Source organism: Oreochromis aureus, linkage group 10 (assembly GCF_013358895.1).
Source record: "Oreochromis aureus strain Israel breed Guangdong linkage group 10, ZZ_aureus, whole genome shotgun sequence".
Taxonomy (NCBI): domain Eukaryota; kingdom Metazoa; phylum Chordata; class Actinopteri; order Cichliformes; family Cichlidae; genus Oreochromis; species Oreochromis aureus.
Genome location: NC_052951.1, coordinates 13,485,333 through 13,627,151, shown reverse-complemented (window position 1 = coordinate 13,627,151; position 141,819 = coordinate 13,485,333). Strand labels below are relative to the sequence as shown.

The 141,819-nt window shown below is 40.5% G+C and overlaps 9 protein-coding genes across 15 annotated transcripts in view; 3 read left to right on the top strand and 6 right to left on the bottom strand.

The window, feature by feature from the left end:
• The first annotated feature begins 3,222 nt into the window (after nt 1–3,222).
• Nucleotides 3,223–20,023, top strand: LOC116336241 (voltage-gated potassium channel subunit beta-3). Its single transcript, XM_039618075.1, has 14 exons — nt 3,223–3,337; nt 12,542–12,585; nt 12,680–12,717; nt 12,989–13,068; nt 13,313–13,357; nt 13,786–13,830; nt 13,939–13,982; nt 15,877–15,963; nt 16,112–16,197; nt 16,311–16,431; nt 16,522–16,616; nt 16,739–16,859; nt 17,287–17,375; nt 17,490–20,023. Exons 1-14 carry the CDS (start codon nt 3,228–3,230, stop codon nt 17,577–17,579), a joined length of 1,095 nt encoding a protein of 364 aa, XP_039474009.1. The 5' UTR covers nt 3,223–3,227; the 3' UTR covers nt 17,580–20,023.
• A 2,593-nt stretch (nt 20,024–22,616) lies between these two features.
• On the bottom strand, nt 22,617–25,890 carry LOC116336231 (sialidase-4). 2 transcript variants are annotated; one of them, XM_039618939.1, is made up of 3 exons: nt 25,824–25,890; nt 24,862–25,101; nt 22,617–24,746 (listed from the first exon to the last, which is right to left on the bottom strand). In XM_039618939.1, exons 2-3 carry the CDS (start codon nt 25,084–25,086, stop codon nt 23,745–23,747), a joined length of 1,227 nt encoding a protein of 408 aa, XP_039474873.1. In that variant the 5' UTR covers nt 25,087–25,101; nt 25,824–25,890; the 3' UTR covers nt 22,617–23,744. The 2 variants fall into 2 exon arrangements, with proteins under 2 accessions (XP_039474873.1, XP_031615915.1); XM_031760055.2 differs by lacking the exon at nt 25,824–25,890 and adding an exon at nt 25,283–25,421.
• A 69-nt stretch (nt 25,891–25,959) lies between these two features.
• Nucleotides 25,960–34,401, top strand: xrra1 (X-ray radiation resistance associated 1). 3 transcript variants are annotated; one of them, XM_039618938.1, is made up of 17 exons: nt 25,960–26,096; nt 26,772–26,917; nt 27,000–27,071; nt 27,163–27,235; nt 27,340–27,437; nt 27,664–27,740; nt 29,339–29,443; nt 29,658–29,767; nt 29,840–29,889; nt 29,978–30,067; nt 30,147–30,240; nt 30,326–30,441; nt 30,841–30,975; nt 31,092–31,236; nt 31,375–31,490; nt 31,586–31,691; nt 31,784–34,401. In XM_039618938.1, exons 1-17 carry the CDS (start codon nt 26,006–26,008, stop codon nt 31,936–31,938), a joined length of 1,779 nt encoding a protein of 592 aa, XP_039474872.1. In that variant the 5' UTR covers nt 25,960–26,005; the 3' UTR covers nt 31,939–34,401. The 3 variants fall into 3 exon arrangements, with proteins under 3 accessions (XP_039474872.1, XP_031615804.2, XP_039474871.1); XM_031759944.2 differs by having other exon boundaries at nt 27,592–27,740; nt 30,326–30,396; XM_039618937.1 differs by having other exon boundaries at nt 27,592–27,740.
• Nucleotides 34,402–43,582: 9,181 nt separating this feature from the next.
• chrdl2 (chordin-like 2) lies at nt 43,583–49,934 on the bottom strand. The gene is made up of 11 exons (XM_031760056.2): nt 49,782–49,934; nt 49,233–49,345; nt 49,047–49,140; nt 48,792–48,937; nt 48,046–48,139; nt 47,800–47,861; nt 47,113–47,275; nt 46,802–46,990; nt 46,524–46,697; nt 44,640–44,732; nt 43,583–44,519 (listed from the first exon to the last, which is right to left on the bottom strand). Exons 1-11 carry the CDS (start codon nt 49,846–49,848, stop codon nt 44,386–44,388), a joined length of 1,329 nt encoding a protein of 442 aa, XP_031615916.2. The 5' UTR covers nt 49,849–49,934; the 3' UTR covers nt 43,583–44,385.
• Nucleotides 49,935–50,764: 830 nt separating this feature from the next.
• spag7 (sperm associated antigen 7) lies at nt 50,765–54,547 on the bottom strand. The gene is made up of 7 exons (XM_031760057.2): nt 54,402–54,547; nt 53,364–53,431; nt 53,169–53,257; nt 52,971–53,055; nt 52,796–52,885; nt 52,300–52,456; nt 50,765–52,212 (listed from the first exon to the last, which is right to left on the bottom strand). The coding sequence occupies exons 1-7, from the start codon at nt 54,484–54,486 to the stop codon at nt 52,097–52,099; spliced, it is 690 nt and encodes a 229-aa protein (XP_031615917.2). The 5' UTR covers nt 54,487–54,547; the 3' UTR covers nt 50,765–52,096.
• Nucleotides 54,548–61,903: 7,356 nt separating this feature from the next.
• On the bottom strand, nt 61,904–70,403 carry mepcea (methylphosphate capping enzyme a). Its single transcript, XM_031759939.2, has 4 exons — nt 68,522–70,403; nt 64,991–65,209; nt 64,734–64,857; nt 61,904–64,623 (listed from the first exon to the last, which is right to left on the bottom strand). Exons 1-4 carry the CDS (start codon nt 70,328–70,330, stop codon nt 64,589–64,591), a joined length of 2,187 nt encoding a protein of 728 aa, XP_031615799.1. The 5' UTR covers nt 70,331–70,403; the 3' UTR covers nt 61,904–64,588.
• Nucleotides 70,404–71,423: 1,020 nt separating this feature from the next.
• LOC116336249 (serine/threonine-protein kinase PAK 3) lies at nt 71,424–123,781 on the top strand. Of its 3 annotated transcripts, none has more exons than XM_031760085.2 (16): nt 71,424–71,529; nt 107,544–107,737; nt 107,874–107,974; nt 110,644–110,797; nt 110,927–110,964; nt 113,841–113,903; nt 115,229–115,384; nt 115,466–115,640; nt 116,270–116,333; nt 117,355–117,403; nt 118,326–118,438; nt 119,229–119,346; nt 119,523–119,622; nt 119,811–120,007; nt 120,141–120,278; nt 120,964–123,781. In XM_031760085.2, the coding sequence occupies exons 2-16, from the start codon at nt 107,566–107,568 to the stop codon at nt 121,051–121,053; spliced, it is 1,728 nt and encodes a 575-aa protein (XP_031615945.1). In that variant the 5' UTR covers nt 71,424–71,529; nt 107,544–107,565; the 3' UTR covers nt 121,054–123,781. The 3 variants fall into 3 exon arrangements, with proteins under 3 accessions (XP_031615945.1, XP_039474672.1, XP_031615944.1); XM_031760084.2 differs by lacking the exon at nt 71,424–71,529 and adding an exon at nt 88,162–88,359; XM_039618738.1 differs by lacking the exon at nt 113,841–113,903.
• LOC116336247 (calpain-5-like) lies at nt 122,059–133,845 on the bottom strand. Of its 2 annotated transcripts, XM_031760083.2 has the most exons (14): nt 133,601–133,845; nt 132,783–132,966; nt 131,653–131,835; nt 131,355–131,486; nt 130,155–130,363; nt 129,839–130,031; nt 129,564–129,754; nt 128,413–128,490; nt 128,124–128,319; nt 127,907–128,029; nt 125,745–125,947; nt 125,173–125,294; nt 124,940–125,076; nt 122,059–124,452 (listed from the first exon to the last, which is right to left on the bottom strand). In XM_031760083.2, the coding sequence occupies exons 3-14, from the start codon at nt 131,815–131,817 to the stop codon at nt 124,282–124,284; spliced, it is 1,920 nt and encodes a 639-aa protein (XP_031615943.1). In that variant the 5' UTR covers nt 131,818–131,835; nt 132,783–132,966; nt 133,601–133,845; the 3' UTR covers nt 122,059–124,281. The 2 variants fall into 2 exon arrangements, with proteins under 2 accessions (XP_031615943.1, XP_031615942.1); XM_031760082.2 differs by lacking the exon at nt 132,783–132,966.
• Nucleotides 133,846–141,024: 7,179 nt separating this feature from the next.
• LOC116336155 (neuronal migration protein doublecortin) overlaps nt 141,025–141,819 on the bottom strand; it is a 22,819-nt gene continuing 22,024 nt past the window's right edge. Inside the window, exons 6-7 of the mRNA XM_031759945.2 lie at nt 141,557–141,654; nt 141,025–141,426 (exon numbers count right to left, since the gene is read on the bottom strand). Coding sequence (XP_031615805.1) covers nt 141,370–141,426; nt 141,557–141,654 — 155 coding nt within the window. The 3' untranslated portion in view covers nt 141,025–141,369. The remainder of the gene's footprint in view (nt 141,427–141,556; nt 141,655–141,819) is intronic.

The following is a 141,819-nucleotide window of genomic DNA, read 5'->3' as shown; positions in this document are numbered from 1 at the left end:
AACGAAGCTCAAAGGTTAGACAGATTCAAACACGTCTGAATCTTCATGGATTATATCAAAGTAATTCTGTCCTTTTTTCGAGGAGCTGAATTACTTTTGAATAAAAACCGCAAGAAGAAATAAGATGCCTTCAAAGTCACAGGGCCAGCGCCATCAGCTTTCTCAGAACGTCATGCGAATTTCATGTTGAGGCACACCTGCAAACACTTCTTAGCGTTATTTAGTGCTATTTTAGTTCAAGCGTGTCAAAACCAACATTAGGTGAGCAAAAAACACAGTGGGAGAGGAGTTTTCTTACTTTAGCCTGCTTTAAAAAAGACATTTACACATTTATTTATTTCTCTATTTGCCAGGTGTTACTTCAAATTGTTCTGTTTTTAAGTGAAAATGGAGCCAAAAAGGTGACAGGCAAGTCCAGGTCATTTCATTCTGTAGCATTAAGTGAATATGCTTGAAAGCACTTTGATGATGGGGGGGAAGGTTTGGCAGATTTTAGGGGATTATAGCTCAGAAAGTCACACTTTGTGATGAGTTTTTACGCTGAGTCTGAGTTGCATGAATCACCTACCTTTTCAAGGACGTTCAAATTATAGCAGCTCTTGTATAATCCAGCTTGAGAAGAAAAAAGCCATCTACTGTATCCCCTTATTTTCTGATAATATGATTCCATAACCTTATCATTACTAGGAAAATAAGGATGCACCACACATGTGCTCATTTTTGGTCTATCTCCACCCAAATACTTCAAGATGAGGCTCACAAGCGCTGGTTGTGTCCCGAGGTTTTAGCGCTGTAAGCTTCCGAAGTGGAGAACAGACTGAGTCAGTGTCATTACTGTGTAATACGGTGATGCCAGTGGCCATCATTTGGAGTGAAGGGGAAGGTTAAGCCAACAGGGAGATGAAGATAAAGAAGTCGACATGATTATGCAAAAGTTTGGCTATACAAAAATAACGTGCTTTCTGGAAAATAAGCGCCTTAACAGTGAAGTGGAAGTAATTAAATCTTCTCCTCTTTTGAAACGCCACCACGGGCAGCATTCGTATTTTCTCTCTGCCTGTACAGCTGGAAACTTCCCCGTCCAAACTTGTGCTGAATGGTTCTTTAGAAAGAGCTGATTGCCAACTCAAAGTCACATTCTGCTGGCAGTGGATGCCCTGCAATCTGCTCTGGGACTGCAGATCTGCTTCAAAACACTAGATGTGAAACCAAATTGACAATGGTGACAAATGTGGGGTATTTTGCACATCGTCCTGCTGTGTGAAGCAGACTTAGCGGGGCGAGCACTAACCACAGAGTAAAGCCTTTTGGATTGACAGTCCTCTCTAAGGATATGGCATCACACTTTAGATGGTAAACAAAGCCTGGAAGGGGCTATTATCATTGCTCGGCCACCAAAATGACACATCCATTTCATTTCATTATGATGGGCTGCAGGATGATCTGATATGCCCTGCCGTGCTATCCCCATGATGTGATGTATTGTGACTTCGAAACCATCTATCCTCTGTTTGCTCAGAGGTAGTAATGAGTGTAATTCTGTTGATTGGGTCATTGATGGCAAATCAAGCTATCATTGTGGGGGGGGGGCAATGTTTTGCATAGGAAGAATAGGAATAATGGGAGTGGTGGGAAGACAGAATTCTGCATCTTATGGAGGGAAAAAAGATGGTTTGGGGAGGGGGTTAAGTAAGTATAGCCTAATGTGTGCCTTTGTGATGAAATGTGTGCGCATCGGTGTGATGAAAAAATGTGGATCACACCCGAAAGAAAGGGAGGGAGAGGGAGTATCTATCCAAACCCCCACACTGCTTGTGTGTCGTGAACGTTTTGAAGCCTGTGGGGAAAAAAGGGAGGGGGGGCGGTCTCCAAATGATGCTGGAGAGCCGAGAGGCGGCACCGAGCGTTTGAAATGTCTGCTGCAGCTGATTTTGGGGCCAGTATGCCGGCATTTTTTTTCCCAAATCCGCGCACCCTGAGATCCTGGCGAACAACGGGAGACGTGCACAGTTACCGCTGCTGCCGGTATGTGAACAACTTCACACACTGAAGGTAAAGATGAACCGGCTCCGTGCTTGCTGAATTTGTTGGTTTTTTCCTTCTCTTTCTTCTTCTTTCTCCATCGCTGTTGCATCAATTGGATGCTGCGTGAAGCCGCTTGGTGATGATCCATTGGTGGGGTTTGAGTGTCTTTACCCCCGATCGGACTTTTCTCCTCGGCGATGTAAATTCGCGCTATTGAGCCCGATCTTTTTTTTTTTTCTTTTTTTTTTTCTTTCCCTCTTTGCTGACCCACCTTGCGACAGAAAAATAAAAGGTGGGGGAGAAATATGAGTGATTTCGACGCGAGGTGTGAGGATGCCTGTAGCTGTGGTTGTGTCATTGCTGCGGCACGTTCCGGAGCTCCTCAGCTCAAGACAGTCTCAACAAACCTCAGCTGAAGAGAAAACAGCAAGCTGGCAAGTGCTTTATCACCCTACATAAGCCATACAGAGCCCGTGCATGTTATGTGGGACAAGGCCACTCTCCAGGGAGGGCATCTATTGCACTGAGATTTTATTGGGGTGGGAGGGTGGGGGGGCTTCCCAAGAACTGCCACATCCCCAAATTCGTCTGAGGACTGCTGCGAGCACACAAGCTCCCTGATGATTTTTGGAGGGCAGCCCTGATGCATCGTGTGAGTGTGAAAACTCCGAGAGCCTTTTTGCCAGGTTTGCATCACCAGACAGGAGACTGAGCAGACGGTAACTCCGTGTGTGTCATGTTTAGAGGCTGGACTCTCGCCTGCTCCCTCCAACTCTGAGCCAAAATCTTTGACCTGCCCTGTCTGAGCCCTTTTGTATGAGCATCACGGCGCTGCCACAACAGCACAACGGGAAACGGTGTCGAGCAGCACCAACAGTTTGTAGACATTGCTGTTTGTGTGACTCCTTGTTTAAAAGACAAAAAACAAACCCAACCCTATACTCAGACTCTCAGAATTAGAGACACAGACATCAGCTGCCAGGATGCAGGTGTCTTTTGCATGCACTGAGCACAACCTCAAAAGTCGCAGCGAGGACCGGCTTTGTGGCCTTCGCACCGCTCCACCTCCTGGAGGGAGCAGTGGCGGAGTAGGGGGAGGTGGTGGCGGTGGAGGAGGAGGTGGGGGAGGAAGTGGAGGTGGTGGTGGTGGAGGAGGAGGAAGCGGAGGTGGAAGCAGTGGACAAGGGAGCAATGGCAACTACATGTCTCAAGGTTCTGTCAAGACCAGGGAGGGTCCCGGGTCTCGTCAGACTCCTCAGGGTCACGCCCACATGAAGGAGGCTATTGGGCGCCACACCAATATGAAGTACAGGTGAGTATGAGCCTGACTGGGGGAGATGAGGAGCCGGAGCTTTATTGGTTGGAGAGATGGCTTTCATTTCACTCTGATCACTGTGGCCTTTTGACCTCCAGCAGAGGTGAAAGTCCTCCACCAGAAACAAGGTGTTGGGCTCCAGGTTTGGGCCTCTTCTTCACATTGAGGCTCTACCTGCCCTGCCGGGCCTTCATTATTCCTATTTCTGCCAGTCTCTTTGCTGAGATGTGAGGTGAATTCGAGGTTAGCTTGTCACCAAACATATCACCAGTGAGCAGACTGTGCAGACTGCCTACATATCCATTAGCCAGATGAGAAACACCTCAGTGAGAGCAATGACTTCTCTGACATTATAAAAATATGACATTTATTCTTAAAAGCGCTTGTGGATATAAATAAAAAAAATGCTTATATAAGTCATACTAAATAGCCCTAATGCTATCACAATATTTCAGACAGTATGCATATGGGAGCATTAGCCACAGACTTTGCACTAGCCTCTTTCTCATTTCAGCAGATTAATAATACAAAAAAAAAGCTTTCCTCCAATAAAAGCTTCCCCTGAAACCACACCAAGACGCCCGGCTTTTCTTAGAGGTTTTAAACACATGTATTTTCATAAAATAGCCTTGCAGGAGACTATCGTATGCACAGAAAATCTCTGCTGCACACACACCAGGTCTGAGTCATAATGTAAGAAGGAAATCCAACCAGATAAACAACAAGACAAGAATGCAATGTATGTTTTTCCTCTTTTAGTGTGTTGGCAAACTTGTGGTCTACCTTTGATGGATTAGAGCTTGAAGCTAAACAAGGACAGCTGTTCATGCAGAGCTCATGCATGAAGGAGGCTCGTATTTATACATAAACATTTTTTTAAAAAGGGGGGGAAAGCACAAAGCATGCACTTTAACATTAGGCTGCAGACTTCCACAGGCACACACCGTGTTTCCATCTTTGGGCTGTAAAATTCGAGAACTAGGAGGAGAGTTTTAACGACCTGCTTTCTTGGTAATCAGGTTGATTGAATTGCTGCCATTCTCTTCAGTCAATTTAGTTTCCACTTAATAAGATGCTTAAAAAGGGAATAAGGCACACGACAAAACTAGGATATTTCCACTCCTATTTTTTTTCCCTTTAGAGTCACACACATTCAGGACTTTATGATTGGGCTGGATTTTTCCGGTTGTTCTGCCGTCTCTAGAAAAGTGTCACTAATAGGGAGTGCAGCAGCACAATAAGTCTATACAGCATATGGCCACTTCCAGTTGCCATTGGCAACACCCCAGGCATTGCCTTTAGTTTTTGTCTTATTTTCTAATCAGCCAGCACTGCTGTCGCTTATCAGTCCTTTCCTTAACGGAGTATGCCCAAAGCTCCACCACCTGCACCACAACAGTCTGGTTGTGGCGGCGTCGCGGTGGCCGCACATTCCTCATTTCACACCGTTATTACAATTACACAGAGGTCAGGAAGGAAGCAGGCTTCTGCCTGCACTCTAAACCACCCGTGAACTATATAGATATATATAAAAGTGGGCCATGGCCACTGTAGTGTCATCCACTGGTTTGTGGAGTCCCGGATTTAACTGTGTTTGGATGAATGGCTGGAATACAAAGGTGTGTCCAGAGACTGTGTAACTGCATCACGCAGAAACAGATATCTGCTAATTATTGCTAAGTAACATAGAAATAGAATAAAAGAATATTACTTTGCAAAAAACACCTGAGCACAGATCTCTTGTTGGTGTCATTAACCACACAGTGAGCCCTGTGACTTGATGATTGCTTTAAAAATGTTCCAGGGGGGCACAAACACACAGTCTGAGGTCGCGATGGGTGACAAAAAATTTCCCAGCTTCTGCTCAATGGTGATAACTTTGAGTATAAATGAAATTATATCATATTATATATTTAGTTGTCATGATGGTGAAAATTAGTTAAGGAGACCAATGTGCCAGGCTGTAAACATGCCCTTTACTGCTGTTTAAATGCACTGGGGGATTGACTCACTCTTGCAGGCAGCCTCAAGTGGCCATTTGAGGAACTGCATTTTTTGGCACTCTGGCGCTGGTTTCTATTTCCAGTTGCTGCTGCTTGCGTTGACCACATCTTTGTGGCCCTTCTGTCTCATTAACCGAAGTATTGATCACTCACAGGCAGGTCACAGATGCTCAGAGTCTTTCTTTGTGACTCTCTCTAGCTTCTTTTTTGATCTTGTTTAAGCTTCTCACTGTTTTCTTTTCAAATGCTGCCCTTTTTTACTCCCTTACAGTGCACTGCAGCATTCTGGTGTGTGTGTGTGTGTGTGTGTGTGTGTGTGTGTGTGTGTGTGTGTGTGTGTGTGTGTGTGTGTGTGTGTGTGTGTGCAATATGCTGTGTGTTCAGTGTGGCCACAGGGTATGCATTCGAGCTGATGGAGAGGTGACTGTAGCAGTCAGTTCTGTCACTCAGCAAAATGTCTATTTTTAAAGTAACTAAACCTTCTGTTTTCAACACCAAACTGTCCAGATGGCCCAATTTTATGGTTCCATTTGGCACAATATGCTCAAGTTTGAGAAAATTGAATTAAAAGATATGACAAGATAATGCACATTTCACAGACAACGCCAAAAATGATTCGACTTTCCTCTGGAATCGCATTTTTGTCATGTTTGCACCTAAATATTTCAAGAGGAATTTATCTAAAAGCATCATTTACGAAGTTGTCTGTGGAAATTAAAATTCACATGAATTAGAATCAAATATGGTATATCTGAGCATCATGAATTTCTTAAAGCATTTTTTTGGTATGAGTTTAAAAAAAAAGAAAAGGGAATTTGATTTACATTAATACTGGAGAAGACCGTAGATCTATCTACCGCTGTTCCTCACAGATGGCCCCGGGGCACGCTGTGTCTGTGGCGGATGCCTATTAATCTTAATGCATGCTTGAGAGACAGAGAATGTGAATAGGGAAGCCCTACTCAGATAAAACATTCAGCACTGACATGCAGTAAACTGTGAAACAGAGTCTTGTTAAATAGCCAGATGTGAGAAAATCGAAATAAGTTCAGGACAGCTGGGAAGACATGCAGGAGTTTAGCAGCGATTACCCAAGAATGCCGTTCTACTGTATCTAAAAGGACTCAAGTTAAACTTAAAGACGTGATTGTGAAGAGTGAGAACAAACTATTGATGACACTCGCACGTGATGTTTGACATCACAGCCAGCAGCTTAGACCAAAGACTGGAGACAAGGAGCTGTTGCTGGTTCCATGGAGAGTCTGTGACCTGATGGGAATTGCTGTGGTGTTTTTGCACTTTGGTGTTTGCAAGGATTAATCAAGTAATAGAAACCATGTTAATCAATGAGCTTTAAGTTCTGTCACCTTAGGTGCACCAGTTGATCTCTATCATCTGCTTTGGTGCAAAGTAACCGCTCTCTGTTAGTGATGTGGCTGTACTCGTGCTACAGATCAAAATCTTAAGCTCTACAAAAGTTCCCTGGTTTCAGATTATTTTGCCAAACTAATGTATTTCCAACATTTTTAAACATTTAGGATATGCTGCTCCAGTTAAAGCAGACGACAAACAAAAACCTCAGCTGTACCATAAAGAGAAAAACAAGAAAAAGAAGATGTAGCGTTCATAATAATACCTGATACTGGGTTGCATGTTAAACTGGAGAACAAAGCCTTCATGTATTTTCATGAGGATTTGAAGTGTTCTGACATTCAGCCATGCAGAGAGGTGCCGTTGTCTGGAGGAGTGCATGCTGAACAGCGGAAGGTGGAAATCTCAGTAGCGTAGTCGCAGCAGCTGAAGCTTTGGCGTCGACGAGCGGCCCTGTCGACTTTTAACACACATCTCATGCTCATGTAGTGCTGCGAGACGGTGACCTCGGTGTTATTACTCTCGCCGTGTGCCTCTTCTTAGCATTCAGATTGTTATCTCGGCCGCTTATATGCGCTCTGACGGCACAGCGGCGTCACAGGCTCGCTTTGTTAATTTCACTCCACGCGCCGTTCACACGCGTGCCACCGAAGGCAAAGCGAAGTGTAACAAATCCCCAGCAGCGACTAAAATATTCATCGTAACCGGCAGGTGAAGCGATAATGCAGTGATTTTGACCTCACGTTGTTGTCATGATTAACCACGGGAAACAAATGGCCTGTGTGGCAGGGAGGAGAACACGACTGCGGGCTGCAAAAACCTTGACCTTCAGCTCTCCTCTCTGTCGCTCTGGGGCATTTATTTATTTTATTTTTTTCAGGAGAGGTTCCAGTTGACTGGGCAGATTAGTGACTCACTTTGAGGTCTGGGAAGTTTTAGGCAAAGTAACGCCGGGTGTTCACTTGCTTGATTTCAACCAAAATATAATCCAAACCATGATCTGTTTACTGACTGCTAAACTGTGGCTGCTTATTTTCATCTGCCACCCACTACTACAGCACGCTGTACGGTGCTTAATGTTATAATTACTGCACATATCATGCATCTGAACAATATCTAGGCTGTTATTATGTGTGCAGCTGCTTGTTGGGACTTGATTAAGTGTATGCAGCGGACAACTTAATCTCCTCAAAATGCAAAGTGACCTGCGGGTCAGTGTTGTTTGATGAAGCTCAGAGTTGTCAATAATTGACTGCATTTGGCGGCTTACTCTTAACTGAGAGGCATCGTAATCGCGGCCAGAAAATCCACATCACGTCCTCGGAGTAAGGCTGTCTCATCAAAGTCCAAGACTGGTATTGTCTTCTGGCGGAGTCATCATGGCCGCATATTGTTATTATGTAAGAGCAGAGGGCAGCCTAATGAACAAGTGTCCACATGCTCTGGAAAAGACTCAGAAGGCATTTAATTAGATGATATCAATTCCTCCTTCTTCTTTTAAAATCTTACTTTTATTTGAAACTCTATTTTTCAGTGTTTTAATATATTCATTTATTTAAATAAATCTCGGTAGCATTCATTTGCCTGCCATGTAATACACTGCAAAATTCATTAAGGCAAAGTAGTTGAGCTGTTTTAAATCACAGGGAAACAGGAACACCAAAGAAAACTGGAGGACGGCGTGATACTCAAAAACATGCTCGCGATTGCATTTAATCACTTTAAATTCACTGCGCTGTCACTCACGAGGGCATGAGATCCGGAAAGCGCCACATCCCTCAAATACTCGTCTTTATCCGTCTGCCAGCGGACATGAAACAGCGGCAGAGTGCAGCGACCTTCTCAGCGAGCGAATTTCATTAACATTTGATAACATGTTGGGGCGAGTGAACATTTTTTTTGGTTTTTTGTCGCAGTTCATGTGTGTTCCCAAACTTGGAATAAACAGTAATGACAGCGCATTGTGTCAAATTCGGCTTGTGTGAGCTCTTTCTTGCACCACTTCATTACATGCATTTTTAGTTAACGGGAGAGTCACGACCACTAATAAAGTGTCAGCAGCTGATACGCAGAATTGGAGGAGAGCAGCTGAGATTGTGTGTGTGTGTGTGTGTCTTTGTGCCTTTTTTCTCCATTCGCTCCCTGCACAGCATGTGTATTTTATAATTAGGACAGACCTGATTTCCTAACTGTTTTAATATAGCTGAATTAAAAACATCACATTTACATGAAGGGTCCATTGTTTAGGCTAATGCTTTTAAAAATAGCTACATCAATAATTAGTGCACTCTTAGATGCTGGGGTTTTGATTAGTGCCAGGCCATGTGGCTAATTTGGTTTCATTTGTCATATAAACCCAAAAATGTAGCTCTGTTGGCATGTCTCTGGATTATTGAGAATGACAAGACAAAGCAAAAGTTTGTGGTGGCGTTTTTTTTTAGTGCCATAACTTCTGCCCACTGCATTGATTGTATTTAGGTAGAAGCAGACACAGGTGAGAAAAATCTGTTCTCTGTAATTTAGGTGAAGTGACTCTTTAAAGCCACAAAAACAGTGTGTGCAGCATTACTGAAAGAGAACAGACAGTCCACCATCTTCCCACACTCTGTGCTCAGAAAATGTGTGTCTAAGCATACACATAAAACTGACGTGAGTGTTATTAATATCTAGGTCTTCCCTCTGGAGAAGAGCCTGCTCAGCATGTGTGTGGCATTTTATGACAACTGCAGAGGGAAGGGGGAGAAAAAAAAGTCCACCATTAGCACCTAACCATCTGTATATAGTGTCTTCCTCCTGTCTCAGGTGAAAACTAACTGTGAATGTCAGCACAGGTTAAAATGCTGACTAAACCGTGACGGAGCACCTGTGTGTCTCCTCTGTCTCTCTCTCTCCAGTGTTAATAATGTATGGACGGGGCAGCCAAGTTGCTACAATCATCTCGTTTGGAGATCATGATTTATGGCAATGGAAAAAATAGAGAAGAAAACACTGGAAGACCTACTTATGAAGGCTATAGAGAAGCATCTGTGTGCCCTGCTCATGAGTGCATTCATGCATGTTTGCATGTGGAACTGTGCCTGCGTTCCAATGCAGTTCCCATCAAGCGTGAATATTCACGTGAAAGCATCGAACCCCTCCCCATAATGACACTTGCACAGTATAGATGTTTTCCGTTTATTGCACAGCGTCCCCCAGATCCGCCTCAGATGAAATATAGGCCGAGCGTCTGGGTGTACTGCGTGCGGGAGATAGTGGGAAAAGACTGTCAATAGGGAGATAGTGCGAGGAAAGACAGAGCATGTGTTTCTCCAGACTCACTGATAGTAATTTAGCAGACTGCAGCATTGCAGAGAGCGGCGGAGTTGAGCGCAAAGGAGGGGGCGGCCAGTTGTCACACATGGAAACAGTGACATCCTCTATTGCTCAGAAGCACACGCGCACACACAGACATAAAAATGGGATTTTTATGTGGCTCGGCAATTGTGGAATTCGCCCAGTAATGCACACCGGTTTCAAATTTGCTCCCTGTCATGATGTGTTCACAAGCAGCGTTCACCAAACACGAGGCTGTCAGCTTCATGCACTCATCTTTAAAAAGCATATTGGATAGAAGAGCATTTAACAGAAGAAGAAGAAAAAAAACAAACATTTGTGTAACAGCTGTATGCCACTGGATGCTTGACACACTCCACCGAATGCTGACTCATGTTTTGGTGGTATGTTTTTTTCCCTCACACGTAAGCCTTCTGTTTGCCGTCCTGGTCCAATGTGAAAAGGAAAGTATGGACAGAAGGTGTGTGACTAAGCTGGGGAACAGATTTTTATTGTCCTTAATTCACAGCTCAAAGCCATCATGCATAATTATAATGACTTTTTCTCAAGTTCCCTAAAAATAATAATAAAAAAGAAGGTAATAAACAAAAATAAAGTTGGGTATAAACCATATCGTTTATTTGCTCCCGGTGTGCAGATACAGAAGCTACCTCAAAAGCAATTTTGAATCAGTTTCAAGCTTTGCTTTAGAAGCTGATTAAAACTGTAGGGAATATTTTTTCCGGATGCTGTTATTGGCCCCACCTTGTCAAATGTTGCTTGACAAAAAATAAATAAAATGCCCTTTATTCTCATCCAAATAAAGTTGAGACAAAAAAAGGACTGATTTGATGGATACTACAAAAAAAAAAAGAAAAGCCAACAAAAGAGAACAAAACAAATGGTAAAATATTCAGGTAGCTGATTTTAAATAACTCAGTCTCTGAAATATGTTTTTCCCATGTGCCTCATTTAAATTTACTCCCAGTGTTCAAAGTGGCTGTCAGCGTGAGAGAACAGGCAGAGCTGTCATTGGTTGACGAACCACGAAGAAAAGCCAGCTTACCATACAAGGAATCAGCTACATCCAAACCCCGCAGACACATTTCCCTTTAAATAGCTTTCCTGACCTTCCACCTGTGTGCTTTTTTAACAGTTTAACATAATGACACAAACAATATGTATTTCACACCCACATGGAGTGCTCACATGAAGACTGATGCCCCCACTACACACACACACACACATAAAGAGCGTGAAACAAATGCTTACATATGCAGGAATCTAAAAATAGCATAAGGTTGGGAATTGAAAATAGACCAGGAAAATAAAAGCGGGACTTGTTCGACTGAGTCTAAATGCTCTGACAGTCTGTCTTTGTGCATTTGGCTGTTTTGCGGTGGACGCAGGCAGACAAGCCGAGAGGGGAGAGGCGCTGGAGATGAAAAGACGGCGAGCAGCGAGGTGCACTGCAGTTCTGCCGGCTCTCCAGCTGGCTCCCCGGCTAATTAGAATGGGGGAGAGCACACAGGAGAGCAAAGCATGAAGCCCACATCATTTTCAGCTGTACATGCTCCTGTGGTCAGAAATGCAGCTCTCCGCTTCTCCCCCGCCTGCCCTTCAAAATTCAGCTGTCTGAATAATCAGATGTGGCATGTCGGTTAATGGACTCCTCTTTAGCTCATGGAGCATTTTTGGGCCATTTATGCTGCAGACCAAAGAAGCTGTTGCTGGGACTCTAACTGCGCTGAGCTCCGTCCCCTCCAGCTGTTTCACTGGCCCACTGTAATACACTGAACTGCTAACATACGAGGGATGAAAGGTCAATTGTTCAGAAATAATTAGACAGAGGAAGTCATTTTACCAGAGGCGAGAAAGACTTTCTCTCAGCAGCTGCAGTGGAGGAGTGAAGTGTCGGAGACTACGACAGAAATAAATTACATCTGTGTCAGGTTTTTAATTTTGTGTCGTACTTTTGTTTTACACGTGACACCAGGTTTGTGTTACATGTGGCTTTTCCGCTACAGAATAATCAGGATCTCATCAACAACATCGCCATACTAAGATGACGTTTAGCTTTCAAAACCTAATGTGTCCAGTAAAGTAGTGAGCCAGCTCCCTCATAGACGTGAATAAATAGTTTATAACGCTGTAATGTAGTTGTGAGCGGATGCGATTATTAATAAACCGAAACTACTTCAGATGGCTCGGAGGCTTGGGTAGAAACAAATAAGACAAAAATGTGTGTTAAATACAGTGTAATATTGCAGCTGCCATCTTTTTTAAACTCCACTTAGAGATACAAGTAGCTCGAAAGGCTGCAATTCTTAGTCTCATCACTGCTTAACCACAGTGTCTCCCTACTGAGGATTGCTCATCACTCACATGCGTACATCTTACTTACTGTGTTTGAAGATTGTATGTCCAGATATATTCCAACTGCCCACACATTTTGTGTGTGTGTGCTTTACAGGCATTTCTCATCTAACCTCCTGATTTTTTTCCCTTTCTATAGGAACCTGGGAAAATCGGGCCTACGTGTTTCCTGTCTCGGGTTAGGTAAGTTGGGATGAAGGCAGGGAAATATTCAGCTCAGCTTCAAACCCTTAATTAAAATCCGTCTGTCTGTCTCTCCCTCTCTCTCCTTGTTCAGGCACCTGGGTGACATTTGGATCGCAGATCTCTGATGAAGTGAGCGTTCTCTCTCTGTGTTTGTATGAGAAATCGATTCCCGCACACCTTCACTCGTTTGGTTTTTGTGTAACACCGCTCGGCGCACTGTAAACAAATCTCAGCGTTCACGATCGCAGGAATATGTGTGACAGGCCTTAAGACTGCTGTAGCTTGGCGAGATATTGTCTGTATTATCCTCCCTGAGTAGTGCCCTTCATGAACGACCTTTGGGTAATTGGAATTTATCCGCCGTCTGCTTCTCTCAGTCTCGGTTTTTGTGTTCTCTCAGATGGCAGAGAACCTGATGACCGTAGCTTATGAGAACGGAGTGAACCTGTTTGACACAGCGGAGGTGTACGCCTCTGGAAGGTCAGACTTCACTTTCCTCTCCTGAGCCTCAATTAAACTTTTTTTTTTAATCGTCTGATTTCTCTCACAGCAAATACAAAAATTGAAACCTGTTTTTATGTGACGTCTTCCATTCTTCTTCTTCTTCACATTAATCTTGTTTTCTTTGGTCTGCGTGTCTTTATCAACTCTGTCGTTAAACGTTACATACAAATAAAGTTTATTAGCCTCAGCCCGTCACAACCAATGATGTGTTTCTCCTCAGGGCGGAAATTACTCTAGGGAACATTATCAAGAAGAAAGGATGGAGGTGAGATTACTCATTCTTCCTAACTGACTCACAGGCATGCAAAGCTTTTTAACTCGACCAGATCACAGATTTACTTTAAATAATCCCTAATAATCCCTTCCTGAAATGAACTGCATTACTACATGTTTTTATTACTTTTGATTAAATTCTCTCAAGGGAAAGTCATACTTGGGAAAAAAAAATGTAGAGCTTTATCCTCAGAGAGACTAAAAAGGATAAAAATGTTAAATTCCCTGATCAAAGATGGTGGCTGACTCACCCAGCTGCCTAAGAGGCACATATTGGTAATAAAATGTTTTAATTTTAACACCAGAAAGAGAGAAAGACTGTCAGCAACACTGTCTGTACTATTAGATTTAGGATGAGCTGATTCCCTTAACTTAAATGTTATGCTGCAATCAAAATACTCACGACTTTGTCCTTGCCAGACGTTCAAGTTTTGTCATTACGACAAAAATCTACTGGGGAGGCCAGTAAGTATGAGACTAAAACACTAGACTCTTCACATTTCTTCAACCCAGCCTCTTTCCATTCATCATTTTAAATGAGGATCAATGATTTGTATTTTCATAACTCCACAGGGCAGAGACAGAGAGAGGACTCTCCAGAAAGCACATTATTGAAGGTACAGTCTACTCATGTATTTGCAAATTGTAAACCAAATAAGGGGTTATTCTGGTCCAGTTTAAAGCAATTTAAATCAATTTCAGTTCAGTTTTATTTATAGAAGATTCAACAGATCACACAACAGTTGCCTTAGGGCATTTTATTTTGTAAGGTAAATACCCTACAATAATACTGAGAAGACAAACAGAGCAAGTGCTTTGGCGACAGTGGGAAGGAAAAACTACCCTTTAACAGGAAGAAACTTTCAGCAGAAGCAGACTCAGGGAGGGACAGCCATCTGCCACGACTGGTTGGCGGTGAGAGGAGAAGACATTGGATAAATATTTTTCTGCAGCTTGACTTTAAACTGACTGTTTACAATAGAAAATGGGTCATTTGGAGCTGGACCACATCATCACCACAGACACTGTGGGGATCTCCCACTCAGTTACTCAAATTAGCTGAGATGAAACCTAGCGCACAGCTGGCAGAACTTTGATATAAACTGAAGCGGTGATTTATATATATAAAAAAATCCAGCCCACATAGAAGAGTCACAAAGGGAAACATTAGCTTTAGTGACCAAAACTATTTTTTATGAGCGACTATAAACGAGTTTATTTTTGCTCTGAAGTTGGACATTTTAACACAGGAGTCTATGGGAATTAGCTCGCTTATGGAGCCAGCCTCAAGTGGCCATTAGAGGAACTGCAGTTTGTGGCACTTCTGCGCTAACTTTGGGCTTATTATACATTAAAGACTATAAATGAAAACTATGATTTATTAGGTTGCACTGCATCTATATTTTGTACAGCATGTTTTCCTGTGTGTTACTTCAACCACTAATGATGTGGTTGCTATCATTCATTCGAAGCCCCCTTTACCTTTTAGTGTGAGCGTTGTTTGACTCACTCAGTCAGCTCCGTGTTACACGTCACAGTAAGCACAACTTCTTTTTTAACTGTGATGTCAGTGGACACTATTGGGATATGAGGTGCATTCACTTTGAAGCTATATCACTTTAAGTGCAGATGTTGATGGGTAGGATGTTTCAGAGGCCTGTCATCAGATTTGTTGGGTCAAAGAAAATACAGAGGTCAGGTGAAGGTACATGTCTTGATTGCTGTTTTCCAGCCGTTTCATCGGTTCCAAAAATAATCCTAAAAAAGCTAAAGGATATGGTGGTGGTCTTTGTTCCTTTTGTAAGCAGCACGGCCGCAGGATGACCATTTACCTTGGACTTGAATGAGTTTTTTTTATGTCATTGTCATGAAGCTTTTGATTTGGGGCCGTTGCATAATGAGCGAACTACGTGCAGCTCTTAAGGCTTGCACCGCGTGCAGGGACAACGCTCAGATTTCGACTCTATGCACTATTTTTCACTTTGCTCAGGAAAAAAAAAGTCCAACTGCTGACTTACCCAAGGTTAGACGCTTGCCCAGAACATTTGAGAAGCAGAAAATCGAACATAAAACAGAATCACTCATTTTACCCTCCACCAGCACACTGTACTGAGGATAATCATTAATATCTTGCGAGGAGCTGAATGCTATTTTGATGCCATGTAAACTTAAAATGTAAAAAATAAATCACTTTTGTGATCTGGCCTAAGATTAGGCACCAGCATGAAGTTCGTATTTATAGATCTACTGGATGAAACTCCATGAAATTCCAAACACACAGTCATGTCTCAATCAGGAAAAAAATTTAATAACTTTGCTCCTTCCCTTACGCTTCATTGAGCATGATTACCAGGTCAATATAATGCAGCCTGATACTTTGGTTTATTGCCAAATAACTGCAAAGCTATTGACACTGTCATTAAACTCTCTGTTGTGTAGCGGTGGCTCAAAACATCACTGTGCCTTAAAGTTATGACTCTTAGTCCAACAATTGACTCATGTTTATCACAGGTTTACGAGGATCCCTATCAAGACTCCAGCTAGATTATGTGGACATCGTTTTTGCCAACAGAAATGATGTCAACAGTCCGATGGAAGGTCAGTTTCAACCGCTTATTACTGTTCTAGCACAAATATGGAGGGTTTTTGTATGGTAGTATGTTTTATTTGTGGAATTAAGCTTTAATCAGATGTGTTAGAGTTGTCAAATGAATGTAATTTAAGTGATTTGTGCTGTGATTTGCAGAGATTGTACGGGCCATGACGTTTGTAATAAACCAGGGTATGGCTATGTACTGGGGAACCTCGCGCTGGAGCGCAATGGAAATTATGGTGCTGAGCTCCCACTCTTAAAGTCTTACTCTTCACAAATTCACGTGTCAGCTTTTTTCCAGATAATGCTGATCACTTACCATTGCATTGTGTTTCCATTTCTGCGGCACCAGGAGGCATACTCAGTGGCACGCCAGTTCAACCTGATACCACCTGTGTGCGAGCAGGCAGAGTATCACTATTTCCAGAGGGACAAAGTGGAAGTGCAGCTTCCTGAACTCTACCACAAGATTGGTCAGGCATCCAAAAATCCCACAGCAACATTTATCTCTTCTTTTTAATTAAGTTTCATTAGTTTCATTCACACTTTCCTCGCTCTGTCAGGTGTGGGAGCGATGACCTGGTCTCCGCTCGCTTGTGGTTTAATCACAGGCAAGTACAGTGATGGTGTACCGGAGTGCTCCAGAGCAGCAATGAAGGTCAGTTTGATCTTCCACTTCCTCTGGCTCCAAATCAGCCTCACTATAGTTCTCGATTTTATCGGCATACAGTGTGAATCAGTGCCGCATCAGTGATTTTCTCCATGTTGGTCCTGATGAAGGGGTACCAGTGGCTGAAGGAGCGAGTGAACAGTGAGGAGGGTCGGAGGCAGCTGGCTAAAATCAAGGAGCTCCATCTACTGGCAGACAGACTGGGCTGCACTGCTGCACAGTTAGCCATCGGTATGATCCAAGCAAAGGGCCTGAGTTTTCAGTGCAGACATACAGAGATGCAGCTTTGCTTGTTTTAGCATCATGTGGCTGCAGATTAAGACTGAACTGATTCATATCTGCATGATTTTCACTCCTTAAATGACTGATTCATTATGTTTAATCTTACTGTACACACGCAGGTAGGAAGTGCTGTAACAGTTCTGGGAGAAGTGTAGAAAATCTATGTCTCCTGCATGAAAATAACATTACATAATCTGTGATCTTGTTAATTAAATGCTTTGTATATGTATGGTCTGCATAAAGGCTTTCAAATGGAATCCAACCACTGGTTAAATCTGTTAACATTTTTTTAAAAGAAGTCTAAAAAATCAGCTACTTCGGTTACAAACTGATATTCCTCCAGCAATAAAGTTTTCCTGGTTTGCTCTTTTTACAGCCTGGTGTCTGCGCAGTGAGGGAGTCAGCTCAGTACTTCTGGGTGTTTCTAATACAGACCAGCTTCTTGAGAATCTGGGTGCCCTCCGGGTAAATATGTGCTGTATTCAAATATGCTTTTATGTTTTGTGCGCAATAAGAAGAACCACCCAAAAAAAACAGCAGATCACACTTTAAGCTGATGCCATCCTCCCCTTCTTTCAGATTTTATCTCAAATGACCCCTCAAACCGTTACTGAGATGGACGCCCTGCTGGGAAACAAGCCACACTCGAAGAAAGAGTCACGCGCTTGAAGATTCAAATCTCAGCCACGGACGATGTTTCGAGAAGACGAAGAAGACTTTGATGTTGGGGAAACATCGCTTTTTGCTCTGCTGTATACTCAACAACTTGCATGTCCTCGGCAACATTTATGCTTCCAGTATGTGCGCATATCCATTCTGCGCAGTACATTATATCATGTAGAAGAAAAAAAAAAAGGAAAAAAGAAAAAGAGAACTCTCTCAATTCTGGAAGAAAAGAAAACATAACCGATCATATATTGCTCACTGTTGATTGTTCACAGACTAATTATTTCAACATAGAGGAAGGCTAAAGCTGGTCAATCAAATGTCAATCCTAAAGTGAGGAAAGAAAGAAAAAAAAAGGCCACTTCTGCCCTAACATGCAACTTGACTGCGTGAACGGTGCTTTCATTAGACGTGTGAGTCTCCTCCCCTCACAGCTGCCTGTTATTCTGTGTGATGTTTAGTACCCAGCAGCCAGAGAGCTAAAGGTTAGTCCTCATGTGTCTAACCGAACATTTCCCGTAGTGTGCATGTGACTGCTCTGCCACACTCACCGCTTTATAGGGTTGGGAACAATGGATTACTTGTGGAGTAATAAAAAAACACAGCAAATAAGCCACTCTGGTATTACTTTAAAAAAAAAAAAATCACCTGATTTAAAAGGAAAAATTGGCAAATGAATTTCAAGCATGAAGGTTACAGAGTTAGAACTGAGTCTGGTAGAAATGTTGAAATAATAATAATAACTTATGTGTGCTGTTACGTTGTCAAATTGGCAATCAGAAATCAATAGCCAGTGACATTTTGCAAAGTGACTTTTCCCAACCCTGCTGCTTTCTCAGCGGTCCGTTTGCCTCCTCTGTGCGCATGTCCCTTTAAGACAGAATAGCCCTAACAGGGTGTAAATGTGGCATGGCTTTTTTTTTACGGCTTATGTAGATTTGCAGTGCCCTTGTAAGCCATTTATTTATTTATTTTTTAAACTCTAAGCGGTCAGATAGTTTTATCCGACATAACCGTCCTGCTGGGCACGCTCGCTTTAAAGGCTCTCAGCAGTCTGCAGACACGGCTTGTGAGTCCATGTTGCATATAATCTTTGTATCGTCCTAAACTATGTCAAAAGATGCTGACATCACTTTCAGCGGTGCCGAGTTGCTGATCTCGAGTCGCAGGTTTGAGACGGCTGGACTGAGTGGAAAGGTTGCTGGGTGTCTGACACAAAGATTTGGACATATTGTGGTGAACGTGTAGTTTTCAAAAAGATGGGAAATAAAAACAATAAGTCTGAGTTTATCACATGTGATACAAGTCTTACAGACCACTTGGGGTAAGATTTCGATTAATGTTAACTTTTCTTTTTGTTTGTGGAAGCCTGAAAACACAGCTTCTCTGCTCATTTCTCTCTCTGCATCGCTCCAAATCTGTTCCCATCCTCAAACACATGCACGACAGATTTTATACTGTGCACTTTGTCTTTTGCCCTTTAGTTTTGTAATGACTTCAATACTTTGTAATGTGAAGGGGGATGTCTTTTGTTTTGTTTTTCTCTTTTTTTGTGATTTGCCATGAAAACTAATCTCCGAGGTGGAGTTTTTGATACACGGGAGTTGTTTCAGCAGACACGAGGTTGCAATATATTGTAAATAGGCTCATGTGTTTTGACGGTGATGTAACAAGAGAAAGTTCAAGTCTGTGGTTCATGAAGGTTTTCTTAAAGGAGCCACTGAAACGTGGCTCTCTGTGAGTGTGTCATGAGGTACAGTTCGACTGAGCGTAGCTTCCGGTGTACATAGGTCCTTCAATCAAACCCTGAAAATGTAACTTTGCCTGCCTAACTTATATTTTACTGTCTTGCAACAAAGAGAAACCAAAACACAAACAAAAAATAATAATAATAAGAGAAGAGACAACTGATTCTGAATGTATCATGTCTGTTGCTCAAACCTACTTAAGGGACAAAGCACATACCCTGTTCCATAAAGTCCAGTGGTTTTTGAACCTGCAAACGTGCAAACATTTACATTGGGATTAGCCAACTCAAGCTTCTTGCACCCCCTTCATTCAGCTGTTAATAGAAAGTCAGATGAGATTTTTGTACTTCCAAAACCCGGAGTAGTCTAATCACAGGTGTGACGTTAAACCCCCAACTGCTAGCTACTCTTCCACGTTGATTTTTGGACCACGCTTTATTTATGTACATGTGCGATGCAATTTTACGAGTTGCATATGAGGCGGCATATGGGCCGCGAGCACTAGGATTAGTCACAACCTTCATTCTCGCATATCATGTGCTCCCTTGATGGGTTTTAGCTTCCTTATGTACACTTCGATGATCAACACAATGTTGATGGACATACTTAGATGACTAAGACACTTAAACCTGTAATTGCTTCGGATTTTTGTTTTGTTTTGTTCAACATTTTTATGCAGATAGAAAATAAAACAGCTTTCAGCTACAGATTTTTATTTTATTTGTGGTTAAGCAGTGACTGGCACAGGAATGTTCTAAAGCCAACAGAAGCCAGCAGATAACACTGAGTGCATAATGCATACCTGCAAAGCTAGTTTGTTCCTCCCATTTGAGGTTAGCCTGCACCTTTGTGTTGCTGCTGATATAACAGAGCCTCTTTGTGTTGCACCAAAACAGCACGAGTTGACCGAGCGTGGCGACGGGTGCTGACCGTGGAAATAGTGATTTTTTTTGTGTGTGTGAAAAAGCTCAGAGAGATGTGTTGTTTCAGAGAAATTCGAAATCTCCTCACTAAAGTGTAAAAAACTTTGATTATTCATGTGGATCTTCAGACTGTTCTTTCTCAGAGGGGGAAAAACGTCTCTGTGAAATCTGGCAATAAGGACTCTTTGTGCTTATGTGGATTTACACTAATCAGCTCATTCTTTTCCTTAGTGCTTCTTGTTCGGGTGAAGAAATGCAATGAGTTGATCAAACTTTTCCTTTTCTTGTACGCTGACGATGGTGACGTTTGTGACAGGCAGCTTTGTTGCGCGCAATAACAGACTATATTTGTAACAAAGGTCCACATCTGATTAATCACTGTGCAGGCGCTGGCTTACAGTATGAGCCCCAGAAATATTCAACTGCACATCCAAAGGAGTCAAATTTGCACCTTGAAGTGTTATTGTACAATTACATTTGGGGGTTTGGTTAGCACGAAATCGCAGGTGGATTTAAAACACTAAAAAGCTCACAAGTTCAAGAAAGGTGCGAGTTAAGAAGCCATGCATTTATTTCCCTGCTTACATCCTGTTAAATGTGTGCCAGCTCTTCACCCCTGACTCTTTCAGATGGATGGCACGAGAACAATAACTCAGCCGTGTGTCCGGCGCTCTGTGCCGTGCCCGCTGGGACGCCACACATGTTTACAGCGAGCAGAAAACATCTGTGACGCCAGCACCGGTAGGCTTTCTCTTACTGGATTCCCAGGTGCCCTCGGAGCGACAGATGAAACACATGTGCTGAAAAATATTGACGTCCTCACCGCCAACACAGAAGGAGAAGGAAACAGGTTTTGCCACGTGATTCATCCTCTGTGCGGTGAAACAAGTCGGGGATAAGGTTATGAAGAAAGAAGAAAAAACAGAGCAAAAGATGCTCAGAAGCACATTGGAGATCTACAAGCCCCCACATCTAATAAAGCACATTTCATACCTTACCCAGATGCTGCTGTTTTGGTCCTACAGTGAGCCGATTATATTAGAGGTCAGACCCGGTGATGAAATCCCAGGTAACCTGTAGCTGCTGCTGTGTTGACTAAAATCCTAATACAAATGTAATAATGCAGTGGAGCAAAGCAACCCATGTCAGCATGAGCTGAGCACTCGTGCACCGACTACATTTACTGCATTTGTATCAATAAAGAGCCTGAAATCCTTCAGCCTCCATCAGAGTGCTGAGAATGAGCCCAGCTCAGTGTTTCTCGTAAGGCTCGCCTCTGCAGCCAAATCCTCATGAAGGTTATTGCTCTGTGTTACAGACCACTGGGTGATATCTCTTTGTTACAATAAGGATGGCTTCCTGCTACTTAGCACAGCATGAAAATGTGCAACAATCTGCTGCTTAAAATATTCAGAAAGAAGGACTACGCTGTTTGAAGTAGAAACATTTGATAATACTACAGTGCCCTGCAGAATCTAAGACACAAAATCCTTTTTGTTCTTATTAATTTAGGGACCGTTTTTAAATATTTGTTTTACACAGACACCATATGGAAGTCAGAAACAGGAAGACGAGCTAAAATAATGTTGATTTGGGTCTTTGCTGATAATTTGAACACTTTGTAGTTATTGCAGTTGGCTCGCCAAGACAAGGACAGGACGGCGCCGCTGCCCGTTTCACATGCACTTATTCCAGTAGAATAACCTCCTTCGCACATTTCAAAAAGAGCCCATGCAGATCGTTTGCTTCAAGGACACATACAACCCTTATTCTCCTAATGTATGCTGTCTCCACTGTGCCAAGCCAGTTAAATCTCCACTCCTTTAATCTGACCTCACCTGCTGCCATACAATAAATGGATGAATTGGATTAAGCTACAGTGGACCTCCTTTTTATTGCTGTATTTTCACGTGTTTGGCTTTCAGGTCATGCAAGTACATATATATATATATATATATATATATATATATATATATATATCAGAAACTCCCATATGAGTAGAAATGTATTATTTAGGAAAGTTGGGAGGGTGGAGGGGGAAATAAAGAGCTCCCGCTTGTCCTTAATTCCTCCCCCTCTGTTTGCACATCTGCTGAATCACATTAAACTCCCCACAGGCCGCTTCACAACAGAAGTCCTCGACATCATTTCAGCGAGCTGGAGCCCTTCAGCCTCTGTTGGCTGCCATGGGAATGAAACACCCCCTGCATCTGAAGTGTTTTTTATAACTGCTTAAAACAAAAAACAACCAAAAAACACGCACACATCCATTTCTTTTATACTTTTCCTGCTCTAAGTCAGCTTTTACAAGCTCTTCAATTACTTTACATTGTCACAAGGAAAAAAAGAGAAAAAAAAGGAAGCCAGGTGATCACAGGTTACCTTTATTTTACTAAAATACACGTTTCATGCAGGGGTTTTTTGTCATTTTCCACAACAGAAACACAACTAAATTAATGCCACCTCGAGGCTTCTTTTTCTAAATGTTTTTTTCTTGTCTGCCGCACAACAACAGGCAAAGAGGGACATTAAAGTCACACGGTACAATATTCCGCATGTGCAAATTCCTAGTGGCTTCATAAATAGCAAGTCCTCATCTGATGTCACATGCCGTCATTAGCGAACCAACAGCGAGTCAGTCGTATCTGGTCATAGCGACGCACATTACGCTGGGAAAAGAAAGTCATGCTCAATGCGCCGGAAATCAACAATGACGGAGTGCTGTATTGCTTTTGAAAATTAATGTCATAAAAAAATATGTGTGCGGTAAAAAGTAGCTTTAATCTATCAGATGTTTTAAAAACAAACAAACAAAAAAAAATTAGATGTAGTTGGTCAGCTGGATCCCTCCAGTTTTATTGCCACCTTTATGGCACCGACTGTGACCCTGCAGGGGGAAAAAAAGCACTGACAGGCCACGTTCGAAACAGTGGAGAAGAAGGCATACGTGAATCAGAGCACATGACGTGTAAAAAAGGAGAGACTGAGCATGGAGGAAACTCTTTCCAAGGCCTGCTATGATCTTTGTATGAAAATAAAAAGAGGTAGGCAAATTGTCTCTGCTGCTCAGAAAACACTGGCAGTTTAATAAGATGCAAACGGGGATGAAGCGCTTATCAAACATGCTACACGCAAAGCCAGTTTTTTTTTTTCTAAGTGCCAGTCCAGCACAGCATGCCTGAAATAAACCACCTAGCCTATTCAGAATAGTGTTCTTCCTTATGCAGCTTGTTGCATATTAATAATATTTAATCTCATAATAACTTTTTTTCTTCTGTAAACAAGGAGACAGCGAAACACACGACTCATGCATGCATTATCATCTCCAGAATGTGGAACAATAGTAAACACAGACGGATGTTACTGCACAGCACATTTAGTGGCTTTTGTTTTGTTTTTCTCTCTATTTTTTTCCTTTTTTTGTTTTTAGGCTGTGGGGGAATGTCAGAGAGCTTCGTTTGCTAACACAGAAATAAAAGCGACCGCAGTTCGACCACTCAACGCTTTTCTTTCCTGCTGCCTGTCTGCATGACATCATTAAGGGAGAACGACACGAAGGCAATCTGCTCGAGTTCACTCTCTTTCCCGCACTCCATCAGGCACGAAAACTGATCCTTGTCCCCGTTGTAAGCCAGGTCCGAGTAGCCGCTGGGCCCCCTGTGGATGATCCTGGGTCTGTCCCATCCAGATGAGTGCAGGGGGGATCGGTTCAAATACACACCCATGTCCCTTCTTCTGGACTTGCTCGTCGGGTGCATGAAGAGGAGCCAGGTTTGTGTGTCTGGTGACAGGAGCGACGTGCCGCAGGCTTTGCTTTCCGCGTCGTCGTTTGGGACAAATTCTGGAGCGGGAAAGCCGATGATGCTTCCCTGACATCCGTAGCGCGTTTCGACGAGCTCAGGAGCCATGTGGGGCTTGTCGAAGTAGACGCCGCTGTTTTCACTGAGAGCCTCACACCTGTGGCCCCCGGCATTACGAGCATTGCAGTAGAGGTGGCTCCTGCCCTCGTGGTCTATGATCTCGGCCATTTCACATTCGCACGACTTCTTCCGCAGCATCTTACCTATGTGCCACGTCTGTCCAAAGTCCTCGCTATATACTGACAGTGCACGTGGGTAGACTGTGCAAGGGATGGGGAGGGAACAGCATCTGTAAGGAATGTAGTAGGCGTACGCAGGGATGATCAGTCGGCCGTTCTCAAGCTGAACACCGTGGCCGGGGCCCACGGCGAACGTGGCCCACTTGTGGATGGCCTCGCCGATCACACTCTCAGTTAAGTCTGTGACTTGGCTCCAAGTCTGGCCGTCGTCTCGGCTGCTGACATAGCAAAGACGAGTCTTGTTCTTACCTGTTAGGATCTGCTTCGCTTCCGTGGTTGTGCCCCACACACAGATGAAAAACAAAAAGAGCGTTTTGGTGTTTTTTTCATACACCGGGCAAGGATTCATAGTGCGGTGGTTTGGCAGGCACACCGAGGACAGCTCCTGACTGGATGACCACTGGAAAAAAAAAACAAAAGCCCCGAAACATGACAAAGGCAACATTTGAAAAGAGGACAACAAATCATGTTAACTTCAACTGTGAAAATCAAAGTGATCATGTGGCAATGGTAACCTGCATGGATCCATCCTCTTTCAGGGTGCCTCTCCTCATAACGAAAATTTTGGCGTCATTGTCACAGGGTGAGGATCTTTTCTCTGCAAAGGCGAGGAAGGTGTGACAGTGCCTCAGATAGACGAGAGCAGGGATTCTGTATGTTATCCCACTTGGCTCCCTTTCAAATAAAGTTGTTTTAGGAGGTTCTTCTCCGCTGTCTGCCTTCGACGACGTGTTTCCCATGGTGGATCAGAGCTCCTGTGAGCAATAAAATGTCCCAAAATGCATGACAGAGCCTTAGCTTCTTTTATAGTCTTGTTATAACAACCTTCAAAGCACAGACTCGGTGAAGAGTTCACACTCCAGCAGCTCCCCATAAACACAGACGGCTGCATTGCCACAAACAGCGCGCACCGTGCATGCACAGCAAAGCCCTTACCTTCACTGGTCGCTCTTCACAGGTGCCACTTGTGATCTTTGTCTGAACATCATACCGTCTATAATCGCACGCGAAACCGGAGACCTCTGATGTTCACGACACTGATGCTGTGGGTTCATCAGAAACGAAGCCGTACCTGAGACCGAGAGAGACTTTTACGCTCCCTTCCGCGTTCGCATCTCAGCTAAACTAAACGTCGACTTTATGCATTGAATATATCCACCTTCGTATTTTATTGTTTTTTTCTTACTAGCACTACCGCAATAATGACTACATATCAGTTATGGCTGTCACTAACTACGCCGCTCCAAAACGGCCTTCCCCCGCAGGGACGCCCCACACAGAAGCTAGCTAACCAGCCGGTTTAAACAAACACAGGTCAGGCTTAAAATCTAGCGAGAGTAATTATTTGCCAAACAATACACAAAATAAAGCATTTCCTGGTTGTAAACGTGCTTTTTTAATGTCTTTGAATGCCTCAGGTTGGCCCGGCGGAGTATCATCTTGCCATTTTAGTTCATCTTTGAACACCTAAACTCACCGGTCTCTTCCGCCTTTAGCTTAAAAAGAAATGTTACTGCCCCCTGCTGGACGGGAGAAGCGGCACTCGTCTTATGTGTTGTTGCTAGGATACAGAGAGCTACACTGAAGCTCGGGATCAAACACATTGTAGCAGTTTTTTAACATAAAGTGTGGTGATAAATGGATTAGGCTGCAGTCAGGATGACTTCAGCGTCCTACACCGCTGACGCAGGGCGGAGCTATCCTATAAAATGTTCCCCTGCCGGGACTTCACACCACAGAAGGAGAGACGGTATGTTGAAATAAAGCAAGGTTGTAACTAGCTTATATTAGTGAAATAAATATAGTGAAAACAAACAGCACCGAAACCAAGTTAACTGGTTACTCTAATGTTGTAAATGCTGTAATTTGAGCTACTGCTATTTACAGTACAAAGTAAATATTATTTATCAAAAGGGGCCCAGAAGTTCAAGCAGTACCAAAGGGCACTTTTATGAATGGAATTTGGGCCATACCCTAAATAATATTCGTGCTTGGTCTACTGGGGGTGCTGTCTACACTGCATTAAACTGTATGTATGTGTCTGTCTGTATACAGGTATGAATGGAGGGATTAGTTGAGAGAAATCATAGTTGGCAAAAATCATAGTTTAATTTTAAACATACATGCCCACATATCCGTAATCAGGCCAGCCCATCTGGAATCAACAATTATACCACTTAAATCACCTTTCTGATCCTCAGTTTAAATTTCAGCAGGTCATCTTGACATGTCTATAAGCCAAAATATACTGGGTTGTTGTCATGTCAGTGGCTGATAAGATATTTGCATTAGTGAGCAGATGAACTGCTCAGTGAGAAAAGAAGTGACAGATCCAGGATGAAGAGACTAACCAATAATGAAGAGCGTTTACCTGTGTGAAAACACCTGCTGGCGTGTTTTTAGTCATCCATCTTTGCTTTTATAGGTGCTGGTCACTGGCTTGCGGCTTACAGGGAGGCAGAAGAGCAAAAATACAGGCGTCAACGCAGGAGAACAAAAGCAGCTTATAAAAAATGTGAGAGCGAGCTGGCTGATACTTCTCATGGAGTCACATTAGACAGAGCTTTCCTGGTATGAACCTTGAATTCAACACACAAATGCTTATTTGACAAAAGTTAGAAAAACAGTGATATTTTTTTATTTTCCTTTTCAGCTCCAGTTGCATCATGTTGACAGACCCTCTGAGCTCTGTTCTCTGGACATCAGCGAGCAGAAACTAAGCTCTGTAAGAGCCACCTTTTCCTACTTTTACTTACCTTTATCAGCCTGTTGGTTAAAATCATTTGAGATTAGTTCCTTTATACTGGGGGTCACAGGTCAAACCAGAAGAACTCGAGGTGTTTGATAACGTGGCTTACATCAACGCATCTATTAACTCCCTCTCTCTAGGTGAATATGCTAGTATACATTATCCTGCAAACTTCATTCTAGCATCGCTGTGTGTGCCTCTTCAATAAAGTCATATCAGAGGCTGTCCATTGTTTTTGCTGCAGGATCTTTCAGTAGTTTTGTGTCTCTAAGAGAACTCAACCTGTCATTAAATGAGGTTAGCGACTTGATGTTTGATGCTGCTGCCTTCGCTCTTCTCGAGGTAAGATGACTCAGCGGTGCTTGTTAACTGTGAATGTGCAAAAGAGACACTGACATTCAGAGCAAGAGTTAAATGTGTGCCATTTTTCTTCTTCTTCTTCTCTTCTTCTTCTTTTGAATGCGGTTAAGTTCACAGTGCATTTTAATCCTCGCAGGTTCTGGATTTGTCCTACAACTGCTTATCACCTGATGCTATTGTTTCTCTCGGTCGGCTCCCACGTCTTAAGGTCCTTCATCTAACTGCAAATCAGCTTCAGCATCTCCCTCCTAATCTGGGCTCCTCACACCAAGACCCCACTCAGCTGTAAGTGCCTGAAATAGCAATCTATTTTTTACCACGCTTCACCCACGATCAAGAGACGTTAGCCGTCCATCAGCTCAGATGATGAATTTGCTCGTTTTTTCTGCCCACTTTGATGTATGTTTATGCTGAAAAGCTTCAAATGAATAAACTTCAGAAGTATGTGCACATTGGTACTGGACAAAAACAGAATTCGCGAGTGTAGTCTTGGTCTTCTATCCCCACCTCACACACACACAGACACATACACACACACACACACAGTTCTGCCCTGTTTGTGTTAAATGACTGACAACAAAACAAACTTTAGGTATAAAAAGCTGCCCGATTTACAAATTCAATAGTGGTAGTCATGAAACTGACTGAATCTAGCTGTACCCTCCCATAAATACATTAGTAAAATATTCTAAGTTGAAATAATTTATGGCTATCTTTCAAAATGTGTGTTAACTCAGCATGTTTTAAGTGTTATGATTATCATGATCCATGAAGTTATCCAGTACGTTGGTTATGATTTCATGATACATTTCATTCCTGAAACATTCACAAACGTAGTTTTCAAACCCACCAAAAGGGGGTGCACAAACGCTCCAAATTCAAACTTCTGATCCTGCAAACCTGCACTCACAGGCCACTTTGTTAGGTACACCTAGCGAATACCGGTTTGGACAGTGTTTTGACAACAGAACTGCCTTAAAGCTCCATGGAACAGATGGAGATGGAGACAGGGCATATCCTGCTGGAGGCAGCCACCACAAGATGGGTACTGTGGTCATAAAGGGATGAAAATGCTCAGCAGCAATACTCAGGTAGGCTGTGACATTTAGACTAAGGTACCCAAAGTGTGCCAAGAAAATGTCCCCCGCATCATTACACCACCTGCAGTGGCCTGAACCACTGATACAAAGCAGGCTGGATCAGTGCTTGTTTCATGCAATGTTTTTTTCCAGTCTTCTATTGTCCAGTTTTGGTGAATCTGTTTAAATTACAGCCCTATTTTCCTGCTCTTAGCTTACAGGAGCCGTGCCTGTGTGGTCTTCTGCTGCTGTAGCCTGTATCACCTTCAAGGTTCAATGTGTTGTGTGTTCAGAGATGCTCTTCTGCATATCTTGGTTGTAAAGACTGGATATTTGAGTTGCCCTTGCCTTCTTATCAGTTCGAAGCAGTCTGGATATTCTCCTTTGACCTCCACCATCAGCAACACTTTCACCCACAGAACTGCCAGTCAAGGGCTGTTTTCTCTCTTTGAGGTCAACCTCTGTAAACCCCAGAGATGGTTGTGTGGGAAAATCCCAGTAGATCAGCAGTTTCTGAAATAATCAAACCAGCTCATCTGGGATCAACAACCACGCCACATTAAAGTCAGTTAAATCACCTTTCTTCCTCATTCTGATGCTCGGATTGAACTTCAGCAGGTTGTCTTGACCATGACCACATCACTAGAGCCAGCGAGCTGCTGCCATGTGATTGGCTGATTTGTGTTAATGAGGGGTTGAATGGTTTACCAAAGTCACTGATGATAATAGATACGTTACAGAATACAAAATCTTATTTCACTTTAATTGTATCATCACACACATTTAGCATTTCTTTACGTGCAGGTTGACTAAAGAGGAAGACGCATGCTTTCAATCTCTAGAAGTCCTGATGCTTGACGATAATGAACTGACCTCTGGAGTCTTCAGCCGTCTTAAAAACCTAAAGAGGTTTGTAAGTTTTCCTGTAAAGACTTTTTGCATACAAAATATAATTATAAATGTACTTTTAAAAAGTCTGTATGCATATTGCCAGCCTTTGTGCATCACAGTGCAAGTGAGAAATTCCACTTTTAAACAAAGTGTTTCATAACATGGACTCCTCTATCACAATGCACAGCATTAGTGGAAACGTTCATTAAGCATTTTTAATTGTCGATTACAGGCTAAAGCATTTAAGCCTACAGGGGAACTGCATTTCTGAAATACCGTTCATGCAACTGGTGGGTTATTCCAAACCTGTGCAGACTGCCACTGAAGAAGAGGCGGAAGAGGGTAAATACTCGGCATCAGCTTTGTGTAATTTACATGTGTAAATTTCCTTTAAAAATATCTCTCTCAATCCAGCACTCGCTCACTCGGAGCCTTCCGATCAGTATTTGACAAGAATCTCAGAGGTAATTCGTCAATAATGTTTTAGATGTGTCATCACTGTAGCTCGGTGTTATTCTCCCATTAAACGAGTGTGTCTCGTGGCCACTCTAGATCTTTCACAAACACAACTGGGAGCAGAACCGCAAAGAATCCAGTTTACCTCTTCCAGCACTGCAGTACCTCAATCTAGCTGACAACAAGGTGTGCTGCTGCTTTTTATAAATAAATCCACTATTTTTGGAAAACGAGGTAGCGTGACACACCAGTGGTTTCTCATCAGGTTGCTAAGGAGGAAGCACTGATGGCTGCCACTCTTTTCCCGATGCTTCGTGAAATTGATATTCAGTTCAACCCCATAACCACGCGGAGGAGAGGTAATATTCCTCCTGTAAAGGATCATTTTAAAATAGGTGTTCAGGGCTTCAGAAATCACCTCATCATGTCTTTGTTTAAATACAGGAGACCCTCCCTTGCTGGCCTACATGCAGGAGAGACTTGGAATAACAATAAAGCAGAAGAAAACACAGGAGGTTGTGAAGCGCCCGCTGAAAGTGTCCAATGAACCAAAATGGAGGGTTGGACTTTTTTGTGTTTGATCACGATCCTTCGAATTTTGCTGTATCAATGTCCAGGCTGGAGTCTTAGGTTTAGTAGGTTTAGTGATTTTGCAGAAAGGACATGTGATTGACTCCAAGGTGGTCATATTTTTGGTAGCGTTTGCCTCTAAACTTGATTGTTTTTGATTAATTCTGATAAAACTCTGTAAGGGCGTAGAGTGGGGTCTTGCTAACAATCCATTAAAAATTGACTTACATCCACTAAGATTTTCAAGGCCAACTTAATGATTTATTGGTCAGAAATTGATAAAAATAAGTCTGGTATGTGTTATCAAGCTTTTTGCTTTTTGTATTAAGAACTGTAAAGTTCCATTTCAGTGAGTGAATCATTATTTTTTCAATGTTTTCATATTGGAGGTGGATGAAAAAATGCCAAAGGTGTCAAAGAAGCTATTACTGCTGAATCCACAAAGCCAGGCTGGCAAAAATGAAGGCAAGAGCAGCAGAAACCACACCTTCCATGAAAAAAGAAACCCCTTCTTTCTTACTCAGGTATGTTAATCAGTAGTTTTCCTCATTGGGATATAAAAATCCATCATTTTGCTAAGTTTTTTAAATGTTATTTAATATCGCAGCATTTCACGTAGTCAGTGTTATTTCATCCTCAGGCAGCAGATGGACCTGAGTTTGAATTTGGTCTTCTTCCTGAAGACAAAGAAACTGCAGACAGCAAGGAGAGAAACATTTCCAATCCCGAGCAGTTTGATTTCTTGATGGATGTCGAACCGAACCCTCGTGTGCTCAAGCTTAATGGTGAGGAAGGAGGAATGTATTTTCATCTGCAGCCATTTCGCTTTTTTGTCAATTGTTTCAAAGCCAATAAAGTTTGGCTATACAGTGAGCCCGTGGGGAATACTGACGCTTTCTTTCTCTCTTCCTTTCTTTGTGCAGGAATTCAAACAGCTGTTCGGATGCTGGAGCACACACTGAAGAATCTCAATGTTTACAGGGACTCGAAACCAAAGCTCGACAGCATCCAGACGCCATACAGGGAGCGAGAGAAAAGGGTCTGATGTTTAGCCACGCAAAGTTCATTTGCAGGCTCGTAAATTGCAATAAAGTGAGCGACTTTAACTACATTTTTATTAATTACTGCACACAGATTAAGGAGCTGCCACCTCTGAAACCTGTGAAGCAGCTGACTGAAAGGGTAGATGACATGATCAAAGAAATCAGAGAGAGTAAAACAGTAAAAGTGGTCCCTTTAGGTATGCACACGTCCTACTTATACGCAGTGAATGCCAACTGATTTCACCTGTAAAGTCCTCTTTCTTTAAGTAACACTCTGTTTTCTGTCCAGCCACTGCCCTACACAGCAGAAGTGTCAGTAAGCAAGAATATAAGGAAGCTCTCTCGCTGATGAGGGACATGAAAAGAACATATAAGATGGTCCACGCGAAAACAATGGAGCAAGAAGCCGCCATCGAGTCTGACAGAGACTCTGACCAAATCTGAGCTGAATCTCCATCTGTTTAAAAGTCACGTCCAAATAATTAGCCGAGCAGATTTTCTTTGGCTTGAAATGTTTTCTTTGTATTACTCTGAGCAGAAATAAGTAAATGGAGCAATGTTTTCCTCAACTATCAGCTCTGGAGTCGAAGTGCAGAGTTCACAAAGCTCAAGCAGATGCAAGGGTGTCTAATTGTAACTAAAAAAGTGTGCCACTGTCTGCTCCCCGTAAGCCTGACGGTTCTGAGCAGCTGTGCCGGATGAATGCATTGTATTCATTAGGAGTTTATCAGTTGTGAAAACAGAAAGTAGAGAGAGCTTTTTCTCTTTTTTTTTGTTTTGGGTGAGGAGAGGTGTTTTAAACTGTTTGTGCACATTTGTATGCAATCACCCTGTCCTGTAGAAGGAACACTGGGGTGGATTTACAGTGAAACAAAGTCCACATCAAGCCCTGCTGTAACTGTAAAACTGTGTGCATTACTGCTCTTATTTTATAGCTTGGAAAAATTTTATAGCACAAAATGATTTTTTTCTTAGCAGCCAGCGTGTTGTTTTACCAGCTGTATTTGAAAATGTTGTACACCCTCTAATGGTTCCCAATCAGCTATTCTCCATGTGCATCACCCTCTCACTCACCTTTTATATGAGATTTTCAAAAATGATTATTTGGCTGATTATTATCTTTTCGTAACTTTGAACAGACTTCTGCAGTGCAGAATGATTTAGGTTTCGATGCCAATGTGCGGTATTACTACAAGCTGCGAGTGGTAGTTGTTTGTTTTCGTTGCTCATTCCCTTTTTGATTTCATGGTCTTGTCCATCATATGATTTTGATTATTTGTCTCGAGTGCAGCGTGCAGATGTGGAATGCATGTTCAGCCCCTGTGGAATAAATCACTTGGCACTCTGAAGATACTGGGTGCAGGGATTCTGCGTTTTTACATTCATGTCGGGACATTTTTCTGCTCCTGTATGGATTGAATCATAAACCATTTATGCATTTCTTACACTAAACCAAAAAGCGTGCTCTGGCAGGGGGTTCGGTTTAAGACAGGACCCAGATTCAACATGCGAGGAGGTTGTAGGGAAAAAGGTGATAAACTTTTATGGAACGAGCCGAGGAACAGCTGAGGTGTTGATCTTGGGAGGGGAAGACACAGAAGAGATGAAGAACAGACAGAATGGGCCTAATGCAGCACAAACAATGGATCAGAGTCACCTGATCCAACCATAGAAGGAAATTTTGAAGCCTAATGTTAGATGCAGAGAGAGTCTGCCTTCCAAACCCAAACCTGGAGCCTGGAAGGGCTCTGCCTCTCATTATGCTCCCGGAAACAGTGGGAACCACAAGTAAGAATGTACTCTGAGGGTTAACATGCTGCTCCGGGATCTTTAGGATAAAAGTTGCTTGGTTATAATTTAATTCTGGATTTCACGGTCTTTTTCAGTTCGATCAAAAATGTAAACACAACAGAAGGTAGTGCTTAGTTATTGAAACCGGGCTGTCTGCATGATTGGGCGTGAGCTGCCTTAACATGGTGTTGTGGTTGTGTTGTATAGCTACTGTGAATTTTTGCCCCCGGGAAACACGCCTAATAATAAAAACAGTGAAAAAAAATTACAGTAGCTGCTCAGCATAGCAATGGAGTGCATGCAGTGTTTCCTTGTAACTTTGGCTAAAAGAAGGAACTCTTTTAGTTTTGTGTGTGGAAGAGTCAGCATTGGGTTCCAGTCATATGTTCTAATGAAATCAATCACTGAGCTCTAGCATGAGAATCGCTGGTGAGTTTCTGTTCTGTGATATTTCATACGTGAGGAAAGCTTCATCCACAGTGTGTCATTGTAGTGTCACACAAATCTTAGCAATAAACAACTTTCAGCATTGCAATTAGTTTATAGCAGTGTTCTATTATTTTTTCACTAAAAAGTTAGTCTTGATGGATGAAGAGTTTGACACCGTGAAAACAATCGGTACAGTGCTGCTCAGTGCTATCAGGCAAACACCTGGTCTCCAGTCTGATGGCCTTGTTCAGGTCTTTTCATCCTTAACTATATTTTTGCTGGTAATGAGGAGCCTGTGCCAAATGGCAGAGACACCCTTCTACAGAAATACTGTTTTCCAGTCCAGTGGAGCTCAGCTCCACACAGCCGAGCTTGTCTGAGCTGCAGCGATATTCCGCAGTATTGGACACAACAGCTGCTGGAAATACTCGATGCTAAATAGATTATAAATGATCAGATTGTTTTCATTATTGACTCTCAAATTGCACTTTTACTGCCTATCCAGGCTTGGGTGCGACTCCATTAAAGTGCCCCGAGATTTGTTGTTGCTTTCACTAACATTATGGATTTTGTTCCTCAGCCAGGAAGTCCTAGCATGAACTTATTTTCTTTGACCAGATTGCTGTTACAGAGTAATTTAGAAATGATAATGATTAGTACTTGCAGTCCAGTGCTGTCATGTTGTAATTCTTTAATGCTGGAAGAAAAATAAACATGTACTCTTGTGCAAGAGGTTTGTTACACATGTTAGTTTTCCACAGATTTGGGGAATAATCAGTCCCTCTGATGGCTGTCTATTCCCAGTACACTCTAGGCGTTTACTGACCTCATCACAAACTTGGAGATCTCTCCAAAAACTCTTCATGAGATTGTGAAAAAATAACTCAGATGCACTTAGTTGGTAAACCTTCCACTTTTTTTTCACCAGCTCTTTTGGGACATACACCTTCCTTTTCTTTGTTTGTGTTTGTGCCAACATGCACAAATTTTGGATTATGTAATTAATAAAGCAGATGAATCGGATCATTTCTTTTCCTGCATTACCGTTGTGCAGGCCTCAGATGAATCCTGGCTTCATGCTGTTACCTCAGGCTCCTTCTGCAGTTCTAAAAGAATCTGTTATCAGGAAAAAGTCAGAAGGGTAAATACCAAAGCAACTACAAATTCCCCTTTGAGTCTGATCAGTCGATGAGTAATTAATCACAGCCAGTTGTGCTTGAATCTGCCAACACATTTTTAGTGTGATCAGTTGCTTTATATAGACATAAACAGTACCCCAAAATACCCCAAGAATGCAATACAAAGGGATGTTTCATACTAACAGATGTTTTTATATTCATCAGTTATGTCAATAAATAATGACAGATGCAGGACACAAAGCTTTAAAGGCCCTGTGGTACGAATGGCTTCAAAACCTCTGGATCCTACACTTCCCACAATGCAAATTGCCCAGTTTGCATTTAAACTCCACATTCCCAGCGTAAATAACCTCGATGACATCACTGTGATATCATGAGCATTATTTTTTGTTGTCATATATAATTGATTTACTTGTAGAAGCCTCATGGGGGTGCTTAAAAGAGGACCTCTTATGCTTCTCTTTATTTTCTACCACATATGCAGCCACATGAAAAACAAAGTACTCTCACATCTGGTGAAAACCAAACACAGTAAGTCAGCACAAACACCTCATGCTAACTGTCAAGCACAGTGCCGGAGGACTGAAAATTTGGGCTTGTTTTGCAGCCACAGGACCTGGGCACCTTGCAGTCACTGAGTCGACCATGAGCTCCTCTGTATACCAGAGTATTCGAGGGTCAAACGTGAAGCCATCTGTTATCTGTCAACAACTAAAACTTGACTCAGACTGCAACAGGACAAAAATCTCAAGCACAGCAGCAACTCTACAAAGGAAACAAAAGAAAAGAACCAAGGTGTTGCGATGGTCGAATCAAAGCTCAGACCTCAACCTGACTAAAATGCTGTGGCTGGACCTTAAGAAAGCTATGCATAAATAAACACCCACAAAAAAGTGGTACAAATGGCTCTAAAACGAGGTGGGAAACTGATAAAATTGCATAGAAAACAATTCCTTTTAGTTATTGCTGCTAAAGGCTACAGACTCATTGGGCGTACTTAGTTTTTCCCACAGAGCTTCTGCTTTTTCATTTAGTTTGTGACAAATAAATATTGATTCATATTGATCTTCATCTGAGATTTTCTTTAACTAATTTTAGAACCTATAAAGGACTAAATCTTTTTGTAATAGGTCCTAACATGTAGAGTTTTGGAACTGTCTACACCTTCAGTTTTTTCACACAGCAGTAAATACACGCCAGAGCAGTCTAGATGCTTGGACTTTTAGTTCTGTATGATAGTACCTTCATCTCTATGCTAAAGTCCCTCCTACATGCTGTTTAAGCTCTCTTTAAAAGTGGAAGCCAGGCATGAAGCTAGCTTAAAAGGGAGGGTGGTCTCAAAAGCCAGTTTCACACAGTGGTTTGAGTGAGATGCTGCCCTAAGGCCCAGAACAAACTAAAAACCATTATTCAGCACTGTGACTCATGCAACACTCCTATAGCAGGGTCCAACTTTATAAATAAGGAGCTGGAAAACATATGTCTATGTTCAAGACTGGAGACATAGTCCACATAGCTTATTGTAATACACACAAAGCTAGTTTTACTTTAGATTGCAGACCAAAGCCAATAGAGAACCCCGTTTCTTTCTGTTTTCATTGGATTTTTCCACACATTAACATTAACCGCAGAATAAACACACAAAAGCGACTTCTTCTGTAACCTCTTTGATGTTACGATGAAAAACTGATGAGTTGAGTTATTAACTGAAAACACATTTCATCCGTGCTCTTGGTGATATAACAGCGTCTGGCAGGGGAGTCGGATACTCTGTCCAAGCGCAAAAAGAAAAATAACAAAAGACATGGCGAAGAAAGGCGCTGATGGCGTGTGTCTTAGGCACGGCAGATCTGTTTACATATCTATACGTCTCTTTTCTGTACGTTTCAACGCGGCACAGCTTCACATCTGGAGCAGTCGTCACAGCAATCAAGCCTGAGAAATGTTTGGGTAAGGTTTGTTTGACTCTCAAACTGAGGGCCAACAGTTAAGCTTTGAGGATAACCCTGTGGAGACTCAAACACCAGATTTGGCTCGGAAAGAATAGGCCTGAATACCTCATCAACACTCCTCATTACTCAAGTGCCAAATGAGCTCACTGCGGACTGAACCTATTCATTATTTCTTTTGATGGACAATTGAACTGTAACACACTTATCATGTAATCCTGGAAAGGCTTCAGATATTCTGGCTGACATTTGAAAAGAGGCCATTGTTAATTATAGATCATAACTGTAAAGTTGTCACTTATTTCGAGGTGGGGGGGGTGGGGTATTCCGCCCCGCTGCGATCTGTCTTTAATAGTTTATTGCCATTGCAGGCATGCATTAATATTTCTGACCTTTAAGCCTCGTCGTTCGGGGGTAAAGGAATGAAGATTTAAGCATTCGTGACACGTAGCCTCGTACTGTCCATATTTTTTTGGGCCCGACTCCAAGCATCGGCTAAAATGATCAGGGCCAACTTAATTAACGGGAGGGTTAAGGGTGTAAAAAACAGAGCCCTTGATAGATTTCGGAAGTATTTTGAAGAAGCATAAACTCAGGGACTCTGCTGAGCACCTTAATCAGCTATGAAAGCAAACACATCTATCAGACTTAATTAACTTAACACAATTTGGCTCCCTTTGAATCAAAAGACTGCCTGATTGATTTGCAATGCTTCAGTTCCTCAAAAACACCGTACGCATCTGTGAGGATTTAGTTCCTGCAGCCATTTACAAGATGCTATATTTGATTTTTTGTAAATGTAATAAGCTCTACTAAGCTGCTCTTTTTGTTTTCGTCAACACTGCAAGCTTAAAAAGCTCATGTATAATAACTCTGCACAAACATGCAGCCTTTTCTGCAACGTGCACCAACTGTTCTCACAAAGGAACTCACATTTTTAAGCAACAGCGAATCAGATTTGTTAATAATCACAATTTTGGCCAAGAAGTGGCTCCAATCCTGGGCCGAGTCGTGACCCCGAATCTCACATTTTCTTCCCTTCTCACTGAATCGGGGCTGCATGGGCAGCAGGGTGGAGTACACATACACAGGGAGCTGACCGACTGCATGATTTATACCTACTGACTGCCCCCAGCTGTTACAATTGCAAGAGCCAAGACTAAGCATGCACAGCTGAATTAACCCACGAGACGAATTCAAGCATCCACAAAAAGTGGACTGATAGGATTTCCATTAAAAATAAAAACATATCACAACATCTGATACTGACTAGGCTGCAGCGTGTCTTTTAGAGGTAAAAAGTAACTTGCAACTCAGCTGACTTGCTCAAAGGAAGGGAGGGCGCATGGAAACGTTCGTTTAAGTTTAATGCTGCTAATTTGAGTTGGCAGCATCAAAGCAGAACACCCCTTTCTCACACTTTTCATTGGAACAGCCTGATTGGGCAACTAAGAGACAGACTGTTGTTAGCTGTCAGGTCTAACAGCTAACACAAAAATATGACAGGCTTTTTTGTGAGAGTAATGAAGGCACACAAGGGAAGTGCGTCGCTTTCAAAATATTGTTTCATGCCTTTAGTGAGAGATGGACAGAGCTGTCTGGCGCAAAGTGTGAAAGCAACACAATTGAGTCATTGTCTGAGGGGAGGGGACAGAGAGAGCATGTCGGGGGTTCACAGAGAAGGGAAGCAATATTATTCTGAAGCGCCCACGCAGTCTACCAAATCAGCAATTGCACTCTGACTGAAGCATGGGAACCGGCAGTAATAATTTGACACCTGTTGATCAAGCTGCCCCGTAGAAAGACTGCACACAGTGCTGCTGAGCAAAATAAACCTTTGCTGCTCCCACAGATGTGCTTTGTAGCTCATTATTTCCATGCGCAGGTTACACTGTCTACAGTGCTCTTACTAAAAGGTGGTTTTGTTGTTGCATTGATGTCCTTTACCCCGTTATTATACAAACACATACTTACAGTCATTCATCAGATTATAACAACAGACATAAATTCTAATTATTTGACTATCTGTTCTTCATTAAACCAAGAGCTGAAACGTGAATCCAGAAATAAATAGCGACTGTGTTGTCGGTGTGCCTGCACCATTTTTGCGTTTTAAAACGATTTAAAAAAAAATAAAAATCAGTATTTCCAGTTTTTTCAGGCAGTTTGTTCAGACTTGTAAAGACAAAACAAAAACTTTTGGGGGGATCAGATCAGGCTAGGATATCAGCCTTCACAAATTGTGAAGGGGTGGCAATCTATGTGTCTGAAACATGAAGCACAGCAGCATAGACATACCAGACATTGGAGGATAGCTACAAAAGTGATTCCTCCCATAGACTACCGTGTTAAAATGGCCAACTAAAGACCATTTGAAAAAACCTGTGTGCTAAGCAGCACACCAGCATGGCACTGTGGTGGTTAGCACTGTTGCCTCAAAGCAGGAAGGCCCTGTCTCAAAATCCAACTTTTTTCTTTCTTTTTTTTTTCTTTTTTCCTTCTGGAAAAACAACAATTAATCAATGTTAAACACCTGATTAATCCTCTATTGATGGTCTATAACATAGTTTGTTTGTTTTTTCATCCATATGGCTACTAGTGAGGCTTGAAGTTAGGGGTGATCACTTTGCCTGACAGGTGTGCTAACACAACATCATCCTCTGTAGGTGAAGTCACAGAAATCTCCCAGCCTGTCTAAGAAGATTTTTCTTTTCATCCTCAGTCAATAAAATTCTATTTTTTTGTTTTTCTGTTTCTTAGCACTAATGAGCAAGTATGTGCGTGTCTGTGCATTGCACCCATACAATTTAAGACTGCAGTTTGACTGAGAGCGTCAACTCACAACTACCACTCCACGCCATCCATCCATCCATCCATTCTCTTCCTCTTATCCAGTTCAGGGTCACAGGGGAACTGGAGCCTATTCCAGCTACCAAGGGGCGAGAGGCAGGGTGCACACAGGACAGGTCGCCAGCATGGAGAGCATACTCCACTCATTTGTCCAATATGGTAACTTCTTATTCTAAAGAAAACAAAACACTAACACTGAGGCTTCAACAAACCAAAGACTTCACAGTGGCTACGTCCATGTTGGTTATGATTCAGTCTTATTTGACTCATTCTATGTTTTAATTCCACTGATCATTGGAAATTCTGTGAAGCACCTTGTATCTTTGGATTAAAAAGGTGCTTTAGAAATAAATGGTATTAATAATTTATTTATTTATTTATTCCTATTATTGTGTTTTGATAAGCCATAATTTCCTCTGGCCCACATCTCTGTAATATGGGATTAATATGTAAGATTTACTGTGATTAATTCCACACAATATTTTGAATTTCTCCTCGTATTCCTTTAAGTTATTCACGATGAATCTTAGAAGATTACAAAAAAATTAGTATGCTGACTTGCTAACGGGACCCTTTCCCCCCAGTTCTGTGCAACAATGCAAAATCTCTTAGAGCTTTAAACTATCACGGACCTCCTGCAAAATTTTGGCACACTGTGAAAAGTCTAACAATTTTATTTGAATATTCCTCTCCTGGCATTGATTAAACCCCTAAAAACTCATCTCTATTCATGAGAATTATTTATTAGAGAGTTCTTCCCTGAATAATAATCCCTTTGTTCTTGCTGGTTTGGATGTAACTTCAGTTATGCTTGTTCAAACCATAAAGCACTATTAAAGAAGGCAGAGAGCACGATATTGCACATCCACCAAGCTGATTCATCAAAATAATGACGTATATAACGTGTCACCATTTATAACTTTACAAACATTACAGTGATAAATTCAATGAGCCCTTAGTTTGTCTAGGATATTAAACACTGAGTAACGTATTGCTAACAAGGTGCATATGCATCACATACTTGGAGGGGATGACAGGTCAAGACAGTTAACACTGCAGTTTTTAAATAATGATTTCATTTTTTAAGGGAAGAAAATTACTTCCCCCCCAATGTAATAACTGGTTGTGCTGGCCTTGGCAAAAATAAAGAACTGCAATCAAACATTTACAATAACTGGCAATGAGTGTTTCACATCACTGTGGAGGAATGCAGACTTGTTTTAATTCAGGCACACTGGAGGGTTTTTGAGCATGAAGGGCCTTTTTAAGGTCATGCCAAAACATTTCAATCTGATTATGATCTGGACATTAACTAGGCCACTGCAAAACCTTTATTTGTTTGATTTTTTTTTCTTTCATTTGTGGTTTTTAGCCATTCAGAGGTGGACTTGCTGGTGTGTTTTGGATCATTGTCCGGCTTCATAGCCTGATTGTGCTTGAGCTTCAGGGATGGATAAAAAGCAGAATTCATGGTTCCATCGATTACAACAAGTCTTCAAGGTTTTAAAACAGCAAAGCAGCCCCAGATCATCACACTACCACCACCGTGTTTGACTGTTGGTGTTCTTTTTATGAACTGCAGATGTAATGGGACTCAAAGCTTCCAAAATTTTTGCTGTTGTCTTGTCCATCCACAGAGTATCATCAGTCTTGCGGCTCATCCCAGATGATTTTTGGCAAATACATTTGTATAATAATTTTAAGAAAGAAGTTATTGTAGAGGAGGATTTTACTATTAAGTGGACTTATAGTGCAGCAAATTAATTGTTGTTATTTTGGTTTATTGTTGTTGTTATTATTATTAATTGTTATTAGGAGGAAGGATTCAGTCTCAAATTTGAGTTTTGATACACCTTTGGTATCAATTTCAAACTCCATGGCTCCTCATTCTCGGCCACACCACCTGCCCGCCCACCCAGTTGCCTGATGACCTGGTGGAGTGACAACGATACCCATCAGCCTTTTACAGCTGAGGGGCAAAAAGCAGAGGGTAACTCAAAGTTAATTTGGGATCACTTAAATGAAATGACAGGATGATATTGTCAACAAAAAAATATTAAATTCAGATAAATGGAAATTTAATGTATATTTCAGTGAAAGTGTCAGAATCTTTTGACCACTATTTTATAAATTTAGTAGCCATCATTACTCGGGGATTTTAAGAAATTGACATCAGGATGTGCTCAGACCAAATAAACGAGCCAACCTTTATTTTTAAGAATGTTTCAGAATTAGAGGTTCAAAATTATGAAATTATTGCGACCTTCACAAGCAAGGGATGTTTTTGGTAAGGACACAATGTAATGATGACAAATCCAGTTATAAAAACTGTCAGTTTGTTGTGGGATTGGCCCAGAGTATCTGGAAAAGAGCTGTTGCTACACCCATACACAAAAGCTGTGATGGTTACGGTGGCTGTAGCTCAGGAGGCAGAGCAGGTCATCTACTAATCAGAAGGTTGGTGGTTTCATTCATAGCCTTGGGCAAGATATGGAACCCTGAGTTGCTCTCATATTAGATAGAACTCGTTTTAGCATTGGAAAAAAGTGCTAGTGCCCATTAGGCATGTTATATGAAGTGCTTTGAGTGCTCAGGTAGAGTAGGAAAGTGCCCTATAAGAACTAGTTCATTCTTTAAGTTCTGGACAATTACAAGCCAATCAGCATTCAGCCTGTGTTCTTTAAAGTGGCTGAAAAACTGATCAGACCGATTCAAACAGAAGTTCTTCTGCTTTACATCTAAACCTGCTGACAATGAAAATTAGCCCATGGCTAACTCTGGTGCATTTATAGCAGTGTTTATTAATATGCATTGTCTCTGCTGAAAATAAACAAATGAAATGAAAATGAATAAACATTTTGAGATGAGCCTGTGAAACTTGCCATTTTTGCCTAATCTTGTTCTTATTGCTGAATCATGAACCCTAACATTAACCGAGGCAAGTGAAGTCTGCAGCTCTTTAGATGTTGTTCTGGGTTCTTCGGTGAGTCCTGTATGCAGGTTCATCACTGTTCCAAGTTTCCTCCATGTTTGTATAATGGCTCTCACTGTGGTTTATTGGAGTCCCAAAGCCTTAGAAATGACTAACCCTTTCCAGACTGACAGATGTCAGTAACTTTGTTTCTCAGCCGTTTCTTTCTTTTGTGGCACAATGTGGTTTTTTGTTTGTTTTTTAGCTCTTTCAGCCTACTTCACTTTGTCAGATAGGTTCTGTTTAAGTGATTTCTTGATTCAGCCGGTCTGGCATTAATCAGGCCTGTGTGTGGCTAGTTAAACTGAACTCTGGTTTCCACAAAAATGTGGTTAATCATAGTTAATTAACAAGGAGGGCCAGTTTTTTTCACATAGGGCCAAGCAGCTTTGCATAGCTTTTTTCTCTTATTTATCTAAGAACTCGATTTTGTATTTACCTGGTTAATCTTTGTCTAAAATTATATTTTTTAATGCTCAGAGATGTGTAAGTATGATAAATATGCAAAAAAAAACTAAGAGTATGGAAGAAGGCAAACATGTTTTTAGGGCACTAACATCTCAATTCCTTGAAACCAACCTTTAGTGGTTTTCCAGAGTTTATGTCTTGATGTGTCTGAGCTGTATTTGGTGGCACAAATATACAAACTACATGGGTAGTTTCAATGTTGTGGCTGATCGGAGAATATGAGTTTCAAGGTTTAGTTTGAGCTTCTGCTTTTGATTTCCACGCCTCTGATAACATTTAATTTCCAGCTGGAACACAGTTTATCCGGCCTTCCGGAGCTCGATTTATTGGAAGCCTCCAGGCGATGAAGATCTTAGGACTGCACTGCTGTAGCCGGCGTGCAGACCACTGATGAATCAGCAAACAGCTAGACAACCTGCCTCAAGTAGAAATCCTGATTCCTACTGTGACTGCAATGCATCCTTTCATACATAACAGCAAGACACAAATCAGAGAAAACTTTAAGCTATTTATACCCATGAGGGGTGGTACAGAGTGCATTCAACTACATCAGCCACTGTAAAATACACAAAAGGTACGTGGAGCAGTAAAATGTCAGGATATTACAACAAACTGTGCAGCTGCATACAAAAAGAAGCTACAATAGGTCTTTAGCTAACATCAGAAAAGGCAAAATTGCAAAAAGCTGTGCATTTACCCCCATGTAATGCCTCAGACTACTTCAAGAAAAAAAGAAAAACATTCAAGCAGTCACATGTATATACACAGAAATCATGTAGGAAACAATACCCTTTAAATAAGGCGACAAAAACTTGCTGTATTTACAATAAATACTTTGATGATCACACAAACAAACAAAATGTGGCTTCTATCCCAACTTATATTAAAATACAAGTTCCTTTCATGTACTTAAGCAAAGCTTTTTTTTTTCTTCCACAAATACTGATCCCACTGAGTGAATACCAAAACAGTCTTTGAAGCCTTCGTCCCAAAATTACAACTGAATGAAGCTGCGAAGAAATCTACATTTCTTATTCACATGTTCACCTTTCGTTTATAATTATAGCACCTAGCTAAGTTCATGATAGTTTTTGAATTATTACAAGTACACATCATAAGCAAGTCAGCTGTCGAGCGCACTGCTACAGCCTGTGCTGTGTAACCTAACAGTTTAAAACTAAAATATGTGATGATTAAAACATGATGTTCAATGAAGGATTAAAAACAGTATAGATAATATATTTGACTTGCACATCCAAGTAGTTATTCTGAATAACGATACAAAGAGCGACAATTAGGGTGAACACAGGCCTTCAGTTTGCTTAGGATTTAGGAAAGTCACAATCTCCCGAATGCCATCTTCACAAATCGTGGTCTGAGGAGCTTTACTCAGATTTTCTCCTTCCTCTTTAAATTTTCTCCATGTCTCTGAAAAATAAATTAGAACTGATGTAAACCTGACACATATACACACAAAATCACAGTAAAATAAGTCTAAAATAATGATTTCAAAATCTGCCATATAGATCAGTCGCTTCAAAAACAAACCTTCATCGAGTGTTGTGAGCAGCGTGCAGTTCTCTGGATGATCCAAAATGTCTTTCCTTTGAATGTCGCCAATTTCCATTAATTGTAAAACGCCTGTAAAAATAAAGAACTCAGAGGAGAATCACGCAGAGGTGCAGCCGTGCTGTATGTTTGTCTTGCTTTTCACATTTTGGAAACTATAACCCCAATTTCAGAAGAGTTGAGGGGAACAAAAATAAATAAAAACGGAATTAAATGATGTATTTTTCATAGAAAGATAGAAAAAATATTAAACGTTTAAACATGTGACTATTTTACAAAAAAAAAAAAAGCTTATTTTTAAATTCGATGGCAGCAACACGTCTCAAAAAACTTGGAACAGGAGCAACAATAGGTGGGAAAAGTAAGTTGTACTAAAAGGAAACAGCTGGAGGAACGTTTTGCAGCTAATTAGATTAATTGGCAACAGGTTAGTAACATGCCTGGGTAAAAAGAGCATCTAGCCAAGGCAGAGTTTCTAAGACGTAGTCATCTCTTTTCATTCCCTGTGTGTTTATACGCCACTCTGCATTTAATCATTAATAGTTATGAAACTCTGTCTCTCTCTCTCTCCCGCCCCTCACTCCCAACCAATCACAAGAGATGGATGTTCCTTCCTGTTTCCTGCTAGGTGGGAGTTTTTCCTTGCCACTGTCTCCAAGCACTTGCCCATAGGGGGTCGTGTAGGAGTGTCTTTCTAATATTGCAGCATTTTTACCTTGGTGCTACATAAATACAATTAAATTGAATTGAAGGTAGTCACTAATCTGCAAAAACTACAAATTGTGGAGCAAGTTCAGAATCATTTTTCTTGGTATAAAATTAAAAGATTTCATCATCTTTAGTACATAATATCACCAAAAGATTCTGAGAATCTGGAGAAATTTCCGTGGTCAAGGGAAAAGGCCAAAAATCAGTACTGGAAGCCCATGATCTTTGGTACTGCATTAATCACTGCGTGAGCTCAGTTCACCGTGCCATCAACAAATGCAAGTCAAAGCTCTGTCATGCAAAGAAGAAGCCACATGTGAACATGATCGAGAAACATCACTGTCTTCTCTCGAGGCAAAGTGGAGAACTGTCCTGAGGTCAGATGAATCAAAATCAGAAATTTGTCTTAGAAAACATGGATGCCGCATCCTTGGAACTACACAGGAGGAGCTCGGTTTGTTGTTCAAAAGTTCAAAAGCCTGCGTCTCTGAAGTGTAGAGGTGCATTAGTGGCTATGAGTTTGGCAGCTTAAAAGGCACCATCAGGCTTGCATCTCGGCAAAACAATGCTAAACCGCATACTCCACTGCAGTCCAGACCTTTCACCAACTGAAAACATTTGGCGCGTCATGAAATAAAAAAACAACAACAAAGAAGACTGTTTCAGTGATAATTTTATATCGGACAATAACGGGACAAGGTTCCTCTCTTAAAAGTCCACACATTTATTGGCTTTTGTTAAAAGAAGCGAGGTGGCTACACACTGGCAAACATTACCCTGTCCCAACTTTTTTTGAGGCATGTTGCGACCATCAAGAATATATTTGAATCTTAAAACTGTACATTTTCTCAGTTTTAACTTTTAGCTGGAGTAGCGGTGCATCTTTTATGTACAGTCTATTGGAGGGAGTTAAGTTACATTATCATAAAGACTGGAAATATGAGGAAAACAGCTTGGCTCAGGTAACAGAATCTGCTGACCAGCACCTCTAAAATGAATGAAAGCCACTCTGTATGCTAAGTGAGTGATGATACTGAACAGTCAGGAAACCTGTACATGCTCACAATCTTCTAATACTTGGCAAGAAAAAATGAGCACGTTTGAAAAAAATGTTACATTTTCCTATAATATAGCTCAGAGGAGCGGGTGCAGTACCTTCTATAGTGTTCCATACTTGTACTTCAACTTCAGCAGTACTTTGTCTTTCAACAGCAATGATCCTAACTGTGTTGGGTGAGTCAACATCCAGAGTTGATTCAACTTTATACACCAAGAGGTTATTTTTATGTCCGAGATAGCACTGGGTCTGGTTACTCTCAGCTTTAGTCTCTGGGGAAAACAATTAGGAGAGCGGTTGAATGGATGATGTTTACAGTCCATCAACATCAGATCTGTATAAACAGCTCATTATATTACAAGTATTGTTTGACTACCTGGACAAGTCTTGCAGCACTTTCCCGCTGATTTCATAGGATGTTGGCAAGGGTACTGGGTAGGACATGTGATGCGTTTGCAGTCCGAGATGCCGTCAGTGCAAGTGCACAGGATGCATTCCAGGACTTTACCCAAAACTGGGTGCCACATGTCTCCATGAGAGTATGTCTTGCCATTGTATAAACACGCTGAGAGAAATGGAAAACATCTGAGTGTTGTGCTACATATGGAAACGATTGTAAAGTTGTGAGAAGCATGTCCATAAAATAAAATACCTACAAATGATCTTTCTGTTTTGACAAAGTCTCACCTCTTTGGTGTTTCCTCTGCAACAAAATCTTCACGGTGGTCTCTGAAGCCCCTTTAAGGTTGAGTTTACTGAGACTCAGGCCTCTAGGAGAGGTCCTGGGTGCAGTGGCGCGGTTGGACCGCACCCTGCTCTGCTCTCCAGAGCACTGATCAACCGAATGCCTCTATGTAAAACAGAAGACAATGCAGTTATCCTTCATGTATTTAGCTACTGAATTTACTTGCTTTGCCCCCAAAGTGAAAGCTGAAGAAACATCAGAAGATGCCCCAACGTTAATAACATTGCTCAAGACATCTGACTCACTGCTTTTAGCTCATTTTTTCCCTTTAAATAGGTTGACAATGCAGCTCAGTGCTGTGCAGTGATTGGGCCAAATGAACCACAGATTGTGCCTTTGTCACTAACAATCACAGCAAATGGGTGATTCACAAAGAATCTGAACAATATGATGCCAAGTTGGGCGGATAACTGCATAAGGGAAAAAAAATCAGCCTGCTTGTTCCGACTTTTGTCGCGATCGCGGTGACACGGGCAAGGACAGCTTACCAGATCCTGTCAGATTTCAAGCCCTGTAATTAAACTGCAGCTGCTAAACCGGTGAGACCACTTTGCAGTCTTAAACTAAATTTAAATATAATTTCCAAATGCAGGCAAATTTCCCATGAAAGCAATCAGCAAAATACATACAACGCCTCTGTTTAGCTGATAGTTTCCATCCTCAGTTGATGAGGACCCACTGATGCCATGATCTAAGAGAAAAAGATCAAAGGGGAATGTAGATCAATATCAATAAAAACACTCTTATTAATCAGCTACATTGCTCGCCCCCTAACCTATATGTGAAAATCCTAAAAAAGTGCTCCTTATTGCTTTGTGAATTCCATCTTGGAAACTGAATAAAGGCATTTTGTCAGCTTAGAGAAGATTGACTACCTTTACAAAGCAAACAGCAGGTATCTGGAACAGACGCGGGGGAGGAACAGGTGATAGGTTGGCAGGTTTTCAGAGCACAGAAGATGTTTCCATCCTGTGATAAGAAAAAAATCCAGTATTAAGAAAAAAATGACATTCGAGAATTATCTATTGTAAAAAGTAGAATGAATTAGATAATATTATAATAATAATCACGCTGTGATAGCAACATGTGTTGTAACAGCACATCACATCGCTACCAAAACAACAAATTGCTCCTTGTTGAGATACAGCACGGCAAAGAAATGTGACGAAAGCTTTTTTCACTGTTTTTAAACCTGTACAAGTTATTCACTGGTTAAATAATTGCTGTTTATTCTGTTTTTGTACAACATTTTAAGCAAAAAGCACTTAAAAGCTTATAAGATTAGCTTGTCACACTGCACTATATTTTAAAGTACACGTTGTATTATGTGCACATAACAGCTAAAGCAAGACAGCAACACATTTCACTTACAACTGCATAACACTGGCAGCTACTTCTCTTCATACATGCAATAACACTATACTTAAAAAACACCCCATAATGATTTTTCTTTACATATCTAACACTTCAACATGGATTACATTGCCAAGGTTCTGAATATTCTCCTATTTCTTTTTGCATTTTACATCCTTTTTACAATCACATGGAAACTTTCCCTGAAAAATGAAAACTCTTTATTCAGAAACTAAGACATGAAAGTATCAAATTAGACTGAACTCACAGAGCATGTGCACATAACACACTGATTGCTTTGCTTGGATGGGAAGAGGTTGTGTTTGGTGAATGTCTCCCCGGGCTGATAAATGCTCCCATTATACCTGCAGGATTTCACCGAAGCCCTCAGCCCTGCAGGAATCCTCGGCTCGTCTGGGAGAGGGGGGAGAACACATCAAGCAGGACGGGATGCTTTAAAAATCACAACAGGAGTAGTTTCTCTCAAAAGCTTAAGCTGACAGTGTGTGACGAGTCAGTCTACCTGTGCATCTCGGACAGCATTGCTGAGGCTCAGCTACAGGGTTTTCACATGGCAGGACAGGGCACTTGATTGTGTTACATTTCACATGGCCTGTCTAAAAGAGAGCAAATCCCAGAGTTTATAGGTTGCTATTTCAGCAATTTTGGCTTCTTTTGGTGTAATATCCCTTTAATGTATTAACTTTACCTCTGTGCAGACGCAGCGTATGCAGAACATGTACCCAAAAGGCTCTAGATAAGGATGCCAGCTGTCTCCTGGGATATATGTCTTGTCTTTGAAAGTACACACCACACCGGACCCTGAGAGTTAAAGAAAAAAAAAAGATGAGCTGCTGAGAAACGCATATGGCGCAGATAAACGGATCGGCAGAAAATAAAGACAGTCACACTACTTCAGTACTGCATAAAACATTTTCCAAAGCAACTGTCACCTTTGAGTTGTGTAAACTGTGTTAAAACGTGGAAAACGTATCAGATGCCAAAGAGCGGACTGTTCCCTAAGACTATTTAGAGAAACAGAAGTCATGATTTAACTTCTGCTGACTTCTGTGACAGCAAGAGGGAAAGAAAACTGTGCAGCAAACACGTTAATCCTAATATATGAGTCGCGGAATCCGAGCAAACTTTTCTCATTTGAGTCGCATTTTCATGCTTTTCTCCCCCTCCTTAACATTTAAAGCCCCCCTCAAACACACGTTTGATCAGGAAAGAATAAGCATCAACAGTCTGCTCTTACCTTTCCGGGGTTTTAGCTCTGCAGCTGCAAACCAAATGATGAAAATGAACAAAAACATGGACTTCATTTTTTTCCTGCCTTTTTTTTTTTTTTTTTTTTTTTTCACATGTGCCCGACTGACTCTTCAACGCGCAATAAATATGTGTTTCTGCGGGACAGAAACTGCAGGACAGTGTGAAACAGGAATTAAAAAAAACCCTACATTTTTTTTTTGTTGGATAATCTATGGCGCCTTCTTCAGGAGACAAACAGGGATGGCATTAGAGTGGACGTATCACAAGTGAAACAGCTTAAACAGTGACCACGTTACAGAAGTGGAAGAATGTCACTGTTTCAGAAAAAGTGTCAGTTCCTCTCTTTAGAAAGTAGAAAGTACCAAAATGATGGCAATCAAAGCACTTAAATAATTTAACCTTGCACTCATGTATTTGTATCAGCGTTAATAGGAATTCCCTAAAAGCGTTTCTTTAGCTGTTTGAGACAGGCGCCGTTTAAAATGTGGATTAAACTGTTTTAATCTTTAACCGTGTACTGGAGTTGTAGCAAAGAGGTTATGAACCAGGATTTATGCGTTGATTATTCATAAAGTGATAAAACAAAGATGTTTGTATTTTTTTTTATTAAACGAATCAGTAAAAGTGACCCTCTGTGCAAATGATCTTTCCAAAAGCTGCTTGGGAGTCACGTGTTAAAGCTACTGCTGTTCACTGGATATTTACTTTACAGTTCAAAGTCACTTAAATTACCTTTCCTACTCATTCTAATGCAACAGGTCCATCTTGTCCACATTTTTTAAATCACTGGGCAGCTGTCATGTGATTGGCTAATTAGATGTTTATATTATCAAGAGGCTGAACAAGTATACCTAGTGGAGTGGCCATTAAGTTTACATACAAAAAACTATATTTGCTGGCAAAATCTACATACTTCTGAAAGATTCATCAGAAGAACCCGCTGGTAACAGCAAAATATCTGCACAACTCTTTTTTGTTTTAACATTTAATCATATGTCCATTGAAAGAAAAACAGTAAATCAAAGCATCGCTTTACATGTCAGGTTAGCAACAGAAGACATAGTAAACACCAAAACCTCATCCCAACCGTGGAAGGAGTATTGTAGTTCGTGGCTGCAATGATCAAGGAAACAATAAATTCACAACTGTACAGAAAGACATTACCGGATGATGTCAGAGCAGCAGCCCTCAAGCCAAGGCAGCGTGTGTGATATAAAACAACACATCAATAGAGAAAATGTAAAAAAGGAATTTAGTGCAAGTCGATACACTGTAACTGCCATTATGACCAGACAGTGATGTATCACAGATGCCGATTTGATTATAAGATGTTTATGCATGTAGCTGTATTGGAGTGAGAGCTATTCGCCCTGCTGAGAGAATAGAGACGGGAACAAACATACAAAGATCTAACTTTTCTCCATTTATTAATACATGTGGGGATAAAACGATACAACCATGTTAAAAGAGACACTAAGATGCCGGGAACTCCTGCATGAATTCTTGTTTATAACAAACAAAAGACATGAAATTTAAAAAAAACAAACAAACCAGAAAACAGAACTGAGGGCACAACATCCTAAGAAGTCTGGTACTCCAACTCCTATTATGATGCCTTTTGTAAGCAATCACATGGCTTTTTAATAAAACATTTACACTGGAGTTAAAGAATACACAGTCAGTGCAGGTTTACAGAAAGAAACAAAACTGATTTCTAAAAGAGGGTTTCCTCATATGACAGACAAAAATGGTATGCTTCCATCTTTACAATGTGACACAGGTTTAGACTAAAAAGAAAAATTCAACAAACCAAACCAAAACCTTGTTAAAATATGAGATTACGACTTTATAAAACTGCACTGGACATTTTGGACACTGTCAGTGGAGAGTTCAATTCTAACTACCTAAAAGCTGGATTTTTAAAGTTCATCCTGGGCAGCCGTGGCTCGATCTGCTAAAAATATTCTGCCGTTATCGATGGTTTTATGCATCTGAACACTCAGACAACATGTTTATACTATACAGTTCACATGTGAGTGTGAGGCAAATGTTAAATGTGTTTAACAACCCAGCTCTCAGACACCAACACACCTGAAGATCCTCCACTGAGCAAGATTTTATAATTTTAGCACAGTCTTGGTCACAAAGCATGATAAAACACTTGCTTGTTGATACATAAATTAAACTTTTGTACATCTGACGTACAGGATATTGCATTATAGGATGAATGAGACACACACAAACGCACTTACGTGCTCACACACAAACAGCAGACAGACAGACGGCAAACGTGCCGGAGACTCAAGAACTGCTGCCGTGTGCCCCCGTGTCGTCCTCGCGCTTCTGCCGTTTCTTTGCTCTGATTGCATTCATGGCTTCTTCTATGGAGCGAGTGTCCCTCTTGTTGGCCACCGGCACTGGGACAGAAAACAACCAGCATAATGACCAAAGAGAATGACACAAAGCAAAGGGTTTCATTCCTGTAAGCCGGCCTCTTCACTCACCACATCCATAAGCCCTGTTGGCCTCAAGTGTATGTGCAGCATCTTTTGCAGCTGAAGTGCCAATCAGGTGACTGTACTTGTCTCTGTAGTTAGAGTTGGGGCATATTTGTGACTTTTCTGTCTGACTGGATGCTGCTTCTTCCAGTGCAGCCTGTTCCTGAAGCGACAAGAAAGGGCAACATGGTGAGAAATTCAAGGTAATCATCATCAAGCACCAAAGTGAAATGTGATCAAGAAGTTTATTTCTTTTTACTCAACTTAATTTCTTTATCTCAGAGCGATAAAGTGCCGCCACTTTAACACAGAAGTAGCATAAGTAACAACTACCATTATCACTGTTTCAAACTTTGCATATGTATGGTAATGTTTTTTGAAAGCTTCTTAGAAGGTACATTTGTTTAGTTTCTAAATATTTAAATTTAGGAATTATAACATTAGTCAAGAAGAAATATATATACACACACATATTAAAAACACAGAGGAGCACCAGTCTTACTTTTAGTCTGCGCCGCTGTTCTGCCAGCTTGGGGTCCCACTCTTCTCCCTTGCGATAGGCTTCCAGCTCCTCATCTGATGGAGCAAACTCCTGCCAGGACAACATTTTCCCATCAGTCATCTAAAACTAAAAATATTGTTTTCAGATCTAACACTGGATTTCAAAGCACTCGTACCTTCTTGAAAAGCATGACATAACGGCTCTCTTCATCCTCCCCGAAAGAAAAAGACGTCAAACCAGCCACCTCTGCAACATCATGTCTGAGAGAGAGGAAGAGATGAAATCTTAATAGTATCGACAAGTGGGGGAGAAATATGTTTCAAGGCAGATAAATGCTTATTTTACTTAGTAATGAAAGAAAAATAGTATGTACAATATACTCCTTTCAATCTTCCCCATGGGATTGTATTTTCTTTTCTGTTGTGAACTGTCTTGGATGAAATCAGACACCTCTTTCTCCATCTAAATAAAAGATGCATGTGATAAATAGCAGGATTAATGAAGGCGGTCAGAAAAGCCCTGCACCACAAATTCATTTTGTCTTAGATAAGACATTTAAAGGTCTCACCTTTTTCCTGAACTCTGCTTTCTTTCTTTTCTCCTCTTCTTCCATCTTCTTGAGCCTTGCTGCTTGCTCTTCAAAGAACAACAACTGATTTTTAATGTGTTTACTCATGCATTTTAGTATTGCAAACTTTCAGAGTGCCCCGCTGTTAAACACAGAACATCTAGTCCTACTGCAAAACCTGGTCGTTTTCCTTAATGACCCAAGGATAGTAAAACAACAGGCTTCCTGTAATCCCAAAATCACCAGGCATCAGTGACTCAGATCCTATTATCTGTTGCATGTCTGTGATGTTTTATACATATGCACACTCTCTATACTTAATTAAAGAGATTTGGTCGTGCCCATGTCTTCGCCACAACTGAAAAGCCATTTCTTTGTTGTTTATTTGTACCAACACTCCACTCAGTGTTGCCAGTGTTTTGAGCCTGACTCTTGAAAGCATTAAGAGTGCATCTACACAAATATCCAATTTTTACTGGAGCCATATGCAACTTAAGAGTTACTGCAGTTTTTAGTATATGTGCTTTTGTTATAGCTGCTGACTGTAACTGTAAGCTTTAAGCAGCCTACACAGTATTTATCAATTAAAGGCAACCGAGGTAGGAAGCACATTCCCAGACCTAATAGTTAAGATTTTGATAATATGTTGGGAGACAGAAAGGGTTAATACATGCACCGTGAATTCGAGTAACTTGGTTTTCAGGAAACTGCATTTGAAAGCCGAGCATTGTGAAAGCTCAGAGGTAACTTAATCAGGTGGCAAAGGCGGACTGTTCTCGGCAGGTTTGCGTTTCAGCTGCTGCCCGTAGCTCAAACTTGTCTGCCACAGTCTGCAGCATGTTGTTTTGAGGCGGTGCTAACTCTTCAACCAGGTCAGCCGCCGCTTACTAAAGGCTGGACTGACCAATGGCAGCTCGAGAAATGCCTGGTTCGCCTCTCCTTTCAATTTTCACATACGTTTAAATCCCGTGTCACGTTCATTTAAACGGATTCAGACTAGCTTGACGCTATTCGCTGTTTAGGCAATACAATATGTACCTCGTGCCTTTCGTCGGCTTTCCTGGTCGCCGACTGTAGGAGGTTTTTCCATCGAGTTTAAGATTGAACCGAGGAGGTCCGCCATCTTGAAATGATAGCGCAGACCCGTAAAGGCTGTTTTTAGCTGCAGCTGTACAGACTGCGCAGACGCGGATGAACTGAGTCGTCTTCGCTGGGCCAAAAAAATCCGCATTTCAATTACACAGCGCCACCTTCTACCAGAAGGTTGTACTGCACGACTGTAGTGAAATTGATTTAGACTTCTGTTTCTCTAAATCACAGTTACATTTATCAGGCCAAAAACAATAAGCCCGTTTAAATACATAAATTGCTCTGTGCTTCATCCTGTTGCAGACAATCGTAATGCTGCTGGGCTTCTCATGCTTTTTAAAAAAAAAATTATTTTCAATTTGAAAAATTGTAGCCGAAACCCATTTCTCATTTGATTGGCCCAGTTTCTAGGTTTATATGTGTATATAAATGTTTGTTTTGTTTGTGTTGTTTGGGAGGGCCAAACATGCCAGCAAATAACTTTGCATAAGCAGTAGTCCAATTATATATATATGTCTCTGTTATTGTTTTGTTAACAATCATTCCCTGCGTCACTGGACCAGCATGTTTTGTGCAGTTTGGAGTTTCCCAGCATCAGCAGTAACACATGAACTACTGCCATATTCAGAGTTGGGGAGAGCAGTATGTGCACAGAGGCTTGAAAGTGCAGCAGGACAGACAGAACTGTTCTGCTTACCTTCTGTAATACAAATATATTAGATAGTTCTTTACCTTTAAATGCTACATTTTCAGGGCATTTTCTTTTGAAAGAGTCCACTCTCGTCTAAAATAACTGCTCTGCCCTGCCATAGGGGCATGTCCTATAAGAACTAGTTTGTTTTTCGCAAATTGACAGACAGTTACAGGATGTTTCTTTTGCATAATAAACAAAAAGAAACTTCAAATTTCAAAGAGGCTGCAGCTGTTGATTATGCTGAGTGAACCGACAGTCCTGACCTTCAGCCCTCAGACTCTCATCACTCAGTGATGCTCTGCTATTGTGATTTGGACAGAGCACGCCGGACTCCTCCCCCGTGCTTCAACTGCTGTATAAATGCAGCACCAGCGCGTCAGCGGCAGTGTCTGAAAGCTTATTGGTACCCAAACATGAAGGGACTGGGCTTGGTTCTCCTCGTGCTTCTCCTCGTGCTTCTCCTGATGTTCGCAGCTGGGGAGGGTAAGGATTGAATGCATCCGCTTTGTTACAGTAAGAGACTGAAATGAAGCAAATCATATGTTCAAACTACACCGTAAGTGTACTGGGTCTGTTTTTGTTTGAACTGAGGAGAAGTAAGACATCATAAAATGATACAACTTTCTATGTCAGATACATTTTAGCTGCTGTAAATATCTGAAAGATTCGTTGCCACCATAGCTTATGGAAATGCCAGTAAGCCAACATTCATCAGGGATGCTGGAATGTCATTTTTAAATAATTATCTACAGGAACTGACCCAGAAACACAGTACTGGACTTGTGGGTATAGAGGACTCTGCAGACGGTTCTGCTATGCTCAGGAATACATTGTTGGTCATCACGGCTGCCCCCGAAGATACAGGTAGGCGTGGAACGATTGTTATAGTGCTTTTGCTAAAGGTACAAACCCATAAGAAATTATCTCTAATTGCAAGTTTAACTGACGTTTTACTCTTCTATTTTTCCAGGTGCTGTGCTATGAGATACTAGCAGCGCTCCACTTGCCTAATGCTGCCTGAAAGTTATCACATCATCAGTTCTGACATATTCAGTACAGGCAGCTGTGGTCATGGTAACGCTCCTGGATGAAACTATGACAACTTTACTGTCATTCGACCCCTCTTGGCCTCCCAGCATCCTGTGGGATCTGACAATGAATGCTTTTGAAGTGGACTTTCTGTAGCTAGACAAAGCTCATTTACAGCTCTTAGGTGTGTATCTGCTATGTACCTCACACTCTTTACAACAGCACTGTTCAAGCTGTCACCTTTACCTTTCTGGTCTGCAGTGTTGCCAATAAATGCATTAAAATAAATGCGCTGATGTTTGGTTTGTTGATGCCGTTGTCAAGTTGGGATGCTCCCAGTCAGTCTAAACATAATTTACATCTGAAAACCATTTAAAATATACAATTAATTTCCATATACCACCAATTACCAATTACCCAACTTGGCTTGACCTTGGGGAAATAAAAGCATGGAAAGCAGTCTGGGTTGAGTCTGGCATGCTGTCGCCCTGGCCCTGTACTGACAGGGGACAATAATGGTCAAGTGACTGACCCAAATAGCTGTGATGGATGGAATAGAGCTTTTGTGAATGAAGTGTTATGTCTCTTGTCTGTGTTTATGTTATCTCACCATTCTGTCTGTCTGGACAACATTGTCTAGAACAGACAGACAATGTCAGGATCCAGCAGTCACGACTGCAAAGCAAATTCATTGTCATGTTGTCTGCCTCTCTCTGATCGTAAGGTCAGATGTCCTTACTGATTGGCTCTGTGGTTTTCATTGTCGACTTCATTTTACGAAAACGTTTAACTGTTATGTTAGAAACAGATAACCACTCACCACTAATCCACAACAAAAAAGGTGCCATCATATATTTTGCAACACTGATATTTAGCAACCAGCTGATTCAAACATTAACTTATCCATATGGTCATGATGTAGAGTCAAATGAGCCATGATCCGAAGGTGGTCAATAACTGCTTTGGGGTTGTAGGTGTTAAAGGCATGGATGCTATTTGTAAACATGAGCCACTGTATTGTGCCCTGCATTGTCATCTGGGGTGAACTATTCAGACAGCACAGCGTGATCAAACTACAAAAGGGAACCCACCCCCCAGCCAGACCTGTTTATACGTCCGTCTGTCTTCATAAAGCTGACAACAACAGCTTAAAACAGAAAGTTGTGTTTCTCAATGGACTGCTGGGAGTATTGAGGTACTTTTAAAAACCTGACACTTGTTTAAAAAAAAAAAAAAACAACCCAAAACTGACACTCATTAATTACATGATAATGGGAGGAATGAGTAATGCAGTGAAGAAGTCAGAGAGCTGATGTCTGATTTCAGCAATTCAAATTCCTGCAGTGTCTTTGAAGTTGAAATACATTTATTTTTAACAACATGAATATACACTCACTGGCAACTTTGTTAGATAGGCCTGTTCAACTGCTTGTTAATTAGCCAATCACATAGAAGCAACTAATTGCATCTAGGTATGTAGACATGGTCAAGAGAACCTGCTGAAGTTCAAACTGAGCATCAGAATGGGGGGAAAAAGTGACTTTGAATATTGTATGGTTATTGGTGCCAGTCTTGGTTTGTTTTATTTAAGCATGCAGGTGCTGTTTCATTAATGATTAAAGTTAAAGTGAAATGAAGTTTAACCAATATGCAGTGAAGAAGAAACTCACAGAACGACTCAAAGAGTAGTCAGTGCAGGAATGCTAATCAGAGAGTGAGTAAACTAAATTGTAGCATTGCTAAAAATGAAGAATGAGAACACAGGACTCAGTGGAGTCCTATGAAAGACTAATTACACCACATAATTCAGTAGCTTGTAGAAGCACCTTTAGCAACAATAAGCTGAAGCAATAACTTGTTTTCTGCTGACTTTATCAGACGATGACATCATTGTGAAATAATTTTTGAGCCACTCCTCTTTAGAGCATAGCTTCAGTTCATTGAGGTTTGTTGGTATTTGTTAATGCAAAGCTCTCATTTCAGTTGGGTCAAGATCTGGACTTTTTTCAGCCATTCTGTTGTAGTTTTGCTGCTATGCTTGGATGCATAGTCCTTGCAAAACAAGCCCACATCCTCACTCCTCCACCACCGTGCTTGATAACTGCTATGAGGCTTCTGATATCCTGTGTTTGGGTTTTTTTGCCAAGCATCGCCTGGTGCATTACGGCCAAACATCTGCACTTTGGTTTTATCTTGTGGTTGGTTCAGATGCAGCTTTGCAAACCTAAGCCTCTGATGTCATGTTTTTCTGGAGGGAAAATGCTTTCTCCCAGCAACCCTACCACACAAGCCATACTTGTTCAGTCTTTTTCTAATTGCCATGAACTTTAATATCCTGATGATATTGCTATTGTTGATCTCTTTTATAGGAACTCTAACACCAACTATTTCTTTCAGGTATGTATGTTGGAAGAATGGTGTAAATCACGTAATTTGTTTGTTAATAACAACAAAACAAAAGAGCTGGTCTTATTACACAGGCACCATAACAGGTCTTTCACTTTCTGGTCAGTCTGCAGAAGTCATTAATAGCTTGAAGTATTTGGGAACATATATTGATGACAAGTTTAACTCTGTGATTAATGTTGACTCAGTTTGCAAGGAAATAATCAGAATCACAGCTTCTTAATAGGATGTTAAGAGACTTTGGAGTTGGCCACAAAGTTTTAGAAAGAGTTTATGTCAGTTTGATTGAAAGCATCCTTAAAATCAATATTTCAACCTGACTGTGGCAATTAAGAACAAACTGCTGGAAAACTTACTGGTCGACAACAAATTTAATTGGATAAGCTGTATCATCAGGCTGTTTTGAGGAAAGCCTGGTCTATTGTTGCTGACGATTGTATAGGAATTTCTTTTACTTATGTATCATTCACATTATTTTATTGTATAATGCCTTGGTGCCACTGGAGTTTAACATGTCTCACACCCATACTGTAAGACAAATGGTGGGGGTCTAGTTAGGAAGTTGGGGGAAGCAGACAACTCCGCAGGAATAATCTTTTGTCTCTTTGAGAATTCTGGGAGGTAGCAAGGGAGTGTGAACCTTAAGGTGTGAAACAGCTGTGTACTGCCTTTTGTTCCTGGAGAAGGTATTTAACTGAGAGCCATGCTAGGCTCAGGGAGACTCTGCTGACCGTCTGTCCCGCGGTCATGTGGGCTCCACGAGGCTTGGTTGTCTGTTCTTTGTGTGTTTGGATTAAAGAATGTTAGCTACCGCTCACCGCTCATCTGCAGGCTTTATTTAATGGAAAACTTCCACAACACCCTGAACACCCTCTTAATTCTGACTTTGAATTAATGCCCTCGGGACAACAGCAAGGATTCCTCTAGCTAGCACAAAAGTGTACAAAGGTGTTTTTATTCTTGTTGTATCAAAGTTTTGTGTGTGGGTATATATGAATGTGTGTTGATTGACTTGTTTATGGCTTGGTGAACCGAAGGCAATTTTCAATTAATGTGAATAATAAAGTTATTCTATTCCTAGTCTAACATGTTAACTGAGGCCTGTAGATGTAGCTCTCGGATTTTTTGCAGTTTTCTCTAAGGATTTACAGTCTGACCTTAGGATGAATTTGCTGGGATTTTCACAGCAAACAACAGCAGTGTGTTAACACACCTTAAAGGTCAAGGCCAGCAAACCAATAACACTATATTATAGAGTTGCTCACACTTCCTGATGATCAATTAATCAAGTGTATCTGATTAGTAGCTCCTGGGTATGAGTTTCACTCTTTTTTTCCCCTTTTCAGTCTTATTGGAAACAGTAAAAGTTTTGACCGTTTGTGTTTATGACTGTTATTTACTTCTCCAGTTACTCAAATACCATGGTGAATATTAGTTGATTGTTTGGGAATGTATCTGATATTGCAGCTATCATGACACTATTATCATCATTATTCTTGTGGTTATATAGCTCCAACATACTAGTAAATAACATTTCTAGTGAATCTAACAAATTTGATCTGGTTCAAAGTGCACAACTTCCCTTTAACGTGTTACTTTCTTCAATGCCACTAAGCCTTTAGAAAGGCTGTGAAGGCTGTTTCAGTGTAAGAAACCTTATGGGTAGACCACAACCAGTGTGAAATTTTGGATGTTTAATCAAAGAAACTTTTGTAAAAAAGTAAACAGATGTGGGGAAAAAAACCCTCTCCATATTTAATACCTCATGTAAGCAAATACTGAACCAACAAATCTGGAACAAAGTTTAATCAGTTAAAATGTTAAACACAGAAACATTCAGATATAGCTTGTTGTTCAGAGGCATGAAATGTAAAACATTCCCTGACAGAGGGGGTTATGCTGATCAGTTTTTCCAGAAAACTGATTCTATGAAGGTTAAGGTACATGTAAAACATCAACTGCAAAAAAATGTACTAAACTACTTTCATTACCATGTTTCATATCAGTGCAAATTCAACATTTAGGTGAATTTTAGTGCCATAAAAAAATTTCATACCCCTTGAGGTAATAGAATGTTGCAGTCAAAAATTATGCTTTGGCTATATATCAACTTTTACCTAGAATCTCACCGAGTGTATTTAGTTTTTAATTACACACTGTAACTCCTAATAAATTAAAAGCAATAATTTACAGCTGGGTCAGAGACTTTTTTTAAATTTGTTGCTAATTTAAATGAATGAATTGCTCAAATCTTACAATGCTCAGATACATATGATGTAGACATTAATTAGCACCACAAATTTTACTGCAGTTACAGCAAAAGACAGTGTAAGCATAGTGTTTGTTGCATCCACAAGTGGGTTTTGCAGAGGACGATTAATAGATCATCTGTAATAATGCATCTCACAAAACCAAGAACACATGTCAAGTCCACACATGCCACTCATTGGGTTAAATGTGTATTAAAAAGACTGCTTTTTAATTCAGTTTCACTTGTTTTTACTTTTTAAAGATCCTATTACATTTAAAACCATTCTTGTTTTCTTTGCTTTAATACAGTGAAGATTTAATAAAGTATTCCAATTAAGAGGATGTTTTTTGCCCACTAGAACAAAGTTATATGGCAGTCTTTGTTTACTACTATAACCTGAATAAGAGATCTGAGCACTATAAAAGTTTTAAGCTAGTAAAACTGAACTTCTCCCTATTCCGGATTTTTGGTATGATTTAATGTCACTAACCAACCAGAAGAAGGAATTAATACAAATTGTGCAAAACCTCAAGGGGATTCTGAAATTTTATACAGCACTGTATATGACAACATGTAACTTCATACTTCCAGCAAAGACATGCTTTCACTTGGATACCTGGACGTACATGTCAGGCATACTGGGTTAAAATCTGTAAGACACCACTGCTAAGACGGTAAGGTGCAATATTAAAACATAGGTGGCAAAGCACAACCTAGGCGTATAACAATTTGTTTTTCTACCAAAATGCTGATTGCCAGAAGGAAAACAGCTGTTGATAATGCATAAAGCAAAATGCCCTTGAAAGTACAGCAGTGGGCCTGAGAGTCCGATTGTCTTAGCACAGGAGAAAGGTGTGATCTGGTGTTCTGTCTGATACGCCAACTGAGCTTGAGGCTAAATTGTGCAGAAATTCACAATGTATTCTGCTTGCTCAATTTATACTTTGACAACTTTTTCTGGAGAATTTGTTGGGAAAAAAAAAAAAAATAGTAAACTTTCTATTATGAAGAACTTTAAAGGTCTACAACATGGCAAATGAAGTGAAATGAGAGAGTGCACCGACACAAACGATCTTTTCAAACAATTTATAAAAAAAGAAAAACAAACAAACAACTTGCCTAACAATAAATGTGCCTGCCAGGGCAGAACAATGCAAAATAAAAATTTGAACTCTGCAAAGTACATACTTTTTTGTAGATACAAAGCTACCGGTCTTTTTTTCCCCAGACAAAAGACCCCCAAAAAAGAAGAAAAAAAAAAACAAAAAACTGTGACTCACTTGTAAATTGGCAGCAAACATTATAAAAGAACAAAAGAAAACCATAAAACACTGTAAAATGACTCAGGCCATTATGAACAAAATCTGCAAACTTATTTACATTGATCACTTAAAACAGAAACATATCGTCCATCATCGCCTGCCCTATCGCACCCGTAACGGAACCAGCCACATGAAAGGAAGATTTTCTGTGCCAGCCTCTTCCAACGAAAGGTTGCAGATGGGTGGTGCTCAGTGGGAACCAATTAAAAATGCAAACACAAGGAATACCTGTAACTCCAGTATTTCCCACCACATACTCATTACTTGGGCAGGTCAATGATGTATATTTGAGGACTCTTTTTAGCATTTATTTTTTTCCCCACCCACTCAAGAGATCACAAGCTTTTTATAATAGTCTAAATTAATCGTCAACAGTCAACAGTCGTCAATTTTAAAAGCCAAGTTACAAGTAAACTAGCTAGCCGCTGCCTTCTTGTATTTCCCCTCCATCCGACTTGATAGCCAAGTCTCTGTTTTAATGGCCTTCCATATCATTCAGCTGCTTGAGCCTCTCAGGCTCCATCAACACTGTCTTGGTGGGGATGAGGAAAGTAGTCATTGTTCTCCTGCTGCAAGCTAGCAAGGCAGTCAAAGGCTCATTTATAAGACAATGGATTCACTGGAGATGGTCTGCTATTTATTTGTCAGGACATGCTTGGTCAATTAAAATATTTACTGAGAAGCACATTGGCAAAATGTGTGTAGCTTCTTTTGAATGCTGCCACCCGACACCCATCCCCAACATCATCACAAACAGAACCCAGATCTCTGGGAAACACTGAACAGGCCCTATTGGTCAAAGATTAAAAGCAGTGAGGGTGTGATCTGCCCCAACAGAATGACAGGAAAAAAATAAAATAAATTAAATAAAATACAGAAAAAAATGGAAGTTCGTCAAAACAAAAAGCATAGTCATACTGAAATTTGGTTTAAAAAAAGCAAACAAAAAAACAATATTAAAGCAACAATTCATTTTCCAGTATTATTTTGTTTATGCTTACATATATAGAATAACTAGAAATCAACACGGGGCTCAAGGGACTACTGGATGAGCATGAGAACAGACCCACAAAGTAGAATTTCTCTGATTTATACAGGACTGAAGACACTACAGGGCCTCAAATCGCCTTTGCCTCAATTTTACGCTCAGTTGTATCAGTCAGCACCTCATGAAGGACACTGGAGAGAGCAGATAAGGTATGGCTATGGCTTAACTGTTTAAGAAAGAAAAAAAAAAAAAAAAAAAAGGTGGCTGCCTGCTACAGATCTACTTAAAATAGTCCTTGTGGGCTGAATAATATAACTGGATGTCACGCCATCTCAGTTCAAATTTAACTGGATGCTATTTTGGCCGTTTAGCAAACCTTTCCCCATTGTGCCTCATTATATTTCTATTTATTCAGACACCCCACTTTCCACTTGTTAAGGTCTTTGTGTGATGTAGGTGCTTTTTCTGACGTCGTATTCAAAATATGAAGAAATTTTGAGCACTATTTAACATGTATGAAAGCTAATTCAGCAAAATTCAGCTAATTTTTTTTTTTTTAAAAAGGCAAGAACAAGGTGCGCATTAGGTTTGGAAGATGGGACAAATACATAGGCCATTAGTGTTAAACTGTCTCAGTGACTGACCGTGTTTAACTGTTTTAATCATCACAAACAAATGTGCGCTTATATGGCTGCTGCAAGAGCATTAAACATATATTTAACAGGTAAGGCAGGATTTCTAAGTCTTCAGTAGTTACAGTGGGGGGCTACATTCACAAGTATTGTGCGCAGTGTCTTGCACAGCATAAAACACTTTACTTTTCAAAAGATTTAATATCATCTCTTCAATGGCTTTGTATGCATTATAGTGCAGCTTTGCTTACGCAACATACAGTTGATGAATATAACATCTATCACCTGTTAAAAATGGTGATTGCGACCAATTGGATAAGACTTCCCATCGTCCAATCCTAATATGTAAAAGATATAGAAATATGGTGGCACAGAATAACTTCCTGAAAGTAAAGATATGGCCCAAGATATTCCAACCCAAGTTATGGCCATGGATCAAACTGGGGCATCAATACCACTAGTAGTAGTCCATGGAAATCTGAGCAGATGAACACCTCTTCCACACTCTGGCCAAACTAGGAGTTTTGGTTCCAGGTTACACATGGAGTCCTATCCGAGTTTACTCCACACTTTTAATAATTTCTAGTCACAGACGACTTTAACATCTTTCTCTTTGACAGTCTGCATCCTTAAAAAAATGTAATTCCACTTTTGGTCCCATTTTCCTTTCTGTTTTTCATCTTCAGCATCAAAAGCCGGAGTAACGGTTTCAAGGTTTCAGATTGTTCCTTGTAGTCCAGTGTAGATGGCTGGCTTGAACGTATGATGGTGGTTGAGGGCTACTCACATTCAATGATGTTCAAGGCAGGCGCAGTCATTTGTGAAATACATAGATTGGCCTCTGAAAACCTGTCAGGATGATGAATAAATAAATAAATAAAGATGAACATGGCAGCAAACTACAATGCTGAATACAATCTGGAGACTATATCTGCTGTGACAAATCATTGTGTAGTTACCTCTTACTGAACACTTGGGGGGCCCAATGTATTCAAAACTGCTGAAGCCCACTTCAGTTGTAAGATATGACGAAAACAGGTCAGGTTTGAGACGGATGCTGTGATAATTCCTGCTAATATTATCCTGTCAAGTGAGGGGAAAAAAGGGGGATATTTGTTATATTTCAGCCAATCAACCAGGTTTTTAAAATGACCGATTTATATTCAGACAGTCTTCCAGCAATACAAACGTCAACCATGTCATCTCAGTTTCTTACAGTTAGTTTCTTTCTCCTCACGTAGGACTCCCAGGGCTGTGGCTCCAGGATGAAAAGGCCCCCATGACGGAGATGTCTGTAGACCCTCTTAAAGAGCCGCTTGAGGCCACTGTCTCCCCAGTTCAGGTGAACCCATTTAGTGACGCTCAAACACAGAATCACATCATATTCTGGCCGCTGAGTCAAAAGAAGATTATCGTTCTCTAGTACATAATTAGCCTAAAGGAGAGAAGAGATGAGGTGAGAAAAATAAGCCCTTCTTGTGCAATTCAGTTTCATGGCTGCAATACAGACTTCTTTTGAAGCTGGTCACTGCTGAGAAATTGGAAATGAATTAACCTCCCAAACTAGAATCTCAATCTCACATTTCTACCTGTTGAGTTTTGGTCAAAAATCAAAAACTGTATATAAAAGATGGAAACAGCCCTCATGACATCATTCATTTATGAAGTCCTGAGCTGGGGGCTCGAACATGGCTTTTTGGTCGGTGCTATCTTTGATATTTTACTCATTTATTTTAGATCAGTAGCCCTGAGAAAGCGGTATATCTGACTGAGGAAATGGGGAACAGCATTATGGGAATAGTCATTATTTTGAACACACTGATAATATATACATTTTCCTGTGACCCTTTGTTCCATTATGGGGACATTATTGAACAGAAAAGCCAAAATCTAAAGTGTTTAGTACACTGTTAATGCCGTAAAATAAACCTACTGTCCACATTTGAGAACATTCTTTAAAAAAAATAAATTCTCTCAAAGATGAAGCTTAGTTCTTTTATTTAAACGTTCTGATTAATAACTAAGAAAGATTCATCAAAATCTCAGAAGGGTACTGCCCTAAAATATATTTCCATTGATTTTACCAGTGTCTGCTATAAAGTAATGGACCTCCACTGGCAGAAAGTAGTAGTAGTCTAATCTCCAACCAGCATTGCAAGGTAAAAGTAGAAGAACACATTAATAACCTGACATCCTGATAAAACTGATAAAATCTTTTTACATTGTCAGCCACATGCATCCCACTTTTATCTTAAGTAGGCTGGACTAGTAACACTCCCTCCTACTGTTAATGTAAAGACATTTAAAATCCCAGAGATATCTTAATATAAGAAAAAGAAACACTTTTAACAACACATCTCAGTTTTTCTACACGATAAGAAGAAACATTGCTGCAGTAAATTAAAGAAATCTGTTAGCATGAATAAATAAATGCAAAATTACAGAAAAAAAAAAGTTCTGATAGCTCACTGCTCAGACTGTCCTGCAATTACAACACCTTTTCTGTCTTTTTTTTTTTAAAATTTGTTAATCTACAACTTCATTATTTTGGTGTACTATCAATATCCAATTCCATGATCATAACAGAGCAAGAGGCAATTATCAATTTCATTTGGAAATGTATTTTTTCCTCTTTTCCATTCAACAAATACATATAAAAGGACTGCAAAAGCAAGTATGGCTTAAACACAGTTGATTTCAGACACTTTAATGGAACCTATAATATTTATTATATCACAATATTATATTGCCCGTTGCCGTTTTTACCCGTTAGTTCAAAATCACCAGTTACCTAAAACTTAGGGAGCCTCTTGTTTGATTTTTACTACTTTCAACACTGTAGAGACATACTGGAGTCATCAAATATATGAAGCAAAATATATGGAATTATGTAGCAAAGAAAAAAAAAGATAAATTCCTCAAATTCCTCAAAGTAGCCTCCCTTTGCTTTGTTGACAGCACTGCAAACCCTTGGCCTTCTCTCACTGAGCTTCATGATGTAGTCACGTGAAATGGTTTTCACGTCACAGGTGTGCCTTGTCAGGATTACTTGTGGAATTTCATTCCTTCTTAACGGGGTTGGGACCATCAGTTGTGTTGTGCATTAGTCGGGTTGGTACACAGCTGACAGCCCTATCTGACAACTGTCAGAATTCATGTTATCAGTGGGCGTTTATCAATATGCGTACTTGTGCGTACTTGCGTTCTCGTGATACGTCATCAGTTGGAGACCAAGTACTGTTCCAATTCGAAGTACGCATCAAGCCGAGAACGCGAAAAAGTCCCGGATGTGTTCTCGATCCGCCCGTTTTATCGAGCATGCATCGGTGTGGACTTGGGACAGCTATATATCCCAGAATGCATTTCGTCCAAAACTCAACAGCGGACTCCCGGCACATCGTTTTGAAACCCCCCCCCTGCTCGCGGACTTCTCACTACTCAGGTTAAAGAAACCCCAGCAGCTGTCTATAGTATTGAGTGTCCACTAGAATAGAAATAAAAGCGTTCTAACATCTCACCTGCTTGTTTTTATTAAGGTATGTACATGTACACTATTTTTATTAATAGAGGTTCCACTACTGAGGTTAAAAATGATATATAAGTCACTAAGATCACTTCTAAATGTTAATGTTTGGTTTATTTCAGTGTTTTATTTGTTCCTGAGTAAACCGGTTTGGCTGTGATTACAGTTAAGCTTCATAACATGTTACTCACAGTTAAATTAGGAGGGGCGGCAGTAAAACTCCGGACCTGTGACATCATCACGCACGCAGGTGTTCCAATTGTACATATCGCGAGTCCGTGCTCGCGTTCTCGGCGGGTACGTACTCCCGTGCGTTCTCGGCGAATACGTACTCACCGAGAACGCGAGTACGTACTCGCGTACTTGGGCATTGATAAACGGCCAGTATCTCTGGGAACTGAGTCTTTCCAAGACTGTTGGAAAACCTTTTCAGGTGACTACTTCATGAAGCTCATCGAGGGAATGCCAAGAGTGTGCAAAGCAGTTATCAAAGCAAAGGGTGGCTATTTTGAAGAATCTGAAATATAAAACATGTTTTGAGTTATTTCACACTATTTGTTTACTACATAATTCCATACGAGTTCATTCATAGTTTTGATGGCTTCAGTGAGAATCTACAAAGTAAAGAGTCATGAAAATAAAGCAAAACCATTAAATGAGAAGGTTTGTCCAAACTTTTGACTCGTAGTGTACATTGTTTGTTTTTTTCCCCAATTTCCTCCTAGTTTGTTCATTTACTCTGTTTTTTTGGGAAGCATTTTCCAACGCTGGTTTTGATAAGTGCTATGCAAATAAATTTTACAACCAATTGCCGTATGGATTCATCATAATACCTTTTAATATTTAGCCACAGCTCAACTAATGTGACAGAAAAAGAAAAGGAGCCACTGACATGATTAAATGTAAAGGTCAGTTTTTTTGAGATATAATACTATATAACTGTTTTATAGTGGGGAAGAAAAAAAAAAAGGTCACAGTGAGAGGAAGTGTGTGCACAATTTGCATCAAGTTCTCTTGAGAGGCTGGTCAGTCCTCATAATGCACTCACCTTTTTGTGCATTTTTACACATTTTATTCAGTTACCCTAACATTACTTTATAAAGCAGGACACACACAGTTTCTAATTTTTCTGAATTTGCCATCTAGGTTCAAAATATGCAGCAACACAGAAATCTGAGCCATATTCCCGAAAGGAAAAAAATAAATAAAAAAATCCTCTCTTACCTTGACGAAGGACACATTTGAAGGGAACTCCCCAGGCTGCACCGTGGATGTTTGTGTTAGCGGGGGTGCAGCAATGGGACCCCTGGAGATCCGTAGGGATACAGGAAAAGAGCAGCTCTCAGAGTGATCAGCGGGGGGTGAATCACAGTCTTCTTGCTCCATTTCCTCTGTTTTGCTGCCCTGCCTCTGGGTCTCCATCTCATCCGTGTGACACGACTCATTGTCATTTCCAGCATCTGCAGGGCCACTTTCTCCTTTCACAGGTTTCCCATTTTCGTCCCTGCTCTCGGCTTCATTGTGCTCTTTTTCTGTGCCCGTGTGACTCGCGTTTCCATTTGTCTCCTCCTGTTTACTAGTCTTTTTGCCCTGCATTGCTCGCCTGGCCTCTTGGGTCTGCAGCTCAGACAGATAATGTCTTATGTTTTTACGAGCTGCATGTATCAGACCACTGTCAATGTCTAGGCCCAATATGCGGGCGGGTCTTAGCATTTTGGCGATATAGAGTGTTACATGGCCTGAGTTGCACCCTAAATCCAGTACTTCTTTACCTCTAAACCACTCGGGACGAAGCAGACGTAAACGAGGGTCTTCACTGCAGCCCGGGTTGCGGTATCCATAATACTTGTTGTAATTCCCATACTGGAACTTCTTCTGCTGTTCCTTTGTATGAGAGTGGGGCTGCTGGTGCTGGCGTATTCCAGGGCCTATTTTGGAACCAGATTTTGGTGTGTGAAAGGAATTTCTTGCTCCCCCTGCACCAAAATGCCTGTCTCCAGGTCCCGACTTGCCAATTGGAGTAGAATGGGTGACAGGGGGCTCCATTTTGCCCGAGTTGCGCCTTCGCTTGCGTCTACTTGTGTGCTGGTACGGTGCCCCTAAAGTGGAATCCTCCACGGATGCAGGCGGCATCTCCTCCTTGCAGCTTGCTGAGCTGCAATCTGTGTGCTCGTGGGACTCTGCCATGACACTAGAAACACTACCGGATTCGTTGTTGGATTCTAGTGCAGAACATGAGGCTAAGGTACCTTGAAGAGGTACAGAAGGACCTATTTTAACTTCACTTTTTCCTGATTCTGAGAGGTTCATTTGTGTGGCTGAAATCCCAATACCGCCACCACTCCCACCTCCACCCCCATGGTGCCTGTTGCGGTGTCTCTTCCTTCCTCCACTCTTGAAGGGAGAAGCCAAAAAGCTGCTGTCAGCTATCCCACTGTTCAGGTTTAGTGGGTCTGTGATGTCCCTGGGGATGAGGATCTCCACAGGGTCTCGACTTTTTGCTGGCAGCGGAGAGGATTTGGGAGTCTCTGCATTCAGCGCCTTGTTGACCTCCTCATCCAGCAGGCTGTTGAGATTCAGCGGGTCAAAAATGTTCCCACCCAAGAGGAAGTTGGTAGGCAGGACAGAATCGCTCTCAGAGTTGGCCCTTCGTCGCCGTTTGCCAGATGAAGGATGCTTGAAACTAGAATTTGCTGTGTAGCGCCGCTTTGTTAGCTTCGTTTGTTGTTGCTGTTGTTGTTGTTGTTGTTTGGAATGATGAAAGCTATTTCTGCGATTGATGCTATTCTCGTTCCCTCTGGCTCTCTGTCCAGCATTGTCTGCGAGGGTGAGCGCATCAGTTGTGCTGGTGTGTTTTGGCGAGGCAGCAGTGCCCAGAAGAGGGCAAGCAGCTGCAAAGTCAGGGGTAGCTGCAGTTTCCTCCATCATCACAGACACACCACCGTAACCTCCAGGACAATCCGTGAGCTGCAGAGATGACGTCGAGCTAGGCTGTGGACTGCCCATTTTTGCTGTATCCTCATCAACAGACATCTCTTTTGATTTTCAGAGCTGATGAAGACATAGAAGGGTTTTTTTGTTGTTGTTGTTGTCGTTTTTTTTTTTTTTGGGGTAATTTTCTGAGCCTGAAAAACGAAAGAAACAAAGAAGTTACAGGAAGGAAAACTGATGCCATAAACTTAACATTCTTTTAGATATGGTGAACAAAATTGCTTTAAACCTGGTGCCTCCTCATTGTTGTGATTACACACATACACACACACATCTGTTAAGTAAAGTAACATAAGTTGGCTAATATTACTACAAAAATATGCTCAAGGCATCCTGGGATGTCCAGGCACTTGCACATCCAAGGGCCACTGTATCTGTATTTATACCTATGAGGTGGGAGTTAAAAAATAACCCTTTACATTCCACTGTGATTTCCTAATAACAATACAGAAAATTCATCTTTTTAGATACAGTGAATCTCTTGGCTCACACCCTTATCACATCTGTATTGTGGTATCTGAAGCGTGTCTACACAGGGGTTGCTGACCTGAAAAGTTTAGGAGTCCCCGTCTGGCACTGTTACCCAGTTAGCAAGCTAGCTCTTAGCTTCTCTATCGCGGGCCAAGAAGATTGAAACGTCGAGTAAACGTTACGCTCTACTCCGGCCAGAAAGCGCTACCAGACATGCACCAAAGTACCCACCTCGATATGCTGCTGCCCGAACCCCACTAAAATCGTGAGTCACACTCACGAAAGTGATACCATTTCCCAGATGGCCACGCGTAGTCAACAGGGTAGCAACCACCATCAAAATATAACAGTCTCACCTCGCAGCTCGCGGCTCTCCCCGCCTCCGGCCGGACTGTCACTACCCCGCACTCTCTCCGCTTGAGCTAACGTTAGCGCAGCTAGCACACAAGTGTCCCTACAGCGACACAACAGTGCTAAGCTACGCAAACAAGCGAGCAGGCACGGCTTGGGTATCTTGCACTGGCCTGTAGGCAGCAAAGGCTCCGGTGGCCACGAAACTGTCTTGTCGACTTCTTCAGTCAACTCCTAGTGGGCCAGTGTGAGGCAGGTTGGTGAATAAATTATTCCATTCGCTGACAGAGGCGGCATGGCGGCGCATCCGGGCTCCGAGCTGTAGCCCAAGATGACTGGGGCGGAGATCTCTGACTGGTGGCTGCGAGGCGGTGAGGAGAACTCCCCTCTACGATATTATAATGAGCCTCCTACTGCAGGTAACATTAGAGCCGATGATAGTTTTGTTATTGATTGATTAGCAGCTTAAATTTAATTCATTTATTAGACAATATATGAAAGGGAACAACTTAACAAAACAGGAGGGCTGAGGGACACTCTAAAGTGAACATAGAGCTTTCCCGCCTTGGTTAACTACCCTGACTATCAATTCAGCTAGTTGAGATTAGTTTCTTTGTTGCTACTCGATTATTCGACTAATTTGTTTAGTCCTAAAGTCAGACTTTAATCCATACACCCTTACAGCCCTAGTAGACTAATAGTAGAGTAGGCCTTATTGGTAACCTGAGTACTGCATAGCCTGCACATTAGGTTTTTATAAAGTTTACTGATAAGCAGCAACCTCACAGTTTCCTTTTGTATGTTCTTTCCCAACTGATGTGCATGCACTTTTGCAAATGCACGTTTCTAATTATGCATGTCAGAGGTATCAAACATGAGGGGGCGAGAATCAACCGGCAAAAGCAGCCCACTGAATGGCTTTGGAAAATGTGAAGGAGGACGTAAACTGTTTATATTTAACAGAATTTTAACAACTTTTACAGCGTTTCCCTCCCCCTTGGCCATTTATACTACAACAAAGTAAATAATACACAAACAATTAAAAAACATAAAGTTCCAGTTTTTCACTATCTACTGTAGAAATGTATGATTTTTACAGTGGGTTAATCGTATAAATAAAAGACATTCAAGACATTGACAAAATGTTTTTGTTTCAACATTTTAGAACAGTCTTTGCAATTTTTCTCTAATTTTACACACTTATTTTTTATGCCCTTTTTCCCTAGTATTAAAATATTTCAAACATTAAATATGTAGTGGCCAAACAATCCCTGTAGTTATAATCCCTAAAAATCACAGCTACTGCCTTTTCCTCACACACACACACACACACACACACACACACACACACACACACACACACACTTGTCCTCTTTTTAGTACAGAGTTTTGTAACATGAAGGTATATAGTGTGATGAGAGCTCACACTACACATCTTCAGGCATAATCACACCCTTTGTAGCTACATGCATACCTTCATAGGGTGTGAACTTATTTTTGCTTTTAGTTTTGAAAATGGATGTCTCTGTCCCACTGCAGCCTTTGCTTAACTGTCTGCATGATGTCAAAGACTGATTAACACAGAATTTCCTCACACTAAATGAAAATAAGACTGAAGTTATGGTTTTTGGAACTCATGCCCTTTGAACAAGTTAACTGATACCCTCGGTCCTCTTGCTTCTCATCTTTCTCACACCGTAAGGAATCTCAGAGTGTTTTTAGACAGCTCCTTTAAATTAGAGAAGCAAGTGTCCACAGTTCTGAAAACAAGTTTTTATCAGTTACATGAAATTGGCAAAGCTAAGCCTTATCTTCCTCCAAGAGACCTAGAAACACTTATTCATGCCTTCATCACCTCTAGACTGGACTACTGCAATTCTCTCTATTTGGGTCTTCAACACTCATCTCTCCATCGCTTGCAGTTAGTCCAAAATGCTGCTGCGCGTCTTTAACAGGTGTTAGAATGTATGAACATATCACTCCAGTTTTACCAAATTTACACCGGCTCCCTGTAAAGTATCGTATTGATTTTAAGATTCTTTTACTTACTTTTAAAGTTTTAAATAATATGGCGCCCAGTTATTTAAAGAAATCCCTCAACATGTATGACCCCAAAAGAGTGCTGAGATCATCTAACTAGATGCTCTTAGCACAACCGAGGTCTCTATTGAAGCATAGAGGAGATTGGGCCTTCGCAGCAGCAGCACCCAGACTCTGGAATAATCTACCAGAGGATATTCGTACTTCAGAGTCTATTCAGTCTTTTAAATCACGTCTTAAAACTTTTTTACTTTGGCTTTTAATTCGAGTTCAGTTTGAGTACCATCAGGCCTGTTTGTTAATTCGTTTTCTTCTCATTTATCTGTATTTGTTTCTAATTTATCTATATTTGTTTCCCTATTGCTTTCTCTTGTTCTTAACTGATTGTGAAGGACTTTGGTTAACTCTGTTGTTTTTAAATGTGCTATACAAATAAATTTTGAATTGAGTTGAATTTTGGTACCATAGCTTTGATTCTAACTTCAAAGTTAATTTAGATGACAGACTTTACAAGAAAGCCCTGTAAAGTGTGTCATAATTTCTATCTTGACCAGTGTTTACAGCAGGGTTTTCAAACTCATTTTACATGTGAGGTCAAATACAGCGCATGTCAGTAAAAATGCCCTTTCTGTCAGTGGAAATAAGTTTAGATGCACATTTTATTCCTGCCATATTTCAGTATAAGAAAAAATAAAGTGCAATTTCAACAGCACATCTCAGTTGTACACAGTTGTATGTGTAAAATTACAGAAGAAGTTCTGGCAGCTCATTGTGCAGACTGTCCTGTAATTATAATGGAGAAAGTTTTTCTTAACTCACAAAAAAATGGAAAACAGAAATTTCTATTGTGGGTTGTGTGGGGAAAAAAAGAAGCAATTTTTTTGTAATTTAATTGTTTATCTATTACGTTGGTGTACTATTAAAGACTTAATCAGTCAGAAAAGCTTTACAATTTTTGAAAGTAGACTTAAAACTCTACAATGTATGAGGGGTGGCTGTGGCTCAGGTGGTAGAGCAGATCAGCTACTGATTGGAAGGTTGGTGGTTCGATTCCTGGCTCCTCCAGTCTGCATGCCAAATATCCTTGGGCAAGATACTAACCCCAAATTGCCTTCCGATGCGTTCATCGGAGTGTAAATGTGTGTGAATGCTTATTAGTTGCACTTGAGTTTAGAAGTGCTTGTGTGATTGGGTGAATGAGGCATGTTGTATAGAGCGCTTTGAGTACTCCGGGAGAGTAGAAAAGCACTATATAAGAATCAGTCCATTTACCATCTCCTTCACATTTTTTCAAAGATGTCTGATTCTGGGCCTTTTGTTTAACACCCCTGGTCTACACTGAGCCTTTTATAAACCTCTGCATCAGCTAGAAATTGTGTGCAGTGTACAGGCAGCTTCTTTTCACTTCCATCACCTTTGAATTATAATTATCAAAATTTCAAGACACGGAAAACTTTGATTTTGGTGGTGACAAAGAAAACATTTACTGAAAATGATAGATTTTCAGTAAATGTATAGCTTTGTCCGTCATTGAAACAGAAACCCTAAATGCATAAAAAAATAAGTGTGAACTGAACTAAACCTCATTGTGTTATGGCCGCGATGTTGAGCTGATTTTACATCATGTCCGGTGTAAAGTTACATAAAGTGAGCTTGACCTAAATCATAAATGTTTGAAGTTATAGAAAAGGTTCTGGTAGTTCATTATTCAGACTGTCCTGTTATTATAAATTAAAATATGAAGTTTATACTAACTCAAAGAAAACGTCCGTGTACTTTGATTTTGGTGGATGGATCAAGTAAAAGTTGTAAAAGGTATGAAAATACAATTAAAAGTTCAAACAGCACTCCTTGACATTTTATAAACTGAGTGGGCTGGGTTGGAGTCATCTTTGTTATCATTTTTAAGCAGGGGCAAGAGATACTGGGATTTCTTTTATCTTGTTTTTAAAACCTTTTGGAAGATAACATACTCACTTAAAATAACAGTTAACAGTCCAACCCTAAAGTGAATCTCTGGACATGTCATGTTTTATACCCTGTATTTTTTTAGCTAGTTTTTTTTTTTTTCAGTTTGGTTTTCTATAATACAAATTAAATGTAGGCAGCACGGTGGTCCGGGGTCTTTCTGTGTGGAGTTTGCATGTTCTCCCCGTGTTTGTGTGGGTTCCCTCCGGGTACTCCGACTTCCTCCCACCGTCCAAAGACATGCAGTTTGTGGGGATAGGTTAATTGATTAATCCAAATTTCCTATAGGTGTGAATGCGGGAGTGAATGTGAGTGTGAACGGTTGTCTGTCTCTGTGTGTTAGCCCTGCGACAGACTGGCGACCTGTCCAGGGTGTACCCCGCCTCTCGCCCTATGACAGCTGGGATAGGCTCCAGTGCCCCCCGCGACCCTGAAAAGGATAAGCGGAAGCGAATGGATGGATGGATGGATGGACAAATTAAATGTAAAGTAAGCTATGGTACAATGAAGCCAAGACAAGTTGTGAAACATGTTTACTGAGCAGGCCAAGTCAAATTAAACTCCTTTTCCTTCCCCCAGCGATACAGACTGATATATAATATTAATAGCAGTATTATTGTGCTTATTAATGTGCAATATATATTTGTGTAAGCTCATTATTTAGAGCAGTTTATTTACAAAATTAGTTATAAAGTTTCTCTAGGTGCAATAATATAACCCACCCAGTCCATCTTAAAAAAAATTTTTTAACAGCACTTACTTCTGTCTCCTTGGCAGCCTGTTTCTGCCACTGAAAAAAAAAAAGTATTTAATGACAGCAAATTTCATGTTAAATTCCTTATTTTCTATATTTCCCCAGATGTTTCAGGTAGTATGTTGAAATTTTGAGATAATATATTTTACTTATGGATTGCAGTTTATTTGTTTTATTTTTATTTTTTTCAGAGGTGGAAACCAGGATCCATTGTCTCCCAGTCTTTTGTATTTTGTACCTTAGAATAAAAGATAAAGAGATGCTGTGCTGAGGGTGGTGCTATAGCATTAGGGATTTACTGAAGTTGCGTCCTCTAATTATCCAGAAGGGGGAGACAAAACATGATTTTGATACTATGCTGAGAGTACACCATGGACTGCAGATATTCAGGATTTCTTTTATATAAGTTCTTCTTCTGGCTTAACTTGTTGCAGTTACTGTTGTTGCTCTGCAGCAACTTTGAACCTGAAATGTTACATTTGAGCTTTTAGCAGATACAGGAAGGCACTGCTTTTGAGAAGGTAGTTTTGTAGTCATGAGAAATTCTCAGATTGCGGTTGGTATGACTAATGAGTCTAAACAACAGAGCGGCCTCATTCCAGCCACAGAGAGGCTCCACCAGTGCTGCTGTGGCAACTTTAGTCTTCAGGTAAACGATGCCTCTAGTGAAAAGTTGGAAGACGCTATTATCGCTCCAAAAAATCTGTGAAAGTTTGATTTTGTAAGATACATTTTATTTACATTTAAACTTAGAATCGCAATATATTTGAATATAATTGTATTTTGATTATCTCACTGAAAAAGAACAGTAATCTTTTTAATATCACGAATCTCTTTATTTAGGTGTTCTGGGAGGCTAATATAATAATAAACTAGAATTCTTCAATATCGTTAAGAAAACTTTTTTTTAAGCAGCACTAAATAGAAACAGGAGCCTAACGCTTGATGTTCTTTCCCTTAGAGTTGACAGTATGCTCTTATAATTGGGTTCCAAAGCAGTGCCTTAGAGTCTGCTGGGTAAATGAGCCACCCCCAGCCTCTAATCTTTATAGAAGTGGAAAACAGAGGAGAGGGTACCTGTTCCCCCGCCTCTGTCTTTCTCTTTTCTCATGCTAATGAGGGTGCGGTCCTCAATCCCGGGCACCATCTGTCCTTCCTCAGGGTCTGGGCCCCAGCACTCCAGACGTGTCCAATTGTTAGTGTGTGTCCAAGCAGAAAGTAGTGACTACACATGGTTCTTGTGGCCCAATAGGCTGTACATCAAGAGCACGAGCCTTGATGCTTTGTGTTCAGGAACATCCACTGTTTGCTCTGCGTGTTCAGATTTTGTGTGTGATGTCATTGTAAGTAACCGTTGACCAAGGGATCACTGACAGGTCAGCATGCTATTGTAAGTGTCGCTGTCATAAGATATATTGGAGGCATTATGACTCATCTCTTGACTTAACTAACAACTATAAATTTGATGCACAATTCATTCAATGTGTGGCAGAGTGATGAGCACAGTTTTAATGATTCAAATTGAAATACGATTTTAGTTGTTGCTACATTTAAATTGTGCATTGCAAAAACAAATATAGGACCACATGAACAATAAATAAAAACAAGGTACAGTATTGTGTTAAAGTACTGAGCCATCTCTCTATATTTTGCAAGGAAAATGCGGAACACATGCAAACATGCGTGGAAATACAGCATATAAGGCAAAAACAGAGTTTGCACTATTCTAACAAGCTTTAAAGTAAATGTTATGAAAGTCTTTATTCAGAACTCTCTTAGGCAAGCTTTCTTGTAATTTCCTTATCCATGTATGCTTTTTACTGTATTGGCAGTGTGTTTGGAATCAATGTCATGCTGAAAAATGAAGCTATTGGCAATCAAGCTGCACACCATGCCCATATATTGCAATAATAGCTCTCTGGTAGTTGTCTTGTTGGTGCAAAATGCTATTTTATGCCTGTCAAACTGCTCAACCTTTGATATTGTTCATTCAGTGTGTATTATTTGTCTTTGCAACAGGCTGCTGGTAACAAAGTACCTAAAGATGCCATTTAAAATTAGTTCTTTGCTACATTGCCTTGATTTTAGGTGCATTTTTGGGTGTTTGTAAAGAAAGGTCAGGTAAGTGTGAACGGCTTCAATATTGTTTTACCTGTCCAAAGAAAAACTTCAGAAAGCCTGGCTAAAAATATAAAAAATGAGGAATTGCTCAAGATTTTTGCACATAGCAGAGTAATGACACAGAAAATGTATTTTCTTTCAAGTCGCTGTCCACCAAAATAGGATAACATATTCTGCAGTATATTCTTCATGCATTCAACCAAAGGACGTGGATGCTGTGACCTCCTTGAGCTAATTAGTAAAGCTTTGGTGACATGCATCATCCCCACTGAGCTTAGATGAAATTGGGTGTCTGAGATGTGACAGATGGATGAATGAACTCAAGGACCAAACTGCCCTTTCTTAAGTCCATTATTGTAGTGGGAATAATAGAGTGACATATCAAAATGTCATTTGAAATTTCAGGAACAATAACCGGACATGATAACCTTTTGATATAAATAAAACTAATTATTTTGTAGAGTCTGAAAGATTAAAGGATGGGTAAGTTGCAAAATATTCAAAAGTCAAATTAGGTAAAGGGTACTCAAAATATGCTCCCTAAAACAGCACGCTGTTGAACTTTAAAGTAAAAAGAAAAGTCTTGTGGGGTAGCGTTCACATTCTCACGCAAGGAAAATTTGGTGGAATATTCCCTTTCGTCATAAATTCAGTAAAAAAAAAGTTCTCATCTTGTCTTTCTAGTAAGTATTATGCAGCTATAATGAGGTGTGCACACTAACCCATGTAAGAATCCTCGTGAACTGACAAGCTAGCTTACCAGTAAACTGACACTACACTGACAAGCAGATTATGACTTTCCATTGGGCATGCCCTCCTCATTTTCAAAGCTACATGCTGCTGGCTGCATTGAGATTAGTTATTGAACTGTCCAAGCAAAAGGAAACAAGGCCGCTTCAGAGCGACTGCACACAATAAGCCAGCTGTCAGTGGGAGGGGCTTTTTTTCAGACCAGTGTTGTCATGGATAGTACTTTTGTGCTGCGTTGCCCTTTGAGTGTTGATAGGTGCGAGTATGCAAAGCTGCCATGCACTGATTAATATTGACAGAAGGCTTGATCGAGGACAGGCAAGTGGGCAGAGTTAAAGCGTGCAGCGGGGTTTATGCAACACATGTCAGTAAAGGTGACGTGAAATATGGACACCCTGTTTGCACACTCGTAGTTTGTGAATAACCATGAGGGGAGACAGCCTGCATTGTGTGTATTTGTCCAAGAAAATCTGATGCATATGGATAGGGAGGACTAGATCAGCCAGATCGCCCCAAAACAAGACAAGAGGACACAGTATGATATGATAGACTGTGGTTATAGTGGCATTACAGCTGCCACAAAAAAGTAGCTTGTTTCTAGACACTCACGCGCATGCACACACACACTAACTGATTCCCAGAGGTCTTTCATTTGCCTCCTCACACCTGTTTTACATTCAGAGGTGTGTCCCTGAGCCTCGTCTTGGCAGCATCAGAGCTGATGTCCTTGGTCAGTGTTTTGTTTGAGTGTGATTTCACAATGCTACACCGAATGATAAACCTGCACCTCTATGCTGCAATAACAGTGAAATAATGTACAACAAGAGTGGTCTAGTGTTATGATTTTTAAACCGTCGTTTAAAGCCTTCCTTTGGTATAATTGGATTACAAAGGGATCCAAACAATGCAAGACTAATATGCATTTTCACAAGGTAATCTAGCGGCCTTTAGGCAGAATTTCTTTTTTCATTGTGTTTAAAAATGTGATGTAACACCATGCCATTTTAAATGAATTACATTGATGACTTATTATATCAGAATTTTACTCATTTAAAAGTGTTTTGCTAAGCCCAAGCTTGTTACATACCACTGTAATACTGAACAGTCTGCAGCCTTGTTTTAAAGACTGAGACCCCAAATCCCCCCACACCTACCCACTCCACCAAAAGACCAGATTTCCCACACTGCATCTATCAGAGGCTGTCGTACCCTGAATGGTAAAAGTTAATGTGTTTAACAGCAGATTGAGACTGTGCTGAGTGCATACTATTTAACACTAACATCTATTTATTACCTTTTTTATCAGAACAAATGTATCAAATTGATTTTATAGCTGTTACATTACATTAAACACATCATATAAGTGTTACTCTTCTCAGAGTAGCGCACACTACTCTACACAAAATACCAAAAAGACCAGCCTCCATTCACACCAGCGCCACACCAGCGCCACACCACCCACATGAATAACAGTGTGGCACAGCCTACCATCCATGATCCAAAACACAGAGTAGCAGAATATATTCTCCCTTTCAGCCTTCGCATCATCTTTGAATAGACCGTTTGGGGGAGAAATATGTAATAGAGTCTGCATTTAAAATCACTGCAAAACAGCTATGTTAAGTGCACAACATTAAACCGTGCTGTAATCTGTAATTACTGTGCTCTGCTCTCTGTGCTTACATTACAGTTCAGCATTTTTCACTCTGAAAAATGAGCAGGCTTAATGAGCGCCTGTCGTAACCTATCAATAGGTTAGTCATAATCAGCAGGATAGAGGCCCACTGACCTCAATTATGTTCCTTTGGGGGGATAATCTCAGCTGCGCCAGCATACACAGAAACTTATTCTGATTGTGGTTGTTATACAGATGAGTGTCTTATACATGACACAGTGCACAGTGGAGAGTTTAGATGAGGTAATTTGATATGGTAAAATTCAGTGAATGAAAACAACAAAGGACAAGCATGCTAAGAAAGTATGCTTTCCTAAACTACATGAACCTAATCAGCATTAACAATTATTTTAGCATTGTGTAGTAATTTATTGATGCCCATACAAGAAATCAAAGTTGTCTTTGGGGGTTTTACATTCTTTACATACACCTCTGCTATATATATATAATTTCCTGTGAGGCTTAAAAGTCTCTCTGAAGATTCCCTCTACCTCTTCTCCCAAGGCGCAGTGAGCTCTACCATAATGTGATAATCTAAACCATAATTTGATATGTTTTATACACTAGTGATTTACCACTGCTGTGATTATTTGATTCCAAACCAAAGAACCCATCATCTCAAATGTCTTCCTTCCATTTTGCACAGTGAAAGGCTTCATTCTTCTTGGACTGATGAAGAAGAATCCTCAGGAAATGCTGTACACAGGCCGTGATGACATTTCACATTTATATTGCAGACAGTTATGCCTGCAAAATGTGTGATGTTTTTGTTGATCACTGGCTTTACAGAGTTGGTTACCAGAGCGGTTCACCCTGAGATCAAAAAGGTGGAACAGGATTGGAAAGCTTCTTTGCCTTTCCTTTTCCTCAGAAGGCAAAAACCTTTAAAGAACCAATAATAAATCCACATCTTACAATTCTTTATAGCAGTATGTATAAGATACTGAAAATCTAGTTCACTCCTTTAATGCTACTTGCCTATGTGGTGTTAAATGTATACAGTATCCTGCTGATAAGACACGTCATCAAACAAAACTGCATCGCGTCAAGTATGGCTTAGAAGATGAATCTACGTTTTCCTTGAAATGAGTCATATGTCATGACAACAAATATATTCCAGGCTTGTTAATAATGTTCCGCAGTAATTGAGATCCCACCATGAATTCAATTCAGTCTACTTCAGTTTTATTTATATAGTGTCAAATTACAACAGCACTCACCTCAAGGTGCTTTATATGGTAAGGTAGAGACACTGCAATAATACAGAGAGAACCCCACCAATTAAATCATCCCATGGGAGCAAGCACTTGGCAACAGGGGGAAGGAAAAACTCCCTTTTAAGTGGGAGAAACCTCCAGCAGAACCAGGCTCAGGGAGGGGCAGCCATCTGCTGTGACCGGTTAGAGATGATGGGAGGAAGGGACCCTCCACCGTAACCTTTCACACCAATAAGAGTCATTGGCTGTGTCGACCCCGACACATAGTTATATTTCTCAGGAGGTGCATGCATGGCCGGTTACATCATAGGGTAAAGAACGCTTTCCATTTACACTGTAAGTTAATACGTAGATTTCCTGCTGAAGCAAAAATTGCACATTGACCCCTTTACATATACACATACAAGGTATTTGGAAAACATAACTTTTTCTATGCATTTTTGTCCAGAAATAAACAATTTTGTTGACAAAAATCAAGCTTTTGAAAATTTTTTCCAGGATGATGATTTTCAGAATCTCCATTTCATTGTTTACATGTTGATAATAAGAAAGAAATATAACTTAAAGGTGCACACTTTTGATAGTTTTGTCTTTTTTGAAGTCAGATTGTGTATGTTATTGTTCATAAGCTTCTGATTGGCCAATATTCTCTACAGTATCGACACCTGTTGCTGTATCTCTTGTTTTGCATTTCCCGAGGTTTGAGATCTTTTCCAAAATGAAAGATACTTGTGTACTTGAGGAAGGAGACTTATGCTGGAAAGCTGCATCTATAAACCATTTAGGTTCAGTGCATAGGCTCGTATATCTGTGAGTCAGATATCAGACTAATAAAATACTGGAATTTTAGTCTGCAGTAGTGGAAGAGGTAAACCAGTGTAAAAGCACAGCTGTCAGTTAGGGCTGCTAAACTCCTAGCTATGAGAATGAACATAAGCCATATGCAGAAATTATTAAGAACAACCACAGTACAGTTGTTATGAAGGGGAAGGCGATGTACCAGTTTGTTATGAAAATTATTCTTTTTTTTTTAATGTTCATGCCATTCAAGCATGAGCAGCCTGTTTAAGGTTAATCCTAAAGTTTCATAATCCGATTTGAGTCCATATTTTGACTAGGCCACTCTAAAAACCACCATTTTGGTTTTTCTGAGATATTTAGAGGGAGACTTGCAGGTGATTGTAGATTATTGTCCTGCTGCATAACCCAAGGCAAACACTGATGGCCGGACATTCTCCTTCATCATTTTTTGCAAAGAGCAGAATTCATGGTTCCATCAGTTAGGGCAGTGGTTCCCAAACTTTTTTTGCTGGGCCCCCCTTGTTTAACAAGAAAAATGTTCGCGCCCCCCCACCCCCGCGCGTGCACGCGCGCACGCACACGCACAAACACATCCTTCAACCACACACACCCATATTTTGCTCCATTGCGGTTTATTTCACACCTCAAACATTTATTAAACAATTAAGCAAATACAAATAATCTGCAATAAATTACAGGTAGTAAGAAAATAAACTACCAACTCTTTTACGCTCCGTCCGCACCTACACGGGTATTTTTGAACGCGCAGCTGTTTCGGGCACATGTAAACGGCGTATCGAATCACCGAGAACGGAGATTTTTTAAAACTCCTTTTTTTGCGTTTACGTGAGGACAAGGAATACAGAGTTTGTCACGCAATGTCAAAGGTATGTGCCTTTTTCACGTCACACTGTGCGCCACGTTATTGTTTACACGAGATGAATTGCAGAATGGCAGATAGAGACAAAATACTGTTAATCTGACTCTGCAGGTTTTACACGCTTACATATACAGGCCATTACTGTCCCTGCATTTAGAAAGGCAGAGGCATCACGGTGTAATTATTTTACATGTAGTTGTTTTTTTTCCTGTGTAATAATGTTCAACATTGCTATCAATACATTTTTCAAAAACCCTCTACAAAATGGGTTCAAAAACATAAACAACTGTGGGATACTGTTTGTCCGTGATTTGAACAGCCCAGCGCTGCTCCCGATGCAGGGAAAACTAATTCTGCAGGAGACCTACCTCAGCACTTGTGCAGGTGAAACCAAAGGGAAGATATGCTTCACCATATTTTCTAGTCTTTGGCTTAGAATGAAGTTGGTTTGGAAACATATTCAGCGATGCTTCATCTCCTGCTTTATGCTTTGTGTGGGCGCCCGTGCTAGCAGTGTCCAAGCATTGTTTTTGTTTTTTGTTTTTTCCTTTTCATGCCGCGCCCCCCCTGCAATAGCTCTGCGCCCCCCCTAGGGGGCGGGCCCCACACTTTGGGAACCACTGAGTTAGGGCAGGTTTTCCAGGTCCAGCCCCAGACCATTACACTACCACCACCATGTTTGACTGTTAGGATCTTTTTATGCTGTGAAATGCTGTGTTAGTTTTATGCCAGATGTAATGAGACCCAAACAGAAAAGTTCAGAATATTTTCACAAAGTCTTGGGGATCATCACAATGTTTTTACAGCAAATGTGACACGAGGCTTTTTGAGATCTTTTTGACCAATAGAGGTTTTTTTTTCTTTCTTGAATCTCTCTGATAGGTGCCATTTTTGCCCAGTCTCTTTGTTGTTGAATCATGAACTCTGACAAATGAGGCTTGCAGTTCTTCAGATGTTGCTCTGGGTTCTCTTTGGGGATGGATCATCTCAGGTGTTCTCCCAACCGAAGTTTGGTCTGTTTCTAGCATCTTTTTCCTTCCATTTGTCTCTGCCAATCAGGGACTCTCACATTAACTTTTACTGAGGGGGGGAAAAGTAGGCGTTCATAGAAACTAGTGAGCTAACTTCGTTAAACTTCATAAATCCTGTTTTTAATGGATGCCTGGATGTTAAACTTAATTGTTACACCTGGTAGAGCAGCCACACTGATCATTTTATTAGAGAATAAAGAATTTAACTCTCAACGATGCTGCAGTGGTTGTTTCACTTTGTGAACTGAAGAGGAGTTTGGACCCGGAAACGGCTAATGGCGTCAGGCTAAAGAGGGTGATGTCTCTCACAGTAGTGGAGCCTTTGAATTGGCTTTGTAACCCCTTCCAGACTGATAGATATCAATGACTGTGTTTCTTATCTGTTCTTGAGTTATCTGTTATTGAGTCTACTTTTTTGTCAGACAGGTTCCATTTAAGTAAGTTATTGATTAGACTCTGTCTTGACGTAATCAAGATACCGAAACAGAACTCAGCTTTCCAAAAAGTGTGGTTAGTCGGTTATCTTTGAGTAAGTCAGGAAGGGGGCAAATAGTTTTTCACTGCACTGTATATGTTTCAGGCGAGATTCTACATAGATATATGTAGAAACTCATTTATCTTTCTCTGTCTACAACACTAGTAAATTTCAGACAGGGCTTATTACAAAATGTCACCACAGAGATGCGCTCTGCCTCCAAGGATATTTATAGGATTCATTATATAAACCTGATCACTGACAGGAGCCTATGGATACTAGTAAATCATGCTCCTCTGGGATTCAGCTGCGACTTGTCCTGTCAGCTCCTGATCTGAGCGTTTACTGCCAAGCATTAGGAAATGATTTTCCTTGTGTATTACTGAGCTAAGTTTAAGTAAACAGGAGCACATATTTAGAGAAAAGTATTGCGTGATTCAGTGCAGCAGTGAGAATGGAAAATATATTAGTAATGGCAACACACAAATACAACACAATACTTGATGGAAGCAGAAAAACGTTATGTGTGTAAATTTAAAAAAATAAATGTTCTTATTACCATTTGTTGTGCTGATCCTAATTAAAACATGTCATGCATGCTTGTCCATTGTGATTTATAATGGGGTAGCAGGTATGAGTACAGAATTTCTAAAGGGCATGTGGCTGTGAAAGAAGCACACCGGCTTTAGTAGGAGGTCTGTGCCCTTTCTAATCACTGTTGCCATCCCAGTTTGGGTTTGGTTTTGTTTGTTTGTTTGTTTTTTCAGGGTACAAAAGGCCTTCTTTTCTCATGGGCCACATAAAGCACATTAATCCAGGTGAACGGTATAATCCTTTATTCATTTTACCTGGTAATTTAACTCAAAACAAAAAGAGAAGGAGTAAAACATCATTTGGATATTAGCATAAGCACACATTTCTTAATTAGGCGGAAGATCGAGAAGCTGGGCAGGGCCTCATAAATGTCGTAAACCTGCAGTGCTTTGTAACTGTGGAGGAGAAGCCTGGTCGATTTCATAAACACAGTTGGTGAAAAGTCCCAGGAAAAAAAATGGGACATCTGAGACAATGAATTGATCATTCCTGGTTCCTGCTGTGGCCTGATGGTGGCTCAGTAATAAACACTGCTACCTCACAAAAAATGAGCTCAAGTCCAGAGCTTGCATCCATTTGTGTTTATGTGGGTTTCAATTAAATTGGTGACATTGAAGTGGCCAAAAGTATTTTGTCTGTCAACATGTTGGCAATGGCAGATTTGCTGTGGCATTGATGCTGACTATTCACAAATACAGTCACATGTACAGAAGTATGGATATTTAATCTGGATGCTGCTGTCGCAAAGTCATTGGGTAATTGGAAAGATGTTATGAAATTAAGACACTAATACCAAATAGATTGAGAATCAGTATTATCCTCAAACACATTTTTTCCCCTTGGGGAAATAGCTTTGTCATTTTACTTATGTTGTCAGATTTATTGTCATTTTAACACTTTTCTATAAGTGTGCCTATCTGCCTTTTAGTGTATAGTTATCCTTTGTGTCCTTAAGAGCAAAGATTATTTTCAGCTTTAACACTTTCTACCATATAGACAGCGTTTTACAGCCCTCCCTGTAACCTTAATGACAAGTTTTGACACTTCAGTTTATATCAATAAAGAAGTGGTTAGAACAGGCTCTAGGGTTTTATAAGCGTTTCCCTAGTAAGCCGATCACCCTAACTAATTTCCGATGCAACCCAGGTTGTTTTGTTCTGGAAGCAGGGCCGAAACAGCTCAGTTAAGAAACAGGAGTCGCCTGTCAAGTTCAAATGTTCTTGTGGCTAAGCTAAATTAGCATTTTTCCTTCTTTTCTATATTGGCAGGGTTTAATGAGTTCATCCTAAACACTTGCCTGCAATAGAAAAAGGTATACTGTCAAAAAATAAATGTACACTAGATCATTCCTGAATGTAAAATCATCAAGATTTGAGAGCCTGATGATTATTACCAAACACTAACACGTAATATTATTCTAAAAAAAGAAAAGTCTAATTATTAAATAAATAATTCAAAGCTGTTTTTTTTTTTTTAGTTTTCTTTGAAAATATATTTGCTGTTCATTTTAAAAAATAAAAAATCTTAAAAGCTACCTTCAAGTGTGAATGAAAGCACTGCAAGGGGGCATTATCTTCCTGCAGTCATCAGGTTCTCCATTTGAGTGAACAGACTGTCACCGAACAGCCATATTACTCTCTGACAAGGAATCGACATTACAGGGGTTGTCAGGACAACCAGCCATGATTCACAGAGCCACAGATAGGCCTCCACCTTGAGCTGGAAGCACTAGCCATGAGACTGAGCAGATGCTGTGTCAGTCAGCCAATCACAGGTGAGATAGAGGAAAAGGATGACATCATAGGCAAATTAGGGCAACTGCAGCGACAGTTTTGGTTGTCGTGTTCGCCTGCTTATGAACTCAGAGACTCCGGTTTCACTACCTGCAAGCGTTTGGTGGATTTATCTCAAAATTCAAGGTGTAGGGGAACAAACAAACAAACTAAATGAATGTTGTTAAATATTAAAATGGAAAAAAAACACTATTATTATGTTAATTTGTCATTAAAACATATTCTCAGTTACATTAAAATAGATATGATAAGAGCAGTAACCACAAAAGCAACTTTATATATAAACATTGATACAAAAAATTAAATGTTATTTGTTTTTTAAAAAAAAACAAAAAAAAAAACATGGGGAAGATCTTGACCTGTAAAGTAGGTAGTTTATCCTCGCATAGCAACAGCAACTAATTTGTTAAATAAGGAAGACAAAGAAAACCCTTTAGACTGAAAGTAGCAGTAGCTGTAGTAATCATACTACTACTACTACCAATACTACTAATAATAATAATTAAAAAAAATGTTTGGATGCATTTGTTTTCTTTATGCAATTAACTGTAAAGTCATCTCTACTTTTCTTGCAAATGAATTCTCTCTGACTTTGATGCTATTCTAGCAGAGATGTTTGAGAGGCTTTGCCAGTTCTGATTGTTTATATGAACTCACCTGTGCTAAGCTGTTCTGTTCTTATTAAATCTGATGTTTTTTGAAGTTACACCGGCATGTACTCACAGCTCAGGTTAGCACCGTGTTTAGTGTCTTCCGTGTTTGCAACAGAAACAGTCTTGAGCTTAATGTGCAGTATAACACCATCCTCCCATCATACTCCCTCTGCAGCTTTGAGCTGTTAACCAGAAAACCAACTGTGTCTGCCTGTTGTCTTTCCCCTCCCCTGGACCAGCTGCCTGCATTAATATTCAACCCCTCAGCCAATCAGCAAACCAGGGTGGATGACATCATGGGCTAGGGAACAGTGAGCAGCCAGTGAAGCATCCAGCCTGCCGAACAAGCTTGCTTTTAGGGTCAGGAACTGGTCTGACAAGAGAATGGCAATCCTGCCTTTAAACTGTCATTAGGACTGTACGGTCGGCGATGAATCTACCACTACTCCGGGCCCAAAGGCGTAACCTGAGCAAGAGAATGTGAAGACATATTTCAGGTAATTCCCTCTCTGTGTGTGCAATAAGGGATGTGGAAGGGGGAGGCAGAGGAAGGAGGAGAGGAGGAGGGGGCTGTGTATGTAGGGGTGCTTTGTAGCCTTTTTTTCTTCCTCCACTCTGCATTCTGCCCTGCTAAGGAGGCAGCTGTTTCATCAGCAGTCTCTCAGTGAGGGCGAGACAGAAATGGATGCCTGCATCAGATGGCACGGGCATGTTTTATATCATTATATACCATCCTGTGCATCACATTGTTTCTGTGTACACTCCCTTTTGCCTCACAAATAGCATCTTTATTGAAGGAGGGGTGCAAAAATCAATGGTGGCATTTGTACAGGCCTTGTGGGTATGTGTCTGTGTTTGTGTGTGTGTGTGTGTGTGTGTGTGTGTGTCAGTCCTGGAGAAATGCAGCAGCTGCAGCAGCAACACTGAAACAAAAAAGAAGCAACGCTATTTTGGGTCTCTAAACCCGCGGCTTATGGATGGATGTGAGCTGTATGTGCTTCGGAGGGTGGGTGGGTGTGTGCGCGTGTGTGTTGGGGGGGGGATGGATGGTTAATATGCTGATTGATGCTCTTTTGTTATCTCTGCACCGCCTCACGTATGGCCTCTCTAGAGTGGGCTTCAAGAAGAAATGAGTTGTATTTCCATTTGTGCCTTTCAGTGATCTCTCACCCACACAGCGGAGAAGTGCCTCCGCTTCCTCGCTTTAACATGGATGTGTGTAGCAGCTTCATGGCGGCTGTGGTGACAGGGAGATATACAACATCTGGTCACCTGACTTCACTGGGGATCGGAGTGGGGGTGGGGGCCGGTGCTGTGAAAGCTGAGCTATTCTACCTCAGATTCTTCTACAGCTCTCGGTGGTAGAGGAAGATGGAAGAATTGGCCAGAGTACAAAGCTGAATGTGTGCCTCTCCATCACCTGCGCTGATTTTAATTTTGCCATCTGGGCCAACGTAGAGGAAGGACAGATTCCTCTCCCAGGAAGCGCAGTCATCCCTTGAGAAGCAGGGCCTGATGGGAGACCTGTTGTCTGGCTTTAGTGTGAAAGAGGAAGATATTAGGGAGTCATATCAGTGATTTAGGGAGGGTGAGATGATTATAAAGTGGATTGGGGGAGGGGTTACTGAAGCTGTTGCTCGCTATGAACATTGGCCTTTTATATTGAGATAGATCTCTTACATGCCCTTTCACACTAATCCTCCTGTCCACACTTCAAGCAAATATGACTGCCTTTCAAGCAGTTAAACTACATCTTTTACTACATTTTTGCATTAAATATATAAGGTGGCTACTATATAAACTCTCCCTCAACACCAAGGCAGTACCATTGGCTTTTTTCCCCCCCATCACAATTTATCTAAAATACGCCCAGAACTCACTGGTTGGTATATCAGATATTTTTTCTTCCCAGTGTAGCACATTACCCAGCTCCAAGCTTTCCAGAAAAAAGGCCGGATACAGAGTGGTAATCCAATGCAGCGTCACAATCAGAAGGCGGAGAGACATTCGGGTTTTGCTATACCATCAGAGTAGAAGTGTTTAATATTTATGCATCCCTCTGTCGAACTGATCTGTGAAGCTGTCGCTGGAAAATTTGTCTCCGCTGATCTCTTGGCTGTGCTTCGCACCAGTCTTAGATGCTCTGCTTCACATGCCACATTGCATTATATATTCATCGCACCGTTATCGACACAGGTCTATTACACGCAAATGGGCAATTAATAGCTCTCCATTTTGTATCTGTGCGTGTAGCTGTTTACCATCAACAGAGAGCATTCTTACCTGTATGAGCTTTTTTCTGTGAGTTGGTTACCCACACACACCTCTTATATAAAATAGATATCTCCACTCAAAGTGTTATACTCTTGGATTTTCTGACGAGTACAAAGTACGCTCAGTTTAACTGAAAATGAAAGTGAAATTATAGACTCGGGCATATGTTTGTTATGTAAACATGCACTCTGCTGGCAAAATGGAAGCATATTGTGGCTTGACTTTAATGCAAATGATTTCCCCACTTGTGACCAACTGTCCACTGTGTAACTTTAGTACATTTTTTTTACTTGTGATGTTCATTGATTCATCTGCCCAGGCCCGAGTAGCCAAAATAATGCAGTGTTTTTATTTAATGTGATCTTATCAATAACACAATAGGAGCAGCACTTCATTAGTGTACTGAAATGATCCTTTATTTTAAAAAAAAACACAACTATGGCAGCCAGTTTGTTTCCATGTGTATTATGTGCTCTTCTGGGTTTCCCCATGTTTTCCATTGCTCAGTGTAACCCAACACACTCGGCTTCTCTTACCTCACCTCAGCTAACAAAAGCAGTAGACACAGAACCTCATCTTGGCCTGTAGCCTGCTAACTGGCCTGCCTGAAATATGATAGCAGGACACACACACACACACACACAAAACACATACAACTAAGCCTCCATCTGTTGAGGGCTTAGTCTGAATGAGTTATTCTGCTATTGTTAAGTGAAGTTATCGTTTGGGACTCATGCTGACAGTGTACTGGCCCTGTGTGTGTATACATGCGCGTGTGTGCTTAAGGGTATAGATGTTCAGAGTGGAGCACTGGTCTTATGGTAGGTGTGTCAGAGCTACAGTCTGTGTTGTGGATTAGCATGTTGGATTGGAAGCCATCTGGCCATTTTGTCTCCGAAAGGGGAGGGGAGTAAGCAGGAGAGATGGATGGAGAGAGACGGGGAAAGGGAGAGAGAGAGAGAGAGAGAGAGAGAGACAGAGGAAACACTCACACACTGACACATTGACACAGCTCCCTGTGTAATCTCCCTACTTGATGTCTGTTGCTACTTAGACAAATATACAAGCAAGCTTATTCTATCTGTTTATCTGTTGTTTGTCTGGCTGTGTTCATTAAAAAAAAGATATCCCCTGCAGTTTATAATGTTTCAAATACACACTGCAAATGTGGCCTCAAGACAGATATTTCAGACGTACTTAAGTTCTAATGCCTTAACAGTAAGATGGATATTCCAGATGGATGCCGGCTGTGGAGAATATAGGGATCAAATTTTGCAGGGGGAGTGAGGGGGTTGGGTGTGGGTTAAAAGATTAAAAAGTTTCTCTTGGTCATGGGTTTGCAGAGAGTTGGAGAAGTGAGTGAACTTGAATAAGTCTGAAGATGAACAGAAAGATGTAAAATATTAAAGGCCATCAAGTAGGAATAGTTTCCAGAGAATGAAAGGACTCTAGATGATCTGCAGATACTGACCATAAGGTGACTGTTTAATCTCCTCTTTTATAAGATGTAACTCCCTGATCATTTAAAATTCACTTTTCAGGCCCTTTCTTATTAATATTCTGGCTGTATGTGCTTTGCTTCTTAATGAGAGAACTTCACATTTGCTCCATCTTTCAGGATTGTATATCAAAGATTCTTAGTGTGTTTTGGAAAACATCTGGAGAGCCAAAGAAAATTCAGGGCAGATTTTAATGGAAAAGGGGGGGAAAAGTTTTGCTTTTGTCCATATGATCTTAGCTTTGTGTCTTCAGGTAGAGGAGACTTTGGGGCAGTGTTGACGCACTGCTTTGCCTCCAGGAAAAACTACTAGTGCTTCAGTTTCTGGTCTCAGTTGCATCGAGGTAGAGTGAGTGTGTCTCAGCTGATTCTCTTGTTGACACAAATATTAGTCCCATGCTAGTGTTTGCCTATGCAAAACCACAATGTAGCTCTGTGCACTTTGCAGGGGAAAGGTTATTAAAGTAGAGCACAGTCGGCTGTAGTGAGAGAACAGTAAGGCTATGTGATGAACAAACAGAACACGCCACAAAGCCATGCTTTTTAACGCTTCGCACAGTTTCAAGGGAAACTATTTAGTGACCTTGCATACTTTGCTGGAATAAAAAAAAGAAAGCACTTGGGGAGACTGTTTCCGCTCTTTCCTTCAGTCATTACAATTGGTACATCTTAGCCCTTTCAATGGTACTCGGAGCAGGTGCACCAGCTGGCTTTGGAGGGAAATCATGCCCCTTTCTGCCTCCAGCTGGCCCTCGGAAAAGCTCATCCATCCCACAATAGTGGATAAAACCCTGTGGTACCTTTTTTTTTTTTAAACCTGACAATAATAAAACATGTGATGCTCACCTGTAACATGCTATGGGTTCTATAGAAAGTCAGGTCAGCAGTCTTTGAAGAAAGAAATGAAAGTATAGTTTGATTCTAAACAGACAAATTACCTGTTAGTCATGAGAGGTTTTACCTGTAATAAGCCTGCAAAATGAAAAACTAGGTGTGTGAATGCTGCCTCTTATTATTCTTTTTGGAATTCATGTTAAGGTTATAATTTGCATTTAAAGATTCATGAATCTTTACTAATAGTGTGTTTATTTCATATAAATAAAACAGTGGATTACAACCATCCTCGGTTCAAGGATTTGAGGGTTTCCTACCTCAACCTCATAACAATTTGTAAAATGTTTTAGACATCATGAGTATTTTGCAGTTTATACATTTAAGAACATAACAAATCAAGATTTTTGTTTAAATCTGTCATATTGCTTTTACAAAAAAATATTTTCTCAGGTTCATCTGTTATACTTCTATTAAGGATGAACATATAATACTGGGCATTTGAAGGTTTACTTTTACATTTATGGAAATCACCGTCTTGGTTTTCTGAGAGCAGATGTAACCATGATTAGAAGAGGGGAGGGAGTTAGCAGCTAACCTTTACATGCTTGGTTAAATAACTGCATCTATAACCTTGATGCAACACACAAACTTTATGGAAAGACTGGACCTCACAGTAAGCCATAATATTTGTTTAATAATCATGTTTAAAATGCTGGATCAACAGATCCAGTTCTCTGACTCAAATTAGTGGAGGTAAGACAGGTGCTGGCTATAGCTACCCACATCAGTTTCCCCATTCAATCAATGTAGCCAAGCTCCGAATTTAAATCTTAACCTTTTGTCTGTTTGTATGTTGTTGTTGTTGTTTTATATCGGGCTATCCCCGTAGTTTTGTCATTTTAACAAAAGAAACTATTAGAATTTGTTATTGAATTGGAGCGGGCTTCAAGTGGTCGCTGGATGAACTGCACTTTTAGCACATGCTTAATTTTTCAGCCCTGGAGTGTACTACTAAGTGTGAAGTAATCACTCAGTTGAAGATCAAAAGACCTGGACTGGAACCTCTCAAAAGAGATGATCTCCGCCCTTGTCCCATTCAACTCTGGAAAATTTTGTTTATGGAGAGAACATGATCTCACCTGGATGCCATCCAATTGCCAGTTGTACTGGGCAAGTTTGAGCTAAATGGCTCCTGTAGCCAGGTGAACTTTCTATTCTTGTACTACTAGCAGGAACTGATCTGAGGTTTTACTAGTAATGTTTCTCTGGCAGATATATAAATGAGTCCAGCAGAAGCATTTGAGTTTGTTTTTTTTAGTCGGTGTAAAGAAACTGATCCAAAGATGGATTTGGAGCAAACATTTAAAACAGTTGCCTGTCGAGGCAGGATTTGCTTCTATCGATGTAACCTCATGGTGATTCAGTAATGATAAAGGTCTTAAATGTAGATTTTTGGTCATCAGAAACTGAATCATCTATTGCTAAGCCTTTGGCAGGCATCTATTCTCTTTAAGTGAGGCTCATGCATCAAAGAGAAGCAACACTGACCACAACACAATTTTAACTGGAGGTGGGCTGTAACGTGTCAGGATGGGCTAACAAATGCTTTTTTGAATATGAGGAATGAGGAAGCTCATCCTGTTAGGGAAAGTATTGATCAGTTTGCTCTGTTATGTCATAAATGCCCACAAATAAACTACTAGTCATAGAAATGTGCTTTGAATACAGTTAGAATTTTCTGTCAGGAAGGAATTATCACATGTTAACAATGCTGCTTAGCTCATTTATACTGCTGGCAATTCAGATCTGATAGAAATTTACCACCTGACAGGATAAACTGCTTCAATTAAAAAGCACTTCTGTTCCAGCTCATACAGAGAGAGCCACTCAAACTGTCACAACACACAGGGAACAGTAATTGTCAGTTCTGGCTGTTCACTAGTTTTACCTCGTAACTATAGTTTATTAAATTATTTTAGAAAGCGTCTTCTAACCTAATATTTTTTTGCAATATTTACACAAAAATCTACAGCCAATGAGAAAAGCAGCACTGCAGGTTTAAGACATGACAGTGTCTGTGTGTGTCTGTCTGTGTGCATACACACACTTGAGGGAACAGCACTCGAGCAGGTTCGTCAGAACTAAATATTAAATGACAGAGTGAGCTCTCAAGCCTCCCCAGCAGGGGAATTTGGGAAAGGATGGTGCTCAGTAAAATGAGAGTCATGTTGGAGTGTAGGCTGTGGGGGTAAAATGAGCCTGCAGTTTCTGCTTTGTTTTAAATATGAGGATCGGTGTACCCAAATCTGTCAGGAGAGTGTTGTTTAATTGAAAGTAAGTGAACCAAAGGGATAATATTTGGTAATACCATCGAATCCTTTGAATGCGAGGGAATAAATTGGCTACTGAAGAGAAAATAAGGCAGGTTATATTATTGTGCCTTTGCGATCTAATCAGTGTTGTGCTAATTGGAATTGGACAAGATCAATGTAAAACTTAACAGCCAAGCAAAAGGGTTCATTGCAGTAATCTAATTTAGCAACATAGGTGAGAATATTGTGCAATATTTCTTCAGTGTACAAATATAAGCACCTCAAAAGCGATTTTATCTTCTTGGTTTTTATCTAAATGGTTTAGCTACTGGAAAGCTTAATTTATGCTTGTCATTAGAGATGGCACGATACCACTTTTTTATGTCCGATACCGATACCGATATCATAAATTTGGATATCTGCCGATACCGATATGAATCCGATATAGTGTGTTTTTTAATCAATAAAACTTTTTAATATCTTGCTGCATTTTGTATAAGTTCATACTCAAGTTTAAATAAACAACAACACTAAAGCTATTCTGTTATACCTGCATGTAAAAAATACACTGCACCCAAAATATTTCATAGTTCAGCAACACTGATCAATCTAATAAACTTAAACCTACTCCATCCTCCCAATTCTGGTATTTTAAAGAGTACTTAGCAGAAATATTAAGCAACCTAACTAATAGGGTTGCAAACTCCCAGCAAAAAAAAATGGGGAACCACCCCCCACCCTCCACCTCATGATGCTTAATCGACGTAATCAAATACAAATACACAGCCGCTCTATCACATGAGCACACTGCTCCAACGTGCTATGGTTATGAGGCGAGTTACGCCGTGTCACAAGTTTTGTGAGGTGTTTTTTTTGATATTTAATGGATCGGATTACATTTTTTATTTCTCGCCGATATCCGATCCAGTAATTTAGGTCAGTATCGGACCGATACCGATACGTAATATCGGATCGGTCCATCTCTACTTGTCATTTGCAAAATGTCAGGTATATATGATACGCATACGGTCCAATTTACATTAATTTAATTTATAGTTATAATTTAATTTACACTGATTAGATACAGTTTAAGTTAAAAGTTGGGAATTCTTTGGAAATTTTTACATTTCTGCCTAAATGTGACATAAAGCGTGATCATAATTTTCATATATCGGAAAAGTAGCAAAACAACCCAACTAAACTGTGGGGGGGCGTGGTCTGCGGTGCCTTGCAGGGAGGGCCCACGCACCTGCGCGGCATCCGCAACTGGAATTGGGTTGTTGAGTGTTAGTTTTTGTGGTGAATGTGCAATGGCTCTAACACCGAATCTGTGGTCCCGCCGTGTCTCAGTCACGCCACATAAACAAATGAAATGCGAGCAGAAACAAAGCAAGTGAACGTCTACTGTTGACCGTTAGTTTGATGGTAAAATTTGAATCAGGTGTTAGGGTGCTGCCTGTTTTTTAAATTAAAACAAACATGTATCTAAGTCTGATCTTTAAAACAATTAAAAGAATAAATCATGGCATCAACAAGTGAGATTTATTGATTTTCATCAGTCTGAACAAGGTTACTTGACGAAACGAGACCAGTCAGAAAGCACAACACCCCCTGAAGGGCAAGATTTACTGATTTTCATATTTGGTGTGACCTTGACCTTGATCCGATTTTCAGCAAAATTAAATCAGCTCAAGCTGTTATTGATATCTGCCGTCACACAAAATTTGAACTTGATATCGTGAAAGCTGTGGATGCTAAACTGCTAACAAACAGACAGAGAGACAAACATATTGCATGCTCCCTCCATTTGGGGAGAGGAAAAACATTTGGAGCAAGGTTATTATAGTTAACTGAAAGCTAAAACTTGATGTGAAAAAACATTTTAACTCACTAAAATAAAAATTAAAACTGCTTTCAAACTCAAGACCACTGTTACCCTCCACAGGAGTGGTTTAGTTTAAGGAACCGTGGGTAATCTTTAAGCAACTAAAAGCCTCTCACAGATTAGCTAATGGTCATATCTGAGTCCACTATGACGAGAAGACTGGATTAAATGGTACAGGGAGTGCAGAATTATTAGGCAAGTTGTATTTTTGAGGAATAATTTTATTATTGAACAACAACCATGTTCACAATGAACCAAAAAAACTCATTAATATCAAAGCTGAATGTTTTTGGAAGTAGTTTTTAGTTTGTTTTTAGTTTTAGCTATTTTAGGGGGATATCTGTGTGTGCAGGTGACTATTACTGTGCATAATTATTAGGCAACTTAACAAAAAACAAATATATACCCATTTCAATTATTTATTTTTACCAGTGAAACCAATATAACATCTCCACATTCACAAATATACATTTCTGACATTCAAAACAAAACAAAAACAAATCAGCGACCAATATAGCCACCTTTCTTTGCAAGGACACTCAGAAGCCTGCCATCCATGGATTCTGTCAGTGTTTTGATCTGTTCACCATCAACATTGCGTGCAGCAGCAACCACAGCCTCCCAGACACTGTTCAGAGAGGTGTACTGTTTTCCTCCTTGTAAATCTCACATTTGATGATGGACCACAGGTTCTCAATGGGGTTCAGATCAGGTGAACAAGGAGGCCATGTCATTAGTTTTTCTTCTTTTATACCCTTTCTTGCCAGCCACGCTGTGGAGTACTTGGATGCGTGTGATGGAGCATTGTCCTGCATGAAAATCATGTTTTTCTTGAAGGATGCAGACTTCTTCCTGTACCACTGCTTGAAGAAGGTGTCTTCCAGAAACTGGCAGTAGGACTGGGAGTTGAGCTTGACTCCATCCTCAACCCAAAAAGGCCCCACAAGCTCATCTTTGATGATACCAGCCCAAACCAGTACTCCACCTCCACCTTGCTGGCGTCTGAGTCGGACTGGAGCTCTCTGCCCTTTACCAATCCAGCCACGGGCCCATCCATCTGGCCCATCAAGACTCACTCTCATTTCATCAGTCCATAAAACCTTAGAAAAATCAGTCTTGAGATATCTCTTGGCCCAGTCTTGACGTTTCAGCTTGTGTGTCTTGTTCAGTGGTGGTCGTCTTTCAGCCTTTCTTACCTTGGCCATGTCTCTGAGTATTGCACACCTTGTGCTTTTGGGCACTCCAGTGATGTTGCAGCTCTGAAATATGGCCAAACTGGTGGCAAGTGGCATCTTGGCAGCTGCACGCTTGACTTTTCTCAGTTCATGGGCAGTTATTTTGCGCCTTGGTTTTTCCACACGCTTCTTGCGACCCTGTTGACTATTTTGAATGAAACGCTTGATTGTTCGATGATCACGCTTCAGAAGCTTTGCAATTTTAAGACTGCTGCATCCCTCTGCAAGATATCTCACTATTTTTGACTTTTCTGAGCCTGTCAAGTCCTTCTTTTGACCCATTTTGCCAAAGGAAAGGAAGTTGCCTAATAATTATGCACACCTGATATAGGGTGTTGATGTCATTAGACCACACCCCTTCTCATTACAGAGATGCACATCACCTAATATGCTTAATTGGTAGTAGGCTTTCGAGCCTATACAGCTTGGAGTAAGACAACATGCATGAAGAGGATGATGTGGACAAAATACTCATTTGCCTAATAATTCTGCACTCCCTGTATACCTGACAGGGCTGCAAGGACAAAAACCCAGAACTTTACTAAAGGAACAGTGGTTTTCATCTTCTGTCTGTTAAAGATCACACGAGCAAGCCAGAAACATATTGGAAAGCCTTTGTGGACGATGGGAAGGTAAGGAAAACAGACCTCAACCTTGGTGGTGGTAGTGTCATGGGTTGGGTCTGATTTTACTGCATCTGGGTCAGCATGGTTTGGATCATTCCTAAAGAGGAATACGTGAAATTCCTGTTCTTATACCAATGGAAATATTGTGGGAGGAACCTGAAGGGAAGAGTTCATGTCAGGAAAACCCCAAACATCCCAAATTTGAATGCGTCCTGAGCATTAGGACGGGATACAGTTCCTGGAAGCCAGATTGCAAGGCTGCATTTAGTTTAACTGCACAATAGGACATACAGTACCCTACATACTAAAGGGCTATTCTTTTTCTGTACATACATATGTATATAAGTAGCATTTCCCACAATTGATAAATGACCGGGTGTAATATTTTCATTTAGTTTGTTTAATATGGGTCTCATTTTTATATACATATACATACATATATATACATATATATTGAAAATCAGAATGTTTTTATCTCATATTTATGCAAAACAGCAGAAAATTCAAAAGTATTCTCCAACTTTTTCTTTCCTTCAAATGTGGTTTTGTAGACTATGATTGGATGAAACAAGATCATACTCTGGCTCGTGTCTAATAATAGGTCAGTGATCAGAGATATTTCCAAACTGTGCTGTGCATTTAAAAAAAGAAGAAGAAGAAGAAGAAGGGAAAAGAGAGCTCTATTACAAACAGTGGATTGAAGTAAAACGCCACGTTCTGTCTTAGAAAAGCTACTTGGATAGAAAAATATACTGTATGTGCATCAGCTGTGTTTCAGACCTCAGATCTCTGTGTTAATGGACATTTGAAGTGCTATTTCAAAGTGTACTGAAAGCTGTTTCATTCATTTACTTTTTCCTTTGATATTGTGTAATCATGCTCTAGTTGGCATATTATGAGCGGGTATAAGCCTTTTTACTCACACGATTAAAAGATGTTCATAGCTTCCCCCCAAGGCGCGTGTATCCCCTAAAAATAGATGTTTTTTTTGTTTGTTCCAGTGAAACATGTGATTCTTTTTACCCTGGAAAAATAAACAAATGAAAGAACTCTCCCTCTTCGTGCAGGGAGGCATACTTTTTATTACGTTGTAATACCTGTCATCAGGCTCTTGATCAGGTATGTTTATTATATTATGGAACTTATATTAACTGTATTGGCGTGACTATTAAAAGTGTGACAACATCTTTCTACATACAGCCAAACTTCCCCCACTGAAACATGAAACAAGGAATAAATTTGCACACCTCTGTCTCACCTGCCACCTGTTACAATAAAAGTGTGTGAGGCAGCTGTGACTTGTCCCTTTCATGAACCAGACGTTGGAGCTGTATGCAAAGCAGAGTTACAGAGTGTTGCAGTAGAAGCTTTAAACCAAAGAAGTGAAGCTTCATTTGACAAAAGTTGAAATGTCAGATTTTCTTTTGTGACTCGGGAATCAAGTCGCTGTCATGAGTTTTAGATGTACTTTTGATGCTTTTACTTTTAATGTTGAACAGTATTACATTAAATTGTAAAATTCACTTTGTTAATGCAGAACAATAGAAAGTAAGAGCTAAAGTTTGAACATTTGTGATCTTTAGAGGTGCTTGTGTGCACATTTTGTTACTTTTAAGAGAGTGCACCCAAGGTTTTACATATCACACATCTTATATGCATTTTAATACAACCATTAATGAACAACAACAGATGAGACTGTGTCATTATTTATTCAGTAAAAAGCCAAAATGCTGAAACGGTGCGTGCAAAAAAATCAATAAATGGAAAAAAAAAAGAATATAAGTACACATTTACTGTTTCCACAGAGAAATATGTTCAGTTGCTGTAAGTCAAATGGACTTAATTAACTGATTTTTAACAAGTGTTGGCACTTCAGGTGTGTGTTAATGGAATGCAAAGGACAAAAGACAGCAGCAACCATCTTAAAGACGCACTGTTGCTGCACATCAATCTCAGAAGGGTTACATGCCCATTTACAAATAATTTAAAGTCCATCATTCTACACTGAGAAAGATAATTGACAATTTTCCCCAGATAATTCACCCAAAGGTGTATAATTCTCAAATAAACAGCAACAAACCTCTAGGTGAGACTCTACAGGGCTCAGTTAGCATGTTGAATACTCAAGTTAACAACATTACAGTTAGAAGAACACTGAAGAAGTATTGGCTTATTCGCGTGGCTCCCAGGAGAAAGCCTCTAATCTCTAAAAACAATATAACAGCATGGTTTGCAATATTACACCTGAACAAGCCAGAGCATGTCTGGACCAGTGACCTTTGACCAGAAGAGCTCAAACTGCAGATGTCACCACTTACATTCTCTGTTTGATTTCACCAAACATGATACTGTGCATTATATCCAAACATCTTGTGCCAGCTCTCAAGCACGGTGGTGAAGCAGTGATGATTTGGGCTTGTTTTGTAGCCACAGGACACCTTGCGGTCACTGAGTCCATGAACTCTGTTTACCAAAGTATTCTAGGGTTATCAGTCTGACAGTTGAGTCATAACATAGGCCAGTGATCCCCTGAACACTAGCAACTGTACAAAACCATGTCTGAAAAAGAATCAAAGTGGACCGGTCAAAATCTAAACCTCAACCTGATTGAAATGCTGCCTTAATAAAACTGTGTATAAGCATGTGCCCGTAAACCTTAATGAACAAAATTCCCTATTTTTCAAAGACTGGTTCTACAAACAAGCTTTAGAAGAGTGTGCTTTACACACATCATTTCAAGTTGCGTTTACCTTATTTTTAGACCTGGTTAGGATGGGATCATTTGTTAGGTCCTGATATGTAAAATCTTCGAGCTGACAGATGGTGTACTGTGTTTTTACCATGACTGTAGCTGTGTGCCTTTGCTTCCTGTGCTTATGTTGAGATAAACTATCTGCTGACAGCATTATCACGTCCCTGTTCAGACATAGGAGTGGCACCAAGCTTCTCATCTGTCTGCAACAAACTGTCAGAAAGTGTTAATGTGGATGACATTCCAAGAACTGCCTAAAATAGGTTTTTAACTGTCAGTGTCAGTGCCTGAAGAAATAATGATTTTCTGACTTACCTATTTACTAATGTACACCAAGTTTCAAAGCATAGTCACAGCCTTGTATTGATAAATGAAAACAGCCATTAATTTAGTTGATCACGAGTCCTCTTTAACAGACATGAACGTCAGACATCGCTTCCCCTGCCCCCCAATTGAAATGAAAGGGGATGACATATGGAAGCAGGCTACATGACTGTTTTCTTCTGACCTTGAGGGGCCAGCCACGGGAGAGACGAGCATTTGTGTAGTTACATGTTGACAGCTGTTATTGTGTGACACTGTGTGCGTCTGTAAAGTGAAATTTATCTGACCCTGTGTTTATAAAATGCAGTTCTGTACAGATGGAGCAAAAACAATGGTGATGTGCAGCTTCGGAGTATCCCTCCTTCCTCCTTATCTTTTGACCGTCCTCAAGCTGTCTATCCCATCCCAAGTAATCAGCATCCTTCATAGAAGGACAGCCAAAGCCAAGTCAACCAGAGAGCGTGTCCTAATCAGGGGCATGGAGAGCTGAGCTTATGGAGCCCTCCCCCCACTGTGGGGCCATTACTGGGCTGCCATGGGCTCAAGATTAGAGCCTCTTCCTGTGGTTAGCCATTCAAATTCAGCATTAATGTTTGAAAGAGCAAGGAAAATGACTACTCTTCATGGATATATCAATATTTTATAGAAGAGAAATGTGAAAACATCTCCAGTAATGTCTGTGCTGGTTTAGTGTTTTCTTTTTTTTCTTTTTAGGAGGCTTGCACATTTGTATATCGCTGTCAAAATGTCACATTTTTCTAAAGCAAGTCAAAAAAGATGATGCTGGGGGTGTAACTTCTGTCAAATTAACATGTCATGGATCATTGTTACAGCTGCAGTTCTCCTCTTTTGCATTTTGACTCAATTAAAAGTGAAACGATGGAAATCTGTCTTATAATCCTTTTTTTCCCGCTGCTGGTGTAGTTCAGCCTCGTACCAGTAAATTCAGTATCGGCTAAAGCCATTTGTACACTTGATTTACAAGAGACTGGGCTGTGTGTGTTTCAGAAATAGTAGCTGCTTGTTTCAGGGACAGTGTACTCACTGACTGCTTGCCTGCCTGTCAGTCTGCACAGTAAATAGGTCAGTGTTTTATGTGAGCGAAGAATCGGTAATGTCTGGGCCTTCATGAATCTGCCATCTTTAGCCGTTCAGCAGAACTGCCGGCAGGAAGGTGATAAGCTAAACAGCCATACAGCATTAGAGACCACATTTAGATTTGTAATATCTAACTGCGATGCTGCTGCTGCAGCTGTTTTTGTTTGTTGTGCTCACTCACGACTGCCTGTCATTAAAATAAACAGAAGCATCCCGAAGAGGGTTTGGGGGATTTTTTTTTTTAGCCATCATTCATCCACGTTGCTTTCTGAGGACAGTTCTTTCCTAACATTATCATATTTATGAGCACTTCAATGTTTTTATATAAGTGGTGTGTGCTCTCGAGGAGGACACGAGTATTGATGAAGCAAAGGAGCCCCCTCAGACAGGTACTCGTTTCTATTAATCTGACGATACGTTAGCTTCATGTATCACCAAGCACCTCTGAAAATTTGCCACAGTAAACCCACTTTTACTTTTGTGACATCACTCTGCCCAAACTACTCGCAAAAGTTCCTTTAAATAGGTTTATTATTGTGTGCTGGAAAAAGTCTGAACAGATTCATCAGCTGTTCCTTAAATTGTCATCATCAGAGTGCAGAAGACCCTGTTCATGTGCGTTTTAGTTGTCAGAGACACACCAACCTCTCCAAAGCCGCCTAACTCCATCCATATATGTTGCTTTTTCCCACTCGCTCTAAAGTTTCACATCTATTACAGTGACATTTTTTTTTTTTAACTACACCTTTACATTACAGCAGATATGTGACGGGTCAGGCTAATGAGACACAAGCAGTGACTGCAATCTCAAATTTGACAAAACATTAAAGGGAATAAGTCAGTGTATTGCTTCCAGCTGTTTCTATAAATATGCATTCCTGTGACTGTGTGTCATCCATACTGCATGATGATCAAAGTAACTATTAAAATAGTTTCACCAACACTTTAACTAATGGTGGATTATGTCACTGATTGGGGGCTGTGTAGGGTGTACCCAGCCTCTCGCCCTCTGACAGCTGGGATAGGCTCCATCCGCAGCCTGCCACTGTGAATCGCATAAGCGGATGGATGGATTGTTGGATAGAAGTCCATGTAACTGTATGTATTGTGAGCCCAATGCATCACGCATGTATCATGGCTCCTCGTGAATGGGAATGTTTAATAACAGAATGGCTATCAGAAGCCAACAGTTTTACAAATCCATGTCTGAAAAGGGGGAACAACTAACCCGACTAAACCTCAAGAACTCATTAGTTTTATATTTGAAAAGTTCAAACTCTCCTGTCGTTGTTTGACGTTGTAACCACCGATTCTTCCCTCCATGTTTTCAGACCAGATATTGACTCGACAGATTAGATCCCCATCGCTGTTGGCAGGTCTCGCTTGTTTAATGTGCACGTTACTGAATCCACTTCTGTGCGTGACAGTAAAAGCAGTGTGACTTCTATTGAAGCAAACCTGATAGCAAAAAAATGATGTTAACGGATTAACAGAGGCTTTAGTCGCAGCTGTGTAAGTCTTAACAGGACAGGGACGTTTGTGTTTTTGCAATGATCCATAGACAAGGTAGACAGACAGCTTGGATGCCACTTTGTGATGCTAAATCACTTATAGTGCTGTACTTTTTCACCGAGTATAAAAAATTATACCCCATGAGCTTTCTTAATAGGGTAGATGACAGACATTCAGCCGGTCTGGTTATGGATCATTTAGAAACAATCAGTAACTGTGATGTAAAATGAATCATTGAGAAGCAAAGAAAAGGATATGAGGGGAAAAAATCAAAAGCTTAAATAAAAGTTTAGATGTCAAGTTCAACAGTATTTCCATACCCACTGTAAGCCTGGTGCCACAGTATTAAGCCATAAATCTTAATAATCCCTTTGATCCTTCAGCTAAATTTGGCTGATTGTGTCAGATTGCATACAAAGGTTACCAAACCTTGTCTTCCTTATTGCCTGGACAGCCGTGCTGTATACACGCCCTGTTTCTTTAATGTGTCCACATTGTGAATTTCCTCTGTAAATAGCAGAGTTTTGTTGGGTTTTGTTGTCAGTGACACGCCCAAACTCCAACCTAAGCAAACCTGTTTTCTGTTGTCGTCTGGACTCTCGCATGGAAAGCGCCAGCATAGTGCTCCCCCACCAGCAATATATCTCATAAGATCTTTGAAATGCAGTATTAAAATAATAGCAACAACATAGTGGTGTTTTAAAATCATAGTATGTCTCTGGAGCTGACTGGTTATTCAAAAATAGTCGGTGCCTTCTAGCTAAGCCAGATCAAAATCTAATTTCAGTTAACCGTGCTGTCAGGAGTGAGTCACTTTTTTTTTTTAACAGATCAGTCTTGGGAAAGGGTAATTTAAAAGTTTCTCATGGATTCAACTGATGTAACCTCTATTAAAGGAAGATGCTGCAATATTATTTTTAACCCTATCTTCCAGTGCTGGAACGCTTCTTGTTTTCAGTTCTTGTTCATGTTCATGTTTTACATTTCAACTCTGCATTCATCTACAGCGAGCTGAGCTGCTATTGAAGGCCAGCAGTGTGGAAGGGCTGATATTCGCCAAATAATTTCTGGCAGTCGTTGTTGAATAGTTAATCTAATTGAAAAGATCGCAGTGCGAGCTATCACGTCACTAGCAGAAGAGAATACCAAACGCTGTCTAATTAATTAGACATAAAGATTATGTTGGTAGCTTTTATCTTAGATCCATGTTTGATCTCCAAGCTTTTATTCAATGTAATATAAACTTTCACATATTTTGTAGTTTGTTTTTTATGAGTCATAAACTCGATTTCTTACACATTAAAGCATATTGGTAATGTTATCCAAAAGAAGAACATGTTTAATGTTCAAATGAAATAATGAAATCTTTTCACTGAATCCGTTGGATGTTTACATTCAATCAGCAGTTAACAGGGAAACAGTTAATGATGATGTTGTTTTTGTGGGGTTTTTTGCTCTTAATCTGACATGTTTCGGAGGTACTTACTGCACAGTTAAATAAACAAACAATGAGCATGTTTTGAGAAGCCTTGATTTGTGGTTCTGGTGTCCTGCCCAAACAGGTTCATGATGAAATGACACATTACTGACAAATCCCTTTCACAACAAGACAAGAATTTGAGGCAGCAGATGGAGATAGCCAGAGGTATTGTGTAATAACGCTGTTAACTGTCAAAATCTGATGAAACCGTGACTTCTTATCATGTCGCATCGTTCCACTAATCAAGTTCTTTTATTCCAAACCAGTTCTTTTGGAACGTTAGCGAAGACTGCAGCGCGATCTTTCAAACTGTGCCTAGTGGAGGAGGAGATGGTTAAGTACAATTGTAAAGGCCACCACGAAGGCACGTGTGTGATTCGTCAAAGGCAAGCGCGCTGTGTAAAAGAGTGTGCCTTTGTTTGCTTATGTAGGTCTCTACCAAGGGGGTGGCCCACATGGATGGCCCGCTTTCTGGGATGCCTGTGCTGCACATCACATGATGGGCTTGGCCTCGGGGTGCGGCACTGAAGGAGTCTAAGATGTGTAGATACAATGGGTAGATGGAAGATTAGAGCATGAGTGATGGAAATATTTACTCTTGCCAGATTCTCTGAGAATCAGTTCTTGGTTGTTGTGTCGACTTTCAAATCTAAATTAGATTTAAATCTGCCGTGTCCACATAGGAAGAGTTAATTATTGTATTAGCGCTGTTACCTATATTTAACCAGGAAGTACTTCTGAGATCAAATCTCTTTTACAAGAGAGAAAATCAGAAACAGAATCAGAATCCTTAAGGAAATTATATGGTTACAGTTGCTCCAAGACAATAAGGACAGTAACAGACTGGACTAAATTAAATAATACAATAGATCACAAAGCTACAAAATATAAGAAATAGCTGTAATATATACAAATAGCTCAATTTTAAATATCCAGAAACATTGTGACTCCTTAAACCCTTAAGAAATTAATCAATCAATTTTAATAATTATTACTTTTCCCATCACTTGAAGGGTTGATGGTTTGGTCCCGCGATCACGCCACATGCCGAAGTTTTGTTTGCCAAGACACTGAAACTCAACGGGCTCCTGATGGCTGTTGGGCTTCTTGCATGGCAGCTTAGCTGTTACTATAACACTGTAGCACTGTAAAGTGCTTTAAGTACCACTGAGGTAGAAAAATGTAAGTGCAAACCATTTGCATGAATATATTAGTATAAAAATATGGATTTTTTTTTTTCTGTGGCTTTTCTACTGTAAAACTGCCCCTTAAACTCCATGGCTTCCTCCTGACCTTAATAAAGATCAATCAGGCATGGCGTTTCTTCATGAAGTCATGCGCAGCCACAATCCTGGCAGATCAGCTGATCTCACTGCCAGTCCATATTAGATGGTGTGTCAGCCGATGGCCTACACAACCTACAGTTTTAGCCTGTCCACGGGTGCTGTGCATCAGCAAGCCGCTTTGCAACCCACCTCCATCCCAGCTCCTTCTTTTCATGTTGTATCAGACTTACTCATTGTCAATACTCATTGCTGTCACTGATGCCTGCTCCCTTTTACACAGCAGGTCTTGGTGAACCAGAACACCTAATACATACTACAAATGGAAATAATGCTTTTGTATATTATAGTGATCCTTTAAAAAACATTTACAAATATTCCTCAGTTTAGCATACTTAACATTGTTGTGTATTATGCATAGGGCTAAGTGCAAGTGAAATTCAAAGTTAAGATCAGTGCAGAGGGTTTTTGTAGCTTTCATCACCTGCTGCTGTTTGAGTTCTTGCTGATCTATACATAGACTTTTTCACACTGAGCTCCTACACCTCTCTCCTTCTCTCTTTCCCAGGGCATTGTGAGTGCTACTAAAGATGTCTGATAGTGTTGATATTGAAGAGAAACCACCAGCCCCCCCCTTGAGAATGAACAGTAGTTCCCGAGACTCTTCATCAGTGAATCACGCATCTAAACCACTTCCAATGGCTCCTGAAGAAAAAAACAAGAAGGTCCGCCTGCGCTCCATCTTCCCCGGAGGAGACAAGAGTGAGTATCCTTCTCCACATGTCGCCTTCAGGCTCAGCAGCACATTGGATCACATGGTTTACTTGTTTCCTGTCTGCAAAGAAAAAGAAAATGTTTTAAATGAGCTTGTAAGCAGGTTTTTGTCAATCTCCTTTAGCAAACAAGAAGAAAGAGAAGGAACGTCCTGAGATATCCCTACCCTCAGACTTCGAACACACCATTCATGTTGGCTTTGATGCTGTAACAGGAGAATTCACAGTGAGTATCCCTTTCACCCGACGATCAGGCATATAAATGAGGACAGATGTGCTTCTAAAATTCGCCTCTCATTTGAAAGCAAACTTGCAGGCACACATTTCAAAATTCACATTTCCCTAAAGTGATAGAGTCAGCTAGTAATTAAATTTCCTCCACATAGGTTTGGTAATACAAGTGACCTGAATGACAATCACTCGAACCCATCAAGTGAAACCTGCACTCGATTCCTTCAGTGTTTCCTGGTAAATTACATTTTAGGTCCAGTCTCAGTTTGCGGTAGATGTTGTTACACAAGTCTAGATATACAATACCATGAAACAGAATTGTACCCGCCCTCTATTTTCACTGTTTAATGCTCTTTGTTCTCACTTTGATCATTTTTTTTCCTTCGTTGTATGCGTCGCTTCTTTTCATTCTTTTATTAGCAGTTAGGTAATCTATGCAGACTTAATGTACTAGCAAGAAATACAATAGACTGTCTTTGGCATTACCTAGTTTGTGATTCAGTAGAGCTGATTTTTAAATGCAAAGGTAATTATTCTGTAGAGTTAAAGCTTTACAGATGTATGAGTACAATTTACTACTCTGTGGTGAATTTTCAACAGTAAAAACTGCAGTCCTGGGTAAAACTAAGTTCACCACATTATTCAATAACTCTGGGAACCACCTGTAATAGCAATAATGTGAAGTAATTGTATGTCTCTCACATCATTGTGGGGGAATTTTGGCCCACTCTCCTTTATGTTCCTTCATTTTACTGAAGTTTGCGAACATTTATTTAAACGCAGGTCTATTAAGGTTCTGCAGAAGCATTTTATTCAGGTTGAGGTCTAGACTTTGACTTGGCCATTGCAACACCTTTTTAATTTTTTTATTTTTCCGCCATTCTCTTGTAGATTCGTTGCTGTGGTTGGGATCATTGTCCTGTGCCATGACCCAGTTTCAACAAAACTTCATCTGTCAGACAGCCTCACATTTGACTCTAGAATATTTTTGCTATACCACAGAAGTTTTTAGTCGAATTAATGACTACAAAACAAGCCCAAATCATCACCTCTACACCACTATGCTTTTGTGTTTATTTTTTAGCAAACGTGGTGCTGTGCATTATGGCCAGGCATCTCCACTTTGGTCTCCCTTGTCCAAAGGACATTGTTCCCAAAGTCTTGTACTTTGTAAGCCTAAGCTATCCTGCCGTGTTCTTTTTAAAGAGAAAAGGATTTCTCCTGGCAACCTTTCCAAACAAGCCATACTTGTTCAGTCTTTTTCTGATTGTACTGTCATGAACGTTAACATTTAACACGCTGAGGCCTGTAGAGTTTAAAATCTAGCTCTTAATTTTTTGTAAGGTCTGACCTTGAGATGAATTTGCTGAGACCTCCAAATTGTGGAATTGTGTTAACACACATTTGAATGTTCCAGACCAGCAAACTGCTAAAACTTGTGGGGTTTTTTTAGAGGTGCCCCACTGGCTGATAACCAGCGCATCAAGTGCACTTTATAGCAGCACCTGGCTGGATCTCAGTTCTTGTGGAAGCAGTAAGGGTGTACTTATTTTTTTCACAGGGCCATGCAGACTCCTGTGAAAACTTCCCCCCCCCCCACATGACTGTATATAGTTGCAAGACAATAACTTTATTTTGTACTATAGTTGTTCATTATCTTTTATTGCACTCTTTGCATTTGGTTAGCATCCTTGGTGAGATTCTTGTTAATGGGAAAAGTATTAAAAAGATGCAGTAAACAATAAAAACAACATATTAACATATTCGTACACCCACTCACTCACTCATAATAACAGGGATACATATATTGAACCTAGACTAGTTTGACAGTACTGGGAATAAACTACTAGTGCAAAGTCTAGTCTAGTCTGTCCTATTCTAAAAAATAATTGTAGGAAGTTTGCGTCTTATCATCACAACCCTATAAAAAACATCCTTACACTAAGGAATACATATTCGGGACTATTTGACTACCAAATGTGCAGCACAGTATCAGTAACAAATAGTTCCTTGTTCATTTAAAAGCTATGTGCCTGTGACACACAGAGCTCTTTTAAGAGTTTTGAAGCAGCCACTTTTACTTGTTTCAGGGTTTTCAGGGAGAATAAAGTACATCGCTCTCGATTTTTCCCTTGATCTCCCTCCAAGTATGATTTCTTTTTTTTAACCCCCATTGCCAGCCTTTTTTTCCCCAGCAGCTGATTTGCTTTTAATAGTAAAACTGTGCATGAGTTTACAAAGATGGCATGAAAGAAGGCCATTGTTGATGGATATTCACTTCCCATTAAAGATAAAAAAGAAGAAATTGTCTCAAAAGAAAATTCAGTTTTATGCTCAGAGTTAAAAAAGCAATAATGCTTTTATACTAACCAATTAAATACGAGGATAAAGCTAGCGGCTTTCTTTTAAAATTCATTTCTTATAAAAAGTTGATCAATATTTGTTGTTGACTGGCAATATAAAGAATATTTATTTACATGGAATATTAAGGATCTTTTTATTTGATTGATATGCGTTTCAAATTGTTGATCACTGGGCTTTAGTGATCAAATGACTTAAAAAATGTGAGAAAAGCCTGCATTAACATTTTGTGTTTCTCTCAGACACAGATTGATCATTTTGTTTCGAGATGCTTTAACCTGTGGCCTCTGTCTCTTTGTAAAGGGCATCCCAGAGCAGTGGGCACGGCTCTTACAGACCTCGAACATCACCAAGCTGGAGCAGAAGAAGAACCCGCAGGCCGTGTTGGACGTCTTGAAGTTTTATGACTCCAAAGAGACCGTCAACAACCAGAAGTACATGAGCTTCACTTCAGGAGGTAATCTCACTTAAATACTCATGGAAAATGTCAGTTAGCAATATAAAAGGCCAAAAGATCTGAGGTCTGCATCTAATACAAAAGATTTTCAGTATGTTGTTTTAAAAAAATGTCTTCTTTTCATTTCAGACAAGTCAGCACATGGGTACATAGCAGCAAACACTCTGGTGAGTTCTTGTAAACTTTCTTTGGTCACTGTTAGTGGTTTTCTATGACTAAATAATTTATTTAGAAATCATAATCTAACAGAGTTTATGCCAGTTGCTCTCTTCATATCCCTGGTCTTATTATGATGGTATATCAAATGTCTGACCCATAACCAGAGCCACGATCTCTGCAGCATTTTATTGCTTTCAAAAATGTCTGATTAATGGATGGAGGCAAGTATATTCTTATGACTTATCGAACAGTGTAATAATTTAACAGGTAAGTTGCAATATTACGTGGTTTATTTCTTTTCCTGAAGCTCAGAGTATTAATGTGCCTCTCTACCTACACCCCAGTAAATCTTCATCTCTTCACCCTCGCTGTCTCTTTCTGGGATTTTCTAGAATAGACTGTGTTACTTTAAGGCACGTTCTCTTCACACACACTCTCGCTCTAATGGACAGAGTGTGCGTGTTCCCCTCTGGAGGCTTACTGCCCTCACTATGTGGCATAATTCCCTGACTTTTGCATACATGACAAACACTCTTGCAGCTCCCGCACAGAAACGATGGCTGCTGCGAGAGCCACCACTGAGCATTGTTTATTTTTCCAATCGACTTAACCAGATTTTGAAATAGCCGGAGCCTCAACTGCATCTAGAAGGACTCCCGCTGTGCTGACCTCATTCCTGACTTTGACCAGAGTAATCTATGCTTTCTGAACGCTGGGTGAAGAAGTGGAATCTGAGTCTGTTTAGTAGGATTTGCTGCCCCGGGCAAACTACGCTGGGATCTCTTCATGCAAAGCTATTGCTTGATACAGCTGTATGCCTGTGAAGGGCAAATGGGTGTGGCAGTCCATCTGAAAGATTGTGTGAGTGAGCACAGTAAGGCTATTCCAAAGCATCTCAATCTTGGACCGTCACAGTGCTCAACAGCATGAAGAGGTGACTCAGCTATCGGTCATAGTGCCAATTTTAAGTCTTAAGGAAACAGAATTACAGGACTGTTGCCAAAAACTCCTCAATTGAAGAAGACTTTTCTTAGACAAAACAGTTTCCTCATCAGCTACAGTACCTGATGTTCTTTCATATTATTTCAACATCACTTTATGCAGAAAAATATCTAAAAACTAATGTTTTGTTTGCTGTAAGCAGCTCTGTCTACAGCCAGGAGCGACCATGTTTAAATGGGTGCACTGCACAGATACAGATGCCTCTAATTACTGTGAAGTAATCTCTAATAAAATGACTAACTGCACATTGCTACAACAGCCTGTGTCTCCATCTAACTGTCAGTCAAAGCAGCTGCACTCCTAACTCTGGGTGCAAACAAAAATCCAGCTTCTTTTTTTTATTACAGGTTGTAAACATAATTATTTCTGCTGTAATGTTGAGCATTTTAATGTGGAAGTGTGCAGCAATTTACTTCCCAGCCTCAAGTGGTGATTAGAGAAACTGCAGCTTTTGCTATGTTGGTTTCATATTTTAGCATGTAGAGGTTGCTACCCATAATAATAATAAAAAAAACCTATTCAATGTCTATATTTAAGATTTTCATTTGAGCTCTTTGAACTTCAGTTTGAGCCCGCGGTGTCTGCCTGACCTTGACTTTCGCTCAGCATACATATATAGCTGCATATTTTGGCAGTACAGACATCGTCCTGCATCCAAATCCAAGATTTGGTCAGGCAGAAATTCACGAGGAATTTAAAGTGCCAAACGTTATCCCCAGAGTCCTCCTCTATGAGACATTAGATACACCCCAGAGATTTTTTTGGCAGCAATGATTACTTTGTGCTTTTTTTTAATCGTTAATAGAAATTACATTAGTGAAATGAAACAGTCAAAATAATTTGACACATTCTCAGGAGACATTCCCTGTCCTCAGTTTTCTTGGCTCTTAATTGTTGCTTTAAGTGATTCATGTTTGGGTTTTCCTTCCTTTGTTGTAACTTTTTAGGAGTCTCTCCCAGTTAGCCAACCATTGAGTCATATGGTATAGGGCCACTTCATCTTAGCTGTCTTTTGTTAAGAGTTTGTCAACAAATACCTGTCGCTAAACCGCTGGTCATATTACTACATTCATAACAGGAGTGTGGGTTATATCTCACATTGCACTGGCTGTTTTCATCACTTGTGTATTGATGTTGTTACTGTAACGTCTGATACTTGAGAATCCAGCATGGTTGGTGCATGGGTCTTTTTTTTTTTTAATGAGAAGAATAATATTTCATGCAGTTTGGTTGTGCTCACACAAAACGTGCATTCTGTGGATGGTTAATTGAGAGAAGAGTTTCCCAGAGGCTTTGATTTTTATCAGCAGCGAGTAGTGATTATGCTTGAGTAAAAAAAAAAGCAAACTTCAGTCAACATTCCTGGCTGCCAGCTAATGCAACATGACTGCGAAAAGTACTGGTCATTGACTTAAACACAGTACTCTCAGGTTTATAGTGGAAAGGACATATTTTTGACACATCAGTCTGCCTGTGTGTGCGCGTGTGCTTGAGTAAGACTAGACAGGGTGTCATTCAGCTGCGATCTCATTTTGGTTGAAAAGGTTGGTTCATCACAGAATCAGACATTAGGCGCATACATGCATCCGCTCAGCGTAATGTTATTGTCCGTACTGTAGTGTCCAAATATGAGGGTTATATAACATAAAAAATAATAATAAAAAGACAAACCAAGATTGTTCAGGACTTCATTGCCATGCGCAGGCCTCAGGTGACGTAGTATATCTCTATCATGTCCCTTCCTCTTGCTGGCTGTAGGATATAATGCACGGACATGACGTCCACCTCTGCCCCCCTCCACCCTCTCCTAAAGTTCACATAGTCTTACACATGTGTGGGTTTGTTTTGAGTAAATCCTCCCATTTTCAACCTTCACATTCAGAACCGACTGCTGTCATCTGGGCCTCCTGTCAGCCTTAGAACCTGCAGCGCATTATTTGACAAGGTAACTCCTCCATATTACTATCCACATGACTTATCTCTGCATTGGCCTTGAAGCTAAATTCAACTATTTGACCTCCTACTATTGATTATGCCATCTGGCTAATGCAAAATGCACACAATATTTCATTATGAAGGCATCATCACTCTCTGCACTGAAATTTCACGGGGGATTGATTGGATCTATTTGTTTTTGATGTTCCAGATATATTGGTTATCTACCACAAAGAGCATCTGTTAATTTTTTTTTTTTTTGACTGGATCGTGTAGCAGAGCAGTGGCGCATGCCACAGAGGGTTGTGATGACTGTCAAACTGCATGTATGAGCTCATACTCCTGAAGATTTAATCCAGTAATTTGCCTGTAACTTCATCACCATTGTAGACATTACCGCATGGCTCCCTTGCTGGCTAACTGCTTACAGTTAGACAGACAGCCTTTCCTGTACTGCAGTCTTGGCCCAGCCCACTTTGGAGCAGGTCAGAGGCCCAGTATGTCTGAATGAAGGACTGAGACTTTTCCTTCAGCCAGACCCTTTCCCTTTAATCACTAGAACTAAGCTGCACTGCTTCATTTATGCATGACAAGACTTGAAATGGATGAAGTGTTTCCATTCCATAAGAGGAAGATGATCCAAGGCAAGTAGCGTTTTGGATTAGAGGGGGAAAAGGCTGAGCATTAGACATAATAAATATGTCTGGGGCTTATTAATCACACTTGTTAAAAGGTAACTTCCACATCAACGGTATGTCTGCAGCTCACCACCATGCTGCACACTGCAGAGCTGCAGTATGCTATCTCTTACAGTCAAATATTTAACAGTTTGTTACTTAAAAAATTCATTCTCATGGCACACCTTACCAGTCCCCACAACTCAAAATGCTTCTGATAAACTGCACTGGATGCCACCTCACTCTTCTCTCTTTAGCTCGCACCTGACTTATTCTTTCCTTTGCTATTAACATTTTTTTTCTGACAATTAATCCTGATTTGTTTTTGCTGCTTTCATGTAAGTGTCACTGAAAATTGTTTTGGCTTCATGCTAATCGCAAGCTAACTTAAAATCAGTTTTGAATGCTATCTTTATTAGTCTCGACGTACTTTTGGCCTTTAGTAATCTGATTATGTATGTATGTTGCACCTGAACTGGCCAAGAATCAGATCCTGCACTTTGGCTGGTTTGGGGTCTACAGACAGTAACAAAGCAAAACTGTAAAACAAAAAACAGTGGATACGTTTAAGAATCTGCACTTTTCTTTTCATTCTCTTTTCATTCACTGCCACATACATCTATATACATCCACACTGACTTCTAACTCTACCCTGCAGGGTGCCAAAACATCAACAACAGAACCCCCAATTGCTCCGCCTGTGTCAGAGGAGGAGGATGAGGAGGAAGAGGAGGAGGAAGAAGAGGAAGACGATGAGGATGACGACGACGAACTGCCCCCGGTCATTGCCCCTCGACCGGAACACACCAAATCTGTTAGTTGGCATTGTGCGCTTTGCAGATATGTTGCGCTGTGATACCTCTGCAACTCCTCTGATATCTTGCTTCTCTTGAAGATCTACACGCGCTCTGTCATGGATCCACCAAAGCCTCCCACCCCCGTGAAAGAGGTGCTGACTCCACCGGAGTCGCAGGTCCAGCCGGAGAACACGCCCAACACAATGTATCGCCACACCGACCGGCAGAAGAAAAAGTCCAAAATGACAGATGAGGAGATTCTGGAGAGACTCAGTATGTACAGTTACAGCTCCATGTTCTTACGCACTGCTCTCTCCACACTTCTGTGGATAAATTTAGGAAAGACAGCCTCATCTATTTGCCCAAAATCAATCGCATTCATGATCATTGCCAAGCACAAAAATATAAAATATAAACTCCTTTGAGGTTAAAATCTGTATATTCATTATAACAACTCTGAGGACGTGACCTTTTGTGCTCGGCACTAGCTAATGCTCTGATGTGTATCTGTGTCGATTTGTGTCTGTGTGTGTGGCCTGAGCTGTGTGCTGATTTAAAAAGAGAGGCTGAACGTTTGGTTTCCAGTGGCTGTTTTCCATATATTACATCTAGTACGCAACCTCTATATTTAGTAGAATAATTCAAAAGAACATGGAATAGTGGATTTCTCCCATCTCTGCAATGCAACTTTAGCTGAAATACCCAGAAAGCTCTGTGTAGTAGATATGAGTGTACATAAGCTCTCCGTGCAGGGTCTGCCTGAAAAGAAAGGGCATAAAAACATTTCCTTTTTTTTCTTTTTTGTGTGCCTGTGTGTGTTTGGATGAAGCGTCTCCTGACAGCGTGCACTGATACACACAGTACAGGACAATCATTATACATCTGCTTTCTCTCTGTCTCAGGGAGTATTGTGAGTGTGGGGGATCCCAAAAAGAAGTACACACGCTTCGAGAAAATAGGACAAGGGTAAGTCTTTCCATGATCATCAACCAGCCGTCACAGTTACTGAAATAGAGCAATTTCAGGAACAGCCAGCCTCTGCAGGAGATGGGGAGCTGTAGTGACCACTTCAGGGGGGCAGAGGCAGAGGGGAACTTGGCTGAATTACTGGAAGAAAAATAAGTAGAGAGGAAATGAAAACTCTATCCCGAAAAGGCCAAGAGCCAGATTAGCTCTGCCATTTTGTGTCTCTCCCTTTATCTCTCCTTGTCTTTTGTTCTTTTTAACGCTGTGGCTTTCTGTCACTCTCCCTGTACATATGCACAGATAAAAGTGGTGTTGCTGTTATCGGCTCTGACGCGCTCACCTTTTCCATATTGGATCAGGAAGCTTTTATTTAAACAGTAGATAATTGTATATTTATTCTTTGTCAGGATGACTTTAACTTTAAAAAAATGTGCCTCATTATTCAGAGTTGTACAGGTGTAGCTGACAGCAAGAGACAGAGGGGGGAAAACAAAGCCTCAATTCACAGTGGAGGTTTTTTCTTGTATTACAAGTTATGCTTCCTAATAAGGACAGATTGGCTGCATACCATTCCTTTGAGCAGCTATTGGAAGCAAGTGTGTGTGCTTGTCATTGCTAAGGTTTAAATTAGGAAATCTAGCTCATTAAGAAGAACCAAAAAAACATCTCTGGCATGAAGTGTGGACTTTTTCCCCACTATGTTAATTCACAATTTCATAACATCATTTGAATACAACTTAATTTTAGACTTGTCTCTATATCAAAAGAAAAGGAAAAAGGAAATTTGGTCATACTAACACACTACAGTTAGCAGCTGCTCGTGCAACAGTGCAAAGGTCTATGAGATAGTGACTCTGAACATGAGATCAGTCTGATGTAATGCAAGTAAAACCTGATTTATATAAGTCTGCCCTCGGGGCTTCTTTGTCACACCTCATATTTTAATTCCGAAGGTCTCTGAATAATGTAAAAAGTCACCACTATTTGCAGTGCTGGTGTAATTTGATCTTGTGTTTTACAGAGCGTCTGGGACTGTGTACACTGCCATTGATATAGCAACCGGCCAAGAGGTATAACAGACTGTAAACTGCTCAAAAAAATTAAAGGAACTCTTTATAATCAGAGTCTTTTCTAACATTTTTTTCCCACTAGTTTTGCATTTAGAATGAAGCGATACTTGAACCCTTCATAGGTTGCACGGGTAATCCAAGGCTCCCAGGATGACACATCAATATGTGCCATTGACAGTCTTAAGAGCATGGAGGAGATTCCAGGACATAGGCAGTTACTCTAGGAGAGCTGGACAGGGCAATAGTCCCCAACCTAACAGCTGGACCGGTATCTGCTCCTTTGAGCAAGGAAGAACAGGATGAACACTGCCAGATGTACAAAATGACCTCCAGCAGGATGCTAGTGTGAATGTCTCTGACCAAAACAATCAGAAACAGACTACCGGTAAATTTTCAGACCCAATGCTGGTGCAATGGGTCCTGTTTCCCTCCTGGTGGATGACAAAACCCAGCAAGAGTATGCAGGCAATACCTAGCAGATGAATGATAGCACTGACTGATTCCCACGTTTGCCTGACCTAAATCCAACTGAACACAGATCTCCCAGGACACCTTCGTCTCATTAGGAATATGCCCCAGCGTTGTCAGGCATGCATACAAGCACGTGGGGGGCACACAAACTACTGAGTAGCATTTAGAGTTTCTGCAGTGACAATTCAGCAGAATAGATTAGCCTGCCACATCAGTGCTTCACTTTAATTTTCAGGATCTTTGATTTCAGCCGTCTTTAAGTTGATAATTTCCATTTCCGTCAAACGATGCAGCATCCTTATCCAGCAAGACTTTTTGTTTTTGAAATGTTCCTTTAATTTTTTGAGGAGTTTATTTAACAACATTAACATTCTGTATATTGTTTCTTTTTCCTTACCGAACCATCAGGGGAACTTATTGTACACCCAGTATATCTTGTCTGTTTTCTCAGGTGGCCATTAAGCAGATGAACTTGCAGCAGCAGCCCAAGAAAGAGTTGATCATCAATGAGATCTTGGTGATGAGGGAAAACAAAAACTCCAACATAGTGAACTACCTTGACAGGTTTGTTTTCACCTGTAGAGTCACAGAAATAAGTAGAAAGATTTATGCTTCTGTGTTAAATCTACACCGTAGGTGTAATGAGTTAATTATGGTAATTCATTCTAGTTGTTAATTTCTTCATTGGACACAGTTAAAACTTGATGAGCTGAAGAGTCGTAGTGGAGATTTTTTCCTCTTATTCCAGCCTCACGTTCTATGCAGTCACCTACTTACTTCATATGTTGCTAGTTCCAAAAACCAAAGATTACACTACAATTTCTTGTTAGTACTTAAGTTTACAAGTAAACTTACCCAGCAGTGTGAGTGTATAAATATAACTTTGCCAGTAGCAGCTGATCTGTGATCAGAACAGTTCATGCATTGTCCTCTTTGAACTGCAGTTGACTGTAGAGTAATTTGGGCCTAGTATGTATTAAAGTTACCTTAATGACTTTGAAAAATCCTCTCAGCCTCCTTTTTCAGATCCTTTTCTTCCTCATCTCCTCCTCTTGCTTGCTGTTCGTCTTCTAATGGTGGTCTCATTTCATCTTAAGGCATTACTGACACCTACTGTTGTAAAACCATATAAGCATTCAGCACGGGCACTCAGTTCATGCAGCTTTTGAGCATCTGCTCCACTCAGCTCCTTTTTTCTATTGCTTTTGTCCCTTTGTCCACAGCTAGCGGTAGCATGCTTTTGCTGTTGCTTCTTGTCGTAGACTGCTCTGTCATCTCATTTTCTGGGCGAGGCTTGAGACTCGATTTGCCAAAGAAATATTAAATATGTGTCTCTCACTCTCGCTTTTATTAGTTACCTGGTAGGAGATGAGCTTTGGGTGGTGATGGAGTATTTGGCTGGAGGCTCGCTGACAGATGTAGTGACTGAGACCTGCATGGACGAAGGCCAGATTGCAGCAGTCTGCAGAGAGGTAAGAAGCCAAGTTTAGATCAGCAGTACTGCCAGATGACCCTAATATTAAGGTGGACTCATGTAGACAAGTTTACGCATTTTACCCAGCCTAGAGAAAAGCACCGTCTAAATTTTTCCTGAACGCAGACCTTCTTTTGTAGGTGAAGTTAGTAATGTTTTTTTTTCTCTTCACAGTGTCTGCAAGCTTTGGACTTTCTACACTCCAACCAAGTTATTCATAGAGATATAAAAAGTGACAATATCCTCTTAGGGATGGATGGATCCGTGAAGCTGAGTAAGCATTTATTCATTTTATTCAATAAAATTTGCCTTTGGCTTTAGTGTGGAGTATAATCAGGTTTAGAGACCCTGTGTTGTGTTAAATGAAAGACTGCTGGGATCAAATAAAAAGAATAGAAATGCACGACTCAATGTTAAAACACCCTTGCGTCTCTCTGTCTCCCTCTCTCTCACTTCCTGCAGCGGACTTCGGCTTCTGCGCTCAGATCACTCCCGAGCAAAACAAGCGCAGCACGATGGTGGGAACGCCCTACTGGATGGCACCAGAGGTGGTGACTCGGAAAGCGTACGGCCCCAAAGTGGACATCTGGTCTCTGGGAATCATGGCGATAGAGATGGTGGAAGGAGAACCACCTTATCTGAATGAGAATCCACTCAGGGTAAGAGACAAAGCACAGCCACAACACGGAGGCTCAGTAGCCGTCTGTGGTTCTTACAGTTTACTTGGAGATAAAATAATCAGATGTCTTTTTTCTGGGGCCCTTGCATGTTTGACCGCGATCATCTTTCCAGGCGCTCTACCTGATCGCAACCAACGGGACTCCAGAGCTGCAGAATCCAGAGAGACTGTCATCTGTGTTCAGAGACTTCCTCAACCGCTGTCTGGAGATGGATGTGGACCGCAGAGGTTCTGCCAAGGAGTTGCTCCAGGTAAAAACAGAGACTTGAGAAATAAACAGTATGTAGACACACTACCATCTGCTGCACTTTGACGAATATATCCAACTATGTGAGTGATGTGGTGTAAACAAGCCGTAATTCTTACTACTGCACAAAACCAAATTGAGCACCAACAATTAAAGCTGAAAGTGTTACATTATGGCGTTCATCACCTTGTTCTTTTAACAAAATTATCTTTTTGGATAGGCAGGTCATGTACTAGGTTATCAACTTTTGTTAGTTACCCTGGAAACTGGATAATGATTCTTGGATAATGATAATAATAATTTCTCCCACCCCAACCGGTCGCAGCAGATGGCCCCGCCCCTCCCTGAGCCTGGTTCTGCCGAAGGTTTCTTCTTGTTAAAAGGGAGTTTTTCCTTCCCACTGTCGCCGAAGTGCTTGCTCATGGGGGGTCATATGATTATTGGGGTTTTTTCTCTGAATGTATTATTGCAGGGTCTACCTTACAATATAAAGTGCCTTGAGGCGACTGCTGTTGTGATTTGGCGCTATATAAACAAAACTGAATTGAATTGAATAATATGATTCTAAGCGTACTATATTAAATCTACTCTTATGCTTGTTTTAATAATCATAATTTTATTTTTATGATATTGCAACACACTTTGGATTCATAGGTACATTTTAAAAAATTTTTTTTTTGCATTTTCAGCATTCTTTCCTCAAGTTGGCAAAGCCTCTATCCAGCCTGACGCCCCTGATTGTAGCTGCAAAGGAAGCCATAAAGAACAGCAGTCGCTAAGGATGTGCTCTCTGTCCGCACCCGAGGCTGGAGCCCCGCCTGCGATGAGTGCTTTCATCACATCCAGGGGCTTGGGTGTATGGGTGTATGGGGGGCGGGTGACGTGACAGTGACAGCACAAGGAGGGGTTTGTGTGACTTACAGTGACAGCACAAGGACAAAAGACCCCCAGGCCTCAAATGTAGGATGGACATCTGGCCTTGCAGCGTCTCGGCCCATGCTGCTGAAAAGACCTTGTCTCCCCGTTTACTTCTCCAGCACTCTGTACATGTAGAGCAGTCTATCACAAGTGTGTGTGAGTGTGTGGGTGTGTGGGCCTGCGTGCGCGTATACAAACTGTGCACATTTCTTTGTGTCGTACGTCCTGTTTGGGAGGCGGTTGCTTCCCAAACCGAAAAAAAAAAAACCCATGAGAAAATTGAAAAGAAAGCGTGCTCATTTTCAAGAAGAGGCTCCAAGAGCGACGAGGAGAGACAAAAAAACTAAACTTGAAGAGCCTGAACTTCCTTCCCTGGCAAGCTTTAGGCTTGGTTTTCCCTCCTCCAGTCCTTCCCTTCATGGTGCACCATCGGGCCACAGCTGCACCTGCAGTGACTGGCTGATGTGAGAGCGTGATTCTGGACCCAGCCTTTGCCTGCATGACTATGGCTCTGTGGAAAAAAAACATAGCTACTCCTCTGCAGACTGTCACATCTCAAGGTGGAATATTTTTGCATTTTCTGTGTGTCTGTGTGTGTTGTAAATGCGTGTAGTAGGGGTGCCACTACAGGGGAAAAAGTCAGGAATAATTTCACATGACCTATGCCAGCTTTAAACACCCTTTATTAATCCATTTCATATCGGTGAAGACTTGGAGTTGGTGACAGTTGCCTGCAGTTTTCTCTGTAATACTGGCTGTGTTTCCTGTTGCAGACACACATGATCACTGATACCAGAGCCAGAGCTGTGTGCTTGAGATGTTTATATTATGGAAATCTGTCATTTATTCATCCTAGAAGACGGTCATCTACAGTAAGTTGGAGGTCCAGCGCCACACTAAATCACACCCAAGGATGCCCCAAGAATCACAGTGTCCTCAATCACATAGCAGAAAAAAAAGATGCACCTAACAAACAAATGCTGTGAACAAAAAATATATTTATCCAATTGAGACTGACAAACACGACATAAAGGGAAAATACTTCAAATGCATGTGTTGTGTCCAATGAGCCACTGACCACCAGCGGCCCCCCCCCTTCCGTCCTCCCTTCCTTCCGTCCTCCCTTCTCCCTTTTTTCCCCCTCATTTAATCGGATGTTATGCAAATTCTTTCCATGATATTTACATTTTATCACCTTTTGGGCGTGCGTCTGATCATAAAGAGGGGGGATGTTATCCAGGGAGTGAAGCAGGAAGCAGGGAGTGCCATTTTATGATTGTACCTTGCCCTATAGCGCTGAAAACCCTAGCCGAGGTTCACATTGATCGCCATCATTCCTTCCATACTGGGTTTGCTTAAACTCACTCCTCTGTACAGAAGTTTAGATTTTGTGTCTGTATTTGCTGCCTTCATTGGGCATTTCCCATGTAGCATCCCCCCCCGTGTGTGTGTGCGTGCGTGAGTGTGTGTGTTAGGGGGCTACCTCAATCTGCACTAGAAGATGCCTCACTCGTGTTGTCCACCTTGACTTTGAGGTGCAGGGTAGCTGCTTAGTCATATTGTACCTCCACTGTACAGCGCAGAAGATGAAGGAGTGACGTGAGACAGGAGGATGCAACAGAATCCATGCATGTAAAACAAACTATACACTGTATGTCATCTTCAGATAGGTTAAGATTGTTAGGATATGTATGTATGTATGTAAATACGACGGGAACCCCCATTTTTTTTTCATAACTATGTAACCTAAAACGACAATATTCAGGTTGCTCTACGGTATGTATCGATAATTGTTTTGCACCCTGGAAATAGAAGAGAGAAAAAAAGAGAGAAAAGCAAACACACAAACGCCGTCTCTGCACTCCTGGATCCACCTCTCCTGTTTGGGCTTTATCGGACACTCCTTCATCCGGACAGAGAGCCGATGAATGCAGCACTCTGTGTGCGGGCCCACACAGTCTGTCCTGAATACCACTGCTGAGTGTTTGTGCGTGTGTGTGCGTGTGTGAGTGCGCGTGGTAGGTGTGGGTGGCCTGTTAGGAAGCTTCGCCAGCCCTGGGACATCTGGCCTCTGCCCCATGTACAGGTCTGAACTATGAGCACAAAGGTGAATTTCGGGACGAGAGACACCGCTGACGTGCCCCCTTTTCTGTGGTTGCTCCTGTACATTCCTATCTTCTGAATGTGTAAACCTGTACACGTGGTGTGAAAATTCCTCTATTAATGTGTATCAAGAGAATGGAACAAAGACAAAAAATGTTACTTTTTAAATTATTATCTTTATTATTATTATGATTATTATTATTACTACTACTCTTATTATTGTCTAGCTTTGTAAAACTGCTGATCCATCTGGCATACCTCAGCAGGCCTTCCCCCATCTTTGGAAACGGACAAATGAGTGAAGGGGAAATGAGGTTTTGGATAAACTATTTTTAATTGTGGTTGAAGCAATAGACTTTTTGAACTTTGAATTGTGCATGGCTGTGTCTTGAGTGTCCAAAAAACAAAAAAAAACTGAAGGAAAAAAAACAACAAAATATTGCAGTTTGGGAACTGGACTGAAATAAAAAGAGGAAGAAAACCAGAGTCGTAGCAGTGTTTGGTCTTAGGATTTCTTTTAATTTTTGTTCCATTGAGGATTTTCTTAGTACTCATGAGAATTAACCATGATTGTAAACTGCTGGAGGAAAGAAACAGAAGAGGAATGCATACGTGTAACACCAGGTGTAGCATTTAACACGTTACTCTGCAAAAAGGCGACTGTACAGGCAGCAATCTTGGTAACTGTGAGGCCTGAAGGACAAATACTGCCATGTTTCTCACAGTGTCATATCAGAATAATCGGGGTTACAAACACATCAAAATAAAAACCTTATATATAACTTATAAAAGCATGAATTTTTTAAAAAAAAGATTAAAAGTAACGAAAAGGGAGAGATTTTCAGTTTGTCCTGTGACAGTACCCTGCTCACATAAATTCACCTTCATACAAATAAGTGCATCCCGCTGCTGGTTTTGATGCTTGTCAAATAAGTTACACAATATGTTCACGTTGGAGCTGAGAAAGGATTCAGCCCTCTCTCCGGTCATATGGCAGTCAGCTGAACCGAGGTGACGATCCTTAGGCCGATGATGCCGGGCATCTGCCGTCCTTGATCTCTGAGCTGAAGCCTCTGAGGTTCAGTGGGGTCGTTCACTGACCCGGACAACACGACTTGGCCCATAAATTCATCCTTCACTGCGTTGCTGTTCCACACCTGAGGAGAAACAGTCAGTTTGAAATATATTTATCTCCACACTCTGAAATTTAATGGCAAAACAAATGTTTTCACTCATTCGACAGATTAGGAATTTAAGATTTGCACATGCAGGATGAGACCTGGTCCAATATGCAAGTTAGGCTAGTGGTGTAAAAAAAAATGTATTGTTGTTGTTTTGGCTTTTATGAGCACAGACAGCACTTAATTTACATTTGATGCAGAATTGTGTGTACACTTCAGGTAAATTGAAGGTTTGTTCACTGTTAAAAGCTGGGAAATTTGTTTTCTTATGCTCTTGAAGCCTTTTACAAACTCTTCAATGAAAACTTTACAGTCTTTGGGATTAAAATAACGCTGATCTCTGAAAAGCAGACATGTCTGAGAGCCATAGTTTCAACAGGACAGAGGTGAGAAATCCCTTTGCTACACCAGTCACTGAGAATAATTCCATGAAGCAGGACTAATGAGATAGACTGCACATTACCTGCACAGTTATGGGCTTGCTCAGCTTTTTCCTGTAGAAAACACCGCTAGTTGCAAACTCTGGGTTTAAGGTGTCATTGTGGATGGTGGATTTGACTGACTTGCCCTCACATGATATGATCACGTAGGGGTCTGCACCTGCGTGAAAGAGAACCAGATCTGGTGGATTAAAGACTCGTCACGCTGAACAGAAGTGTTGTAGCAGAAAGTTTAACTTGTGGAAAGTCCTCCAACCTCCTGTGCGGTCCTGGTTCTGCAGCCCCTCAGCTGAATGTACATAGACATGAGACACAGCTTGTGGGTAACCAATGATTGAACTCCAGCATTTTACCTGTGGCTTGTCCGCTGTCAGCTCCCTGTGAGAGTAGAGAAGAGTTAAGAGTTGGCAATGTGGCCTTGTTCTTACTAGAGGCAAACTGAAAGAGTGGAACAGTAACATTACACCTATGATTCATAGACAAGGCTGAGTGGATGACCTGTATTATTAATGAGTGACTATGAGTTGCTGTGCCAAAAAGAAACAAAACAAAATCTGGCAAAATAAAATATTTGGCCAAGAAAAGCAATAGAAATTACTTTAAATCACATTTAAAGGATCCCTATTTCCCAAAACACTAATTTGAATGTTTTCTTGGAGAATTCCCATTCATCTCTAAAAACGAACGAACAGCTCCCACATCAGTCACTTTCCCAGATAAGCGCGTTATTTTTTAGAGTTATTAATATTACATTTTTGTCTGACAAACTCAGCAAACTCAGCTACACACTGTTGTTGGCTTGACCTCACATCTACGGCATTGTCCTACCTGCAGCCGGACTCCACATCAGTGAAAACCCGGAGCATGAAATCGCCCAGCGTAAGAGGCTGGAAGGTGGTGGGGAAGATGACATATCGGCCCTGAGTCAGATTGATCCTCATGAACACTGTCCGAGCATTGATGTAGGTTGACGTATTTACACACTTTTGGGTCAGAATGTCATGTAAACGGTACTTCCTGTTCAGCTCCACCTGGAAAAGAATTTGATATTTTGTAAGCACAATTTACGAAAATCCTGTGCAACACAGTTTGGAGCTACTTCACTAAATTTCAAAGGAAATGTTATTACAAGTGACACATGAAAATATCACCTAAGAAGCATATAGTACGCTCAAAATGAATGCAGCTTGGCATACAGGGTGAGCTTGACTGCAAGATTAGCTTGCAAAAGAAATTGATCAAAATAATACAACGTAGCAAAAATATACAAGATTACATAAATTACGTCTACTATACAAACAAATCTGGGTAGCAGAATTTTATTTTTCCCTGTTTAATTTATACCCATTATACTTAAAGGTGACTTGAACTCTAATGAACTGCACTTTTTACTGCATGAAGGAGCAAAACCTGCAGCTCCACCTCAGTCAGCTGCACCTGTATCATAGTAATCCAAAAAGTACCTAGGCAGAAAAATGACTTTTAAAGTGCATTTTGCTAATTTTGTACTTAATTAAACTAAATTTGAATTTGTGCCAGAGTCAACGAATACATGTTCTTCTTGTTCATCATAAACTTTAATTGACGTCTTTAAACAGCGCAGTAAAGAGAAGTGGAACTCACGTTTAGAGTTTTCTGCCTCCTGGTGGCACAAAATAGAAACAATAATTGAATTTTAACGCGCGCATTACTGTGCAGACTGATCGGCTTCTTTCTTCTGGTTTTTGAAAAAAAATACAGTGGCATTAAATGTGATTTTTTTTTTTAACCACAAACAAAGCAGACAGGAATCTAATCGTAACATCTGTGGTTTAGAGGAAGTGCCAGATAGAGGAAGAGGACACATTACTTGTATGATAATCATACATGAGAAAGGTTAAATAAAGATTTAACATTTCACTTCCACAGTGGGCCACGCGCACAAGGCTGTTTCTGTTTTCTTTCTTTCTTTTAATTAAAAGCTTTTTATGGGGCTGATATTCATTCCTGTCCAGAGTTTTGCCAGCACTTCTATCAGCGTGATAATAGTGTACAGTGTGTGTCTGAACTTTGCCATGTCTCAGTCAACTAAAGTCTCATTATAGGAAACGGGCTGTCAGTTTTGTCACACTGGGTTTCATGACCTCATTTAAAGGTGACAATCTAATCGCAACATGCAGGACAACATCAAGTTTTAAACCTGTTTCTGAAACATATCCCAGGTTGTAGCGATCGGCACTTATTGTATCTTGTGTCTGTTTCAGAACTCAGTGTATCCATGTATTTCATACTTTTCAGCTTTTTTGGGGGGCCTGGTTATGATTTAGCAGACATAACACATGAGTCATAAATAATCCCTGCACACCACTGCACAACAACACAGGCATCCGAGCCGTCTGAAATCATCACAAAGATCTGAGTTTGGTGTTCGGTCCCACGCTGCTTTTCAGCCTGAAGCAATCACAGAAAGTATGTGGTACCTTTTTGTGTTTAATCATTTATGGTCCACGCTGCTGAAATGGTCTGTTTTGGTTCTGATAAAACACTCAAGGAGTGTAAGTTGTTGGAAAAAACAAACTTATCACTGTTTGGTCATTAAATGAGAAGAGAAAGTCAATTCAAACCAGATTTTTTTTGACCAAAGTGATGCCAGGATGGGGTGAAAAGGCTTTGCTTTGCTTTTGACCAAAATAAACTGAAGTTTGATTAATGTTTTCATTCCAGACAAGAATAATGAGCTGTTCCACTAAATGTGGGACTGCACCGTAATATTATCCCTCATTTCTAGTCCTGCATATTGAGACAATGTGACACATTTTGACTTGCTTTGGACTTTAAACATTTACAATAGCTGTGAAACTGTGAAGAAAGTCCCCTCAAACTCAGCACACACAGCAGACATTATTCTGACAAATGAGTATGACATGTTTGGCTATATTTTAAGCATTTCACATCTCCCACAAACACAGTCTTTCCCACATATGGAAGGGTTACATGACACTGTGGGATACCTTAAAGATGCCAAAGCCAATGGTAAGGTTTTCTCCGTGACCTTGAGGTCTGTGGATTTTCATATCTCTCTGTTGCAACGAGATGAGGACCTCATCTGTCTCCTTTGTCACATCAAATAAATACTGCAAAAGAAGTTGAAATGGAGTCATCACAGATGTGTACACATACATGCACAGAGGTGATTTGAGGAGAGAGGTCATCCAGAGCCTGCTGTACCTGCGGGTTCTGCAGGAATGTCTGTTTGTGGTTAGCACAGCCGCCACAGCGGTTTAGAAGTGGGTCAGCATTTTTGGCCCAGCTGCCAAAGTGCACGTACTCATGCCAAGTCTTATGGACGCTAATCAATGAAGTATTCATGACACGGCACACGTCTGCATCAGTGAAGAACTTGCACCAGTCTGTAAATGACATCCTGAAGATTTGAACGGAATCTTTTATTAAAATCTGGAAAAGTGGGATAAACTGTCCTGAAATAGTGCTGTGATTGAGGAAATTCATCACTTACCAGAACTCTCCATCATCTTCCACTGTGATGCCAAGGTTATGCCTCTCTGTGTCACCAACCTTTGCCCATTCCTCAGAACTGGCAAACAACAATAAAGCAAGGCAGAATGTTTAATGCGCTTACAAACAACGCACAGATCAAAAGACATTTTTTCATATTTGGAAAATTGCCTATCTGAGCCAGTTGCAAAAGTTTCCACAGAGACTTTGTAACATTGAAAAAATAAAAATACCTGAAACTCCTTTTATTGTGCTCTGTAAAAGTCTGTAAATAGTTCAATCTAAAATGCTATAACATCCCTGAGTAATAGCCAACAACTTCTACTTCCACATGGCCCTAACATTAAATTACATTACAAATTTAAATTACAGACAGATGGAGGTTTTGCCATGAAGAAGTCATTATTTGGCATTATTAGGCTCAGTCATTGTAATTCATTATTATCAGGCTCTCCCAAAAACTCCCTAAAAAGGCTTTAGTTGATCCAAAATGCTGCAGCGAGAGTACTGACACGGACTAGAAATAGAGAATGTATTTGTCCCATATTGGCTTCTCTTCACAGGTTCTCTGTTAAATAAAGAATCAATTAATTAAATTAAAAATTCTTCTCCTGTCATACTTGAATAATCATTCTCCATCTTATCCTAAAGACCTTGCATTAGTGTATACTCCATTGGAGCACTTTGCTTTCAGACTGGGGCCTTACTTGGGGTCTCTCAGGTATTTAAAAGTAAAATGGGAGGAGGAGCCTTCAGCCTTTACGCCACTGTAGAACCAGCTCCCAGTTTGGACTCAAGAGACAGACACCCTCCCTACTTTTAAGATTAGTATTGAAACTTTTCTTTTTGATAAAGAATATAGTTAAGGCTGGGTCTGATTGTTAGGGTCTTTATAGCTTCTTCATCTTCCAATGTAAAGTGCCTTGAGGCATCTGTTGTGACTTGCTACATAAATAAAATTAAATGTCATTGAAATATTTGAACCAACGAACCACAGCTCTGTTTTCCCTATGAATCCAAAAAACACAAAAACAAGTTTGTAAGGAAGACAGCGTTCCATTTAAAAAGGCTTGGAATTTTTTTGGCACAGTGTCTGCTGAAATCAGAACACATAGCACAGACAAAATTAACTATAACAAGCTTCCTGCTCACCTGTCACTCCAGGCTCCTTTCCATTCAATCTTACCCCAGGGATTTCTCATACGGATCAGAGGAATGGTTTCATTCTTGAAGTAGGCCAGCAGCCCATGACCCAAACGAACCCTCTTCACTGCAGTTACTGAGTACGCATGGCCTTTCACGAGCCCGTTCATCATCTTGAGCTCAATTTCATGAGGCTGTGCCTGTAATATTTTGCAAACATTTACTATCGGCATGTTTAAAGTGCTTAAAACACAAAGACGTGTATATTCAGAAACAGCACAGACCCTGATGGAGCAGCTTATGATTCCTCCTCGGTCGTACACCTTCAGCAGGTCATCAAAAAGCTTGTCTTGTTTTCCTTGGTCCTTATAAAATTGCCCTTCCTCTAGGCTGATGGCTTCAGATACAGCTCCACTGAAATCCACCACAGCATCACCAGTGTTTCCGCCCTCAAGGGACTGATAGCAGCCAGAGAGCCTGGGCACAGATGGTGTAAGAAATGCAGAAGTTTAGTTCAAAGCATTATAAATGCAGACGGGACCTAAAACTAAACCAAGTAAGAGTGTCCCCCCCCAATCAGGCTGTTTAAAGTTTACTGACTTGGCATAGGCCTTTTCCAGCAGAGCACTCCAGAATTCGTTGGGGTCTTTCGAGTGGCAGTAGATGAGCTCTCCGTTGATCGTAGGGAGTCGGTCATCGACCACCACGTCGATCCACTCACCAAAGATCCAGAACTGAAAGTGGAAGATTCCTGCGTAGTTCTCGGGGTGTTTGTCATCCCACTCCTGCTCCTTCCAGTCAGGAATCACCTGGTTTGCCATGCCACATCACCCAAAATGAAACGTGCCCACAACAGATCGATTTGAACAAAATCACCAAAACATAAACATACTATAGTTTAGTATACACTATAACGAGTTCAACAAAACCCTTTAAATTACATCTTTGCTCATAAAGCACTGAGTGCACGCAGAATTCAGACAAAAGATCTGCAGTTTTACATAGTATAGTGGAAGCATGCCTATTTAGTTCACATTAGCTCATGACCAGTAAATGTAGGTGTAATTTACCACATCTGTTGTTCTTGTGTTTTAGCAGAGAGTCTGTTGTAGTGTTTTATGTGTGGTATAAAATCAAACGTTTGCAGTGGATGGCACTGATGGTCTGTTTGCTTAAATCACATAACGCTGCAATAAAGAATTGGCCATTAGGTTCTCTAGTTTTCCTGCACAAAAGGGATTTGAGAACATATAATGTGGAGTGGGTAAGACAAAATAAGTGACAGATAATGCATAGCTGATGTATCCTCACACTATTAGTTTTTCTTCCTCCGCTCATTTCTTGCAACTAAAATGTGGAAAAAAGGTGAAAGATTTCTACAAAGGACTAAAACTTTTTGGTTGACATTTATTCTCCATCACTAAGCCGCTCCAGTTCCTCTTCAGGTTTCCCTCTTTTCCCTGTTCTTCTTTGATTTGTATTTTATTTAAGAAAAAACAAAAAGATAAACCAACTACAGTCAAGTTTCACAGACAATTTTCTAAATAGCTGAATTTTGTCTCTCTCAGGTTTTGTAGTCCTTTGCCCTTAGCTATTAGCAAAGTTACAGTACAGTATAATATGTTTGTCTGCCAGATATATTGAATATATCCATGGGAGAACTTCCTTCCTGAAACGAATACCCTGCAGCCACTGCTGCTATAGTTACAGTATTTAAGTTTTATTAATGTATAGTTATCAACTTTAATGCACCAACTCCTCGACACCCACATTAAGAATAAAGCAACAAAGTTAACACACCTTCTGCCAGAGCTTTGGCTTCAAGGCCAGACAAGAGCAGGCTGCAACAAACCAGCAGTTTCCCACAACTCCCTGGTTCAAATCATGGGAGCTGATACCCTCAACAAACAGATGAGGTTTTTGACTTATCTCCTACAACAGAGAAAATAACATGACAGACTGTTAAGAATTTAACAGTATTGAAAAAAAGTATAATTATAGGTTTAGTTTTTTCTTTTCTTACATGCTGTCTTAAAAACAAACGTGTCTACGGGAAAATAATTGGACTGCTTGATTGATATTAGCCTTGCCTACTAACCCCAGGTCGTTTCCACTCTACCCTACCAGGAGGTGGTTTGTTATAATAGAGTGAAGCGTTGGTGGCTCGAAACTCGGGATCCTCAAACAGCTTCTTGTTCCTGATGCAGTCCTTCTTCAGGTCAGCGTAGTGCTGGTTTTTGTACGGCTTCACAGAGGAGACCATCGTGCTGAAGCCTCACAGCTGCAGATCGATGAGAGACACCAGACATTTTCAGACTTTGTAAAGGCAGGAGGTCCCAACTCTGATCTTTATTGGGCAAATCCAGCTGAAACTGTTCTCGTAAATCTCAGTGTTGTTTCATTTCCAGATCATAGCAGACAGACCTTTGACCCAAAGTCCCTCGACACAGTCTAGGTTTACTGATGAGGATACAACGTTTACATAGCAAAATGCAACTTTCTTATTAACTATATTCTAAAGCAGGAAATGAAAACGTTACAGTTAGAACACATAGAGGGATTTTTAATCATCTAACGAGCTGCAGTTTTCTGTTTGAATCAAGTGTTTTACACTGATTTAGATCCATCAATAATGTTTGAAATTTTAAGAGAAAGTAAATAAAAAATACATTGCATATCATTCAAAGATCAACAGCAGTAACAATATTTGTGGCCAAAAGACTTTATGTAAACTGGCTCGTATTGTGAGAATAATATTAATTATATTAAGGCTACATTTTACTTTGTGACAGAGGGAGTGATCATCATCACAGCTGTTTTCTCCGGGGAACGACTCTTGAACTCTTTGTCCCACTCATGTCAACCTCTGAGTGCTGTGTTTAGTCAGCATGAGCCAAAATAATTATTTTTGATAAAGCTCGATATTTCATTTTTGCCAAGAATAACACACCACAGTGTACCAAATATCCTTTACTGGAAGCAACAAGCGTTGAATTAAGAAACACTTTGTTACTCTTTCTTTATAAAATCAAACAAGTTAAAAAAAAAAAAAAACAGGGCAGGACAGGACAGGAAAAATGATTTAGAGTGTGCACAGATCTAGCAGGCAGACAGAAAGAATCGACCTAACTCCAAAACTTAAAGAATGAGAATTTTCAGATTTTTCTATAAAGTTCAAAATCATTACAGATAACTCAAGGAAGACAAGAAAACATATCTGCACTATACCTCTCAGACAGCAGGTGCACACCTATAACTTCCTGGTCCACAACAAGGAAGTTTCCAGGTGTTGTACTTGCCTGTGGCTGAGAGCCACACCCCGGTTGTTATTGTTCTTACGGCACTGGATCTTATCGCCTTGGCATTTTACTGTTTGACCCGAATACTTTGTGATGTCATGACTCCCAGATTTCTGAAATGGATTAATAAATCATTCTGTGGCTGTGGGTAAGGGAGTACACAGAGTTGTTGGTGAGTTTGTGCTTGTGTGACTGTTATCGGTTGGAGAGTTCCTGGCTAATACACTCAGACAGGCTATTTTTGGTTGGTTATTCCATTTACTCTTTTTTTAAAGGGACTATAAGTGTTTACATGAGGAAAACATTTGTTTCTCAACAGCACTTTGCAAGATTATGTCTCATACTGTCCTTTTAATCTGTATAATATGTGAATGGCAGTTGACATTCCCCCCATATCCGGCATATCTGCTGGCACGTGTCAGTGTTGTTAGAGATACAGTTCAGTGTTTTAGTTTCATACCAAAAAAAAAAAAAAAAAACTAAAGCATTTTATAGTCTGAGTTTATGCTGATTTGTGCCTGGGTAAATCTAATTATTATATTGTTATAAAAAATTACTTTTCAATGGTATCAGTGTGTTACAGTAAAAATGGCTGCTGGCCAAAACAAAAATAAATCTGAGTCATTCAGTTAAATTAAAAAAACACAGATGCAGTAAATCCCATGAATCCACAGTAAACCACATATACTTGTTGAATGTTAAAACTGAAAGCACTTAAGTGCTTAAAATCTTAAGAGCAACACTCACCTGTCGTCTTGTCCTTGCAGTGATGGGCTCAAACACATCCAATCGTCCCGTGGGGGCTCCTGTGAGAGCTCCTGTGAGAGCTGTTTAAAGATCAGTCCCAAACTCGACACCGCAAGTTGTTAGGTCCTTTTCATAAAGTATGCAATCTGGATAACTTTTTTTTCAGAACCAGATGCCGTTTCTTGAGTTTTAACTTTTAGCACCGAGCGCTTCCGCAAAGAGTAACACATAACACAGTGCCTGAGAACTGGTCTGACAAGCACCTCTGCAGCAGGAGGTGTTAGGCTGACATGGTGATTGGAAGGTGGGAGGGACGGTGGGGGACTGAAACTGAATACTTTCGGTACTACCACCCAGCCCCACTAAGGTGAAGCAAGTATGAACCTGCCCTGTTTTTTTTTTCTTTAACATTAAAACTTAGATATAACAAACATCGAAACACTGTGTTTCCTTGATGTAGTGTTGCATATCTCTGCTAAAAAACAAAAACAACAACTTGCATTATTGTTCTTTAACCTTTACCATGTCTAATTGAATAAACATAACTAATAAGCCATATGTTATCCTTGCACTTTAAGTGAACTGTGGTAATAAGACAAACTGGCAGGCACTGAGTGTTCTGGGCTTAAAGAGCACAAGAAACACTTTGACTTCCCCTGACCGAGAAAAATCTTGAGTGGCTAAATCCAGGCTCGAAACTGAGGACAAACTGAGCCAACATTAATAAGGTAAATCCACGAAGGAGTAAAGGAGACATGCCAAAAAAGAAACTGAACAGATTTTCAAAATAACAATAAATCATCTGGATTAGCTGTGATATGAGAAAATACCAAAGACGAGTTTCTGATGTGAGCAAGTGTATCAGTGAGCGGGGTGATATCTAGACACACACCATATGACAGAGATTGTTTAAAAAGAAGGAAACACTTCCTGTGGTAGAAACGGGGGGGAGGCAGACTTAAATAGTGAACATTTTAATGAGGAAAGCGTTGTCTCATGGTTTCTTCAGTAAATGAGTCACGAGGTCAGCGCTGTCAAAGCCCTCTTCCTCGTGGGAATGTAAAACAGAGTTCCCATCAGATTTAAACATTTGTCTCGGAAAACATGCATACGAGGGTGGAGTAATCACAGAAGTGTAGTATGTTTATTATATTCAGCATCACTACTTAAAGAAGGAGAGATTTAAATTGATTTATTTATCTACATCATATTTACATTGTGTCATAAAATTGGAAAAATAAAGCCAGTGAGAAATAATCATTTCTGGAACGTTTTCACAGGACTCGTGCAGTTCTGTGAAAACTTAAGTACACCCGATGACTCAGCAGCTTGTAGATCCACCTCAAGCAGCGATGGATGTGGAGCTTTACTAAATGACGTGTCCTTTGTGGTGTCACAGAGGATGATGTTATGCTAATTACAGACTATACTGGACAAACCTTCACACCCTCTCTGTGACGTGCTGGACAGTCACAGGAATACATTCTGCAAACGACTCATTCTATTGCAATGCACTACAGAAGCTTACAGGAAATCATTCCTACCTGTTATACACCTCCCCCTCCAAGGTACCTGCACTATTTTTACTTTCAGTATCTTGTATATATTGAAAGAGAAAATATATGGATATTGTGTGTTGTTCAACTTTGGAGCATTTATTTAGACACTTTTCCCCCTATCTTATATTTTAATTAAGTCTGTGTAACAAAGGGAATGATGGAAGGGATTAGTGATGTATTGTTTTCTGTATGACTATGTCTCTCACGTCACTGTGAAGGAATTCTGGCTCTTCTTCACAACATTGCAGGACATCTCTCTTAAGGTCCTGCCGCAGCATCTCAGTCTGCTGTGGCATTAACTCTTTTCTGGACTTCTTTTCTTTTTTTAGCCATTCTGTTGTAGATTTGATCACTTCAAAGTATCAACAAACAAAACCGGGGCTCTATACATACTTTGGTCTACAGTCACAGTCCTCTCAGGATGACTCTGACCTCCTGAAACTATCTCACAACCGTAATAAAAGTACAAATGTGGCGCAAAGGGTTTTTTTTAAATTTTTGCCGAGTGCAATCATGTCTCTTGAGAATAGATCTTTTTACTTTAAACTTTACATGTACAAGCCTACTGCTGTGGCTGCAGAAGATATTTCAGTGTTTTACAGCTTCCAGTAATGTAATATTGTGAAGTCTGAAGAGCATCACAGCTTCTTAATCTATAAGAGCAGATTTTTGTGTCTTTACAAAAGCACTCACCAACAGCCCCACCGACTTTACTTCAGCAAAGAGATCCATCCCAAGCTGATACACATACAGTACATACCATAAATAGTCATCCTTTTCGCAAACCAGGCACATATCTATGTTTGAATGACTATTTCTTTACTAAGGAAGCTGCTTACAACAGAGGATTTCTTGTTTAGTCCGATCTGAACAATGAACAACCCCGATGGATCCTGTGACATTACGCAGTTTCGTGTAATTTGGCAGGTTTTAGAGTCAATACACAACAGTCTTTTCTGCAGGTTTTACATTTTTAACATTCTTTTTAAGGAAAAAGAAAGAACTTTACTTGAACTGGAAACCTTGGCATGACATGCAATTGTGAGTGGCCCTGTCAAACATTTACAGTCGTTTTAAAAGGTGAGATAGTGAATGATAAGTTTCTGTTGATCTTCCTCCTCGTTCTGAGACATGCCCATTAAAAAGTCAGAGTGGAATTCAAATGTTTATTTTTGTGGCGTGCCTCTTGAATGAACCTTTAACTTCATTAGAGCAAAATGCCAAATTAGAGGACAAGCAAACAACAGCCAGCAGATGGCAGGAGATTCATATGGCAACAAACGACAGCCACATCTCGGCAGGTTTTGTTAAAAATCAGCGTTTGTAGTGCCATTCTTGAGTCTTACAGAAGAGAGCGCCACTGTAGAGTCTGTTGCACGCTGTAGCTGGGAGGCGGCCACGTTCTCCAGCACAGCACAACAAAAAAAATTCTGTAGTCATGGTCCAGACAGAAGCTGGTGTAATGGATTTACATTAAAAACCTTTAATATTTAATATAGTTTTATAGTGTGGATTAAAAATTAAAATGCACTTATGTGAATAAGCAATTATTGTACAACACTATCATTAAATTCCATAGTTTAGATTGGTGTAAGGATGAGTGGGTGTTGTTGCAAGTATAATGAATGCACAAACAGCGCTTGATGACTGTGACCAATTATGGGGATATGTTTGTGCCACCTGTGAAAATCTGAAGCAGTCACTTTTGTATAAATCCAGACTGTTTATTTATGGCCAGTATTTCAGAGTTATTAAAACCTGACATGCACTCCCTGGCCAATTTCTTAGGTACATCTGTTCAATTGCTCCTTAAAGAAAATACTGAATCAGCCAATCACATAGTAGTTCCTCAGAGCATTTGGGCATGTAGACACAGTCAAGATAACCTGCTGAAGTTCACACCAAGCATCAGAATTAAGGAAAAAGGGTAATTTAAGTGACTTTGAAGGTGGCTCAGTTGTTGATACCAGACAGGCTGTTCTGAGCATTTCAGAAACTGATCTACTGGGATTATCCCTCATAACCGTCTCTATGGTTTACAGAGAATAATCAGAAAACCAAAATATCCAGTGAGCAGCAGTTCTCTAGGCGACAATACCTTGTTGATGCCAGAAACCAGACTGCTTTGAGCTGATGGGAAGGTAAAAATAACTCAGATAACCACTGGTTCCAACCAGGATGTATTCAGAAGAGCATCTCTGAACACACCAAAAGCATCAGATGGGCTACAGCAGCAGAAGACCACGCCGGCAACACTCTTAAGAACTGAAACTGCAACTAAAATTTGCATAGGCTCACCAAAACTGGACAGCAGACTGGAAAATGTTGCCTGGTCTAATGAGTCTTTACATTTGGATGGTGGGATCAGAATTTGGCATAAACATGAAAACATGGATCCATCCTGCCTTGTGTCAGTGGTTCAAGCTTGTGGCGTAACAGTGTGGAGGATATTTTCTTGACGAACTCCTGTTAAGTATCGTTTAATTGCCACAATCTACCCAAGTACTGTTGCTAACCATGTCCATCCCCTTATGGCCTCAGTTTACCCATTTTCTGATGGTTGCTTCCCACAGGATAACACACCAAAATTCAGATCATTTCAAACTGAAAAAGAGTTCCCTGTATTCAGATGGTTTCCACAATAATCAGATCTCAATCCAGTAGAGAACCTTTGAGATGTGGAGGAACGGGAGATTCACATGGATATGAAGCTGACGAATCTGCAGCAACTGCGTGACACCAACTTGTCAATATGGACCAAAATCTGATGACCTTGTTGAATCTGTACCATAGAGAACAAAAGGCAGCTCTGAAGGCAAAAGGGGCATCGGACCCAGTGCTAGCAAGGTGTAACTAATAAAGTGGCCAGTACATTCTCCACAAATATTTGACTCTACGATCAGCTCCCGAATCATGATGACAACACATATACTAACCTACCAGGCTGACACTACTGGCAGCTGATCAGCTGTTTGATATATTAGGGCACAGCTGACAATGAGAAAGGCATTTCTTGTTCCTATGGTGATGAAGATGCTTATGTAGAAGGATCCACAGTGAGAACAATTACTATTTTTACATTAGTCTTTTATCTATTTTTGTCTCCCAGCCATTAAGGATGCACACACACACACACACACACACACACACACACACACACACACACACTCCCTTCACTTTTCATATTTCCTATTAGTTTTCTGCTGTTACAGTAATAAAAAGAAACTCAACAACCAGAAAGGTGAAATACAATCGTTTTTAATTGCAAAAAGGATACCGGTTAATACATTGAATGAAGCACTGAAACAAGCCACTGTGACATTGCAAAATACCACTAAAAATGACATTGTAAAATTTCAGAGAAACAAAAAGTCATTCATTCGATCAGAAAGGCATACATATGAAAGAGAGAACAGGAAGGGAGCATATTTACACCACGACCGAGCGTCCTGTGTCTCTACAAAACAAAGTGTGTTTGGAGGCCTCCTCATTTAAGACGTTTAAAAATGTTTTTACAAATGGCCGTTAACAAAGTACAAGCCTGTTATGTCCCAGTTTAACTTTTTCTATCAAAAGATGGTAATTTTAAAAAGGAAAAAAAAAAAAGAAAAAGACAGGGGGGAAAAAAAAGGCACCATCCATCTTACATGGCGGCATCTGGTTTACACAAGTCAACCAACGTACTGTGGTAAGCGTTTTGTATGCTGTAGCGCCGTATTAAGCTGCAGAAAACTCAAGCTGACGAGAACAGTATTAGCACGTTAAGTTTTACAGAAGTGTTTGAGAAGACTAACAAACAGGGTCTTTTGTACAAAAAATTAAAAAATTAATGGTGAAGTGAGGTGTCCCTGCTGTTGGATTAGCTGATAACGTTACAGTAGCTGTTTTGCTGGTTTAACAGCGCTCCCTGCAGGAGAAAAAGTGTAGGACACAGCACCAGATTGTAATGGGCTAAAGCAACACTAAGCTGCTATTTAAAGCTCATCCACGGGGCAGGCACCACATCACTCCAAAGATGTGCAACTTTGGGAGCGCCGCTTCGTCACAATAGAATAACTACACGGAAATTTTGGGGTTTTGTTCGTTTCTTGTTAAGGTTAAAAAAAAAAAAAAAAAAAAAAAAAAAAAAAAAAAGGCGGCCATGTACAGAAAAGAAAAACCAAACTGATTTTTTTTCAACCATTCTCGATTCCAAATGCATAGATATTAATTTAAAAGAATGCTACATATGCAGCACGTCATCTGTATATTGAGAAATTGGTTGTAGTCACCTTGTAATGCTGGCAAGTAGGCAGTAAAGTGTCTGTTGCTGTGGTGAATAAGTAGCTCCCTGCTTTGTGCTTCAGCATCGTCCAATTTAGAGATTTCTCAGGCTCGATTCCCTGCAAAAATCTGAGAAAACCCCTTTTCAGTAGATTTGCTTGACACACGATACGAGTCCAAGTGATAGAAAAGGGGAATATGGCGATAGAAATAAAAGAATTGCACACAAAAGCTTGGGGGAAAAGTGTTTAGAGCTCACGTGAGCAAGGAAAACTAGGAAATAAAAAGTCCTACACAAGTACCCTCAATATAAATTAAACTTTATAAAAATTTAAAACCCACACATCGATTTAGACAACTGTTACGTTTTCATCACTCCTCCCCTCTTAATTGGAGAACTATGCTGAGCCATGCAAGAAAAAGGGAGATATCCCACTACCGTTAGCGCCCTGATAAAACTAACCGCCTCAGATGAGCATGATTTAAGCATGACATATTTGGATGCTTTTCAAAAGTAACATGCATAAAACTCCAGGTGTGCTTCTTCCACAATATTTTTATTTTTAATTGCTTAAAATGAAATACTCCCACCTTTCTTTCTTCTTTTTTTTTTTAATTTCTTTTTTTATTTTATAAGTCTTGGTCAAAAAAAAAAAAAAAAAAAAAATACTTTGGTTTTGAAACCTTTATTTTTATTTATTTATCATTTCAAACTATAAAAATGTCACCACTACTTGCTGTGAAATCACTTCTAATAAGTACACTGTAAGATGTGATAAACTGGTTTTAAAAAGGGATTCTTCAGACTGTCGATAAAAACTGTATACTGGATGTGCATTGGCTTTTTTTTCTTCCTTCAGAAGGGCCTGTTGGATCTTCCTTTGGTTGTTTTTATGCACAGTTAGGTCCTTCAAAACAACATCATGTGCTGCCGCTTGTGACAATCTAAAAAACACAGGGTGGGGGGGTTGTTATGCAGCATGTAAAGCCTACTGTCTGTGTAGAAGGTCAAAACAGAGGACCGGCCAACTTAAAGAAGCGTGGGATGCCTTTTCTTTACATAATCGTCCCTGCGCCTGATTGGATAAGATGAACAGCAATTAAAAACATGAGGTTGAGGGTTTTAGACCCTCGTTATTACATATATCAAGCCGGCAATATGAATTGTTATTAAGGAGGCGCAGTCAGGACTGCATCCCACACGTCCTCTGTCAAGGGGACTTCATTGTAGTTTTTTGTCCCACTTTACTTTGACTGTACCCTGTATCATGTTGAGTGAATGCTAGACATTGTAGTGACATTACGGAAGCACAGCAATGGACATTGGGCGAGATGTTATGATGGATAGCTATACACAGTATTTACAGCAGGTTAGAAAGACTAAAACTGGCTTAACAGACTTCCTCTGACAAGAAACCTTTCACTTAGAGGGCAGGAGGACAGGAGGACACGGAGGAACATCACAAATACGATAAGTGATACAAAAGTTTTGTTTTGTCATTTCTGACCAACACCCCTAAAAATACCCATTTGCTGCTTGGAATTCTGTGACTGAAATGTTTAAAAGTTAGGGTGCGTCCTTTATCAAAAATGTATGTATTCAAAATGATTTTTTTTTTTCCTTCAACACTGAAATCTGTATGACAGTGATCTGTGAGAACCTTTGAGAAACAGTGCCCATCCCACATAAAAAACACAAACCTGGAAAAAGTGAGCTGATTGTGACAAGAAATGATTTCTCTGTTCTGTTTGTGCCATTCTCAAGCAGCAAATGGTGTCGTAGCCCTGTTGGCTAAGGCCTTTAAAAAAGAGACAGAGTGGGTTATGCTAAACAGGTGGCACTGTGAGTGAAGGTGGAAAGCAGCAGAGGTATAAAACTTCTGTGTATCTGATCCCAAAGAAAAAAAAACAAAACTGGAGGGGAGGGTGGCAGCAGGAGCCAGGAGTCTACATTGATTCACCAAGAGAATCATCATCATCCAGAGATAGGGGCAGGTAGAGATCCTGCGGAGATCCAGAGGAGCACAATTACTTTTGGAAACTCAAACTAAAGAGCAAAAAAAATAAATAAAACACAAAAAAAGACAACAGGCAACAAGATGAAAGGTGAGGAGAGGAAGAGAGGTTGGGGTACCTTCTGCTTGTTGTTGAGGCCTGGACTGGTAGGGGTGGAGGTGGGGGAATGCTTGGAAATCGGGGTGGACAGCTGGCTGCTGGAGCCCGTCCCGTTGGCTGGGAGAGCCAACACAGACGTAAAGAGATTGGGGAGGAAGACAAAGAGGGATGAGGGAGGAGGAGGAGGAGAGGGGAAAGAAGTAGAAGAGGTAAACAGTAGAGTGGATTAGAAAGTTTGCAAGAGAGGCAAAAAGAAGCGCAAGTCCTGAACTGTGGCCTCAT

Excerpts from the sequence above, each read along its gene's own strand:
- LOC116336231 (XM_039618939.1), bottom strand. The coding sequence starts at position 25,086 with ATGGGAAACACGTCGTCGAAGGCAGACAGCGGAGAAGAACCTCCTAAA. Across the intron at positions 24,747-24,861 it reads AAGAGGATGGATCCATGCAG|TGGTCATCCAGTCAGGAGCT; the intron begins GTTACCATTGCC and ends TTTTTTTTCCAG.
- LOC116336249 (XM_031760085.2), top strand. The coding sequence starts at position 107,566 with ATGTCTGATAGTGTTGATATTGAAGAGAAACCACCAGCCCCCCCCTTG. Across the intron at positions 115,641-116,269 it reads GGAGATTCTGGAGAGACTCA|GGAGTATTGTGAGTGTGGGG; the intron begins GTATGTACAGTT and ends TCTCTGTCTCAG. Across the intron at positions 118,439-119,228 it reads ATAGTGAACTACCTTGACAG|TTACCTGGTAGGAGATGAGC; the intron begins GTTTGTTTTCAC and ends CGCTTTTATTAG.
- xrra1 (XM_039618937.1), top strand. The coding sequence starts at position 26,006 with ATGACTTCAGCGTCCTACACCGCTGACGCAGGGCGGAGCTATCCTATA. Across the intron at positions 27,741-29,338 it reads CACCAAGACCCCACTCAGCT|GTTGACTAAAGAGGAAGACG; the intron begins GTAAGTGCCTGA and ends CTTTACGTGCAG. Across the intron at positions 30,976-31,091 it reads ACCCCTTCTTTCTTACTCAG|GCAGCAGATGGACCTGAGTT; the intron begins GTATGTTAATCA and ends TTTCATCCTCAG.
- LOC116336241 (XM_039618075.1), top strand. The coding sequence starts at position 3,228 with ATGTCTCAAGGTTCTGTCAAGACCAGGGAGGGTCCCGGGTCTCGTCAG. Across the intron at positions 3,338-12,541 it reads CACACCAATATGAAGTACAG|GAACCTGGGAAAATCGGGCC; the intron begins GTGAGTATGAGC and ends CCCTTTCTATAG. Across the intron at positions 16,432-16,521 it reads TGAACTCTACCACAAGATTG|GTGTGGGAGCGATGACCTGG; the intron begins GTCAGGCATCCA and ends TCGCTCTGTCAG.
- LOC116336247 (XM_031760083.2), bottom strand. The coding sequence starts at position 131,817 with ATGGTCTCCTCTGTGAAGCCGTACAAAAACCAGCACTACGCTGACCTG. Across the intron at positions 131,487-131,652 it reads TAGAGTGGAAACGACCTGGG|GAGATAAGTCAAAAACCTCA; the intron begins GTTAGTAGGCAA and ends TCTCTGTTGTAG. Across the intron at positions 125,295-125,744 it reads GATGTGGAGTCCGGCTGCAG|GGAGCTGACAGCGGACAAGC; the intron begins GTAGGACAATGC and ends CTACTCTCACAG.
- spag7 (XM_031760057.2), bottom strand. The coding sequence starts at position 54,486 with ATGGCGGACCTCCTCGGTTCAATCTTAAACTCGATGGAAAAACCTCCT. Across the intron at positions 53,432-54,401 it reads AAGCCGACGAAAGGCACGAG|AGCAAGCAGCAAGGCTCAAG; the intron begins GTACATATTGTA and ends TGTTCTTTGAAG. Across the intron at positions 52,213-52,299 it reads CAACAGGGCTTATGGATGTG|TGCCGGTGGCCAACAAGAGG; the intron begins GTGAGTGAAGAG and ends TTTCTGTCCCAG.
- mepcea (XM_031759939.2), bottom strand. The coding sequence starts at position 70,330 with ATGTCTGTTGATGAGGATACAGCAAAAATGGGCAGTCCACAGCCTAGC. Across the intron at positions 65,210-68,521 it reads CAAATGTGTCCTTCGTCAAG|GCTAATTATGTACTAGAGAA; the intron begins GTAAGAGAGGAT and ends TCTCTCCTTTAG. Across the intron at positions 64,624-64,733 it reads CCCCAAGTGTTCAGTAAGAG|GTTTTCAGAGGCCAATCTAT; the intron begins GTAACTACACAA and ends TCATCCTGACAG.
- chrdl2 (XM_031760056.2), bottom strand. The coding sequence starts at position 49,848 with ATGAAGTCCATGTTTTTGTTCATTTTCATCATTTGGTTTGCAGCTGCA. Across the intron at positions 49,346-49,781 it reads AGAGCTAAAACCCCGGAAAG|GGTCCGGTGTGGTGTGTACT; the intron begins GTAAGAGCAGAC and ends TTTAACTCTCAG. Across the intron at positions 44,520-44,639 it reads GCTCACAACACTCGATGAAG|AGACATGGAGAAAATTTAAA; the intron begins GTTTGTTTTTGA and ends TTTATTTTTCAG.